This window comes from Dreissena polymorpha, chromosome 2 (genome assembly GCF_020536995.1).
Source record: "Dreissena polymorpha isolate Duluth1 chromosome 2, UMN_Dpol_1.0, whole genome shotgun sequence".
Lineage (NCBI taxonomy): Eukaryota > Metazoa > Mollusca > Bivalvia > Myida > Dreissenidae > Dreissena > Dreissena polymorpha.
In genome coordinates this window covers 38,410,480-38,554,658 of record NC_068356.1, presented here as the reverse complement: position 1 = coordinate 38,554,658, position 144,179 = coordinate 38,410,480, and the positions used below count along the sequence as shown (strand labels likewise).

Below are 144,179 nucleotides of genomic sequence, written 5' to 3'. Positions count from 1 at the left end.
TTTTTTGTATCATGGTCAACAGGAAGTTCTTATATCAGTCATGTGTGGATGATGGTCATATTACTCGGAATCAACTATAAAGTAATCATTTTTAGTAAAATCGAATCAGATTCAACAAAACAAACAATTTAATACCAATATGTAATATATTTTAAACACAAAATGCAACACAAACAGCAAAAACTATTTTTTTACAAATATTAAGCGCGCGTGCTCATGACGTCATTATTAACACGTCGAACGACAAAGGTCATATTCTTTCCCGCTAAAACTGCAGCTTTTTAGCGATGTTTTCATTATTTCTTTAAAATCGGGGACGTAGAGGTATGATAAACAATCCTCGCCGTTATATTATTCTAAGCCTTTCCTGATATACTACAAAAAGATCAGGCAGTAACCTGTTATTCTCTATTTATCTTCATGACAACGATTCATTCTGAATTTAGCGCCCTGGCGGTGACAGTTATGGCAGTTATTTGGTGATCTATTGTGATTGACTCATGTTCATCATGGCCCTTTCTTTATGTATGCATACCAATGAGGTTTAACTGCCGTGAAGATGTTAAGAGTATAGCATGAATCAAAAGCACACATCGCCTTACGGGGAATACAGAATGTTCAAATGAATGTTCAAACCAAACATTTCGTGAGTACCGTGTAGGGGAAACGTGTTCAAAATGAAATATTCCGCAGCAGTATAATTGAAAATACTGTTCAATTCCACAACAAATGTATCTTAATACTAAAATTTCGATGAACATTTTTCTAAGGATAATCGTTCATCAAATTTCTTGTTACAGAATTAATATGAGACATTGTCTTTCGTTCTAATCCTATTCAAACATGTTCATTTTATAAATGCTATGTAAAAACAAAGTGTATTGCTTGAAATAAATATGTTTAACTAATATAATTTTTCCGTAGTTTTGTTCCATAACATTATCTAGGTTACATCAAACTTTAATCCCCGATTAGCCTTTTCACATATACGTGTTAATCAATAACTTCAACGTGTATATAGATTTGATTATACTCATATTATACCAAACATGAAATAACACATCAAGGCAAACGCAAATATGATTATCATTCGTGTATGCTATATTAAAAATCGTCACATGAAAACAAATTAGAATCAATGGCCTTCGTTACACATATACAAGTATACAATGCCACTTTTCACGGACGTAAATCTATATGTGTCTACACTCCTGATACCCGAACTCCGCCAAATGAATTCCAGTATTTACCCTCGTCTTCAACCAAATGGGAACCGCCACTAGTAATTGTTGAATAAACACTGTCTCCACGTTTCAATGATATCATTGCTTGAACACTGTCGCAATCTGGATACTCTTTGTCGTAACACCTTGACTGTGCATACTTAGCACCGTTTTGCATAATCGTAAAGTCAGTATAATAAACCTCTTCCGAACAGATGTTCACCGTAAACATGTAAATTCCCTCCACGGGGGCAGTGACCTTGCCAGTGTTGTTGTTGTATGATCCTGTGTTGTCTGTCATAGTTTGTTGAAACACAGTGACCTCATCTGTGGTTGGACTGGTGTTCCTGACTTTCCGAGCGTAAAACACGACGTTATCTGTAACGCAATGCAACTTACAATACAATTTGTTTATATAAAACAGGTATCATTTTATATAAAATTCATGCGTATTTTAACAAAATACATTTTTTTTAGCATGATTATTTAATGAGTATACCAATATTGTAATTAAACACAGTTGAAAAGATGTTTGTGTTATATTAAAACATAATTTATTTTAACAATTTTAATCTTTGTGATGATACAGATATAGTATTAATGAGATTAATGTGATAGAATGTTAATATTCATTACCTAAATGCTCGACAATCATACAAACCTTTGCTTAAACTCTGTAAACTCTGCTGGAGTTCATTGTTCAAACGAGTTGAATTGTCCATGAAGTCAGAAAAGACTTGATCTGCTTTGTGCTGTAAAGTTTTCTTTTCCTCTGTCAAGTCGGACAGAGCGGCGTCCAGACGTCCAAGCAAACCTTGAATATCAGTTCTCTTGTCAATCAGACACTGTTCAAGCTCCTTGTTGCGCTGTTCCATCTGGAACTCCATTCGAACCATCTTCTCAAGAAGTTGTTCTTCATAATGGAACTTTGAACACTGTGGCTCTGCACGTACTCGTAGTACAAGACAGATCAGTATGACTTTAATCATATTTAAGTCCAATGAAGAAACCCGATGTTATACAATCGTCAAACGTATTTTCTGTCGGTTAGTGTGGAACTGATTGCAAACGCTGTTCGCATCTTTGAGTTTAGTTCCCATTCAAATAAAGGCCAAACAAATCCAAATGTTTCAATTAAACAAGTATTTGCGGAGTGAAAACAACGCTTTCTGTTAAATAAAATGTAAAACCGTTATTATAAACAATGCAGGTTAATGATTTTAATGTATTTTGTGGTATAACTACTAAGTATTATAAGTTTACTGTTATGGGTGAACTAAATAAGGAAATTAAAATTAAACATCCCAAAGCGGTTACGTACATTACAAGAGGATGGGTAGGTCACGTAAATTATGGAATCCTTTCGGTTTTCGGCCCGTACTAAGAATGCTTCTAGGACAATAGATTTGTCACAAACAAAATCATGTATGTTTTTCCTATTTTATTATTTTTCAAAACGGCTGTCCTTTTATAATTCACAGAAACAAACATGACAGATTCAACTTACCACGATACATGTTAAACGTTCATTTTCAATATTTTTTTTTTGTTTAATTAGCTTGTCAATGGTGCATGTCAATATTATTATATCTTATTTTGCGGATAATCCTGAATGCCTGGTTAATAACGCACACATTTTGTATTCCATGCGGCCTTAAATATTGTTTTCCTGTTACACGCATGTGAGAATATCGCATTCACTTGAGCACATGTTTCAATTTTCCCGTGAGAAAGCGGTCACCCGCCTGCTCTGACTAATACATTTGATTGCATATTCTCAGAATATCTTGTTTTACTAGTTTTATTATGTCGACATAAGTATGGGATCAGTCTTTTGCTGATGTTTAACTTATTTTTCAGGATAATTGCATCGAAAAAAAATTTAGAAGTTGGAATTACTTGTGCACTTTTGGGGAAATTATGCGTAAAGTGGATTCTAAAACACTTAGACATGAGAATTTTTAAGCCATTTAACGGGTTTTGAAATGAGACAAAATCTTATATTTGTAAACTGCAGATGCCTTAACTGTATACGTATGTGCCACGGGCAGTATAAATCAGAACTAATGAATACAAAAGCACGCACAACATTTTCAATTTTTATATTACAGACTCTCAAAATAAGTGTAAGATTCCATAAGGAATGTTCATACAGATAAATGTTCGAATAAATAGACGAGTTAATTGTTATTGTTTACATTCGGGATTTTCCGCGCCTGCGCACTGACTGGTTGGCAAACCACTGGTTACAGAAACGTAAAACATGTATAAAGGGCTTTTGTTTAGCCAATAAATTGATAATAAAACCGAAATAAACATTAAAACTCTTAAAAAATAGTGCAAATATATCATATTTACTACCAAATAAATGTATATTCACAAATAAATTTTCCTCTTCGTAAAAATACGAAGTAGTTATAAGCATATAGTAATCGTGATCGGAAGACTAAATACTGACAATTCCACAAAACAAATAAGCCGTATTCTTTCTAATAAGACTTGAATAAATTATATTTTAACACTATTAAAGCATATTGTAATGTTATTATAATAATAAGTGGTGTGGATAGTGTTTGAAAACCCGCCATGCACTCCAAACCTCGAGAATAGAACCTATTCCTGCAATAGCACCATCACGCAGAAGCTACTAGATCTACACCAGGAAAACCCGCAATGCACTCCGAACCTCGAGCATGGAACCTATTCCTGCCATTGCACCGTGACGCAGAAGCTACTAGATATACACAAGGAAAACCCGGGCACCGGTCTGCTAATGCTCCGTTCTTCTAACAGAGTTTAGTTATATGGAATGTTTTGGCTCGGTTCATCCCTAACATTGCTAGGAGACTACTAGTACAACTACTCATTGTTACTTTTTACTTGCAGAATTCGCGCTACACCGGCAATTTGTAGTCATTAGACAGAAACCTTGCGATATATCTTCATTTGCCTTCAAGAAAGTGCTGTCTTTTTTTACTCGCGGCATCCTTTCTATAACTCACTCATCTAGCTTCGGACATGATGCTGACTTTGCTTTTTAGTTGTTCTCTTGCAAACAACTAAGGCTAATGCCATGTTTTGCAAGCCAGATTTGCTAATGATCCAAAACCTGATAACTGCCGCATCCGCGCCGACAAAGAGTTCGCCATTTATGTCAGAGGTTTCATTTATTCCACTATATTCATTCACAAATTGACACATTAAGTGAATATCGTGTTAAATGGAATATTTGTAAACGGAGCGTATATAGAAAACACAATTAAACATTTAATATAAATTATACGTGTCGCAGAAGAGAATGTTTATTATGAATTATTAAAAAAAAGTCCACTATTTGTTGAGTCTTAATCACGTGGTATTTTGCGCAGAACAGGTCATTCGAAATCTGAGGCTATTACTAGATAAGGGAAATGAAAGAACTGATGATCAACAAGGGATTTGGAGAGTCCAATACACTGTCACGCGTTGGTTGCGCAACCTCCTTGATAGTGCCTGCTAGTACAGCGGGGTTAAATCTGATATGTCTGGGAAACGTCCCTTTATCTTCAACTGGTAGCAGCGATTTCTCATGTATTTTCAATTTGCACAATAGTATAAGGTAAAGTTTGTTTATATTAAGAGTTTTCAATTTATTAAACGTTGACCATGTGTTCACCAAAAACTACAGGTATACTATAGACAACGACAAAAATGCTTTATACTCTCTAAAACCGAATACCAAAAATACTGCTAAATATAACGTGAAATATCTTTTAAAAAGATATTCGGCGTAAATGCTGACTTTGAAATAAAGTTTGAAAATTTACGTTTGTAAATAATTAAATTGAAAACAAACGTTTAACTATTGTGTTTTTATTTCACAATTTGGCATATTCACCCGCATGAGTTTATTTCTTCACCATCGAACTATATCGTATGTTAATATTTGATTAACACGCAGTTTTCTTTCTTCACCATCGAAATATATCGTAAATTAATATTTGATTAACATGCAGTATTATTTCGACACATTCAAATCACACTTTCATAGCCACGTCATGCAAGCCCAGCCTGCGCACTTGAGCAGTCTGCTCAGAAGCGATGCTGTCCGCTATAAAATCACTCAAGGTTTTATGGTCTCATTATGTATCTCCTGACCAGACTGCAAGTTGCGCAGGCTGGGTGGGCTATAGCTATGATGGGCGCATATGACATAAGACCCGTTTTAGCTAACGCGGGTCTTTAAAATCTCTGTGCTTATTGTAAATGGCACATTTTAGCACAATACGTTTCGATATAAAATTGAATTCAAAATAGCAAATATAGCAAACTGGCAAATTATGGTAGCCTGTTCAGACGTTCAGAAACGATTTCCAGACTTGCTGATCGAGTACGGCAAGCACTTGTGGTTAGATAATGAAACGATTTCCCCCTTATCGTGACCCTATACTATTTCGGTAATGTTTGTTTTCTGATCTTGAAAGCGAAACTGTGTTTATCGACATCAATTATGTCTTCACCTAACGATTTAGTGACCGATTACAGACCCTGAACTTCTGCGAGATGGACTTTTACGCGTTATTGTAACTGGGCCACAATTTGTGTCTATGTGTCGTTTGAACATACTGACTGTAGTCCGGAATTCCTTACACTGAACATTGTTACATCCTTGACGCTGTGCACAGACACAGTGATGTAGCCAAAGTTCAGAGGATATTTCTCGAATCTCGATCTGTGCGCTAAGAAAAACTCTTTATAAATTTGAATGGGTTGTGTTTATATCAAACTTGAGATAAAAAATGCTATAACCTAATTTTGAAAAATGAGTTGTGTCTAAGATTATGCAATAGCGAACAACTTCCGTGTCTACATAGCTTTGGTTGCTAAGTGTTTGCGTCACTTTCCAGTTACTAAAAGGCTACTTAGAGACCGTACTGAGAGATCGTACTGGAGGTCCCATGCAGGCTATTCCAATGGGACGCGTCAAGCCCTAAAATTTTGTTTTCACAGCTGTAACACATGTGTTATATATGTATTTATGGGTAAAATATAGTATGTCTTTAAAACATGTTATGTCGATGTTTCTTGTGTAACTTATCACAACTTTAGTACACACTTAAGGTAAGTAAAATGATACAAAGGATATGACACTAACCGCCGTCAAAGATATCAAATACGCAAAATTAGTTTCTAATATAAGTGAACATTTCAAGTTATGTAAATATATATGTATCATGAATACAAGTGCGCAGTGAATTAATGGCTAAACTCACATGAAAGGCTACATTATCGTCCCATGAACAGGTACATTTGTTTATAACAAATAAAATGTGTATTCATTCACTTTTATTGATTACATTGGCAAACGCCTTAATGATATCCGAGGCACAAACAAATGTTCATTTATACAATACACTGCATACTTTCTCCCGTCATTATACTCACCGTAAATATGTGTGTACATGTGTATTGTGCGAGCAATCGTCGACAGAGCTCTCCAATCTTATGTCAAACTAGCCAGCCCTGACAGAGTCCAAATAACCTGAGTTGAGATACTGTGAACATTTAATATCTCAAAACAAACCAAAGAGCCGTTAGCTGTTGTATTTGATTGTACATTCATCTCATAACGTACAACCTTCATGTTGAAACGAAGAATAAGGCTATTGCACGTAAGCATTCTATATTCCCTAGGTAGACAAATATTATTTGTTGTTTTTTGTTATTCAAAACAATATTTTTAATGTAATTTTATCAACATGGGTCATATAAGAATTTTTCTTTAATGTATACTTTGAACATCGATGTAAACGATCATTCAAACTTATAAAATAAAAACCAATGTGGTGACGTGCGTCAACACGAAAAAACAGTTTTTGATTTTGCAATCAATTAATGTCAACATCAATTCCGATAAGCAATTACACATGTTAATGTTATAATTTCGTCGTTAACAATGTATCAACGGGATACATTCGCTAATGAACGAGCTAATATATATGAAGATGATTAGTCACATCAGTCAGAATAACAATCCAGTTGAAGTATATATATTCTACATTAAATTTTCGTTCATTCGTTAAAGATATGTTTCAGATATTTCATTTTCTGATACAATGAAAAAAAATATACTAATAAGTTATTTTTAATTTGTATACTTTTATTAAACACCAATTTATTAACAACTTGATACGTTTAAAACATTTTTACTTCTTAATTCACGATATTTGTATCCTAGAGATATTTAAAACACAATTCAATAAAAAAATCATGTTTATCTTGATGTGTTTGTTATATTTGTTCATGTTTTACGTCATACCAAGTCTTTAGTAACACAGAGACGATGTCAACTTTTGTCACGTAACACTGCCTTCAATATGATATTCTAGCGACCTGTCTAAGCGTAATCTAAGACCATCTTAGCCCGATTGCATTATATTAAAAATACAGAAGTATTATAAATAATAAACAATGCGTTGTCGCTCTTGTGAGTGTCTATTGAAAATAGAGAAACACAAGCGCCGTAGTCGTAGTTTAAAAGGACCCGAGCTCCAACCCATTTTTAAAATTGACTGAAAACCAACGAAAAATATATAATTTCCTAATATTGTACTGTAATAAAACAATCGGTTCTAATCTTAATTATTTATCGATTCTCCATTATTCGAAATAACGAAAGTATGTTGCGTTTAAGCCGCTCGGTTTTCAGCATATCATTAATAGACGATACTCAGTGATACATGTTTATCTTGTCCACATTATAGACAATCCAAGAAATCGATTACTCCCGGATTACCGCCCCTGGCGCCGCCATCTTGGTACTGAAGAACAATGCAGGGACCTATATGTTTAAATAGGTCCCTGAACAATAAAACGGAGTGACGCGATTTTATTAAATATGTTTAAAGATTTAGAAGGTTTCTGTTATCGATACAATAAACAGTTCGTATTTTTTATATAAAATATTTTATCAGGTCCATCTGAATTGTTTAAGAGTCATGAAACCTGAGACGAAGATCTACGACTCTGATAAAACTCAGCATGAATAGGCCTTTATTGTCATTTGACATGTTATTAGAAGGTGACGAATGGTATCTTATCTTAATAACAGCATCTACACACGTGGTGATATATGGTGTTACAGACATACCAATTAACACTTTTAATCCACCATTGGACATCGTCTCCCACTGAGGGAATGCTTTCGTTCCTCAATCGCAGATGGTGTTTCTTTTACCATTAATTAATTTAATTAAATTGACAATCCGTAATTACCGAAGAAAAACATCACTGCGTTCTTGTTTGAATAGTTTATTTTAAATCTTAACTGTATAGTGAACATTTAAGAAAGAAATTAATACTTTGACGGAATGTAGCGAACATTATTGAGACTATTTAAATTTACGTATGACTACATACGTGTCATGTTGAGCATTTAATGGTAAATTTAGATTGTATTAAGAAATTAAGTAAAGCAAGTAAACAAATAAGTAAATATTTAGAACAAGACGAACACAGTTTGTTCAGGCTACAGACTTTGAATCTAACATTAGAATGGTATTTAAATGATAACATAAAAATAAAGTTATAAGATAAAGCAGATATTCACTTTTCAATTAAAATACCTGCCATGTTCTCACATCTTACACATTTTCGCTAATGAATATCCCCTGGACTAGCACATTTAAAATCACAAAAATATTTCCCGGCTAAAGATTTTTGCTTGAAAGCGATTTTTAAATAAAACAAATAAAATAAATAAAAAACAACAAAGATTTAGACTAAACCATATACTTTTTAATAAGAAAAGTTTGCCACTACATGCAATCTTACAGCGTTTCGCTTATAAATATTTACGGACCAATTTTAGTTAAAATCACAAATTTTATTTCGGCTAGACCTTTTACATTACCTTAAAAATGATACTTAAATCAGAAGTATTATTAAATAATTAATAAATCTTTAGAAAAACAAAGATATGTACTATTCAATAAAAAAAGTCGGTGAAAGGTTTAGGTCATCTTTCAAGGGCAAAGGTCAAATATATGGGGGACATAGTGTTTCACAAACATATCTTGTTCTTTCTGGTGTTGTCGCCCTGCAAACGCGCAAACACACCAGAACGATATGGCAGGAATCAGCAACCATAAAATCCAAAGACGACTGTGTTATCACAAAGTCGGACGACACCGCTTCAAGGCCCGTAGGCAACTATGTTGACAGCAAGTCAGACGACAAATAGATTTAGGTGATTATGTGTTAAAGGGTCCTTTTCACGTTTTGGTAAATTGACAAAATTTAAAAAAAAGTTGTTTCAGACTCGCAAATTTTCGTTTTATTTATGATATTTGTGAGGAAATAGTAATACTTAACATTTACCATTCTCTAAAATATCCATTTTATGCATCTTTTGACGATTTGAAAACCTGAAAATTATAAAGCGTTGCAACGCAAAACGATTAAATAATTTGGAAAGTTCTGTTGGTGTCCTTATATTTTGTGAAACTACGAGGATTGCTTATATAAAGTAAAAATACATCTACTCATAGCATGAGCACAGATAGCCGAGTGGTTTAAGCGGTAGACTTTTAACTCCAGGACTGATTAACGATTGAATAATTTGGAAAGTTTTGTTGTTGTCGTTATATTTTGTGAAACTACGAGGATTGCTTATATAAGTTAAAAATACAATTTCACATAGCATGAGCACGGACGGTCGAGTGGTCTAGGCGGGAGACTTTTTACTCCGGGACTCCAGGGGTCAGTGGTTCGAGCCCAGTTGAGGTTTACTTTTTTTTCTTAATTGTATTGTTGTTTTTTCTGCAAGAGATGTTTTGGTCAAATGTTTAAATTTTTCAATATAAAGCATTTCGTGGCAAACTTTAATACATGCCATAATCTGTGAAAAGGCCCCTTTAAGATTTTGATTAGGAGTATGTTGTATGCCGTAATTTCAAGATGTGAGTCTTTTGTGGACCAATGTGCATATGTGTAACGTGAATATTATTGGTCCGTTGGATATGTACTAGGACAATTATGTAAACAATAAGGTTCACGTTTGCTTTTGATATGTAATCTTTTATGTATCAATGTATCAAAATATTCTAATATTCATACATACAAATCTCAGATCTCGAGACAAATGTTATGTCTATTAGTGTATTGATGTGAAAGACTCCTGGGATAAGAGTTAAGATGTTGATGTGGATTATGACAAACACGTTTTTCACGAGGTGTCAGATTTGTGTGAGTCAATGTTTGGATGCATAAGAAGAACCATTAGGTCAGTGTTGAGACGTTGATATGTGTTTTGAGACACAAGTTTCTGGGTGTGTTGCCATGAGTATGTGTCATTTTTTCGGTATCTATGTGAGTACTGTGGCTAATTAGACAATCACTGGAGCTCGATAACAGATTATAAGGGACGATATATGGTAAACGTTGAAGCGTTGTAGTTTCATTAACAGCAACATTATTTACATGACATCATGACCTATTTTCACAGAAGAAACCGGGCTTAGCCAGGGCAACAAAGAGCACAAGCGCAAAATACAATGCATATAATGTTAAATACATGTAAAATCATGGATTATACAGTGATTTGAATCTACTCTGAAATTAGACACAAGAGCAATTTGATCGCTCGCAGATATGTATCGACAGTGTACGTGAATAAACTTCTCACCAACACAAGTTGGAAGCATGATGTGTTTGTGTTTAGACTCGTTAACGAACTTATATTTACAAAATGAAAAATATGTATGAGGCCCGCCATAATTTGACAAGTTTTTGAAATTTGAAATTTTTAATAAGTTGTAAAGTGTCTTTGTGTTGTTGCATGTGTTCAATTCACATTGAGTCTTGATTTACTCTTAACATAATTATACATATATATGTCAAAAGGCTTTGTTTTGATGTCTAACATAGTAAGCTCTACCCGTGTCTCAGTGGGGTCTGACCGTAGTAAATATTGGAAGCATCTTTTCAAGGTTTTGATTTGAGTGTTGGTATTTGGGACATGCAACGAGGGGGCATTGTTAGGAGGTATACGCTCACTAAGTTAGTTTTGAAATGATTAGTATTTTGGGGTTTCAAATGCAATATCTTGTGAATTCATACATGATAACTTTTCTACAAAAATTATCTGTATATACAACATATGTCTGTCAGCAAGCTTTATAATGATATCATTTATCAAAATGTATACAGTTCAATAATTAAGTATTGGATAATTTTCACTCATTTTTGATCACATTTTACTTTTTTCTTTGTTCGAAAAAAGCGGACCACATTTGAAAGATTTATGTGTTGGCGTCTTTTATGATTGTTAAGGTGTTATCTTATTGGAAGTAAGGAAATAATTTATTTACTTTTGGAAAAACAAATTGTGGGAAAACAATAATTTATATTATTTTCGTCACGCTTCATAAGTGATTAAATAATTTTTTCACAAGATTTTGCTTCGATTAGGAGAGTCATTCGAGGTTCACACAGAAGTTAGCACAAGGCTCAAACATTTTTAATTGTGGCTTTAATAACAAAATTTAAAGCAAAACTGGGTATGAAGTACAAGTGTTTGCAAGTATATTGGTTGTTGCATTTGTTGTTTATGTTGTTCATATTATTGGTCAGGAGGGTGTTTTGTGCGTCGATTGTATGAATATTTGTGTATATTTTGGGAAATGTTTAATTCTGATAAATAATGTGTACAAATATGTTTGTAATCTTCAAATTTATTGTTTATTTAAATATTGCCATTTCAATTTATCAATAGAATAGGAAGGTTCGGCACTCAGCAATATTACGTTTGACAACCGGGCACAGGTTTCCATGGGTGATAAGTTGGTTCCTTTTTCCTAGTTCCTTATTCCTTATTCGAATTAGGAATAAGTAACTGTTCCTTGTTCATTATTCACGCGTGACATATTTGTTATAAGGTTTTAAAGAACAATAATGCAAACATTTCTGAAGTAAATCAAAACAAAATAACTCGAATACATTTACTTTATGTATTACGTTACATATTCGTGTTTCTTCTTCGCGCTTGCATAGGATTTCTTGTTTAAACCAAATCGATATTTTATAATTCGAATACTAACTTCACATTAACAAAACCTAAAGCAAATACTATTATTTTACATGTATGTAATTAAAAAAATAAAACGTGTAAATTTAAACATGTTTGTTTTTATTTATAATCCAGTTCCTTATTCGAGGCTGAATAAGGAAAAAGGAACCAGTTCCTTATTCCTTATTCAAGCCGAAAAAGGAACTGGAATTTTTTACTTAAGCATCGATGAAATTGATCCAAAATTAACCACATATAAATAAACATATTACCTATATATTTGTTGTATATGTAAAATTCTAATTGCAATACATTTCTACTAAGTTCTAAGTGATGATTATCCAACTCCTTATTCAGTGTGAATAAGGAATAAGGAACTGGATTTTTCTTTCTATAAATTATAAGTCAAAATAGTATTCAATAAAAGTAAATGCATCGACCTGGAGTCAAAACACGGATAGACGGCTTTGAATGCAATAATGCTACGATGTATTTACTTCGCCGACGCCCAGGTCTGCATCAAGCATTACTGCATTTATATCAACTGTCATTTATTATCTGTCACAACTATATACCAAGTTCTATAAAAAATCAGCAGCACATTGTCAGTTTTATTATCAAGTAATATCGTCGCAAAACCGTTTCTGTATTTCAAAAATAAGATCTGATTTGGTTGATGAACACACTTGTCTCGTTTCTGTAAAAGCTCGATAACTATGTATTTAATTATTTTAAATAAAATAATTGTCCGTGTACGCGGGAAAATATGTTGTAGTAGTCAATTTGTTATGTATACATGTATATGTATACACGGTAGTGTAGTAAAATCTCCATTAAAGGGGTGTTTTCACAGATTTTGGCATGAATTGAAGTTTGCCATTAAATGCTTTATATTGATAAATGTTAACATTGGGTCTAAAAAATCTCCAGTAAAAAAAAAAAAAGAATACAAGTAAAGAATTAAAAAAGTAATCCTCAACGGGGCTCGAACCACTGACCCCTGGAGCCAAGGAACAAAAGCCTCCTGCTCTATCCACTAGACCATCGGCTCTCATCCACCATGACCGATGTATTTTTTACTTAATGCGTGTGTGTATCAGAGTTTATTTACAGGTCCTACACGCCCCTTCACGGGGTCTTTATAGCCCGACCTGTTTACTTAATGCAATCCTCGTAGTATCAAAAATACAACGACAACAACAGAATTCTCCAAATTATTAAATCGTTTCGCGTTGCGACACTTTATAATTTTCAGGTTTTTAAATCGTCAAAAGATGCACATCATGGATATTTTAGAGCATGGTAAATGTTCAGTATTACTGTTTCCTCACAAATATCATAACTTCAAAGAAAATTTGCGAATCTGAAACTCTTTTTTTCAATTTTGTCAATTTACCAAAGCGTGAAAAGGCCCCTTTAAATTGTGCGATTTTTAGGCTTGAGCTCAAATCCCAATATATATGCGTTCCTTCTTTATTGAATAGTGAAACATATCGCAAAGTTGATAGCATATGCAATATAATTGGACTACTTTATTAAGAACCACATGGTTCCATATAACGTTTAAATAAATGTTCAGTTTATAAAATCGGTGCGTGTGGGCTGCTGAAAATTGATGCAATTAATTGAGAGAAAAAAAGTTTATTCAGCGTCTGTCAAAGATATTTCTATGTGTTATTATGTAGTGCTTTATTTTATCTTGGGGATAAAAACTGACAAACATGTCCGATGCATGTTAAGATAAAACGCTATGATGCTATCACACAGAAAATATATTTGCTATAAATACCGGTATTGGATGTTTTATGGCGAATTAGAATGTTGTAAAATTGAGAAAATGTCAACAAGATGAACAACTTGTATAGTCAATGGTGAATTGTATCGATTTCCGTAAATTGCCTAATCGTGTTGACATAATCAGAAATATGACTATTTCAAAATCCTATGAAAATGTATCCGTTCGAGATACCCAATATTTAACCAGTTTTAAACACATGGATCTAGAGATAAATACCTAACTTTCAATAGTATAGTCACAGAAGTGTTTGCACCTGCAGGGTTGTGCCTTGTTAATAACGAGAGCAAATTCAAGTACGACGCCACCTACAACAATCCAAATAACCGTTGGACCGACAACGGCATTTTTCAAATGAACAGCAGGTACCACTGAGACCGGCCCAGCGGTTACAGCGGCACGAAGTGCTGGAAACTGAATACGGACGGTTGCCAGGATACGTGCTCGTGTATGTACATTGTATATGGGACATGACATTAGACCATAGCTAAGTGCACACTAGCCCAATAGCAATAACAGGTATACCCCGGTAATGGTACACATATTAACGTAAAGGCATTATTTTGTCCTTATTTGACTCGCGCAATCGGACTACAAGCTGTAATTAAATAGATATACAAACATGTACACAACTAAAAGAAAACAACAGAAATTACTACGTGCATGTGTGCTGGACCGTAATGGAATTTTTTTACACGTAGATAACACGTCTTTGCAACTCCGTGTAAATGTGTTAGGCTACTACCCTTTAATCAATAAGTCTTGCTTCTTAATATTGGTAGATAAAAAGCACGGCACTGAAATAATTGACGATGCGTCATACACTAAACGGTTGCATTTTAATACACGAAATATACAAGACGACGTGTTGCGTATTGCAAAACACAATATTCAGCACACTGAACTGTCACTCTTTGAAAACTGTATTATGCATGATATTTAACCCAAAAAATTATTTCAAATATATTCGGCGTATATCCTGACTTTGAAATAAAGGTAGAAAATTAACGTGTTTTTAAGTTATTACATTAAACACAAAGGTTTAAGTAAAGTTGCGTTATTTTTTTCACTTAATAGCATACCTACCTTATGAAATGTTTGTAATGAAGTGCAGGTATATTAAACTTCATAATATTGTTCGTAGATACAAATTTTACTACGTAAGATCACATCATATGTGTCCTACTGTGACTTAGTATGAATGTATCTCTTCTTAATCGAAACATATGGTATTCTGATATTGATTTAGACGCAGTTTTTGTTTCACACATTCAAATTACACTGTTTCAACCGCGTAAGGGACACATTTTCTTATGGAATAAGCGGCTAGGGTACCTAAAGCCCAGCGTGTGTACATGCGTAGTCCGGTCATGGGATACGCTTTCCCGTATAATAAAAGCACGCATGATTCGTGCTATTTCTTGAGTATCGTCCTCATGCGTATCCTGACAAGACTGCGCTGATGCGCAGACTGGGTTGGAGCTAAGCTGGAAGCATATTTCATAAGATCCATTTTCGTATGACGCGGGCCTTTAAAAATCCCATTGCGTCGTGAAAATGGAACATCAAACCACGACACTTTCCGATTGAAAATTTAAGTCACATTGTGTTATTTATGGCAAACTGGCAAATGTCGGTAGCCTATTCTGGCACGCAGGAAAGATTTTCAGACAGACTGACCGTGTACGTCACGCATGTGTGGCTAGTTAATTAAACGATTTCCCTTCTATCACTATATATACTTTTTTCGGTGGTTTTGTGTCACAATTCAAGACACAAGACTAATGGCATTTACCGATAGGTTTTTATTTATTTATTTATTTCCCTAAAATACTTGTTATTTGATATCTTGAAATCAATACTGTGTTGTCAACATAATGCAATCCGCACCGGCTAATCAGGGACGGCACTTTCCGCTTTAATGGTATTTTTCATTTAAAGGAAGTCCCTTTTTACCGAAAATCTAGTTTAAGCGGAAAGTGTCGTCCCTGATTAGCCTGTGCGGACTGCACATGCTTATCTGGGACGACACTTTACGCACATGCATTATGCCCAGTTTTCTCAGAACAAGACACAATTGAAGTCAAACATTGCAGTTTAAAACACTAAGACTCATTAACACACGTTTCTTCAAAACGCACGTTCAAGATGTGATAAGGATATACACTTTATCATTTACGGCCATACTTAAAAAGTGGGGTGTTGTAATTTGCTTAAGATTTAACTATGGAAACTTTTTTTCTCTTAAAAATATTCGATTATTTTCTCCGTTTCTGCGACATTATATGATTATGTTTATTGGGTTAAATAATTAACGCTTTTGTGATAATAGGTACACGTGATAAGAGTAAATTGATAATCAAAACCATTGGCAGCTACTGTATAAGCATTTAAAAAGTTAAACAGTATTATCGATACCAGAAACTTGTTTAAATTTGTATCCTTTTATATGATTGATAATACCTATAAATATGAATAAAACTTGATATGTGTCCTCATTTTGTTGACAGTTGTCGACTAGTTTTATTTTATGTATGACAAGTCGATTAGTATTTGAGGGAGCATATTTACCTCAAAAGATCAAAGTTATTGGACAGTGGCGCGTCCATTCATTTTACTCACCTGCCTAACAATTGAATTCGGTCTACGAAGAAACATTGTAACAGAAAACAATCACTCCGTGAAATTAAATACAATGGGTTAGATATTCTGATATTGTAGTAATTGAAACCTAAAGCGGGGTTTGTCGAATTTTCAATGTAAACGACGTTTCGATTTGTATTTTTTAAAAGCGTTTGGAATAGAGAACTCTACATTACGCTACGTTATAAGCAGCGTTAACAACTGCGAGTGCTTTTTACTGTGAAACTTGCGTATCTTTGTTATTATTGATTTTCAATAAGCAAATCTGGGTTACCTTAGAAACTGTAAATGGATGGAGGCGGAATTTTACAAATATGACAAGAGCTAATAGCGTAGTCTGTGTCTTCAATGCTAGTGACTAGGAGTTGCAGATGGTCATGTAGTAAGGGTTAACTTAACTGTATGGATATGTGTCTTCATCAATTAAAGTTCTTGTGACACGTACATATCGGGAATGTATTTACAGCATCAGCCACCACAACAGCTGCAACCTCTGGAAGTGCCCGTGTGCAAACTTAAGTACTTTACCTCTGGGGACGGAAAAGGACCGCTCTTGCACAATGATGACAGCAACAGCGAAAGCTCGTCAACCCAGCTGCCTCGAGTGCAAAGACCAGAGGTTTCTAATAGGCGACTGAAGTCTACAAAATCATTTTTGGACAACGATGAACGCACGTTTGCAAATATAAGAAATCGCCTGAGCTCTCTCAGCCTCAGTACATCCTACAGGAAGCCTCACGAGTCTACATTCAGTGACAGGAGTATTCCTCCGCGCCGTATCACCTCCATCAGTTCGCGAGACTTAAACGAACGCAATTCGCAGCTGGGAAAGCCGCCGCGGCTGCATTCTCGAACCAGTTTCCTTAGCGATGACAAAGAGTTCCGAGAAGCCCGGCGCTCTACCAGTTCTACGCAGCGAACCAGGGCAAGCGAGACTGCGGCTCTCAACAAGCTGAATGAGAATTTGCTCACGCAGCGCCAGAATCCGGAGTTGTTTTCCAGGCAAATTAAAATAAAAGATTCCGGCGATAATGAAAGCCAAAGAAGCTCTTCTCCTAGGAGTGTAAAAAGTGTTGAATCATCCGGCAAAATACACTTCGGATTGATAGAAAGTCTAGATCTGAATGAAAAATTAAATGATGTCGAAAAAATAAAAGAACGTTATTCAAATGACGAATTTATGAATTCACTAACGCTGTACAAACTTCGCGGCCATGACAGATGCTGGCATCCGAGCGGGATGTCGGAGCATATACCACGTGGTACCCGCCTGGATGGACACGAGACTTTTGAGAGACCTATCAACAGGATGCCATATTCATGGGACAGTGGATACGCTATTAATAGCATTGAATCTCCAAGAGCATCGCTTCCGGTTTATGTACCAACCACCAAGTGGGAACCAGACAAAAGTCACGTGAACAATCAGATAGAAGCTAAACCCAAAACACCAGTACAGCGCAAGAAGAATGTAGCCTTCCACGCGAAACACCAGGAAATAACCGAGGATGAACTGATATCAAATCCACCGACATCGCCAACAAGAGATAACAGAGAACTGAAATCAATCTTGAAGCGCGTGAACAGTGAACACAACGCTCGGACAAACAAGGAACTCGAGAGCGACGAGTTTCTCGCCAATGAAACTTACCGCTGGAACCTCCAACTGCCGAAAATCCGCTCCCCTGTGACCACCCTCAGAAAACCACCGTTGCCATTTAAGCGGAAAATGTACCAGTATGGCAACGGAATAAGTCGGGAGTTTGAGCAAGTGATATCCCGGTATGGAAATTGTCGACAGAGCAGCATTATAAGGGATCTGTCGTTGACTAAGGATCACAGCCTTACTCGTGACACGGCTCAACACGTGTAGACTGCACTGACTCGTGACACGGCTCAACACGTGAAGACTGCACTAACTCGTGACACGGCGGCTCAACACGTGTAGAGTGCACTGACTCGTGACACGGCTCAACACGTGTAGAGTGCACTGACTCGTGACACGGCTCAACACTTGTAGGCTGCATTGGACATTGTGTATAAACAAGTCTCAAGAAATATCATTGTGTTGCATATTGCATTAAGCGTTTACAATTCATGTTTTCACTTATTGTATTAACATCCAATCAACCGTCCATATAGCAAGTGTATGTCTTTCAACTCAATCATATTGTTAACGTATGCTTAAAAACATGTTGCGTGTATCAAGCACTGTAATAAGTATTGATATATTTTTATTTTGAACTTCTCAATTCTTATTTACTAATTCTTGAATTTCTTTATATTCTGAACATAGGCAGGCGCGTGCGTTTGAGATACGACTTATATGTGCTCGCTTGGTTAGTGTACCTTTATGTTGTGATTGTTAACATTCTGTTAATAAACTCAATATACTTACCCAAAGACAAGCATTTATGTATTAGTACGCCAACCGTATATAATCAATTTAATATGATGTCTTAACAATACAGTATTTAAAAGCTTTTAAATATCTACACTTATTAAAGCCACACATCTTGCCTCTGACCTTGAAATGAAATACATGTTAATCAATACATATAGATGCAATTTGAAAGTGTGCAAACTTGTCATTAAATCTATAGCCTAATTAGCAAGTAATTTATTATTTTTCAAACGGTACCGCTTTTAAAACCGAAAGAAGGATTTCAAGACGTATACGTCCATTTCGACAAACGCGATTATTTTTAAGTTTTAAAGCGCAAAAAAGACGGATTTATACCTTGTAAACACCAGATATATTCTAATTGGCATAGATAAAATATGTTTCTTATTTATACTTAAATTAACTATGCCAAATAAGGTGTGTGGCTTTAATTTAGGTCAAGGCGAAGAAAATCAGAAGGCCAAACTAAGCGTCCAATAATTTCTCTTAGGGTAAGATGTTTGGTAATAATTTCTACATTCTACAAAGCATTATTGTTTTAATGCGTAGGCGATGACTCAAAAAGCAAGTTAATTAAGGTAACACCATAATGAAATCCATATAGGACGTTTACGCCCTTTAACGTCCTTCCGGTATAACAAAAGTATCTCTTAGACTTCAACACTCTGGTCATACGTCTTAAAATATAGTTTCGAAACACATTGATGGAAATATATGCGAGATTCGTGATTTTAATATGGCGATTTTATTTTATGTAACATTATCGTACGCTGAGAGGAACACGTGATCTACTACAGAGCTACATCTATTTTAAAACGTTACAGAGACCTTTTCAAAGATTTTAGCATGTATTGAAGTTTGTCATTAAATGCTTTAAATTGATAAATGTAAACATTGGAATCAAATAGCTCCAGTAAAAAACACACGAATACAAATAATTTAATAAAATAAGTAACCTCAACTGTGCTCGAACCACTGAACCACTAAAAGTCTCGCATTTTCACCACTCGACCATCCGTGCTCAAGCCTCAACCAGTGAGTGGTGTATTTTATATTTTATAATCTATAAGTAATCCTCTAAGTGTCACAAAATATAACGATAATAACAGAATTCTCTAAATTATTCAAACCTTTCGCGTTTGTAACGCTGTATAATTTTTACGTTGCATATGCATATGATGGGTATTTTAGAGCATGGTAAATACTAGTATTCAGTATTACTGCTACCTCGCGAATATCATAACTGCAACGAAAATTTGCGAATGTGGCACTTTTTTTCAATTTGTAATTTACCAATGCGTGAAAATGTCCCTTTAAAATATATGTGGTATTTTGTATTATTTGAAAAAAACAACATCCATGATACTATGTTCATGCATGTAGTTTAGCCGTGCATGCGCTTGCAATTAAGAGCGGTATTTTTTTCTTCAATAAATTTGACTGTACAAACTGTACACGATAATTTTCTTCACGGATGTTTGATCAGGGGTCGGGTAAAGATTTATTTATTTGATCATGTGTTGCTCTGTAATTGGCATTGAAAGTCATACACAAGAAAACTACATTTTGAGAAATAATCCTTCGCAATAAGGAAATACTTGGTCCCTTTATCCCTGAAAGCAAAATATATATGGGACCCATGTCAGTACCCATGAGTAACCTTTATGCGTTTTGCAACCGGTAACCATTATGGGTCCTATGAGGGGCTTGCATTTAGGTTCTACGTGGGTCGCATCTGGAATTGCAAAATCCTCTGTGGGTATGGTAGAGTTTTAAGAAAACGGTAAAAATAGTTCGCCAGTTTACACGAAGTCATCATTTCAGGCACCCATTCATGCCAGCGAATGATGCAGCCTCAATACAGACTTCATTGTGCGTTCTTTTTGTGTGTTGAGATTATGTGGACGTAGTACGGTTATTGCAAAGGTAAACCTGTCGTTCAACACCCTTATCCCACCCACGCGCTTATTTGGTCTTGTGCGTCGTCACAGACCAAGGTTCGGCATAGCAGCACCTCCGTGCAGAGTTATGAGTGGACCGAGAATGTACCAGGAGCCGAGGAAATAACATTCTATTGGAAAAATCACAAGTTTTAACTTTAATATCAGACATTTAATTTTCAAGCACATTTAAACAATGTAAAGCCTATGTTGACAACAAAATACAACAAAACAATGTTGACGGGAAACTTCGATCAGCAGTCATTAAATGCGTTTTAATAATCCGGTTCAGTTTTCTACATTTATATGTGTAGTGTAACCGTATACATGAGATTTAATCGATTAAACGTAATGTAACATTACAAGTGAGGAATTCGTTTCAGATTATTTTAAACAGTGGGTTGTGAAAATGAATGTTATTCTTTGATGGAAACGAAATTGATGCGTACATTTTGTGTTTCGGTTTACATAAAAGCATCTAAAAACAAATGTTGGTAATCAAACAGACCACAAACAATGGTGGACAAGTCGTAGTCGGCAGACGCATAAAATAGAAACTAAAAAGAAATGTCGAAAAGTAAAGAGATTGTAAGTAGGGTTTTGTATATTACTGATACTTTAATCAATTGGCTTTTTTATTGTATGTTTATGATTATGTAAGTCTACAATCGCAAACGATAAACCGACTATGTCCAAAGAATGACTTGTCAGAATTGAAGACTTGGTCGACAGTGACTTGTCAAAATTGAAATCATTTTAATGAGTCGTGGACATGTTTAAGAAGTAATCAAAATAAAAAATATGATAATGAGTGCTACCTAAGATACAGACAAAAGCTTATTTGATAACCATGAACTGTAATACATATATGGACATTATTTAGGTCCCAGTGGTGTAGTGGATGAGGTGTCCTCCTAGCGATCTCGAGTTCGTGGGTTCGCTCCCTACTCGGGAGCATTCAGATTATCTACTCCATAGACACCAAGTACTGGTTCTTCCCAGGAAACGCACTCGACAGTGTCCATATCTGCCTATAATAGGCGTTCCTGTAATACTATTATTACTACTACTAGTAGTTGCAATAATCCAACTCCCAGCTATTGACCATCCTGGTCGCTGGGAGTTACAATGGGTAACGATATGTTTCATGGAAAAATGCAGCCCAGTATCCAGGCGGCACTTTAATTGGTAATATTAGCAACATAAACTATTTTCAGGCATGAATAAACACATACAAATCATATGTACAGTACAGCCAAAGCGGCACAAACATAATCCGCGGCTACGCCACGGCCAGATTATTAGTCCGCGGCGGCCGAATCGTGTGTTCACGCGGCGTATCGCCGTGGCACTCGGCATCGATCCGCGCAACGACGCCGAGTCTGTATTAACCGCGCGTACTTTCGCGGAGTAAATCCGCCGCATACGTACGCGGCGGATCGAGTGAAAAGATATCCACCTACATGTACATACATGTATGTGTAGCGTAGAATTAATTACGCGCAACTGTTTATGTTTCGTTCGATTATCATTATTAAATTTGTAATCCGAAACACACTTCCGAATTTTAATGCTTACGCGTCCTTTGGCAAATTCTAGCGTCAAATAAACAGTGCTAAAATATCCTTTGTTTCATAAAAAGCGCGCGAAAATTATGCAGACATGTAGAACGTCGTTTGGAAAGTTTGGGTGTATTTTGTGTTGTATAAATACATGAACATCACGTCAGGCGTAAATCGTGTGTTCAGTGGAGAAAAAAAAACGCCCCGATTAGACGTTATTTCATCATCTCTATAAATAGTAACAAATGCCAAAATGTATTTGATACTCAAGGAAATATCGAGAATGTTTGTGTATCGTAAATATTTACCAGCATTTGCTTTAGACTGGAATATACGGGATTATCGGGTAATTAGTAGCGATATTAACTGTATAATATGAACAAAATAAAAAACGTGTTTATATACGCATATTCAAACAATAGTTATAATAAGCTGATAATTAACAAAACTACAAATACGTCGTCACCGTCTTGATTATTGATGTGGCTTCAAACTGCTAATTTTCTCAGCTAAAATATAATAGCGGAATCAACATGCAATTAATTTATAAATCCACCATATGCTGGAGCCTTGACCACTTGTATGTGTGAAAACATAATTACGTGACCTTGTTTATGTGTGAAATACATACGCTACGGGCGGGAAACAAACTTAATAATTGGCCAGACACATTAACTATGCTTACATGTATATGCTAATACAATCCGCGCACAATAAATGTATTACGATTTTAATTATTATTATAATTGTTCTTTCAAAATGTGTTAACTACATGCAACTAATAATTTAAAAAAAAAATTCATGATCGCATCGACTCGGAACCATGTCGCGGACCGCGGCATGCCTCGGCGGACAGATGCGAAGTTTCGCGGCGAAATGCGACTTGCCGCCGCATACTGACGCGGCTTCAACGACTGACGCGGCATCGACTCGTTTCGCCTTGCCGCCCCGGATCGCGAAATACGTTTGTTCCGCTTTGGCTGTACTGTATCACTCATGCTCAAGTTAAAACAACTTGCATGATATGGTTTTTATCTTGGAGAGCTTACTCCCGCTAATTTTCTGCAAATAAACTAATTGATAACCTTACCTTTAAGACCCAATCCTAATAAGCATTCAGGTTGGAATCAAACGGTATTATATAAAGTGCTTTAAGGCCTTATATTGACTTAGGGATGTGAATTAGCCTTGTGTAAATTTTGCATATATTAATGATAAAGGGAATGTTTCAAGCAGAAGAAGTGTACACAAGTTGAAAATAAGCTTAATTACTGAAAACTTAAAGCGGAATATCCTTAAATTTAGGGAATAAATGTGTTTCTGATGAATTACAACCGCACCTTGCCAGAATATTGCCCATGAAAAGTTATGGCAATTTGTAGTGAACTGTTCTATGGCGTATTCCCAGCGAAAAAGAAAACATGAAGCATAAATAATTGGAGGAAAAACTTGTATTTTTAGCAGAGAAAAACTTATAATTGAAGAGTACAGAACAGCCCATGGGGAACCAACATAATCCTCGGTCACGCCACGGCCAGAATCGTTAGTACTCTGCAGATGCGTCATGTGTTCGCGCGGCGTATCGCTGAGGCACTCTGCATCGATCCGGGCAACAACGCCGAGTCTGCATTAACCTCGCGTACTTTTGCGGAATAAATCCGCCGCATACACACGCGGCCGATCGAGTGAAAAGATATACACCTACATGTACAAATCAGCATTATTGTCCCCTACCGGTTTCACTGGAGGGGACTTAAGGTTTGCACTCTGTGTGTCTGTCTGTCTGTCAGTCCGTCACACTTTTCTGGATCCTGTGATAACTTTAAAAGTTCTTCATATTTTTTCATGAAACTTCAAACATGGATAGATGGCAATATGGACATTATGCACGTCATTTTATTTTCAGGCCTTTTCCGCCCTATGCCACGGGTCCGAATTTCGGCCCCATTCCCATTGCAAATCAGGTTGTTTTTTCCCAATTGAAAAAAAAATCCCAATTAGAAAATATTTTTTTTTTTAACTCTTTAAATATATAAGTTAACCTGATCCAGTGTAGAAAATTGAAAAATATTGCATAATTAAATTATCTGTTGCCTTGAATTGTTTTAAAAGCAGTAAAATATGTTAAATTGATTGTTTAAGACTTTCCTTATTTTCCCGAAAATCGGGTGTTTCGCGCTTTTTTTCCCCTCAAAAAAGGCCAGGCCCCAAAATCAGATAAAAAACCTGCACTTATCACACATTTTCATAATATTTTGTAAAATTTTAATAATATGTTATCAAAATAGTCGTTATTTACCAGTTAACGGCTTCTTTAAAATATAAGAAACACTATTTACATGCGAATATTTTTTCCAATTGAGCCAGTTTTGCGATGATTTTTTTTCCCAAAATGGGGTTTTTCACGACGCGAAATTCCCAAAATTCCAGTGTGGCGTTTTCCCAAAATGGAGCAGAAAAGGCCTGATTTTGTTCCTACCTCAAAAATTCTGGTTGCTATGGCAACAAATATATACAGCATCTTAGCCACGCTGAGGCATACCAAGGCAGTTGCCTCGGCTAAAATTTGCAGCGCAATGTTGAGATTACAAGGAAAAAAAGGAAAATTTATGTCAAAGAATAAAGTCTATATAAGGAATTGATGCAATTTAATGAATTTTAGGCACTAAGATATTCACAAACAAATATCATTGAGTACCATTGGTTCATGTTGAGATAATTATTTCAATTTAATAACTTCAATTGATGCCAAAATGGCTCAGCAAAATGATTTGGAAAATCCGTATATGAAACAAAGTGTCACACTGTAAACTTCCATGGTACAGTGGAAACCCTCTAAACCGGATCCTCTTTATACCGGAATCCTCTCTAAACCGGACAAATTGTCCGGTCCCATTTTTTTCCCTATAATACCATGCGTAAAATATCTCCTCGAGACCGGAATCCCCTCAATTCCGAATACCGGTCATTCTTTGGATCAAAATTGGGTCATTCCATACGTAATTGTACCCCTCTAAACCGCTCAGGGCCGGTTTATCGCACCTCATACCTAGTGTCGTAAAGTTGTGAATAGCGGATTAAGGACGCGTGAAATTAATAAAGGTGGTCGAAAATTTGTAAACTGTAAAAATCGCAAACCAATTTAAAGATACTTGCCCTGTGATGTATTAATCGATCAATAGAGGTGATAATACTGATTATAATTACTGATAACAAACATAGAGTTCTTTAGTGTGTTTTGTTGTTGATGTAGGAAGCCGTGTTAAATTTTAATAATCTTAATGCTATTATATTTTGTGTAGTTTATTACAAATTCTAATTTAGTGTCATATAAAATGGTGATTTGCAGAGTTCTTGAAGCAGTTGCATTTAGATATTCATTTAGATTTTCAAATTGGTAATAAAGATAACTAAGACTAAAAATGTCCGAACCTCCTTCTTAGCGAAGGCGCATGGAATTGTCTCTAGAAGACAAAATCAAATTGATAAAAGATTCAGAAATGTTCCCTAAACCAACAATCAAGATTCTGTCAGAGAAATATAGGGTAGGAAAGTCGACGATCGGGGATATCGTGCGAAAATAGTCTGCGTACATATCTCATTGGGAAAACTTTTCACCAAACAAAAGTCGGTTTAACAATGAAATGAAATTTAGAAACATCAACGAACTTGTATGGGACTGGTTCTGTATTGTAAGGGCTAAGTCATTGCCGATCTCTGGTCCGATCATACAGGAAAAGGCACGGAGCTTTGCTAAGGAACTAGGAATTAGTGACTTTAAAGAGTCTAATGGGTGGCTGTGTCGTTGGAAGATGTTTTTCAGTGTAAAAAGGAACTAAATTCACCTAAAAATGCATACATGTGTAAAATTGTTTGTTTTTCAGGTTGCACTGTTTGTTTTATGTTGTGAATGATATTGCTTTGGAATCAATAGATTAAGTGACTTGTGTTGTTCTTATGTGATGCAGTATCAATAAATGTTATATGTAAATAAACTATTAAATTTTGCTGAAAGTGTTTTTTCCATATCAGCTATGTAATTGAGCTTCTGAAAGTAAAATAGACAATGTCCCCTCTAAACCGGAATCCTCTCTAAACTGGAATTTCCTCTTGGTCCCGGGGATGTCCGGTTTTGAGGGGTTCCACTGTATAATCATGGTGGACATGTCAGAACGTACCGAGCTAGAACCGGGTGTTTTACAGGCAGGTCTGGGTCTATTTTGGACCTAGACACACTTTGGGTGGTTGGCGTTTTCGGCGTTATCAGTATTCTCCTCTTTATGGCCGGCCTCGAGTTAAATCCAAGACCGCTTCAGGTGGTAAGAATCATTGTTTTCATTAGAATTTTCAAATTATTATATCCCGCGTATTCAACTATTTGATATAAAGAAGTTCAAGTCTTTTCTTTTTAATAGTCATTGTAGTTGATGATAGACCTGACAGAAAATGATGAGGTAGTGCTAAAACAAAATTTTACTCAAGAAAATTGAAAAAAATGGCCAGAAACTTTACTGATTAAAGTTAAATATTTGTACTCCTAATGATAATCAATAAGTCCCTGTGACGCAATCGGAAACGCATCAGACTCTGGATCCATTGACCACTATTATATTGTCACTGCGTTGGTTAGAACCCCTGTAGGTCTGTTTTTTTTTCCAAATAACTTTTCCATTAATGATCCTTTTTATATGTGCTTATGATTGAATACGCTTTTGATTTAATGTATTTAATCATTTTTTTTAAAGAGCCTTATGGTGCTTTCAAGCTTTAAATGAAAAAAAATTGTCTATGAATTTTTTCACGGTGAACTTGTCTGAACTATAACAGCAAGTTTGCGGAAGCTGATTTGATGTAAACTCAAAAATCAAATTCATAAAAAGAACTCATAATGAATAACATCTAAAGTAAATATAATGTTATTATATAGAAGCATGTCAATGGTATCGCTTTAATGTTTTTGCATAAACACATTCCAGTTGATCGAAAACAAATTCTTCAAATGTGGGATTCAACTTGAGACAGGAGGGTTGAATAAGCGTTCAATAAGATTGATATTAAAAAGTTGAAGAATAATAAAACATATTAAGACAGTGAAAAAGTTTTTTTTATAATATATGAAACATTATTCGCTTAAATGTTTGATAGATCTGTTTTCGTTATATTATAAGGTAGATCTTTATTATTTTAGTATTTCAATAATAAATATATAAACAGGGATTTCAATAGATTTTAAAAACCAGGAGTCAATGACCCCTGGACTGAAATTTTAAGGAGTCAAATTAAAAAATGTTGGGGTCAATTTTGAAGCGCGTTAATTGTGTATTTGTCTGTAATATTCAATTTTTTAGATAAAAATATCATTTGGACTAGATAAAAATATGCTCTAAGAGTAACACAATATCTTAAAAAGTTATACTGCTTTATTAAATAACAATACCATGATACATAACACAACATATTTGAACGAATTGGTACATTAAAATCTACTTCCTTATAACACATTTAAGGTAGTGCACCTCTAATGGGCACATATCCAAATATAATCTAATTAATTATTTTCTTAATCAGCATCATTTCACTGAACTACATGCAAATTTGTAGGTAGGCTTTCCATGCTTTTTAAAAAAATATACCGATTTTTTCAAAACCACCCCCACGCTCGGCTTTTGTCCAGTTTATTTTCACCCCTGGGGTATATAAAAGTTCCATAATTCATTCAAATTTCCAAATATGGGCATGCAGTTGGTGTGTACAGATGCTGTAAAGGTGTTTAAAGTTTAAACAAGATGAAATAAGTATTCTTTTACAGACATTTATTTTTTACAAATTTTTATCTATGGAAGAGCACCATGAAATGTAAGTGATTTCAGCCAAGTAAAAATTGGGTCGGTTAAAAACAAAGTGTCATAAAATTCAAAATAGTATCATTTAAGTCATATTTTAAACTTATAGAAACACTATATACAGCAAAAATACCAAGAACTAGACAGATTTACCGTTTACTTTTTGAAATAAAAATAAAAATGCAACATGCATGGTTCGTATTTTCAACAGTAAATCACCCAATTTCGCCATAACGTTGTTTTAATTTTAATAATTGAAAAATGTGCATAAAAATTGCAACATATTTAACAATAAATATAGCTTATATGCCATATTAAATCAAATTACGTTAGAAAATAAATAAAACGCGTCGCAAAAAAGTATACGTCGTCGGCAGGATTCGAACCTGCGCGGGAATATCCCAAAAGATTTCTAGTCTATCGCCTTAACCACTAGGCTACAGCACCTAATAGTAGGCTCTTCAACCTTCGAAGAAATCGCGGAAAATCATTAGAGGTGCACTACCTTAAGTCTTTTCAGGGCTATAGATAACTTTGGGGTATATTGGGTAATTCACCCTCTGTTTTTGACAACAATAGGGTTTTTGTACATTCAATAGTTTTAGCAAAAATTTTCACCCCCTACTTTTGAGCGTAATTGGGTTTTTCACCCCCGGTTTTTGAACTCAATTGGGTAATTTAGGGAATGACATATATAACATAATAAAAATATATTATTTATACAAATGGAATTCAAAAAGGAACCTGTACATAACAACAAACAATTACTGAATATGTGATCAACGCTCATTCATTTTTGCGTTGAATAAGACAGAGTTCGTGAAAATCGCTGCACAATTGATGAAGTTATGGCTGTTCAAAGCGATGCACCCCGTTTTCCGGTCATTTTGAGTTGAGTACCTTGAAAATGAAAATAGAAATCGGGCGGGTCTAAGAATAATTACAATACTACCCCAAAGATTGATAACCGCTGGAAAGACTGCCTTATTTTCTTCATAGGACTGCATATAAACTGTGCGGTACATTTTTGAACGGAAAATAACCAGTTTAAAAAATACGCCCGGTGTTCGTAAGAATTGCATTTCGTGAGGCAATGTTTTTTATGGGAATTACATTATTAACCAGGTTTTCCGAAGGAAAAAACTGGTTATTAGATTGGCGAATGCGGGCGGGCTGGCTGGCTGGCTGGCTGGCGGGCTGGCGGAACAAGCTTGATGGCCATAACTTTGTCGTTCATTGTGAGATTTTAAAATCATTCGGCACATTGGTTAACCATCATTAGACGGTGTGTCGCGCAAAAAAATTACGTCAATATCTCCAAGGTCAAGGTCACACTTTGAGTTCAAAGGTAAAAAATAGCCATAAATGAGCTTGTCTGGGCTATAACTATGTCATTCATTATGAGATTTTAAAATCATTTGGCACATTTGTTCACCATCATGGGACGGTGTGTCGCACGAAAGAATCACGTCAATATCTCCAATGTCAAGGTCGCCACGACTAAAAATAGATTTATTTTAAAACAAACTTACAAAAGGGGTTAATTTTGTTTGTTCATTTCAAAAGTTCAGTTTGAGTTTTCTCCCTCTATCAGATTTTTTTTCACAATGAAAACCTGGTTTTGTGACAATTTTGTCCCTTGTTAAATTTGTATTTGCGTTTTTGTACGCTTTATTTTGAATTTAATTACGTTTTTGGCTATTTTAATTGTGTAATAACGCAAGTACGCTTGTTATCTATAGCCCTGTCTTTTAACACATTTAAGATATGTACCGGTAGCACCTTTTTATCACATATTTATCGTCATTATATTATCATCATCCCTATGATAGCTTTTTAACAAAACACAATCTAAATGCATGGAACATCTAGTATATCTATTACTGTTTATCCGAATACTATACATGTGTGTCCGAAATATGTACACTTAAGAATGCCTTACCGGTAGTAGTTTAACTTTAATAATCCAAATTTTTTCTTGTTGTTATCTGGTTTAACAAGCCTTATCAAATGTTTGTTAAATCCAGTTAATGCTTTCTCCATTATTGAATCACCATTACATGCAATTTTAATCACCAGCTTTGAATTGAACGCGGGTTGAATGTTAATTTACAATACGTCCGCCATTTACAATGTCGAAGGCTATGACGTAGCAATTTAATTCTAGAATACTCGGATAATTTATATCAATTTGAGGAAATGTGTTTTCTGAATGTTTATGTGAAGTATTATGACTTGTTAGTATAAAAAAACAAAGACCTATAATACACTATATATAGGTCTTAGAAAAAAATAAACTGCGATTCAAGTTTATATAAGGTGTACTCGTAATTATCGGTGGATTAACAAACTGACAAAACTTGCTGGACTAGTGGATCTACGTAATTAATAGACCTTTGATCAATTTTGCTTTTTCTTTAATTACTTTTGCCGACTTTCTTTAACCGTGCCGTCTGCAAAAATCCTGCAATTATTGGATGGTCAATCAATTGTCACGTAATCACTGCTGCTAATTACCCAGTTAGTGCGCAGGCACTATTTAGACGGTGACATGTGTATTGGTACAGATGAGATAAGATAAACAACGCCCGGGGTATTCCCTCGATTATAGACCGAGTTTCAAATACTGAAACATTAATTTCAATTAGGAGCACAGCGGGATTTATTACCATGGAACTCAAGATGTTAACTGTCTGATGCACGGGTCAAATTTTCGATGCGTCAAAATGACGCACGGCAGAAAAAAGGGTTGCGTCAAAAACCAGTCATTTTTAATTTGCTCGCGTCAAAATGCAGGATTCTGTGTCTATTGAAATCCCTGATATAAAGCAAATTCTATTAACCATATACATATTATGGCTTGTATGAGAGAGCTGCGTCTCATTTTTTTCTTTTTCTATCTTACTTCAAATGAATTATATGACTTTTTTTCTGTAGTAAAGGTTGTTACATCATTATCACTTCAAACACCGTTTATGGTAACAGATTATAAAATGACAATAAACTTGTAGCAGATTTTTTATTAACTTTATTGATACTAAACGGCAATATGTAGCGTCCACGATTCCGATAATTTAGGTATAAAATGTGGTTTAAATTGCCTTTAAAACGCACCAGAGACGTTCTAGGTATAAAAAAATTCAGGGGGGGGGGCATGCCCCCGGACCCCCCTAGACTGACCTAAGATACAATGTACTGCCTCGGCTAAAATTTGGGTATGGCTACGCCACTGATATAAACAAATATCTGACAATGGTGGAGCCGGTAGGGGACATATATTGCTTAGCAATAGTCTTGTTAAATTTGTAATCCGAAACACGCTTCAGAATTTTAATGCTTACGCGACATTAACAAATTCTAGCGTCTAATAGACAGTGCTTTATCCTTTGTCTCAATAAAAGGCACGGGAAAATTATGCAGAAATGTAGAACGTCCCATCGAAATTGTGGGTGTATTTTATGTTTTATAAAAACATGAACATTTCTTTTAATTTGCAATCTTTTAAAATAATAATTATTTCTATCAGGATTGCAGCAATTTCTTTAAAAATGGGAATGCAATCAATAAAAACAAAACAACAACATGCTTTTCTATTAACTATTTTGAATCCGCCCACATTAAATTAATTATGACTTGAAATATTATTATAATTGTTCTTTTAATTGTTCTTTTAAAATTTATTGACTAAATAATCATTTTTAAAAGATTTTTATTCTATAATGCGCAATCGACTCGGCGTCCTATTGCGGATTGCCTCAGCATGTCTCGGCGGACAGATGCGGCGGCGAAATGCGATATGCCGCATACTGACGCGGCTTCAACGGCCGACTCGGTATCGACTCGTTGTGCCTTTACTCTACGGATGGCGAAATATGTTTGTTCCGCATGGGCTGTACTGTATTAAGTAAAATTGCCACCACAATATTGATTTCATTTGTATAATTTTTCTTTAGGTATGTTTATACATGTGATATAGGCTATATATCATATATCACATGCCGTGGGAGGTGTTTTTGATGTTTTAAAGTTCATTGATAGCATCGCGAAAACATGACAATTTTTTTTAAGTTTCATCCATTTGTCTTTTTTTATGTCAAAATTCCGTATGTATGAAGCAGTCAACACACGCCGCTGCCCAGCGGGCTTTTACCAGTATAATTCGCATGAACCATAACATGCTAATTATTACATGTAATTATCTTATACATTGTTATATTTTTCTTGAAAATGACTATTGTTCATTTGTTTGTGGTTGTTCAGGATAAAATCAAGCTACAAAATATCTTAAAATAAAAATTTAGCAAAATGAATAATTGTCAGTGAAAATTGTTATTCAATCCTGAAAGTGTAGTCTTTTTTATAGATTGTATGGGATGTTTTATTTACAAAAGCAATTATCATGACCTCCCTTTCCTTCAAACAATGAAGCAGACATGTGCACTAATGTTCCATTTTAATGTACCAAACTGTTCTTAAACAAGTAATCTAAACAATGATTTTAATCAAAATGTTTACATTTTCCATTTAATAACTTAAACTAGCATTGAAAGAAGCAAGTCACCAGTTAGTTGTGGACTGGTTGATTCTTGAAATGTGTTGATGTTCCAAATGGTTTTTGAGCTGTTGAAGCATCTGATTGTGTGGTTCTTACAGGAAAGCAAACCAAGTAGCTAAAATTCTATTGTTCAGAACAATATGATACAGTTCAATTCTAATTTGTGATTTTTCAAAATATATTAATTATGTTATTGGATGAAGCACAGTAGATATTGGTGAAATATTTAGATTAATTAAATTTAGTGCAAGGTTCCAAACTTAGTTAGGTCTAAATAGTTTTAATTGCAACACTATTTTTAAAGGTATCATCCCTTTACTTTCATTGTAGAAATGTAATGTTATTTTGAGGGATGCAAGAGGTTACACAAAATTAAGCGTTTAACCTTTTGCCATAACAGGTTATTAACCGGTTAGCCAAATCATTTAGTAGTAAACATGTTTAAGTACATGTATACACGTGTGCATTAAACATGTGATATCGCTCATTCATCTTCTCAATAGACACAAAAGTAAATTGAGATCGCTTGCTTTGATAATATATTAGTTAATAAATAAAAATGTATTATAACATTTATTTTAATAATTTTGTAACTGAAAGCTTTATTTTGTATTAATTTGTTCCTTCATATAAGCATATAAGTTAAAAGTTATAAGAAATATACAATATTCATAATGACATTTTCACATGGCATTAAATTGATTAATATATATTTTGGCTGCTTGTATTACATTCTCTTCGAATTGCTGACAATAATGTTGTGTTTCTTTGTTGATTCTGTCTTATTTTTCGTTTTAACTATAATAAATTTAATATAAAAAAGGTGTTCAGAAAATAGTGCAACACTGTCGCACAGTTCAGACAAATCAGCGAACATACATGCAGAACATGTACACAAAAACAGTTTGTCCGTCCGAAAACTTTAACATTGGCCATAACTTTTGCAATATTGAAGATAGCAACTTGATATTTGGCATGCATGTGTATCTCATGGAGCTGCAGATTTTGAGTGGTGAAAGGTCAAGGTCAATGTCATCCTACAAGGTCAAAGGTCAAAAAAACAAATCCAAGGGAAGTAATAAGCTTTAAAGGGAGATAATTATCTGTACCTGCCAAATGATAAAAACAAATCAAAGAGGCGCAGTAGGAGCATTGTGTTTCTGAAGAACACATCTCTTGTTTTAGGTTAACCTTTTCCCGAAAAAGTAACCGGTCAAAAGTTACCAGTCAATTGGCCATTGCTAGGCATCCCTAGTTAATTTATTTCAAATATATTATCCTAGTGATTCTTACAGAAACACATCAAGTGCATATGCATGTATTATAAGATGCTGATACTAATGATACAAAGTCAAGCAATCCATTAAATTGAGAAATAATAATACTCAAGACCATCACTAAGAATGGCTCGTAATGGCCATGCTGTCAAGCATTATTATGCATAGAAATACAAGGAGTCAATGTTGGCTATGCTGCCACTGCCTGTTCACAATTAATTACATGCTGATGTTATTTAGCACATTCCAACATAATCTTGAACAGATTAATTTACGCTCTTCATGATATAGAACATATTGACTAAATGCCTTTAGATTAAAAGTAAGTGGAATGTACAATAATATTGTGATCTATGTTCTGCTATTATATTCATGTGTCATTTTTCAGAATCGGTTGAATATTTGTTATGGCGTAATTTAGTGTATAAAAGTAAAATTATGTTTTTTATGTGAATAATTGACTTTATAAAGTTCTGCTGTTACTGTGAGATTTTTGTAGCTTGACATTCTTAAATAACCAAAGATTAGAGGGTTCAGTCAATTTTACAGTGTTGTCTGATCAACAGATATGTTTGATATTTAATTAATTTAATTTATTTATGTGTGCACAATACGTCTGGTAGAATCATATTTGTGCTATTTAAATTCTTATAGGGATATAATAAGTAGTTAAAATAATGATGTTCAATTAATGTTTTACTTTTTATGTTTAATACACAGCTTAACAAATAGACTAGAATAAAATTAATGTTCATTATTGAGAAACTACATCAATAGTTTTCATATTATTTAATGATTTATTAATGTGTAAAAAGTCTTACATATGACTGTGTCATTACTAGATGCTGATGATAACAATTAATTTATTACTTTTTCTTACCCTGTAAATGAGATGGAACTGTTGTAAAAGGTTGTGTTACTTAAGCATGTAAACAAGTATATAATTGTCTCTTTTAATTGAGTAACAAAATTAATTTGCACATAGAATGAATTTATTTTCCTTTTGATTTAGAATTTGTCACTATTACAATACTGATATTTGTCACTATTACAATACTGATATTTGTCACTATAACAATACTGATATTTGTCACTATTACAATACTGATATTTGTCACTATTACAATACTGATATTTGTCACTATTACAATACTGATATTTGTCACTATTACAATACTGATGACAAGTAAGCGGCAGTATTTTGTATGTGAGCTTGAACAGCCCCAACAACAGAAGTGGATTTTTGTTTTCTTACTTTTTCTTTAAAAAACCCTGCATTATCCACAAGTCTATTTTACTGAATTACACTAGGTTATGCTGAAAATGCTGTAAATGATATGGGACTTTCATGTAAGGTTGTGTTACTACAGCATGTTAACAAGTATGTAAAGTTTAAACTTAAGAATTAGTTAATATAATATTTTTAAGAATATTAACCTATTGCAATAAATACAAAAAAGTAAAAAGCTAGAAACTGATCTGGGCTAGAACACCCTGAACAACTGAAATGTGTGTGTGTTTTTCTCACTATTCTCAAAATATCCAAATTACTCGCCATTCTATTTTAATGATTTATACTTTGTTACACTTTGCCTCTACATATTTTGTAAAGTGAGTTACCGGACCCAATATTCACATTAAATATTTACAATGTTGTTGATATTTCTTAAATAATATCTGCTATTCATCTAATTTTGATTTCAGCAATTTGTACAAACCAACAATAATATTTTCCAACTGTACACAATTTATTTGAATGTGACAGATTGTTATTCCTAAACTAATAAGAATAACTTTTATAAGACATTCAAATAATTGATAATTACTTTCAGATTCATTGGCAATGTTTGAAAAAATGGAGAAAATTGATAAATCTTGGCATGTTTCTACAGACCGTGTTTGCTTTCTAAAACATGCCTAAATTAAATTTCTGATAAGGCTTTCTGATGCATACTCCCTATTTTACAGATTGTGAGGGTACAGTGTCCTGATGCAGGCACCAAGAGGATTGAAACTAAAGGAAATGAAAGTATTGCAGAATTCTTAAACAAGGTACGAGGTATACATGGTTGGAACATACAATTTCAACCTCAGTTGTTCGCCCTTGTTTCTTCAGTATGAATTTTCTCAATCAATTGTCCCACCACAAATTTTGGGGCCACATGCTTAGGTCTCTTGCTAATTTTGGTCTCTGACTTACATCACATCAATTTAACTGTTAAGAGCTGGCTTGAGAACCATCCTTATAAATTAGATTTTAATAAAACTTAATTATTTTTTTGTTTATTCAGATTCAGAAGACTTTCGAGCTAGGGGATATAGGGTGGAATGTCTACAAAACTCGAGAGAAGAAAGAAGTTATAAAAACCTCACGCTCAAGAACCTTGGATGCTTATAAAATAAAGTAAGAGTTTTTGTCTCAAGATCCAGAATATAACAAGTCCTGTACATGATTGCACTGTACTGCTGACCCCGTGTTAAAAAGTGTTTCTTAATGTTTGCAGTTTCATCAACTTTGATAATATAAATGTATTTATTTGATGGTATTAAGTTTACTCTTACATGTATTGAAGTGCAAGATGCTGAAAATTACCAAGGGTATGACAACAAAGTTATCTCATTGAAACTAAATACATTATTTTTTCACTTAAAAAATGTCATAAATGCAAATAAGGAAAAAAAGAATCACAATCAATAGCATGGAAACATTATCATTTCTATTTGTAGACATGGGGACATGTTATTCTTGTTCTCTCAACCTACACACATCAGTGGCCAGGCCTCTATTGGCGTGGACATGGACACCCTGTCCAGCAGTCCATTCCCCTCTGGGACAGTGCAAGAGGATGAGGTGGATCTACTGCTGTATAAGGAGGATGGCAGGATACCCAGGCAGAAGGATGAACAGCTCTGTCACCACGGGCCCTCAGGCAAATGTCTGCATTGTGTTCCACTGGAGGTAGGTCCTACAGGCATATGTCTGCACTGTGTTCCACTGGACGAGCAAATATCTGCATTGTGTTCCACAGGAGGTAGGGTCCAGAGACAAATATCTGCTTTGTGTTTCACTGGAGGTAGGTTCCAGAGACAAATGTCTGCACTGTGTTCCACTGGAGGTAGGTTCCAGAGACAAATGTCTGCACTGTGTTCCACTGGAGTTAGGTTCCAGAGACAAATGTCTGCATTGTGTTCCACCGGAGGTAGGTCTTCCAGGCAAATGTCTGCACTGTCTTCCACTGGAGGGACAAATGTCTGCACTGTGTTCCACTGGAGGAAGGTCCTACAGGCAAATGTCTGCACTTTGTTCCACTGGAGTTAGGTCTTACAGACAAATGTCTGCATTGTGTTCCACTGGAGGTAGGTCTGACCGGCAAATTTCTACACTGTGTTCCACTGGAGGTAAGTTCAAGAGACAAATGTCTGCACTGTGTTCCACTGGAGGTAGGTTCCAGAGACAAATGCCTGCATTGTGTTCCACTGGAGGTAGGTTCCAGAGACAAATGTCTGCATTGTGTTCCACTGGAGGTAGGTCCCCCTGTCAAATGTCTGCACTGTGTTCCACTGGATGTAGGTCCTACAGGCAAATGTCTGCACTGTATTCCACTGGAGGTAGGTCTTACAGGCAAATGCCATAACTGTATTCCACTGGAGGTAGGTCTTACGGGCAAATGCCTTAACTGTATTCCACTGGAGGTAGGTCTTACAAGCAAATCCATTAACTGTTTTCCACTGGAGGTAGGTCTTACAAGCAAATACCTGCACTGTATTCCAATGGAGGTAGGCCTTACAGGCAAATGCCTTAACTGTATTCCACTGGAGGTAGGAATGCTTCAAAACAGCCCCATACATTTAAAATGAGAAATCCTCTGGGAATGCATTTGCGTAAAGTGTTGTCTTTGATAAGCCTCTGCAATTTGAACCGGCTTATTAGGGACAACACTTTTCAACTATACTGGATTTTTTATTAGCTCACCTTGGTGAGCTTTTCTGATCGCATTTTGTCCGTCGTGCGTCGTCAGTCGTCCATCGTCAACATTTTGCCTTGTGAACACTCCAGAAGCCACATTAATTGTCTGATCTTCATGAAACTTGGTTAGAACATTTGTCATATTGATACCTGGACTGAGTTCGAAACTGGGTCATGCTGGGTCAATAACTAGGTCACTAGGTAAAAAAAAAGAAAAACCTTGTAAACACTGTAGAAGTCACATTTGATGCCCAATCTTCATGTAACTTTGTCAAAATGTTTGTCTAAATGATTTATTGGTTGAGTTCAAAAATGGTTCCGGTCCGTTGAAAAACATGGCCGCCAGGGGGCGCGGCAGTATTCCTTATATGGCTATAGAGAAACCTTGTGAACACTCTAGAAGTCACAATTATTGCCCAATCATCATGAAACTTGGTCAAAACATTGGTTTCATTGATATCTCGGACGAGTTCGAAAATGGTCCAGATCGGTGAAAAAACATGGCCACCAGGGGCTGGGGCAGTTTTCCCTATATGTATATAGTGAAAACATGTGAACACTCTAGAAGTCACATTTTTTGTCCAATCTTCATGAAATTTGGTCAGAACATGTGTTTTCTGGATATGACGGTTAAGTTCGAAAATGGTTCGGATCGGTAAAATAACATGGCCTCCAGAGGGGGGGCATTTTCCTTATATTTATATAGTAAAAAAAGCTTGTGAACACTCTAGAAGTAACATTATTTGCCTAATCATTTTTTTTCTAAACATCAATTTTATAGATATCTTGGACGAGTTCGAAAATGGTCATGATGGGTGGAAAAATATGGCCACTAGGGGGCGGGGCAGTTTTCTCTATGTGTATATAGTGAAAACATGTGAACAGTCTATAAGACACATTTTTTGCCCAATCTTCATGAAATTTTGTGAGAACATTTGTTTCCTGTGTAGTAAAGTTTGGTTTTATTATGTCATTATTATGTAACATTAACTGTGTTATGTAATTTTTCATAACACAGAATTTTCATAATTAGCATAACTGTTTTAGTCATTAGCACTTATGATAAGCCTATCAACTAAGAGGTAGCTGAAAGAAAGACAACATGTACATAATTTTGCAGTATGTATCTCCCTTGTTTAACCTGGTTCAGTAATCTATTTTGATGCTCCCCCAAAATTTATTTATCTCTGTCCGTCCGTGCACAATTTTTGTCCGGGCTATTTCTCAGCAACTAATGGCTGGAATTCAATGAAAATTTATGGGAAGCTTCACTACCAAGAGGAGATGTGCATATTATCAGCGAGTTCTTGTCGGATGATTTTTCACAGAGTAATGGCCCTTTGAAATTTTCCATTAACTGTGCATATAGTGCAATTCTTGTCCGGACTATTTCTCAGCAACTAATGACCGGAATTCAATGAAACTTTATGGGAAGCTTCACTACCAAAAGAAGATGTGCATATCATCAGCGGGTTCTGGTCGGTAGATTTTTCACAGAATTATGGCCCTTTGAAATTTTCAATTAACTGTACATGTAGTGCAATTCTTGTCCGGGCTATTTCTCAGCAACTAATGACCGGAATTCAATGAAACTTTAAGGGAAGCTTCACTACCAAGAGGAGATGTGCATATTTTCAGCGGGTTCTGGTCGGATGATTTTTCACAGAGTTATGGCCCTTTGAATTTTTCCAATAACTGTACATGTAGTGCAATTCTTGTCCGGGCTATTTCTCAGCAACTAATGACCGGAATTCAATGAAACTTATGGGAAGCTTCACTACCAAGAGGAGATGTGCATATTATCAGCGGGTTCTGGTCGAATGATTTTTCACAGAGTTATGGCCTTTTGAAATTTTCTATAAAAAAAATTCTTGTCCCCCCCAACTACTGTGCCCTCAAGACGTTTCCTTTTATTAGCTCACCTGAACACAACGTGCTCATGGTGAGCTTTTGTAATCGCCTTTTGTCCGTCATGCGTCGTCAACATTTTGCCTTGTGAACACTCTAGAGGCCACATTTATTGTCTAATCTTCATAACATTTGGTCAGAACATTTGTCCCATTGTTACCACGACTGAGTTCGAAACTGGGTCATGCTGGGTCAAAAACTAGGTTACTAGGTCAAAAAACAAACAAACCTTGTGAACACTGTAGAAGTCAAATTTGATGCCCAATCTTCATGTAACTTTGTCAAAATGTTTGTCTAAATGATATGTTGGTTGAGTTCTAAAATGGTTCTGGTCCGTTGAAAAACATGGCCGCCAGGGGGCGGGGCAGTAATCCTTATATGGCTATAGAGAAACCTTGTGAACACTCTAGAAGTCACAATTTTTGCCAAATCATCATGAAACTTGGTCAAAACATTAGTTTTATTGATATCTCGAACGAGTTTGAAAATGGTCCAGATCGGTGAAAAAACATGGCCGCCAGGGGGCGGGGCAGTTTTCCTTATATGGCTATAGTAAAACCTAGTTAATTAACACTCTAGAGGCCACATTTATTGTCCAATCTTCATGAAATTTGGTCAGAAGATTGGTCTGTATGATATCTTAGATGAGTTCGAAAATGGTTACGTTTGCTTGCAAAAACATGGCTTCCAAGGGGCTGGGCATTTTTCTTAAATGGCTATATATGGCTATAGTAAAACCTTGTGAACACTCTAGAGGCCACATTTATTGTCCAATCTTCATGAAATTTGGTCAGGAGATTGGTCTCAATGATATCTTGGATGAGTTCGAAAATGGTTACATTTGCTTGAAAAACATGGCTGCCAAGGGGCGGGGCATTTTTCCTTATATGGCTATATAATATTATGGCTATAGTAAAATCTTGTTAACATTCTAGAGTCTTCATGAAACTTGGTCAGAAGATTTATCCCAATAATATCTTAGACAAGTTAAAAAATGATGCTGGATGGTTGAAAACATGGCTGCCAAGGAGCCGGGCATTTTTTCTTATATGGCTATAGTAAAACCTTGATAACATTTTAGAGGCCACATTTATTTCCCGATCTTCATGAAACTTGGTCAGAATATTTGTCCTAATGATATCTTGGATGAGTTCAAAAATGGTTTTGGTTGCTTAAAAAACATGGCCACCAGGGGGTGGGGCATTTTTCCTAATATGGCTATATATCATGCTTTTGTAAAACCTTGTTAACACTCTAGAGGCCACATTTATTGTCCGATCATCATGAAACTTGGTCAGATGATTTGTCCCAATGATATCTTGGATGAGTTCGAAAATGGTTCCGGTTGGTGGAAAAACATGGCCGCCAAGGGGGCGTAGCATTTTGTTTACACTCTAGAAGCCGTATTTATTGTACGATCATCATGAAACTTTGTCAGAAGATTTGTCCCAATGATATTTTGGACAAGTTCGAAAATGGTTCCAGTTGCTTGAAAAACATGGCCACCAGTGGGCGGGGCATTTTTCCTCATATGGACTTATGAATCTTCATGAAACTTTTTCAGTATATTTGTTTAAATGATATCTTGGATGTTTATGAAAATGGTTCTGGTCTGTTGAAAAACGTGGCTGCCAGGGTGTTCACTAGTCATGAAAGTTGGTAAGAACATTTTGTTCTTATGACATCTTGGGCTGCACAGAATAGGTCAGTTCCTTTGAATCTCAGGTGAGCGACTTTGGGCCTTTCAGGCCCTCTTGTCTGAATATATAGTGCAAAATTGTGACAAAAAAAACTTTGGGGAGCATCACCGACGGTTTCTTGTTAGTTCTGCTCTGGAATTTGGGAAGATATTGATCATTGATAAATGGACTGTTCTGAGGGAAAATAGACTCTTCTGCCAGTGCTCTCAGAACTGTATAAAATAAGCTGTTTTGGCTGATTTCATCACCTCTTGATGCTTTCTTGAAAAGGTAATAGCTCTTGAAAAAGGTTGGAATTTTGAAATAATTGAACTCTAAATTATTGTAACACCGACATCAAGACATTTTGGCATTATTTTCTAAATTATTCTTATTATTTAGATTATTTTAATGAGGTATTTTCAAAATTAGAAAGACTATTTTATTTCAATAACTTTAGTTAATTCTTCTTATTTTTACATTTGATTCACTGAAGTTTCCTAATCTCCATAAATTGTGTTCTTTAGATTAAGTAAGACCTATTTTCTTAACTAGATTTTTGAAGCAACTTCTAGACTTACAGTAACTAATATTTATATCAGTTGTTTTGACAGATTGTGAACTTCTTTTTACATTCATTAAGGTATTTGCTGTATTTTGTTAATTTTTGTAACAATACTTAGATTCTTTAGACTTGGTTTGAACCTGTTCTTAATTCTCTGTCATTGTTCTTCATTTTCCGAGTTCTTGGAATAAAACTTAGTCATTTTTATTTTAGCTGCTTTGGTTTTCACTTATAGATTAATTCTTTGAGTGTATTCAGGCGTATCTGACTGGACGCCTTTAGTTAATTGAATTACAACCAGTCAGTGGTGTCATCCTGACTGGAAATAAGCGGCAAATAAATATTTCTGCATTACAAAAGAGCTCACAAAGTTACATAACTCGTAACCGTCCCGTGACCGGTTCACTTGCATAAGCGAACGAGACCGCACTACCACATCTGGATACGGCAGTTGAGTTCGAAAATGGTTTGGATCGGTAAAAAAACATGGCCGCCAGGGGGGAGTCTTTTTCCTTATATTTATATAGTAAAAAAGCTTGTGAACACTCTAGAAGTCACAATTTTTTGCCTAATCATTATGAAATTTAGTCAAAACATTAGTTATGTGGATGTCTCGGACGAGTTTGAAAATGGTCGTGATCAGTAAAAAAATCATGGCCGCCAGGGGGTGGGGCAATTTTCTTTATATGTATATAGTCAAAACATGTGAACAGTCTAAAAGACACATTTTTTGCCCAATATTCGTGAAATTTGGACATATCTTGGAAGAGTTCAAAAATGGTTCAGGTCTGTTGAAAAAACATGGCCGCCAGGGGGCCATTTGTTGTTCATTCTTCATGAAACTTGGTTAGAACATTTGTTCCATTGATATCTTGGGCTGCAAAGAACAGGTAATTTCTTTTTATCTCAGGTGAGCGACTTTGGGCCTTTCAAGCCCTCTTGTTTAGAAGAGACCACCTTTAAATTCAAAATTCCATGAAATCAGAAATTTTAGTCCCTGAATAGCCTGTGTAGACTCTTGGAGGACCTTTTACACTCATGCATTAAGTCATGTGTTCCCAGAGCACAGCGAAAATGAAAAATAAAAATAAGCATCACCTGGAAGATGAGTACATGATGTATGATGATGTATGTAGTGATTATGGTTATTTGTGTTTTAAAATATCAATTATTGAAGGTTCATCTTGCACTGGCTTCTTCCATTTAAAAGGGATGCACACACAGTTTTCTGTGACATTAAGACAATCAGGGCACAAATTTGTTACAGTTTTTAAACTCATTCATTTCCATTTGTGCCTTAGCTTCGAGTTATATCATTATTCATTTGTTTGTGCTAAGCTGTCTGACATAGCTCACTTTACTTTGTCAATATGTTTGTTAGAAATTGATATGTGATCTTAATAGTCATTTCTAATGGATGATAAAACGGTCATTTTATTTCAGCCGTATGATGAAAAGTACTTGGCAACATGTGATCCACCCATCAAATATTTATCCTTCCATTCATATCTCCGTAAACTAACCAGTGGTGTAGACAAGTAAGCCTGTTTATAATGACATTCTTTTATTAAAGTTTATAGTAATTAACTAATAAATTTATTTATAATTACACAAAAGTGATCTTAAATTAACTGCTATTAACAGTGTTAAGATGGTTTTTCTGCAATGAATGTCTGTAAGCAATTAATTTGAAACTTTTTTAATAATAAAAACTGTAATAAAATAGTATTTGAAATAAAAATGTTAGGTCACTGGATAATAAATGGTTTTGAATATCATCACTTTAGTGCCTAGAGACTGCAGTTTGTTGTGGTCAGTCTCTTTCATGTATTTAAAAATAGCAATATGTCTGATTAAAAACTTGAATTGATATTTATGTTAGTCCAGTCACATATAATCCTATTTGGTCAATATAATTTGTATTACCTTCAGAGGAAAATTTGCAAATCTTGAGAACTTAACATGTAAGATAAAGGAAGGCTGCAAGGGTCACCTGCCCTGGCCTGCAGGGATCTGTACCAAGTGTCAGCCCAACGCTGTGACCTTGAACAGACAGGTGGGTGCATGCTATATAGTTACCATAATAAACAATTTTACTGAAAAAATTGTGCCTTAGTTGATATATGCTGTTTTGATTTTAATGAAACACATGTTTAAGTTACAGATTAAACAAAGGTTTTTTTCCAGGCAAAAATATTTTGGCTGATCAGAACTCAAGTCAATTGATGGGGTACCGTTCTATCTATGAAACTTTTCTTTTGCTCCAAACTAAAGAAATGGTTAAGTCTGAAACCATCAGAACCACCCAAGAATAAGCCTTTGGCATCAACAACAAAATAAGAATCATTGAAATAAGCAGTCAAATGTTAAAACATTCACAGTGTTACTTATTTAGTCCCTGATAAGAACTTAACAGGCTAATCTGAGATGACACTTTACACACATGCATTAAGCCCTGTTTTCTTAGAATAAGGCTCATATTATACAATTTTCTCAACAGCGCTACAGACACGTGGACTACATCATGTTTGAGAACCCCAGCATTTGTGATCAGTTCCTGAACTACTGGCGTAGTACAGGCAACCAGAGAATTGGCCTCATGTACGGGCGCTATGAACCTCACAAGGATATCCCATTGGGAATCAGGGCGGTTGTAACAGCCATATATGAACCACCTCAGGTATTGTGAACATTTGTTTTTAATGTTTTATGTATTTTAAGTCCCATAAAGGTGAAAATTGTAAAAATTAGAATAAACAATTAAACCAAACATTAAAATGGCTGGCACAATGGTATTTTTAGCGAGGCTGTTTCCGGAGAAAACCGGCGCTATGGCCAGCTTGTCGTGTCGTCCGCCGGCTTTTTGCTAAAACCTTAAACTTGGCTCTAAAATCAAAGTGCTTCCACCTACAACTTTCAAACTTCATATATAGATGCACCTTGATGAGTTCTACACATCACACCCATTTTTGGGTCACTAGGTCAAAGGTCAAGGTCACTGTGATCTCAAAAAAAAATAAATAATAATTTCAGACAAGCTTTCGCAGCCGAGCGTGGCACCCGTTATGAGGTGCTCTTGTTTAGGTTTAAGCTCAATTTGTCCACTGCGAGAAGAAAGTATTTGATTTTGTGGACAGCTTTTAAAATATTTACAGTAATACGGTCCTCCAAATTCAACTGTTTATGAATGTATAATAAATGCAGACTTGGTATATACTGTAAACGTATAGAAATTCATCGGTATGAAATTTCGTGGTTTAATAAAAAAACAATTAATTTGTTGACACGTAATTTCTTGGATTTAAAATAAAAAACAAATGATTCGTTGATACGTAATTCCGTGGATTTCAAATTTTCGGGAAAGACTGACCATCATAATAATTAAACTTTTATTGAAACAACCAGAGTAATGCTTATCTGTGTTGACAGCAAGACTTGAGGTTAATGTGCACTGAAGCATGACAGTTTTGCCGATTTTTATCAATAAGAGCGATAAAGCAGCGCACTTGTGGGTCCCCCTTGCTAATTGCCGTGAATGTTGTTTTGACAATATTTGCAATTCTCAGAGCAATCGGTCCCCTAGTAGTTACAATTGAGTAATAAGGTCCCCAAAATACACGTGTGAAAACCGTTGTCTCTTTAAATTTTAATTGGCACTATTTGACATTTGTGCTAAATCTGCAAACTGTTAATTTGTCGACGTCACGAAACATTGATATTCTATATAAACACACTGCTTGTTATTCATTCTAACTTTAAGTAATCATTTACATTGTAGTTCAAACGTAAATAATTAACGTCAAATGGGTGGAAAATAACAACAACATAATTTATTCGGAAAGGACCCATTTCGGATTAAAAATGTATAAATAATCGCTGGTACTTGAATTGGTGGTTCAGCGGACCAACGAAATCCACAAAAATTCGTACCACACGAAATTTACTGGTTTTTCAGTACTAGTTATGTGATTATTGCTAGTCCCATGCTTTTATTGAATTTATTATGCTCCCCATATAAATATATATATATATATATATATATATATATATATATATATATATATATATATATATATATATATATATATATATATATATATATGGGGAGCATATAGTTGCCAGTTTGTCCTTACTTCTGTTATCTTTTTATGCCCCCCTTCGAAGAAGAGGTGGTATATTCTTTTGCACATCCGTCCGTGTGTCCGTCCGTATGTCCGTCCGTCCACCAGATGGTTTCCGGATGATAACTCAAGAACGCTTAGGCCTAGGATCATGAAACTTCATAGGTACATTGATCATGACTGGCAGACGACCCCTATTGATTTTGAGGTCACTAGGTCAAAGGTCAATGTCACAGTGACTTGTTCTTGGATGCAGTTTAGGACCACATTTGCAGATTATATTATGTACTGGTGTCGTGGGGTCTATGTCCCCACCAGATGGTTTCCGGATGATAACTCAAGAAAGCTTACGCCTAGGTTCATGAAACTTCATAGGTAAATTGATCATGACTGGCAGATGACCCCTATTGATTTTAAGGTCACTAGGTCAAAGGTCAAGGTCACAGTGACTCGAAATAGTAAAATGGTTTCCGGATGATAACTCAACAATGCTTACGCCTAGGATCATGAAACTTCATAGGTACATTGATCTTGACTGGCAGATGACCCCTATTGATTTTCAGGTCACTAGGTCAAAGGTCAAGGTCACAGTGACTTGAAACAGTAAAATGGTTTCCGGATGATAACTCGAGAATGCTTACGCCTAGGATCATGAAACTTCATAGGGACATTGAACATGACTGGCAGATGACCCCTATTGATTTTCAGGTCACTAGGTCAAAGGTCAAGGTCACAGTGACTCGAAAGAGTAAAATGGTTTCCGGATGATAACTCAAGAATGCTTACGCCTTTGATCATGAAACTTCATAGGTACATTGATCATGACTGGCAGATGACCCCTATTGATTTTCAGGTCACTAGGTAAAAGGTCAAGGTCACAGTGACAAAAAATGTAATCACACAATGGCTGCCACTACAACTGACAGCGCATATGGGGGGGCGTGCATGTTTTACAAACAGCATTTGTTTTGTTACATTTTCTCATAGCGCCTTCAATATTTCACCGATTTCTTACATATTTGGCATGTAGGTACCTTGCATGGAACTCTACCTTTTGATGAAGTTTGAGATCACTGGGGTCAAGGTCACCGAGGCTAATAATAGATTTTTTCCTTCACACTTTTCTTACAGTTTCTCATACTTTTGTTACAGTTTCTCACAGCGCCTTCAATATTTTACCGATCTCTTACATACTTGGCATGTAGGTACCTTGCATGGATCTGTACCTTTTTATGCGGTTTGAGATCACTGCGGTCAAGTTCAAGGTCACCAAGAATAATATTGCATTTTTTTTGTCACACTCTTCTTACAGTTTCTCATAGCGCCTTCAATATTTGACCGATCTCTTACATATTTGGCATACCTTGCATGGACCTCTACCTTTTGATTAAATTTTATGTCAATGCGGTCAATGTCAAAGTCACTGAGGCTGATAATAGATTTTTTCCGTCACACTTTTCTTGCAGTTTCTCATAGCCCCTTCAATATTTCAACAATCTCTTACATATTTGGCATGGAGGTACCTTGCATGGACCTCAACCTTTTGATGAAATTTGAGGTAACTGCGGTCAATGTCAAGGTCACTGATGCTGATAATAGATTTTTTTCAATCACAATTTTCTTACAGTTTTTCACAGCGCCTTCAATATTTTACCGATTTATTATATGTTTAGCGTGTAGGTACCTTGCATGAAGATCTACCTTTTGATGAGGTTTTAGGTCACCTATTTTCAAGGTCACACTTTTTTCTACACAATTTATCCATTTATCGACAAAGCATGATTGGGGAGCATCCATCAGTTTTACTGATATCCTTGTTTTACATCAAATCAGGGGTTTTACCTGTTTTACTGAGGTCTTTAACACATTAATGGCATAAAAAAAGCCCAAATTATACACACACATAAATATTGCAACCAAATAATTTTTTCTAATTGCAGGTAGTTATTGTTTTTGAGATGATCATTAAGACCTACACTATGTTTTTGTTTCAGGTTAATCGTCCAAACAAGGTGGAGTTGTTAGATGACCCTCTAGAGGAGTCTGTGAACAGGTTTGCTGCTCGGCTGGGATTGGTACCCGTAGGCTGGATATTTACAGATCTTGTAGCTGACGATCTCACTAAGGGAACTGTGAAGAACTTCAGGGGCAATGTGGTACGTACTGAACCCTTACCGAACCCTTACCCACTCAGATCCGCATTTTGACCTGTTGGCATTCCCTTAGAAAATCACATTAAATTAAGGACATTTCTTGAAAGGTTAAAGCGTTACGGGCTTAATTATAAACTATTAGACTCTGATAAGCAGCAAACAGCATAAAACCTGGAAAGCCTGCGAGTTACTCGCAAGCTGTTATGGTTTTATGCTGATTGCATATAGCCAACTTCACTTTGTGCTTTTGTGTGGGAAAGGGTCAACTATGAGGATATTAAAAGGATTTGATGGTCTGTTTTCAGTTTTGCGTAGAAGCTTGGAAGTTTTGGCTGTTTTGAAATACTTTAAACATTAATTCTTTAAATTTAATTATACCCCCCTGATACAAAGTGAAGGGGGGGGGGGGGGGTATTCTGGAAATACCATGTGCATCTTTCTGTCCGTCTTTCCATGGACCAAAACATGTCCTAAGGTGTTCTTATACAATTTTAAACCACCATTATTTAAACTTGCAGTCACTGTTGCATGGTGATATGAGCATATCACAAAAACCATAAGATTTATCACCTTGAAACTTAATGTATGTATACTGTATATAATGTCAGTATGTATATCGCAGTGACGGAGTGTTAAGTTGACAGTAGCAATAAATCTCCCTTGCATATTCTTTAGAGTTATTAACCTTCATTAGCTTTGTTACTAATTTTTTGTTTTTAGCATATATTAAAAAAAATATAAGAAGAATCATAATTGAGCTTAATTTGTAAAGTGAGGGGAAATGCAGTGTATAAGAACTCCAGCTTTTATAATTTCCCAGTTATTGCCCTTGAATATTGATCCTGAAATTTTGTCCAGGGTATAACTTGACTATAATAAAAGGTATCAAGATGAAACTGAAAAGGTAGGGCTGGCATTGTAGTAGCATTATTGCTAAACGCTTAAAGTAATGCTTCCAATACCCTCTGACAAGGTATTTTTTGCACGACAATTAGACTGCTATCAGTCACAACAGTGATACAACTACCACATAAATATGAACCTCACTCTGAAAAATGTTGTTTTATGTCCCCCAGTATATATAGGAAATTTTGTTTTTGCCCTGTCTGTTTGTTGCTTTGTTTGTTTGCGTCAAACTTTAACATTAGCCATAACTTGTGCAATATTGAAAATAGCAACTTGATATTTGGCATGCATGTGTATCTCATGGAGCTGCACATTTTGAGCGGTGAAAGGTCAAGGTCATCCTTCAAGGTCAAATGTCAAGGTCAAAGATATGGGTGGGACATAGTGTTTCACAAACACATCTTGTTTATACATATGTGTGAAGTGTCGTCCCAGATAAGCCTGTGCGGACTGACACTTTCCTCTTTTATCGTAATTTTGATTTAAATGAAGTCTCTTCTTACCAAAATCCAGTGCAATTAGCCCCATTTTCTGAGAGCCAACCTCATATGGTTTTGAATGTTGAACTTGAACAATGGTGTTTTCAAACATTATGTGTTTGCGAATAAGCCAGAAAACTAACATGATTATGGTTTGGCCTCAAATACAAGGACAGACCAGTGTTATTATCCCCCGCCATAGGCGGAGGGATATTGTTTTGGCGTTGTCCGTCCGTCCTTCCGTCCGTCCTTCAGTCCGTCTTTCCGTCCGTCCGGAGCCATATCTTGGAAGTGCTTTGGCGGATTTCATTGAAACTTGGTATGAGTATATATATGGATTAGAGAATGATGCACGCCAAATGGCATTGTACACCATCTGTTAATAACGGAGTTAAGGCCCTTTGTATCTTGAAAAAATGCTTTTTTTGTGTGTCCGGAGCCATATCTTGGAAAAGCTTAGGCAGTTTTCATTGAAACTTGGTATGGGTATGTATATTAATAAGAGGATGATGCATGCCAAATGGCATTGTACACCATCTGCTAATAACGGAGTTATGGCCCTTTGTATCTTGAAAAAATGCTTTTTTGAGTGTCAAATATAACACTTTTTGGTCTAGAAGCATATTGGCGGGGGATATCAATTCAACGAATTTGCTTGTTTTCTTCTGTGTCATATGGTACTTTAGGATGCTCACATGGTGTCTGTGTCCCATTGTACTCTAGGACTCACATTTCCTGAGTGCAGAGGAGTGCATCATGGCTGCTCAGTTCCAGAACAAGCACCAAAACCCCTGCAAGTACTCCACAGAGGGATTCTTTGGATCCAAGTTTGTCACAGTCATTGTCACTGGTGAGTATCACCAACTTAATAAACATCTAACCCGTAATTTTAAACAAATTAGCTTTTGCCATTTAATGCACGCCTATTCATAATAAATTATGCATATGTGATAATTTTGTTTGTCTGTGTTTATTTTACAAAGATGTTGCTAATGTCTAATGTGTGTGCCCAACATATACTAAGGTCATTTTTACCAGTAATAATGACACCTTTATCTACTATTTTCAGAGACATACATAGTAAATGATTCCCATATTTTTTCATTTCATACTGCATCCAAAAAATGTATTAACATGAACCATGCTGTGAGAAAAGAGGGTTTAATGTGTGTGCGTTAATTGTCGTCAAGATCAGCCAGTTCAGTCCCCTCAGGCTAAGCAGAGTCAACACTTTCCGCTTTTATTGTATTTTTCGTTTTAAACATGCTTATCTGAGATGCAACTTTATGCACATGCGTAAGGCCCTGTTTTCCCAGAGCAAAACTCAAAACTTAATTTTGAATGTGCAATCTCTACTGTACAGGTGATCAGACCGGCCAGATTCATTTTGAGGGCTACCAGGTGTCCAATGTGTGCATGTCTCTGGTTAGGGACAACTGTCTCATCCCCACTAAGGATGCACCAGAACTCGGTTATATAAAGGAGTCCACAAACGAGCAATATGTACCAGATGTCTTCTATAAGGTTTGTTTGGGAATATACAGTATAGTCAATGTATTATATTCAAGTAAGCATTAGCATATATGGTGGTAAAGAATTGATTATAAATAGGGATGTCAACGAATATACGAATATTCTGTCTCGCACTGAATATTGGAATACTGTTTTCCGAATCGAATATTTGGAATATAAAAAAAATCGAGTAATTTCAAAGTACAAAAGTTGTGTTGTATAAGATACAATTTATAACTGTTAAAAAAATGTTCCAGAAATAAACTCAACAATTGAACAGGTTTATATATACAAACTAGCATGTATTTGCATGCAGGACAAAGATGAATACGGCAATGAGGTGACCCAGCTTGCCAGGCCCCTGCCGGTGGAGTACCTGCTGGTGGACATGGGAGCAGCCTTCCCCGTAGAGCCCCAGTTCACCTTCAAGGTCACTGACAAACCCTTCCCCAAGGAGAACAGAAGTGCCACTGGGGAAATGCAGGTGAGGTCTCTTTCTTAAATAGAAACTTCAGCTTGCTTGAATATCTTCTTAAAATCAGGTATTGTGAAATTGGTTGGTGCTTTGTTATGTCCATTTGTCAGTATTTGTGCTAAGAATGAAAAGTACATTGTATATTGTAAATGTTATTTGTACAAAGTGCGGATATCAACAGAGCCAGTGCTTGCGATATTTCATAGTATTTTTGTCATCAAAATATGCACATTTACATGGAGTTGAGATGTAGATGGTTATTGACATCATTGCATTTGCTGTTTGAGGTGTAGATGTAAATGATTTAAGCAGAATGGTATGTACATTTGTAGCTGTTGATGGCATGGACATGATCGTCGTCCCTGATTAGCCTGTGCAGTAAGCTTTCCACCTAAACTGGATATTCTTCAAGAAGAGACTTCCTTTGAATGAAAATACTATAAAAGCAGAAAATGTTGTCCCAGATAAGCCTGTGCAAGCTGCACTGTCTAATCTGGGACATTACTATGCAAATGCATTAAGCTCAATTTTCTCAGACTGATACTAATTTGACTGCAGGATTTCAATGCCCTGATCCACTACATGGAGCAGTTCCCACTGAGCAGGTTTTTTGAAGCGATGACAGAATTCCACCTACTGCTGTACCTCTCCACAACCGACATGCTGCCACTCAAGGTGGGTACTCAGAAAGCCAGCTCATTAGCTCTTTACAAACCGAAAGTTAGCCAACTTATAAGACATTGACCAAAAACCTGCTCATTAAAATGACACGAGTTTGTCTCATTTTGTTTTGAATTGGCAGTATTGCGTTACATGTATTGTTAATCACCAGCTCTGAGTCTCTGAATTTTACATTGAAATTACATGAGTATGAAAAAGATTGAAGGATTGCAAACAAATTTATAGTTGAGTCATGTAAAACATGTGTTATTATTTTAACTTAGTAGGCTGTCCAAAACTTGAAGATAACAATCAAACAAAGCAACATTGGTCTCTTGACAGTTATCAAGTGTATTAACAAGACATGTCTGTGAATTCATTTAAACTATATGTGTAAATTGGCTAGACAGGCTGTCACTTGAATCTATTGATAAAGCAAGATTGCAAGTCTGGCTAGCTTAATTGGTAGAGCTCTGGAGTATTAATCCATAGATTATAAGTTTCTGACGATGGCAGATTTGGTATTTGTAGGGCCACATTACTTGTTTGGGGAATGGTAATGAAATCCATTTACTTGGTACCTCTGATTTAAGAAGAACAGTTTTTGGTTACTGACATATATACATATGTGCACTTTGTAATGGTAAACCAGCTTATCCAGGAAAAGTCCAAGTAGGTAAACTGATCATTGTGGTACTTCAGAAATAATGATGAAAACTTAAAAAAAAAATCCAACTAAACAATACAGATCTTGATAAGGTTATATGAGCCTTGCCTGGGAAAACGTGGTTTAATGCATTTACGTAAAGTGTTGTACCCCGTAAGCCTGTGCAATCCACACAGGCTAATCAGGAACCACACTTTCAGCTTTTATGGAATTTTTTGTTTAAAGAAAGTACAAATGTATATTCCTAGCGAAAATCCAGTTTAGGCAGAAAGTGTCATCCCTGATTAGCACGTACAAACTGCACAGGCTAATATGGGACAACACTTTATGCTCAAGTATTTAACCACATTTTCCCAGAGCGAGGCTCATATATAGCAGCATTGTTTACTACTGTGGTTGTTCCCCAGGAGAGGATAGTGACCCTGCTGGAGGCAATCAAGACTGGAGATGAGAATCTGGCCCATGATTTCAAGAAGACTGAGGAGTGGGCCACAGTGGAGGAGATGATGGCAGCACATGGAGGTCAGTATACACATGGATGTGAGCCTAGCTCTCTGAAAAGGGGCCTTAATGCATGTGATTTAAATGTTGTTGCAGATTAGCCAGTGCAGTCTGCACAGGCTAATCTGGGATAAAACTTTCCGATTGTATTATATTTTTGTTCGAAGGAAGAATTATCTTTACAAAAATCCATTCTAGGCAGAAAGTTTTGTCTATGATTAGCTTGTGCGAACTGCACAGGTTAATCTGGGATGACACTATATGCACATGTATTAAACCCCCTTTTCTGTCCCCCACCACTATAGTGGGGGACATATTGTTTTTGCCCTGTCTGTTGGTTTGTTTGTTGGTTTGTTTGTTTGCCCCAACTTTAACATTTGCCATAACTTTTGCAATATTGAAGATAGCAACTTGATATTTGGTATGCATGTGTATCTCATGGAGCTGCACATTTTGAGTGGTGAAAGTTCAAGGTCATTCTTCAAGGTCAAAGGTCAAATATATGGGTCAAAATCGTTAATTTATGTACACTTTTGCAAAATTGAAGCTAGCAACTTGATATTTGGCATGCATGTGTATCTCATGGAATGCACATTTTGAGTGGTGAAAGGTCAAGGTAAAGGTCATCCTTCAAGGTCAAAGGTCATATATATGGGGACATAGTGTTTCACAAACACATCGCTTGTTCTTTGAACTCTTAAACATAAGAATTTGGTGATTGGCTGCATCCCATGGATTTTATGCAACAATATTTTAAGAAGTTATTGTCATGAAGTGAAGTGTTAGGAGTGAGGGGTTGTTCAAATTATTCTTACAGTACTTTATCTTGCCTCTGTTGCAAACATTGACCTAATAAAGCAGGGTCAAATAAAAAAACAAAACTTTTTCATAGGGTCAAATAAATTTTCCCATCTCCAGTCAACAGGAAGTAGTGTATTCCTACGCACGCTGTGACACATAGTTGAGTGTAACCTTTCCAAAACACTACAAAAGGGTGTAGTATTTTACCAATATCGGCTGCTATTGTTATTGTAGACCAAAAAAATATCTTATTCTCGATTCGTTTTTAGCTCCACTGGCCAGAGGCCAGCGGGGCTTATGTCATGGTCCTGTGTCTGTTGTGCGTCCGTGTGTGTGTTAACTTTTTCTTTAAACATCTTCTCCTAAACAACTGGTCCAATTCCGATGAAATTTCTCAGGAATGTTCCTGGGGTGAACCTCTTTCAAATTTGTTCAAATTATGCCCCTGGGGTCAAATTTGACCCTGCCCCAGGGGTCAAAAAATTGAAAATTTGCTTATATTAGGCCTATTTTGTGAAAACTTTAAAAATCTTTCGTCCATAACCATTGGGCCTAGGGCTACCAAATTTGGTATGTAGTGACATCTTATAGTCCTCTACCAAGTTTTTTCAAATTATGCCCCTGGGGTCAAATTTGACTCTGCCCTGGGGGTCACAAAATTGAACATAAATAAGGCCTATTTTGTGCAAACTTTAAAAATCTTCCTTTCCATATCTGTATGGCATAGGGTTACCAAATTTGGTATGTAGTGACATCTAAAAGTCCTCTACCAAGTTTGTTCAAATTAAGCCCCTGGGATCAAATTTGACCTTCCCCAGGGGTCACACAATTGAACATATGCTTATATTGGGCCTATTTTGTGCAAACTTAAAAAATCTTTTTGTCCATAACCATTGGGCCTATTTCAAATTCGGTATGTAGTGACATCTAATAGTTCTCTACTTAGTTTGTTCAAATTATGCCCCTGGGGACAAATTTGACCCTGCCCCGGGGGTCACAAAAATGAACATATGCTTAAATAAGGCCTATTTTGTGCAAACTTTAAAAATCTTCTTGTTCATAATTATAGAGCCTAGGGCTACTAAATTTGGTATGTAGTGACATCTAATAGTCCTCTACCAAATTTGTTCAAATTATTCCCCTGGGCTCAAATTTGACCCAGCCCCGGGGGTCACAAAACTGATTGATTTTTACCAGGGGAGATTACTGTGGCCGTGTGACTGTGACCAACAACAACAACATCTTGTAAACATGAGATAAAACCCTGTCATTTAGTGCCATTTATGATCAGATGGTGACTGCTTACAAAGGAATTAAATTAAGAACATGTGTTATGCATGTTTTTCTTATAAACTGAAAAAAGTCGGGTTTTATTTAAATATGTCGAAAGTGACCATATATCCGGATAAAAATATTTCGGATGACATGTTAATTTCATGTCTTTTTTGTAGTGTTTAAACCAGTTTAATAATATCTAATTGATTTTAAAAAACATAACTTCCATGAACATAATTATTTTAAGAAAGTCAATTATATGGTACTGCATGGTAAACTCAAACTTTGTATCTAAGTGAAGGTGTTGAAATTAATGAAGTGCAATGTTCTTTACAATCGTATAGGCTGCTTTATAATTATAAATGATTCATTGTTCCATTTGTGAATCGTGACTCATGAATTGTGAATATGATTGTCAATTGCTCAACGATCCATATATATTTCTGACCATTTTATAATTTTCTTAATATAAGTTATGAATTGATCTTAGAAGACAAATGTATTACTTAATTAAATACATTTATAAATATAAAGAAATAATCTTTAGTTATTTAACAGTTTCTATGTACATTCCAAGAAATTTTTCACATACCGTGACAGTTTCAATCCACCGTTGGTGAATCTTCATCAGACTTTGCGGGAAATGCACGTCACAGGGCGGGTTTACTGCCGGAATGGTTCCCAGCAGTAAACAAAGGCCTGTAGATGGGGCTCAGTTGGTAGCCCCCCTCGTCCCTGTTCATTACCCATCTCTCCTTAGCTATCGCAACCGATTCCCTAAGTTTTCTGAGTGTGGTGTTGTTTTCCCTATCAATCACTTTCACCCCCTCCCAGTCAATGACATGGTTGTGCCTAGCTATATGGTTTGTAACTGCACTAGTGTTCTGTTGCTTCTGATTCTCTCCTTCCTGACCGCGTGAAAACTTGTGGGCAGAAAACCCGCCCTGTGACGTGCATTTCCTGCAAAGTCACAGTCTGATGAAGATTCACCAATGGTGGATCGAAACTGTCACGGTATGTGAAAAATTTCTTGGAATGTACATAGAAACTGTTAAATAATTTCCAAAAACATTCCTGATGAATTTCTTTCGAGAATAATCTTTAGATTATCATAATATTCTCAGGCCTGTTGGTCTTAGGGATGTGTGGGTTGTTAATTATATGTTGAGATGATTCTATACAAAGAAAGATGCTACTATTGTATTTGTTATAAATGTGTGAAAGGCTCTAAGAAGGAACCAGAGATTATTAACCCTTTACCAAACACTAACGGGATTTTACGGATTTGTAGCTAAGCAATTTCTCCTTTTATCACAATTATTTCTACCCTACCTGATCATTTCCTTCATATTCCATTAAAATTTAATTGTCATCTGCAACCTCTTTCAAATTGGGACAGTCAAAAATGTGTCGTTTGGTAAAGGGTTAAGGCATTTTGATTCCTATGGGTCTTGTGAATCTGTTTAAAATCAAATGCGTAGATTTGATCTTCAGCATCTAAAAATATGTGAAATAGAAAGAACGACAATATCTTTTAGAGAGATAAATGTACCTATGTTTAAGCAAAGGACCTGTGCGACAATTCCCGGGCTTTTTAGTCTGTTTAGTTAACACCGTAGTTACGTTTTCCATATATAAAAATGCTCACCCTTCCAACTTTAAGCGCCCATTGGGACGAGGAATAGAAAGAGAAAGTCACATGCTTGAGTACAATTCAACCCATGTGTATTGCATGTTTTTTTCGCATAAAAAACAGTGGAGCGATACAGGGCCATCATGGCCCTCTTGTTTATTTCTTCTCATATTTTCAATAGGAAAGTATTAAAAGGAACAGTGTAAAGTGGAACTATTTTTTACGTGGCACAATAGGTAGTTATTCGGTCGTCATGAATGTTGTGTACATGTAGGAGGCTCGACAAGAATAAATATATTGTTATGTCAATTTATCATTTTTCTTTGATAAAATGTTTCAATGACATGAAGCAGGATAAATCAAATACATGGTTGGTGCCGAGATGGAGAAAGTTTATCAGGTTCAGCCCGAAAAAGAAAAATAGGGCTGGCTAAAGCTCGCCCTATTTTCTTTTTCTAGGCCTCACCGGATAAACTTTCTCCATTTCGGCACCAACCATGTTTTCTCTATTTTGTTCTTGAGTGCCAATTAAACATTATTATTTTCAACAAATGCATGGTCTTTGGTTAATTTGTTTTTACTGAATCTTTTCTTTCGATTCACTAGAATCAGGTCTTGATGTCCTTTTTATGGTTCAGAAATGGCCGTTCATTAAATCGTTTTGTTACTTTGAATATGCAAGTACCTTATCTGAAATTAATGAATTTATCATTAAAATAATATATGATGCTCTAAAACTACATCAGAAGCTAAATCAATCTTTATTTTAGAAACATAATTCTAATTTCAGTTCAAAGCCCGGGTCTGACTCGGCAGGGATCCTACGTGGGCCCTGGGGCCTCGCCCCTCCCTCCAATCGGCTCAGCCAGTGGGGCCATGTGGATATGTGCCCACTGTACCTTTCACAATAGACTGGAAAACCAGAGCTGTGAGATGTGCAACTTACCCAGACATTAAACCAAGTGTGAAGTTTACTTTTGTCTCTGTATTCATTTCAGATGACTTTAAGAGAAAATAGTGAAATAAAAGATTGATATAATTGCTTTTGGGTTTCAGATTCATTTCAATATGACTAACATATATTGATTTGTTACAAAATGAGTACAAGTTCCATGTTATATGCTTGGTAATATAATAGTTGTTATTTATTTACATTCTATATTGTACAATAATAAGTTTTTCATTGAAAGGAAAATGTGTTTGTATGAAAAGCCATAATGCTGGAAATATGTGTGATTTTGTCCCACAAAAATTTGACAGCTTGTCTTTTGGTAACATCAGAAAAGGATTTATTTGCAATATTTAAATCTTAATACATTGACAACAGTTCATTTGCTTACATATCAGATGTTAAGTTGAGGTTAAACATTAATTTGATACATTTCTCTGTATGATCAGACAGAGATAAATTAGTAATCAGATGATGGCTGACCTAATTAAAGTAGCATACGCACACAGAGACGTGAAAATAACCAGTGAATTTCCATTCTATATTTTTAGCCATAATCTATTCAAATATTCTTGACACATTATTAACTTTTAAGATTTTGGTGAAAAACATGGTAAGACTGTAAACAAAATCGATCTTCAAGCCAATAACTTGATTTTAATAATGATTCATGGTAGGGGATTACTCTTAAAATGTTTATTTACTGTTATTTATTCTATTTTAAGGTAAGCCAAATTTTGTTGGTTAAACTAAATGTCTCAAGGAGCAATATGGAACTTGATAATACAATTATTTGTGGCTAAATTTAGTTGATGTGTTCCAAGTGTTTTTTTCATTAGAGCAAAGACTTTGTACATGTGTGAACTGGTACATTATGGTTTGTGTATTTATACTGTCGTTATGGAAATAAATATGACTACCTGAACCAAATTGTTTATAAATTGTTTATAGCTTAGGATATAATGACATACTTTTTAAAATCATCTTCAAGTAGATGCCCGTAGGCAATATGTCAAGCCATTTATGTTGTAATTATTAAAAAAAATAAGTTTGACCTTAACCTTTGAGCTAGGGATACAAAGTTAGGCCCCGAACACTTTAGCCCATATATTAAGCTTCAAGTGTTAAGAATGATCTTTGAGCTTGAGACACAGGACTTGCATTTGTTGTTATCAAATTGAGAACAATTTAAAACGTTATATTACAAGCTGTTTGATGCGCGTTATTTTAGCAATGACCTTATGGCTAAGGATACTGGTCATGGGCATGACAGGCTGGTTACACATTGTAATTTTTTTTATGCCCCCCTTTGAAGAAAAGGGGGTATATTGTTTTGCACATGTCGGTCGGTCCGTCCACCAGATGGTTTCCGGATAATAACTCAAGAACGCTTAGGCCTAGGATCATGAAACTTCAATGGTACATTGGTCATGACTGGCAGATGACCCCTATTGATTTTCAGGTCACTAGGTCAAAGGTCAAGGTCACAGTGACTCAAAATAGTAAAATGGTTTCTGGATGATAACTCGAGAACGCTTAGGCCTAGGATCATGAAACTTCATAGGTACATTGATCATGACTGGCAGATGACCCCTATTGATTTTCATGTCACTAGGTCAAAGGTCAAGGTCACAGTGACTCGAAGTAGTAAAATGGTTTCCTAATGATAAGTCAAGAATGCTTACGCCTAGGATCATGAAACTTCATAGGTACATTGATCATGACTGGCAGATGACCCCTATTAATTTTCAGGTCATTAGGTCAAGGTCACAGTGACTCGAAACAGTAAAATGGTTTCCTAATGATAACTCAAGAATAATTAGGCCAACGATCATGAATTTTCATAGGTACATTGATCATAACTGGAAGATGAACCCTATTGATTTTCTGGTCACTTAGTCAAAGGTCAAGGTCACAGTGACAAAAAACGTATTCACACAATGGCTGCCACTACAACTGACACCCCATATGGGGGGAATGCATGTTTTACAAACAGCCCTTGTTTATAAGTTATTTTTTCTTGATGTATAGTAGGGAATGGAGCAAATACTGAAAATGATATTTGAATATTCGTTTGTGATTATTTGAATGTTCAATTTCTAAACCTTAGATTTTAATGTCTGAACTAACAACTGTCTGGAGCAACATACAGTTCCTTGTTGCCACAAATACCACTATAAATCATATCTTATGGAAGCTTTAAAAAGGGAGAGATTAATCATTTTTTAAAACATTGATTATATTCATTTTCACTTAATATATAAGATAAATAATAGCCGGTGAACATTTTACCCTTATTCGAATTTATTTTAATTCTCTACTTGATTATTTGGATTTCTTCCTCCAGATATTAGTGTTTTATGTTTTATTTTGTCCACACAGACACTACGACGTCAAAACTTGGATAGAACTTTGATTTAAACAAGATATGTGTTTGTCAGAAACACTATGTCCCATTTTGCGCTGCTTTGAAGCCATATATTTGACCTTGAAGGATGACCTTGACCTTTCACCACTCAAAATGTGCAGCTCTATGAGATACACATGCATGCCAAATATCAAGTTGCTATCTTTAATATTGCACAAGTTATTGCAAATGTTAAAGTTGGGGCAAACAAACAAACACACAATCAAACCAACAGACAGGGCAAAAACATTATGTCCCCCACTATAGTGGTGGGGGACATAAAAATAATTACTTCTTTGCACTCTTAAGTTAACTCAAACAAAAAAACATTACGCACAAGTTGTTTTCATTTTCAAGAAGAAAATATAGCAAAAACCTACTGATAATTCAGACAAACATGCATATAAATTATAATGTAGTAATTATTATTGGAAATAACTTCAAACACAAAAGGGTGGCATGTAACGAATAGCGGCTTTGAATTAAATGCTCTAAAGCCCAAATAAAGTAATTAACACATTTAATTGATGAATATTTGAGTAACAAAATTCTGGTAAGATAATCATGGATTTAATATATGGATATAGCAATTAAAATGATTGGCCATTTGAAAGTAACATAGATTTGGATGCATATTGTCTTAATTGGGAGAATAACATATCAAGAATCTTGGACAATAAATTAAACATGGTTTATTTACACCCTGAAAACTCCCAAAATAACCAATAGACACAACATCCCTCCTGATACTTTCCCAAATGCCAATGACTGCTACACCAAAGACATCAGCACTGAACCAAAAATGTGAGTTTGCACTACATTATTAACAAGCGATGTGTTTGTGAAACACTATGTCCCCATATCTTTGACCTTGAAGGATGACCTTGACCTTTCAACACTCATAATGTGCAGCTCCATGAGATACACATGCATGCTAAATATCAAGTTGCCATCTTCAATATTGCAAGTGTACATTAAATGAGCAATTTTGACCCATATATTTGACCTTGAAGGATGACCTTGACTTTTCACCACTCAAAATGTGTCATAAGATACACATGCATGCCAAATATGAAGTTGCTATCTTCGATATTGCAAAAGTTCTGGCAAATGTTAAAGTTGAGGCAAACAAACACACCAACAGACAGGGCAAAAACAATATGTCCCCCACTATAGTGGGTGGGGGACAAAAAGTTTCTTTGCATAAAAGTATAATATTTGATTTTGAATATGAACTTCAGATTTGAATAATCGACCAATTCAAATATCCGTTCCAGTCCCTAATTTATAGACTAAGTGATATTATACCTGATTTTCACCTCAAATCCTAGTGTGAACTTAAATCAGGCAAAACATGGTGAACCTTTATCGCCTTGATAAATCACATTCAACTGGACAAGCAGCATTTTGCGCATATTTGACCCTTAAGTGTGACCTTCACCCTTAAGCTATAAAATATGGTTCATTTTGACATATTTCTTTGCATGGTGTTATTCTCAAATTCCATGATGAGTGTTATAGTTACAGTCCGTACCAGCTATACTCTGCCACAATTGTACATTTGACCTCCATTTTTTTTAACAGGCTGTGAAACAGCCTCTGCAGCATGTGCTGTCCATTACCTTTCACCTTGAATTGTGACCTTGAAATTCACCTAGAGGAATTTGGTTATACAAGATATATTGTCTGGTCATGGGAAATAATAATAGTTGAGTGTAGTATTTTAAGTCGTTAAATAGAAGTCAAGAGAATCCATGACCGTGAATTCCGACCAGACCCTTATATGGAGGTCAATGGGTGATATACCAGACATAAAGTCTGGTCATGGTGAATAATTACCCAGATTAATTTATGATTAAAATCTTAACAGGCATACAAAGAACCAAAAATAAGATAAGTGTACCACCATTTACTTTATTCAATATAAATCTCTTTCATTGTCATGCTCAATACATTAATATTTCTAAACATCGCATAACATCCTTTAAAACACAGTCATTGATAATTGAACCTGTTAAAACATGCAACAGTGAAAAAGTTAGCATCTGTGTCAAAATCCTAAAGAGCCTTAAAGGGAATGTTTAGTGAGGAAAGAATTCCTCAGGTGTGTAACATGTTTGGCATCTGACCAGTTAAAAATGCTTTAGTCAACACATGTATCTATGCAGCATTTGATTCTAAGCTGGAGGAAATGTTAAGGGTGTTCAGAGGATCACTGATATTTTGTTGTTGCATTGAATGAATTATAGAGCTGAGTGAAGAAAACTACATGTTTGTTAATGCTAACTGCGTAATAACACAAATACTGTGCATACTTTGTTAGTTCAATTGTATACATGTCAATAATATTAACTTTAATTTACTGTCTCATTCATTTTCTGTACGAACATTGTCCGATTCATGATCAGATTCGTTATGAGATTCATTTTCTTTATCTATACTAGTCACTATGTACTGCACACCGTTTTCCTGAATGACAACTCCAGACAAACTGGTGGCATTCTCCAGATTGTCCATACTGTTCTCATACATATCACTTGCATCTCCATTCCCTTGAACAATATTAGCATTCCCTTGAACAATATTAGCAATGTTTATCAGCTGACCTTCACTCATAACTTGACCTTGACTCAAATTTCCGTCATCACTTGACAACAATGTAACTAGGGATACCCCATCTTGGGACATGGTTATTGACTGAATATGGCTATCAGAGCTTTCACTGGCTAGAGGTACTTCTGCCACCATTTTACCAGTCTTCTTATCAAGCACACGCACTGTTCCTGTTCCTTCATCCGTGACCACAATGTAGTCATCATTCACCTGCAGACCACTGTTGTCCAGGCCCTGCTCATCACTGGCTATGATCTGAACATTAGACAGCTCTGCATTCTCAATGATCTGTCCATCCTCATTTGTGTAAGTAAATAAAAATTCCCGAGTCTGAAAAAAGATATTGTATTCATGAAATAATTTCAATAAAAAATTTAATCATGAGGTTTTTGCTTCCTTGGAATCAAAGTATTTTAATTGCACACAGAAGACTTCATGGTACAACAAGAGCACCGCCTTGCGGGTGCAGACCGCTCATCTATTTTCTTTTTAAAGGTGAAGGGACTCTCATTTTCAATCACAAAGGAGGGAGGGGTGGAGTGAACAGGGGTGTATAGTGTGGGGTTGTGGACATTTATTACATTATCTTCCAAAAAAGCGAAAAAAATAAAATAAAATAAATAAATCGGGGGCGGGGGGGGGGGAAGGGGGTGGGGGGGGGTGGGGGGAAGGGCGATGGGGGGGGGGGGGATTTTTTTGGGTGCGATGGTTGGAATGTATTTCAAACATAACCGTTTAAAAAAAAAAAATTGGGGGGGGGGGTAGGGGTAGTGTGAGGGTGTGGTGGTAATTTGTGAGATGATCTTAAAAAAAAAAAAAAAAAAAAAAAAAAATTGGGGGGAGGGGGTGGGGTGGGGGGGGGTGGGGGGGGTGGGGGTATAGTGTGAGGGTGTGGTGGTCATTTGTGAGATGATCTTAAAAAAAAAAAAAAAAAAAATAGGGGGGGGGGGAGGGGGGAGGTGGGGGGGAGGGCACGGGGGACGGTTTGGGTGGAGTCTATTTTGGTATGTCAGGTAAGAGTAGTTTCGTCAAAGTATCAATCAAATCTAATCATAAATAAAGAAGTTATGGCAATTTTAGCAAAATTTAATAATTTGACCTTGAGAGTCAAGGTCATTCAAAGGTCAAGGTAAAATTCAACTTGCCAGGTACAGTAACCTCATGATAGCATGAAAGTATTTGAAGTTTGAAAGCAATAGCCTTGATACTTAAGAAGTAAAGTGGATCGAAACACAAAATTTAACCATATATTAAAAGTTACTAAGTCAAAAAAGGGCCATAATTCCGTAACAATGACAACCAGAGTTATGCAACTTGTCCTTTTACTGTACCCTTATGATAGTTTTTGAGTGTTCCAAGTATGAAAGCAATATCTATGATACTTTAGGGGTAAAGTGGACCAAAACATAAATCTTAACCAAATTTTCAATTTTCTAAGTATAAAGGGCCCATAATTCCGTCCAAATGCCAGTCAGAGTTACATAACTTTGCCTGCACGGTCCCCTTATGATAGTTAATAAGTGTTGCAAGTATGAAAGCAATAGCTTTGATACTGTAGGAATAAAGTGGACCTAAACACAAAACTTAATCAAATTTTCAATTTTCTAAGTATAAAAAGGGCACATAATTCTGTCAAAATGCCAGTCAGAGTTACATTACTTTGCCTGCACAGTCCCCTTATGAAAGTTAGTAAGTGTTGCAAGTATGAAAGCAATAGCTTTGATGCTTAAGGAATAAAATGGACCTAAACACAAAACTTAACCAAAATTTTCAATTTTCTAAGTATAAAAAGGGCACATAATTCTGTCAAAATGCATGCCAGAGTTATCTAACTTTGCCTGCCCAGTCCCCTCATGATAGTAAGTAAGTGTACCAAGTTTGAATGCAATAGCATTGATACTTTCTGAGAAAAGTGGACCTAAACGCAAAACTTAACCGGACGCCAACGCCAACGCCGACGCCGACGCCAAGGTGATGACAATAGCTCATAATTTTTTTTTCAAAAAATAGATGAGCTAAAAAGGGAAATCAAAGACTAAAGAACACTTGGTAATCATTTGAATTGATAGTGTTTACGCAAAGCATTTCCAGGGAGCCCTTAAGTACAATGTACCCAAATAAAAGATTATCTAATTTTCTTACAACTCTTCCATGTTCAAATATAAATTTTGTTTTTAAGAAAAGCCAATCTTTGCAAACGCCACATCTCGCACGTACACAGCCATTCACACGACTTTTCTTTTCAAAGCATTGTTAACACAATCCTACCCAAACCCAAACACACTCAGTACAACACGTACATGATCAGCTGCCTCGTGTTCAGTGATCTCTGCCTCATGTTCGGACGTCTCCCCCTCCTCACCAGCCACGATATACTGCTGGGTGTTGGCCACCACTGATGAGAACTCTGTCAGCATTGTGTAGTCTGTCTCCACAGCCTCCTGCCCTCTACCTGCGGCTTCAGCCTGTCGTTTGCAGGCCACTGGAATGTGAGCATTAAATTATAATAAAACTCTATAGCATATGTGCCGGGCTCTTGGAAAACGGAGTTCCATGCATGTGCATAAAATGTCGTCCAAGATTATCCTGTGCAGTCCACACATGCTAATAAGTGACAACAGTTCAGCTTTTTGTATTTTGTATAAAGGAAGTCTCTTCTTAGCAAACATCCATTAGGCGGAAAGTGTCGTTCCAGTGCAGACTGGAACTGTCTGCATATGACCAGTTTTCCCAGAGCGAGGCTCATTTATAATTCCAACATGTTTATTCCATCATTTCCATCATTTATGCCTAACTAGAAGTGCACAAAACACGGATACAAACCAGTGCCTCATGTGCCATAAATTTTCAGACCAATTTCAGGACATTCAGCTAAATTTTCCGGGACTTTTGCCGATTTTCCGGGACATGTATACATATAGCGATATATATAGACATTTATGCATTTTTGATTACTAAGTTCGAAAGACTATCCGAAATACACAAGATCTATTAACGTTAAATTAAACATTACTAGTTCCGTTTCTAAATACAAGCCACGTGTTTTTCGTGTTTAAAAAGAGCACCGAATTGCTTTTGTGTACATGTCACAGATCTGCAGGAAACGCGTGGGCGTATCCAAGGCCACATAAAAAATTTGTAGCGCATTTGTTGCTATTTAAAGATGTGATGTCCAATCGGGGCGTTTTTTTTCACAACTTAACACGCGTAAATCGCCTGACGTAATGTTCATGATTTTATACTACACAAAATACACCACACTTTCCATAAGACGTTCTACATGTCTGCATAATTTCTGCTCGCTTTTTCTTGAGACAAAGGATAAAGCACTATTTAGTTGACGCTAGAATTTGTTAATGTAGCATAAGCATTAAAATTCGGAAGCGTGTTTCGGATTACAAATTGAATAATGCTCATTTAAACGAAACATTTACAGTTGTGCGTAGTTAATTCAACAAACTGCCATAAAATCACACGCTTATGAAAATTACGTCACTCTTCGTCTGCATGATGCTTACTGCAGGTACACTGCTTATGAGTGTTGTCGCTCATTCAAAGCGTGCGACAGCAAACTGCCATAAAATCAGTATATTAAAGCCAATTAACAACCACATTAAACAATGCCGCCTTTTCGGTTTGACTGCGAATGTGAAACAATCAATATGATAAAAGGACCCCTGTTAATTGATCGATTTTGACATGTAGCATAGTCACCTATTCGGGTAAGCATCGCCATGGTGACTCTGCGGATTAGAGGGAACACAATGATTCCAGGTGCAGTTAAGCTGAAGATAAGGTACATGTATATATGGATTTTGTAAAATCTGGGACATTTGACAGATTTCAGGGACTGCGGGACACGTTCTTCTTTTCCAGGACAATCCCGGACAATCCGGGACGTATGGCAGGTATGTCTTTAAGTGTATACAGATTGTCAATATGAGAACAATACTGGTAAATTTCAGTACAAAAGTCATGGGAAGTTCATCTTGTGAACAAGATAAAAGACCATATGATCCTCAAATCTCTCATGGCTACTTTCATTCACAAAACAGAACAGGTCAGAATATTTACTTGCAACGCCGCAGCAGTGTGTTTACCTTTTGCTCTCAGGTGCCTGTTGAGAGTTCCATGTTCAGCGAACCGCTTGCCACAGTACTGACAACTGAATGGCCGTTCTCCGGTGTGCATGCGTGTGTGTCTAATCACAGAGCCTTTCTCCCTGAACCGACGATGGCAGAAGTTGCATTCATACGGCATGATATCTGAATGGGTGCGCAGGTGTACCTTCATGGCATTCTGATGAATAGCAAAATACCAACATCATACATCAAGGCACTTGCTAACATTGTAGAGTAACATCTAGAAATCTTGCATAAAGCACACTTTAGACAAAAATTTGCAAAAAAAATACACAAATATTTTAAAGCCTTGCATGGGTATATAAGATATGAAGGGGACATGAAAATGAAGGCTTAAAGCCTTAACCTTGAAGTAAAACCTTCGCCTTCAGCATCCTTTACTGACTTATGCCTTTTATTAATATTTTAAAGCTCTTTACACATGAAAATCTCTCAAAGGAGATATGGAACGAACACAAACATGTTACAGACTGACTGACTGACTGACTGACTGACTGACTGACTGACAAAAGAAAGGCATTCATATAACCACTCTCTTGCTTTGCAACAGGGGACAAAAAAAGGCAAATTGAAAGAATAATGGAAGGTAAACCTACACTGGTCTTGAAGCTCTTTTCACAGATTGTGCAAGGGAAGGGCCTGGAGCCCGCATGTATCTTGATGTGCTCACGGACGTGTGAGAGGCGCTTGAAGAGTTTGCCGCACTTGCCACACTTGAAGTTGCGCTCCTCTAGGTGGGCAGACATGTGTTTGGACAACGTGTCCTTGTTGATGAAGGACTTGTCACACTCCGTACATTTGTAATGCTTCACTCCTACAATGGTTAGAGATTAATTGAGCTAAAAGCTTCTGCGTAAAGTGTCAACCCATCTATGCAATCTCCAAAGGCTAATCTGAGATGACACTTTCCGCTTTTATGTAATTTTTCATTTGAAGTAAATTTCTTTAATGAAAATCTAGTTTAGGCGGAAAGTGTTGTCCATGATTAGACTCTGGAACAAGACTTTTCGCACATGCATGTAACCAAGTTTTCTCAAAATGAGGCTCAATTAATGACATAATCAATGTCACAAGGAATTTTTTTGTTACAAAATTACACTTTGCTAGACAACACAGATTAAGAGACTGATGTGACAGAGTCTTTAAACCTGAGAGGTTAAATATATTATGAATATTAGAAATTGTTATTAAGAAGATGACAAACCATGGATATGGACAATTATTTTCCCTCTATCTTCACAAGTCAACATATTCTACAATCCAATAAAAACTAATATTTTTTAGTATCAGAACATTTTTATGGATTGTTTATCGATGTTCATGAGTTTTTAAACACAAAATAATGCTTGTTTACAGAAAATTCTCATGTGTCAAAGAAAATTGTAATTTATCCTTTACAAGTATATTTTGACAATACTATGCTTATCACACTGCACACAGTATGTAAATAGGTAACTGAATAAAACCTGAAATGGCATATGAAACCTTGAAAAAGAGAGAAGAAAAACACTGGGAAATTACGCTTGAGACCCCAATGTAAGGCTTACTTTTAATGCTCAACAGTCAGCCTGTTCACTGCCAGGGCATTTTTCTTGATTTGGGGAATAAAAAACACACACATACACACAAACTTAGAAAGGGAAATACACATTCCATTGTAAATTTGAAATTGTAGGATAATTATAGGCCTATAGACACCTGCTAATGAAGTTTTAAAAAAGCCACTGATTGCTCACCTGTATGATTTCTGATGTGCATTTTGAGATAGCTGGTGTTGGAGAAGTTTTTCTGACAGACGGGGCACGAGACCCTGGTGTCAGCCTCTCCACCGTCATTACCATGCATCAGCTCCATTAATTGCTTAACGGCCGTCTGGGCATCCCTGAAAACATGAGTGGGTGTACGCACTGCAACAGCATCCATAAAAACTGCTAAATTATATTTAAAAGAAATTGTTATGTGAAAATTTCAGATAAGCTTAACAATTTAAACCTGCAAATAATTTACATTTCTATTTCAATGTTATAAAAAACAAGAAACCATCGGAGACGGGTGATGCTCCCCAAAGGATTTTTGTCACAATATTGCACTATATATTCAGATAAAAGGAAACGTCTTGAGGGCACAGTAGTTGGGGGGGACAAGAATATTTTTATATAAAATTTCAAAGGGCCATAACTCTGTGAAAAATCATCCGACTAGAACCTGCTGATAATATGCACATCTCCTCTTGGTAGTGAAGCCTCCCATAAAGTTTCATTGAATTCCGGTCATTAGTTGCTGAGAAATAGCCTGGACAAGAATTGCACTATATGTACAGTTAATGGAAAATTTCAAAGGGCCATAACTCTGTGAAAAATCATCCAACCAGAACCCGCTGATAATATGCACATCTCCTCTTGGTAGTGAAGCTTCCCATAAAGTTTCATTGAATCCCGGTCATTAGTTGCTGAGAAATAGCCCGGACAAGAATTGCACTATATGTACAGTTAATGGAAAATTCAAAGGGCCATAACTCTGTAAAAAATCATCCGACCAGAACCCGCTGATAATAGCCGGACGGGAGAGTCCACTAGGAATAAATGGTGTAAAGTTTTAGGCAAGAAAAATACAATGATATTTGACCTTTTACCTTTAAGGATTACCCTGACTTTGACTTTTCAACACTCAAAATGTGCAGCTCAGTGAGATACACATGAATGCCAAATATGAAGTTGCTATCTTCAATATTGCAAAAGTTATCAAACTTTAACCAAGGTTAAAGTTTTTGGACACACACATACAATGAATGAAATATGAAATATTCTTGAGTAATCATCTGGAAACCATTTTACTATTTAAAGTCACTGTGACCTTGACCTTTGACCTAGTGACCTGAAAATCAATAGGGGTCATCTGCTAGTCATGATCAATGTACCAATGAAGTTTCATGATCCTCGGCGTAAGCATTCTTGAGTAATCATCCGGAAACCATTTTACTATTTCGAGTCACTGTGACCTTGACCTTTGACCTAGTGACCTGAAAATCAATAGGGGTCATCTGCAAGTCATTATCAATGTTCCTATGAAGTTTCATGATCCTAGGCGTAAGCATTCTTGAGTTATCATCCGGAAACCATTTTACTGTTTCGAGTCACTGTGACCTTGACCTTTGACTTAGTGACCTGAAAATCAATAGGGGTAATCTGGCAGTCATGATCAATGTTCATATATATATATATATATGAAGTTTCATGATCCTCGGCGTAAGCATACTTGAGTTATCATCTGAAAACCATTTTACTGTTTCGAGTAACTGTGACCTTGACCATTGACCTAGTGACCTGAAAATCAATAGGGGTCATCTGCCAGTCATGATCAATGTACCTATGAGGTTTCATGATCCTAGGCGTAAGCATTCTTGAGTTATCATCCGGAAACTGTTTTACTGTTTCAAGTCACTGTGACCTTGACCTTTGACCTAGTGACCTGAAAATCAATAGGGGTCATCTGCTAGTCATGATCAATCTACTTATGAAGTTTCATGATCCTAGGCCTAAGCGTTCTTGAGTTATCATCCGGAAACCATCTGGTGGACGGACCAACCGACGGACCGACATATGCAAAACAATATACCTCCTCTTCTTTGAAGGGGAGCATAAAAATTAGCAAAAAAGTTATGTTCATAGATTGCTGTCAATAAACATGTATGGGAATAATGAATTTCCAGAAATATTATCAGAAATCCATGTTACTGTATCAACATATTTTAAATATCAAACAACCATGCATACATAATGACACTAAATACACAAATTACAAAACACAGAATATGACAAAACAAACTTCATTAACAATAATAATTAAATTCCCCTATTTTCTTAAACTGACTAGATATATCATTAACAATTTAAAGTACAAAACATCAAGATACTAAGGTAAGCAATATTACATACATCTGAGATGGGGGTCCGTGTTCATTCTTTGAAAGGGATACATCTTCTGCTGGATCAACATCCAAAGGCTGAAAGCAACAGTTTCACAAGAATAGGAAATTACCCTCCATCTGGGAAAACAAGGCCTAATTATTATGTGTGAAGTGTCATCCCAAATGAGCAGTCCACACTGGCTAATCTGAGAAGACACTTTCCACCTACATTTAAGTTTTGTTACCCCCCGTTCACACATAGCTGCGACTTTACGATGATTATCCCGATCAAGCCATGATTTGAAAAAAGGATTGAGGCCGATCGGAGTCTATATCGAGCAATTTGGCAAATTATGGTCTTCATTTCGACCGTTCTACGATGCCCCTACGTCAAACGCTTACTGCATTTACTGCCGCGACATTCAAGATCATACTATGACGCTACGCAGAGCTTTTACTACGATCATGAAGATCTCTCTACGATGCTGCCTGTATGATTACCACGCTTCTAATACGCTCTTTTTACAACTTTACAATGATTCTTGTTGGCCACGATCCCGCTACGCTTGTTTTGAGCATGTTCAAAATAAGCGTGGCGAGAGCGTAGAGCTATCCGATCATGAAGACTCTACCGCGATCATACTGCACTTATGAAGACTCCACTACATTTCTCCTGCGATTTGTCACAATTGGCCATGTTTTCGGCCATACTTTGAGCGTAGTAGAAGCTGCCTCTATGTGTGAACGGGGGGTTAAGGAGAGACTTCCTTTAAACAAAAACTTCAATAAAAGGGGCAAGTGTACATTATCTTCCAGGACTTGATGAACCTATTTATGTTGAGGAAGTTAACTATGCGATAAAACATTTAAATCAAAATAAATAATCGAGTAGTGATTGTATTTTGAATAAATATTTTCTTGAATGCAGTGATATTTAATCTGCTCATTTGTGCGATGTGTTTAACTGTATCAGGGCTATCGCTGGGTTAAAATTTTCTTTTGCCACCCATTTTTGACATTTTAATTTTTGTTTCGCCGCTTATTTTTTTTTATAGACATTTTGTAAAAATTCTTAAATGATAGTGTTCAATGCATAGTATTATTTGTTTCATTATAAAACAAGAGCTGTCTCAATAGGATGACATATGCCCCCAATAAACGCTTTGATATAAGTTATGAGCATTTTTCGAAACCTAAACGCATTTTTCGAAACCTAATCGCGGACCCTAAGTTCAAGGTCAAAGGGGTCAAAATTTGTGTGCGTATGGAAACGCCTTGTCCATATACACATGCATACCAAATATGAAAGTTACATCTGAAGCGACATAAAAGTTATGAGCATTTTTCGAAACCTAAACGCAAAGTGTGACGGAAAGACGGACAGTGGGATCACTATATGCCCTCCTTCGGGGGCATAAAAATAATATTACACTAGTCCTTACTTGAATGTCTAGTTTTAATATGTGGTCACGATACTATAAACACAGTAGCTCCAATATGGGCCACAAAACTGTGTTATAATATGTTCATAGTTCATTATATATTGCAATGTTGTGTAATAATTGCGTCATTTGCAAAACATGCATATTAACTCTTCCGTATCAAAAGCAGAATGAAAACATATATATTTTTGATAATCCCATATAACCACAAATTCTATTAAAGAAGTAACTTAAAGGAGATGTGGTTTCTGTTCAGCATTTGATCAACTTTTCACTTGTTGAATACATCTCAATACATCTTGCTCATTATCTTTAATGAGAAACACCTCACATTTGGCAGTTTGAAGGTATCATAAACAACAAGGGCTGTTTGTAAAACATGCATGCCCCCCCCCCCCATATGGGCTGTCAGTTGTAGTGGAAGCCATTGTGTGAATACGTTTATTGTCACTGTGACCTTGACCTTTGACCTAGTGATCTGAAAATCAATAGGGGTCATCTGCCAGTCATGATAAATTGATCCAATTTAGCTGGATGGGAGAGTCCACTAGGCATAAATGGGTTAAAGTTTTAGGAAAGAAAAATACAATGATATTTGACCTTTGACCTTGAAGGATGACCTTGACTTTTCACCACTCAAAATGTGCAGCTCAGTGAGAAACACATGCATGCCAAATATGAAGTTGCTATCTTCAATATTGCAAAAGTTATCCCACTTTTACCAAGGTAAAAGTTTTTGGACACACACAATGAATGAAATATCAGCTGTCAGTTGTAGTGGCAGCCATTGTGTGAATACGTTTTTTGTCACTGTGACCTTGACCTTTGACCTAGCGACCTGAAAATAAATAGGGGTCATCTGCCAGTCATGATCAATTTACCTATGAAGTTTCATAATCCTAGGCCTTATTATTCTTGAGTTATCATCAGGAAACCATTTTACTGTTTTGAGTCACTGTGACCTTGACCTTTGACCTAGTGACCTGAAAATCAATAGGGGTCATCTGCCAGTCATGATCAATGTTCCTATGAAGTTTCATTATCCTCGGCGTAAGCATTCATGAGCTAGTTATCATCTGGAAACCATTTAACCGTTTCGAGTCACTGTGACCTTGACCTTTGACCTAGTGACCTGAAAATCAATTGGGGTCATCTGCCAGTCATGATCAATGTACCTATGAAGTTTCATGATCCTAGGCTTAAGGTAGCGCACCTCTAATGGGCACATATCCAAATATAATCTAAGTAATTATTTTCTTAATCAGCATCATTTCACTGAACTACATGCAAATTTGTAGGTAGGCTTTCCATGCTTTTTAAAAAAATATACCGATTTTTTCAAAACCACCCCCACGCTCGGCTTTTGTCCAGTTTATTTTCACCCCTAGGGTATATAAAAGTTCCATAATTCATTCAAATTTCCAAATATGGGCATGCAGTTGGTGTGTACAGATGCTGTAAAGGTGTATAAAGTTTAAACAAGATGAAATAAGTATTCTTTTTACAGACATTTATTTTTTTTAAAATTTTATCTATGGAAGAGCGCCATGAAATGTAAGTGATTTCAGCCAAGTAAAAATTGGGTCGGTTAAAAACAAAGTGTCATAAAATTCAAAATAGTATCATTTAAGTCATATTTTAAACTTAGTTTTTATAGAAACACTATATACAGCAAAAATACCAAGAAATAGACAGATTTACCGTTTACTTTTTGAAATAAAAATAAAAATGCAACATGCATGGTTCGTATTTTCAACAGTAAATCACCCAATTTCGCCATAACGTTGTTTTAATTTTAATAATTGAAGAATGTGCATAAAAATTGCAACATATTTAACAATAAATATAGCTTATATGCCATATTAAATCAAATTACGTTAGAAAATAAATAAAACGCGTCGCAAAAAAGTATACGTCGTCGGAAGGATTCGAACCTGCGTGGGAATATCCCAAAAGATTTCTAGTCTATCGCCTTAACCACTAGGCTACGGCACCTAATAGTAGGCTCTTCAACCTTCAAAGAAATCGCGGGAAATCGAGGTGCGCTACCTTAAGCATTCTTGAGTTATCATCCGGAAACCATTTTACTGTTTCGAGTCACTGTGACCTCGACCTTTGACCTAGTGACCTGAAAATCAATAGGGGTAATCTGGCAGTCATGATCAATGTACCTATGAAGTTTCATGATCCTAGGCTTAAGCATTCTTGAGTTATCATCCGGAAACCGTTTTACTGTTTCGAGTCACTGTGACCTTGACCTTTGACCTAGTGACCTGAACATCAATAGGGGTCATCTGGCAGTCATGATCAATGTACCTATGAAGTTTCATGATCCTAGGCCTAAGCGTTCTTGAGTTATCATCCAGAAACCATCTGGTGAACGGATTGACCAACAGACATTCTTCAAAGGGGGGCATAAATATAAACTAGAGCTTTGTCACAGAGGTGACGAATAACAACACATGCCGCATTGACACAGAATATTTTGCATGTTGCCTTCACATAAAACAGCGAACACCATGCTCAATGTTTAAAACGCACTAAGTGACCTGTGACCTAGTTTTTTACCCAGCATGGCCCATGTTCAAACTTTATGTACACATCATCAAGATACAACGTCTGACCAAGTGTGGTGAAGCTCAGAGGAAAACTACTTGAATTAGAGAGTGGACACCATGCTGAATGTTTAAAACGCACTAAGTGACCCCTAGTTTTTGACTTTGCATGACCCATATACAAACTTGACCTAGACATCATCTAGATACAACATCTAACCAAGTTTGGTGAAGATCGGATGAAAACAACTTGAATTAGAGAGCGGACACTTAATACAGACTGACAGACAGACCGACCAACCAACAGACAAGCTCACTCCAGTCCTATATACCCCCCTAAACTTTGTTTGTGGAGGTATAACAAACACACTTAAGTGTTAATTTTGTGTTACTGATGTATTAAACTGAGTTTCATTAATATATTTAACACTTGACCTGCTATGTACCAGTATGTAATAAATGATAAGCCTCATTACTGCTGATTTAATTACCCCATACTATATAATAGAGGCTAAAATGGGTGGTCAATGCCAAGGCTTCATATCAATTCTTATACGACATTAGTAAATAAAATCTTTATTTTTTCTTATTTGTCTTTGATTGTAGATTATAATGGTACTTTTAACCTTTTTTTTTTACATGTACTTTTTATGTTTACTTATAAAAAGTGTGATTTAACCAGTCATTTTCAGTATCTTTTTACCTTCTTGTAAATTTTAAACAATTAAATATTTAATCAAATATATATTTTGTTACAATTATTCATTTTTTTAAAAAACAACAACAAAACATTTAACATCTCATTTAACAGCAGAGATTCCAAATCTGACAAGTTAGCAAGCCCAATTTTTGTTGCCAGTGCTCGGAAAATCTTAGAGGTTACTTCCCCTTTTCTCATTATTATTAAGTGTTGTTTAAATGGGCCATTTAACTGAAGAAGCATAGTAAAATGGCACAAGGCATTTAATCAAGGAATCATCTATGAACAATTTCAACACCCCCTGTATTTCGATAATCAAAACTGAGTTGGATAATTCAAAATGAAGAAAAATTGTCGGCCGAAACTGAAAGCTAGGTGATTATTTTATCATTTCTGCTAATTTAGTAACTATAAGGACGTAAATTTTCTTCACATGTGATAATGAATGTCTGAAACACACATGCGTTTTAAGTTTTAAGATTCAATAGTTTTCTAGTAAAAAACAAAAATTTGTGTTCGGAAAATGCTTATTTTCATGAAATGCGACCTATGTGTTGAATTATTTAAATGTTAATTGACAAAAGAGCGAATGAAACTGTAACAGAGATATGCCAAATTATATAAGGTATGTCCTTTAAAATTTAACTTTTAACATCTAGTATGTTTCTGTGTTAAAATCATATGTTTGCAGGACAGGTATAAAATGTTATGGATAATTCCAAACTGATATGAAAATTTCTGTGGATAACAACCAAACTCAAAATGGATAATGCACAAACTGCGATGTATTGAACATGTTTTCCAAAGGCAGGTTGGATATTATTCTTTGAAAACAACTATTTATAACCCAAAACTCATACGATGTGTATAATGGAATATAAAAAAATACTTTCAACGAACATCAAAATTCATTTATTTGTTATTAGTGAAATCAATTTCAATGGAACTTCATGTATTTGTCACCATATTAGAGGTTTCGAATATTATTGAGGCATTACAGATCTGATTCATTATACATTATATCAGAAAGATTGCATCGAATCGTTCACAAATATTTAAGGGGCATATTGACGGCTAGTATAGCATTTTACTTTCCGAAATATATTTACACATTGAAAATAATATATTAAATAATTTCTAAATACACAGACATAGATATTAAAAAACTTCTGTAAATTATGTAATTTAATAATACTAAAAAAATTTCCCCGTGACCCTTTTCGCCGGCGCGGGAAAATTGAAGAAGTAGTAAAATATTTACGAGTCGATTGTACAGTACCCCGCTATGCGCATGCTTACTGACGATAAACGACTTTAAACGGTATTTTAGCATAGAAAGCTTGCAAGTTCTATATGGAATGACTTTGAACCCTACTGAAACCTTGGTGCGAATACTATTTGTGGACTATTTTTCTTTCCGATTTCATCAATTACGTATTATTTCTTTATGTTAATACAATTTTGACTTTTTGTAATTATGAATATCTGATATTTCATTATATAGGGAAATACCGTTGATTCGCTCCATTAAACTGTTGCCAGTGGTGGCAAATAGTTTAAGAGCCGGGGCTTGGGCACATTGTATTGGCTTTATTTCACTACGTGGTAGAATCAGACTGATAGAGGCATTCGTATGAAAATGCTTATTTATTTTCAACATTTGAATACAGTTTTATGAAATATACATTTTTTTAGTAAACTCCTTTGGTGGAAATGGAGAAAGATCGGCATGACGAAGAATTTGAGTTGTCATTTCAAGACGAAGAAGAAGAAAAAAACAACAGTTTTACATGAAAAGAAAACAAAAACGCAATAAAAAAGCAAACTATGAATTCTTTGTTTGTTCATTTCCGATAGCTGTTGTCTAACACCTTCCATTGTTGGTAAAACTTGCAATAGGGTGCATCACACTTTGAAGCGTTTTGTATTTGTCAGTGATTTTACTGAGAAGGGGCAGTACAATTGCGGTAGATAATTGAACTATAAATTGGCACTACCGCTGGTATTGTCATAACGCTTATGCTATCGGACGAAACCATTGTTTAATACCGGTTTACAAGGTTATTTACCCAATAACGCAAATGTAATGGTCCATTGCCCTCAGGCATGCACCTTCCATGTTTTATGATGTTAATCTGGTTGTAAAACCCCATGATCGAAGTGACATTAGATATTGAAAACAAGACCGAAATTTGGGAAAATAGCGCTGTAAAATATACTGTCCGAAAACTTAGAGACATTAAATATGGACAAAAACTCGTCACGAAAAATAATTATTTTTTCTAAAAAAAGGAGTGTCCGAAAACTTAAGTGTCCAAAAACATAGAGTAATTACGGTATTCAAAGAATTTTCTATATTTTTGTATTATTAGAATATATAATTATATACGGTCACATTTTTGCATAATATAAATACATTTTAATTGATGATATTTTTGTAAATTGTTAAATTAGAATGTACATTGAAATAAGAAAATTCAAAATAGTTTTGTGTATTATTTTAATAAAGAAAATTTGGCGATGGTTTTGTTTATTAATATAATAGAAAAACTCGGAGAAGATACAAATATTCAAAGAATTTACCTAGAATTTTACATTTGCAGAATTAAGAAATTAGGAATATAAATTATTAAAGACAGTTTTGTTTATTATTTTAATAAAGAAAATAAGGCGGGTTTGTTTATTAGAATGATAAAGAAAATGAAAGAGGACGAATAAATAAAATTATTGGCAAATTTATAAATAGTTTTCCGAATTGTAAAAGAAAGAAAATAGGAAATAAGAACAGTAATGTTAGTTGAGAATACTAATAGGGCAGACGCTAAAAAAACAAGAGCACCGCCTTGCGGGTGCAGACCGCTCATCTATTTTTCTTTTTAAAGGTGTAGGGACCTATCTCAATTTCAATCACAAAGGATGGATGGGTGGAGTGGAGAGGGGTGTATAGTGTGGGGGTGTGGTCATTTATTACATGATCTTCCAAAAATGCAAAAAAAGCAAAAAAAATTTGTGTTTTTTTTTTTGGGGGGGGGGGGGATTCTTGGGTTGGATGGTTGGACGGTATTTCAAAAATAAAATAACTTGAAATGGCGCGGCAGAGGCCGACGCGTATCCCCACGCCGCATGTTTGACCCAGGGGCGCCCCATGGTTGGTAATGAGTCCATGCATGGTTGAGATTGACCGTATTATCATATGAGAAGTTCAGTATCAATTAGAAGTGAATCAGTGTAGAAATGAAGAAATTATAGTAAAAGACAATTTTGGGTGGGTGTGGCCTATTATGGGCGGGGCGCCCCAGGGTTGGTAAAGGGGCCGTACATAGTTGAGATTGACCGTATTGTGATAAGAGATGTTCAGTATCAATTTGAAGTAAATCGGTGTAGAAATGAAGAAATTATAGTAAAAGGCAATTTTGGGTGGGCGCGCCTATGTGGGCGGGGCGCCCCGGGGTCGGTAATGGCGCCATGCATAGTTGAGATTGACTGTATTGTGATAAAAGAGGTTCAGTATCAATTTGAAGTGAATCAGTGTAGAAATGAAGATATTATAGTAAAAGGCAATTTTGGGTGGGCGTGGCCTATGTGGGCCGCCAGGGTTGGTAATGGGGCCATGCATAGTTGAGATTAACTGTATTGTCATAAGAGAGGTTCAGTATCAATTTGAAGTGAATCGGTGTAGAAATGAAGAAATTATAGTAAAAGGCAATTTTGGGTGGGCGTGGCCTATGTGGGTGTGGCCTATTATGGGCGGGGCGCCCCAGGGTTGGTAATGGGGCCATACATAGTTGAGCTTGACCGTATTGTCATAAGAGAAGTTCAGTATTAATTAGAAGTGAATCGGTGTAGAAATAAAGAAATTATAGTAAAAGACAATTTTGGTTGGGTGTGGCCTATTATGGGCGGGGCGCCCCAGTGTTGGTAATGGGGCCTTACATAGTTGAGATTGACCGTATTGTCATAATTAAGAGATGTTCAGTATCAATTTGAAGTAAATCGGTGTAGAAATGAAATTTTTGGAAAAGGCAATTTTGGGTGGGCGTGGCCTATGTGGGCAGGGCGCCCTAGGGTTGGTAATGGCGCCATGCAAAGTTGAGATTGACCGTATTGTCATAAAAGAGGTTCAGTATCAATTTGAAGTAAATCGGTGTAGAAATGAAGAAATTAGAGTAAAAGGCAATTTTGGGTGGGCGTGGCCTATGTGGGCGGGGCTGCCCAGGGTTGGTAATGGGGCCATGCATAGTTGAGATTAACTGTATTGTCATAAGAGAGGTTCAATATCAATTTGAGTGAATCGGTGTAGAAATGAAGAAATTATAGTAAAAGGCAATTTTGGGTGGGCGTGGCCTATGTGGGCTTGGCCTATGTGGGCGGGGCGCCCCAGGGTTGGTAATGCGGCCATGCATAGCTGAGATTGACCGTATTGTCATAAGAGAGTTTCAGTATCCATTTGAAGTGAATCTTGTAGAAATGAAGAAATTATAGTAAAAGGCAATTTTGGGGGGGCGTGGCCTATGTGGGCAGGGTGCCCTAGGGTTGGTAATGTGGCCATGCATAGCTGAGATTGACCGTATTGTCATAAGAGAGGTTCAGTGTCAATTTGAAGTGAATCGGTGTAGAAATGAAGAAATTATAGTAAAAGGCAATTTTGGGTGGGTGTGGCCTATGTGGCCAGGGCGCCCCAGGGTTGGTAATGGGGCCATGCATAGTTGAGAATGACCTTATTGTCATAAGAGAGGCTCAGTATCAATTTGAAGTAAATCGGTGCAGAAATAAAGAAGTTAATGTAAAAAAGTACTCATAAAATGAGCGATTTTGGCCAAATATATTTGACATCTGACCTTGAAGGTTGACCTTGACCTTTCACCACTCAAAATGTGCAGCTCCATGAGATACACATGCATGCCAAATATCAAGTTGCTATCTTGAATATTGAAATACTGCAAAAGTGTACATTAAATGAGCGATTTTGACCCATATATTTGACCTTTGACCTTGAAGGTTGACCTTGAAGGATGACCTTGACCTTTCACCACTCAAAATGTGCAGCTCTATGAGATACATATGCATGCCAAATATCAAGTCGCTATCTTCAATATTGCAAAAGTTATTGCAAATGTTAAAGTTGGCGCAAACCAACCAACCAATCAACAGACCAACCAACCAACAGACCAACCAACAGACAGGGCAAAAACAGTATTCTATAGTGGGGGACATAAAAAGTGAAAAAGTTATGGCCAATGTTAAAGTTTTTTTCGGACTGACAGACAGACTGACTGACATACTGATGGACAGTTCAACTGCTATATGCCACCCTACTGGGGGCATATAAATTATTTTTTTTGGGGTGGGTGGGGGGTATAGTGTGAGAGTGTGGTGGTCATTTATTAGATGATCTTTAATATAAAAAAAAATGGGGGGGGGGGAATTGAGGGGGTATTCGGGAGGGGGGGGATGGCTTGGACGGAGTCAATTTTGGTATGTCAGGAAAGAGTTGTTTTGTCAAAGTATCAATCAAATCTAATCATAAATAAAGAAGTTGTGGCAATTTTAGCAACATTTAATAATTTGACCTTGAGAGTCAAGGTCATTCAAAGGTCAAGGTAAAATTCAACTTGCCAGGTACAGTACCCTCATGATAGCATGAAAGTATTTAAAGTTTAAAAGCAATAGCCTTGATACTTTAGAAGTAAAGTGAATCTAAACACAAAATGTAACCATATATTCAAAGTTACGAAGTCAAAGAAAGGCAATAATTCGGTAAAAATAACAACCAGAGTTATGCAACTTGTCCTTTACTGTCCCCTTATGATAATTTGCGAGTGTTCCAAGCATGAAAGCAATATCTATGATACTTTAGGGGTAAAGTGTAGGGGTAAAGTGGACCAAAACACAAAACTTAACCAAATTTTTAAGTATAAAGGGCCCATAATTCCGTCAAAATGCGGTCAGAGTTACATAACTTTGCCTGCATAGTCCCCTTACGATAGTTAGTAAGTGTTGCAAGTATGAAGGCAATGGCTTTGATACTTAAGGAAAAAAGTGGACCTAAACACAAAACCTAACCAAATTTTCAATTTTCTAAGTATAAAAGGGCACATTATTCCGTCAAAATGCCAGTCAAAGTTACATAACAGTCCCCTTACAATAGTTACAATAGTTAGTAAGTGTTGCAAGTATGAAAGCGATGGCTTTGATACTTTAGGAAAAAAGTGGACCTAAACACAAAACTTAACCAAAATTTTCAATTTTCTAAGTATAAAAAGGGCACATAATTCTGTCAAAATGCAAGCCAGAATTATCTAACTTTGCCTGCCCAGTCCCCTCATGGCCCCTCATTGGCCGCCGCGCTGTAAAATTGTATTTCATGAACATTAGCAAGCGTTGTGTTAGAAAATATTCAACAGAAATAAATCTCGATGAAAACAGAAATGAACTTTGGTTGTTACTGTGTGTTCACAATGTGTTATTACATGACATTAATACATAAGTCCAAGCATTAAAACATTAAAAACATTCGATTCAAATTGTATTTGGCCTAAAAGTTTCAACAATTACATTTACTTTTTCCAGATTTTCAAACATATTCATTTTATTTCGACGTAATTATTTTAAATTGCTTTGGGTCTATTGGCGCATTGTATCCGGCAAATAACATTTTAACAATAAAAAACGTTTATAATGTCAACTCTAAACTTAAATAAACGTGTTCTTAGAAATAAATGGCTGGAGTCTTTTTTTTGACTGCTGTATTTTTTGTATCAAGCTTCTTCCACGATAATTGGACAGAAGGGCTTATTATCCCTTTGCATAAAACAGGTGTTGTTAATCATGTAAACAACTATAGAGGTATAACCCTAGTAAGTTGCTTTTCAAAATTATTTACAAAACCATTAAAAAACAAGGGACAAAATTGTCACAAAACCAGGTTTTCATTGTGAAAAAAAAATCTGATAAAGGGAGAAAACTCAAACTGAACTTTTGAAATGACCAAAAAAAATTAACCCCCTTTGTAATTTTTTTTTTTTTTTTTAATCTATTTTTAGTCGTGGCGACCTTGACATTGGAGATATTGACGTGATTCTTTCGTGGGACACACCGTCCCATGATGGTGAACAAATGTGCCAAATGATTTTAAAATCTCACAATGAATGACATAGTTATGGCCAGGACAAGCTCATTTATGGCCATTTTTGACCTTTGAACTCAAAGTGTGACCTTGACCTTGGAGATATCGACGTAATTATTTCGCGCGACACACGGTCCAATGATGGTGAACAAATGTGCCAAATGATTTTAAAATCTGACGATGAACGACATAGTTATGGCTCGGACAAGCTCATTTATGGCCATTTTTGACCTTTGAACTCAAAGTGTGACCTTGACCTTGGAGATATTGACGTAATTATTTCGCGCGACACACCGTCCAATGATGGTGAACAAATGTGCCAAATGATTTTAAAATCTGACAATGAACGACATAGTTATGGCCCGGACAAGCTTATTCCGCCAGCCCGCCAGCCAGCCAGCCAGCCCGCAAGCCAGCCAGCCAGCCAGCCCGCCCGCATTCGCCAATCTAATAACCAGTTTTTTCCTTCGGAAAACCTGGTTAAAAATAAGCGTTTGTATGTTATATACGTTGATATGTTAAAACAAATTTTCTTAAAATAAAATTCATTTTAATTATTAAATATTTACCTCTTATCTCTAGCTTACCCCTTTTCAAGGGATTTTTCAGCCGGAAAATATTCAAGCGCTGGGAATCGTCCACCTTTATAAAGAATCCAAATCAGGTCAAACATAGTACAATGTAATCTTACCGAAAATCAAGAACCACAACTCATCTTTCCTTTACAAAAACATAAAAAGGCGATTAGCAGGGTGGGAGGTGGGACTTACCGATAACAGGTAAGTATTTAATAATTAAAATGAATTTTATTTTAAGAAAATTTGTTTTAATGTCATAAAAACATTACCTGTTATCTCTAGCTGATTTTGCAGCTGCGGCGGGAAGGTTCGCATATTTTTTCCCATCACAGCAGAACCCATAACCAGGGTTTTCAGCCAGAGATTGTAGAATCACGTCCTCTTATAATCTTCGTTAATACAGTATTGTACTTAATTCTCGGATGGCTTCAGAGTACTTACGCCATAGAAGGAACTACAGTTTGAGCCACTACAAGAGGACCCAACCTATACAAATTGTCTTGTTGGCACTCAAGAGAATGAAGATAAAAAGAGGAGAAGGTGGTCGGATTCCTCCAGAAAGCAGCTTGAAGCCCTTCAGATAGTGGGGTCTGATTAATTTAAGCTCACGAAGCCAAAAGAGTTCTTAATTCATGCGATCTTATCTTAAACAGGGATAAATCCCTCCATGAAAGAGAAGAATAAGCTTCCTTATAGTCGAGGCTACCCAACGAGAAATAGAAGCCGCAGACACATCCCCCCCCTTTTAACGGAATGAAAAGTCTCTTGCAAGAACCTCAAATAGACTTTACCCTATTAAGGTAGAACTTCAAAGCCCTGACCCGGCAAAGGAATCTATCATCATCTTCATGTCCAGAAGTTCTAGACAGACCTTGAACTTTGAAGGGTTTAGAAGCCAAAGAGGGGAGTTGATTTTAAGCAAGGAAACCTGACTGAAATAACAACGTAACAGATCCATCAGAAGAGTCAAAACAAAGATGATTATCCTCGATACAAAGAGCATGAATTTCATTTCTCTGTTTCGCTGAAGCCATAGTAAGAAGGAAAACGGTCTTCCATGTAAGGAATTGTAATGAAGCCTGATCAAGAGGTTCATAGGGAGCCTTAGTAAGCGAACCTAGCACACAAGCTAAATCCCATTTAGGAGCAAGTGTACGAGATACAGGACGACTAAGTTCCATAGCTCGAACAAGTTCCGAAATAGCTGGATCAGCACAGACTTGTGATGACTTAGTAAAAGCCAATGTATGCGATATCATAGATCTGTATCCTTTGATGGAACTAAGAGAACGTTTCTAATCATCAAAAAGATAGATGAGAAAATCCGCTATTCGTCTAGCAGAGGGATTGAGGGGATCAATATTCCCTCGAACATACCAATTAGAGAAGAGTTTCCAGCGAGCATCATAGACTGCTCTGGTGGATTTTCTCCTTGCCAAAGCAACGAGGGTTGAAGCTCTAACAGAAAAACATTTCTTCTGCAAAGACGTGCAAGTGGAACATTTTTGTGTCCGCATGTAGTCTGCCTATTTGAGACAGAAGATATAACCTGTGAGGAAGATTCTTGGGATAATTCTGGGCCACCAAGGGGCAATCAGGAGTATCCTGCACGAGCTCACCCTGATTTTCGCCAATATTTGGGGAAATAGAATGGGAGGGGGATAGGCGTAAGCATCCAGTTGGTTGCACGCAAACAAAAGCGCGTCTATTGCCCACGCTGCTGGATCGTAAACTGGACTCACATACAGAGGAAGTCTGTGATTGTGTCTGGTCGCAAATAGATCGACCAGGGGATAACCGAACTTGAAAAAGATCTGGTTGGTCACTTCCTGATGAAGAGTCCACTCCGATGGAAGTAACTGGTGTTTGCGAGACAAACCATCCGCCAGGGCGTTGAGGCGACCTGGTTTATTTTTGGCCAGAAGATAAATGTTGAGTGTTTTGCAAAGAACAAGTCATTTCCTGGTTTCCAGATACAGGGATTGAGAATGTGTTCCCCCCTGTGCCTGGATGTAAGTCACCACAGATGTGTTGTCTGTTGACACCATCACACAGGAGTCTCGAAGATGTGATTGGAAATGAGATACAGCTAGAAATACTGCTCGCATTTTTAGATTGTTGATATGTAGTTGAGATTCCTGATGAGACCACAACCCTGAAATTATCAGACTGAGAGGTTCCAGGTGAGCACCCCACCCTTCCTTGCTCGCATCCGTTATTAGATATAATGACGGTTGTGGAGGAAGAAGGGGTACTCCTGCCAAAAGAGTCTCCTCGTCTAGCCACCACTGAAGATGAAACACTAAGAAGGGAAGGATTGGAATCTGTGCCCAGAGACCATTTCCAACAAGCTGAGAGATAGTGCTGAAGAGGACGTAGGAAAAGACGTCCCAACTGCGCAAAGTCTGCTATTGAGCTCAGGATACCATTGAGAGAGGAATTCTTGAGCTGTTATAGGAGATAGGGACAAAACACAGTTGACCTTCATTAATCGTGACACTCTGACCCGATTGATGTGGGTCAAGAAATTCATTCCCACGAAAGTAAAGTCCTGTGAAGGAATGAGGTCTGATTTGTCTGCATTGAGAAGAAGCCCTAAGGAGAGGAGTTCCTTCCAAGAGAATTCTAGGTTGCACAGAAGCAATTGACGATCGAGCTGGTGTAAGAGCCAGTCGTAAAAATACTGAAGAAGAAGAATCCCGTGAACTCGGAGGTGTGCACAGACTGCCGCCATTAGCTTGGTAAAAACTCGTGGGGCTGTCGCCAACACGAAAGGCATAGCCCGGAACTGGTAGACTTGGCCTTGATAGGCAAATTGCAGGTTCTTCCGGTAGTTGGGATGTATCAGAACATTGTAGTACGCATCTTCCAGATCCAAAGATACCCCCCAGTGCAGGGGTTTGATGGAGTCCCGTATGAAGGAAGGAGTCTCCATTTTGAAAGTTGGTTTGAGAAGATACATGTTGAACACTTTTAAATATTTTACTGGTCTCCAGGAACCATTTTTCTTTTGAACAAGAAAAAGACGACTGTAAAATCCTGGAGAATAAGGATCTTGAACCCTTTCTACCGCCTGTTTTCCAAGAGCCCGAGAATGGACTCTGGAATATGTGGACGCTGAGATACCAACTCTATAGTGGCGCGAGAAAGTGGAGGCCTTTTTTTGAATTGAAAAGTCAGGCCTTTTGTAACAAGAGAATGAACCCATGCATCGGAAAAGTCTGGCCCCGACTGGTATTTCCGGCATCGGAGGTTGTAGCGGTAGAAAGGGTAATGCCCTAGGGCTGATAAGGAGGGGGTGCATCCCTGCCGGTAGAAGGTTTAAAATTCCTCTGTCCTGGCTTGGGTTCGCCCTTTTTTCCAGAATCTTTATTAGAAGACTTGTGAGAAAAAGGAGGTCTGTTATAGGAAGACTGCCTATTAGGACCCGACCGTGGATTAAAAGAAGACCTTTAAGAGAAAAGGTTGTTTCTCTTAGTCTTCTAAGGTGCTGGAACTGCTGGTGGCCTAGAATCAGGATGCTTAAAGACCCCTTGGCGTTGTCCAGAGTTGTTTCTAGCTAAAGAAGCATGAAGTTGGTCATCCTTGTCAGCTGTGATTGCTTCTTGTATCCTTCCACCAAAAAGGAACACTGATGTGAGAGGAGCCGTTCTGAGCGAGTTTATACCAGGTTCCAACAGAAAATCTTTAGGTAAAGAAGCAAGGATAAGATCTCTACGATCCTTAGCATCTCGGACATTGAAGAAGCAGAAGTATGTGATAAGGCCAATGTGGTCCTTAAGAGATGAATTAACAAATTACGGAGTCCGACCAATCACACACCATTTGTAAAATTGTCGCTTACATAAAGTCAATTTGGTTAGTCAAACATAATGATTTACGTTCTCTCATTTCCCAAGTTTCAAACATGGAAAATGGAACAGAAACTAAATTGGAACCACTTGGCATTACAAGGGATAGCTTGCTAATGTCCGGATCTGGAACTGGAAGTTTTAAAAAATCCAACCCGGACACTTATCTGGTAAAGGAGGCTTGTAACTTTTACTACCTTCCTGTTGTTTTGGATCAGCTAGTTCCTTTGGAATTTTCCATGTTTCTCCTCGTTTTGGAATAGTCTTATTAGCCGATTCCAATGATTGAAGAACAGATAGAACAGTAGAACCAATGGGAAGTCGCGGGTCATGACGAGCCTTCAACTTACAAACCCTGTTGGGATTAAATGTACGAAAAAGTTGTTCTGTCACAGATATCGTCGCATTTGAAGACAGTTCAGCAGGTCTTGGACAGTAATCTTCACCAAGAATGTGAAACATGAGTTCATTTATCTCATTAATCGGAGCTAAATATTGATCCGTCTCAACGTTAGATTCTGCATCTGAATCAGCCTTACTCTCTACAACATCAGCGGTGTGTACAGAATCAGCAGGAACAGAAGTGAGAATATCTTGTACCAGATTGTGATTGTCTGGTAAAGACGAATGACCATCCACAACATAAGTAAACTGATAATGTAAACCGGAAGTTGACAGAAAATTATCAGTATTGACCAGTACAAATTGTCCAAATGAATTCGAAATCCATAATGTATCAGAATTCGACAGGGTAGCTGTAGGGGGTACACGACTAGATACGGTAGAAGATACCCGTGGTGCTGACAATGTAGCCGTAGTGGTGAGATGAGCTCCTGAAGATGCAATATGTGTGGAAGTCAACCTGGCAACCGACACATTTGGCATGGAAACATGTGATTCCGTAACGGAATAAGATGGTGAACGACTATACGAATGGTAGGTCCGATGATGTCTACGTGAAGGTTGACAACGTCCTCGTTTCCTGTGATGTCTAGATCTGGATCGGCTGCGCTGTCAAGATGTAGATCGGCTGCGATGAGACTGAGATCTTCTATAATACCGTCTCCATAAGTGATGACGTGATCGCTTACGAGCACCGCGACGATAAGAACTGCTCGACAAAGAAAAGCTTGTCTGATGTCTACTCCTTGATGAAGACGATGTATTCGTCGACGAATAGGATGAATGTTGACCGGTGACCGGACCGGTGTACTGACCCGACCGGACCGGTCATCAATTACCGCACAGGACCAGTGACCAGACTGGTGACCGGACAGGTGACCGGACCGGTGTCATGACCGGACCATTGACATGACCCGTTAGGTCAACGGACAAAGACCGTAGAATGGCAGCTGCCAAATGGTCTGACATTGATCCAGTCGTTCCATGATCAATGTCGCCAGTATGTATGGTGCGAGTCATAAGGTCTGATGACGACCGACTGACAACAACACCATCTTGCCCGGTACCCAGTGACTGACAATTCAGCTGGTCATCCGTGACCAGTGAAGTCACCGGGTAATCAACGTCGGCTGGAGATTCCTTGCGTTTGCGGCTGATTGACGTCCTCCGGCGACCTGCTTTCATCCATGTGTCGTAAGCCCAAAAATCACAAACCACACATTTGTTATTTAATGTGCAACCAGTGCATGCAAGGCAAGTGTCATGGGAATCCCACCTTGCCTTGATATGACCACAAGAACCTCTATCCTGTAAGTTCATTCTGAGACAAAAGAAACAGAAAGAACCTTCAAAAGACAAATTAATGATTATAAAATCAAATAAAAAGTTAAACCACAAATGTAAACAAAAGAACGCTGTACAAATGCCCTCAATTACTCATTGAGGAAAAAGGCACGAATTCCTCGTGGTTCACAATGAAAAGAACGAAAAGGTCCTGAGCCTAAAATAGGCGTGCACTCGTGGTTGTCTGGAAAGGAAAGATGAGTTGCGGTTCTTGATTTCCGGTTAGGTTACATTGTACTATGTTTAACCTGATTTGGATTCTTTATAGAGGTGGATGATTCCCAGCGCTTGAATATTTTCCAGATGAATAAACTCCCTTGGAAAGGGGTAAGCTTGAGATAACAGGTAATGTATTTATGATATTAAAATGTTTTGATAATATAAACCACAACGCATTATAGTTGAACATGCTGAAAAAAGAGTATACAAGGCAATTTACTTAAAATAGTAAAGGGTACCTATGCAAATGTTAAGCAGCGCTTTTTTCCCCAATTGGGAAAGTACCTGTACCTCTACAATTGGGAATTTTTGGCGTCATGAAATCTTCAAACTGGGTAAAAATGAGTTGCAAAATCAATGAATTGGTAAAAATTTGAGTTGCAAAATTTTTGAGTTGGGAATTTTTTTAATGCATCTAACATTAGGGGCTATATTCTGCATCCCAAAGCATTTTAAGCTCTAGGTTTTAACAGAAAAACTACTTGTGATGATATTTTGACAATCATATCATGTCATGTGAAAATTGTGTTATTGCAACTTCAGTAGGAATGTGCCTGTCAATGGAAAAATATAATCTTTTTGTGATAGGCATAATCACTGAGGTTGCATAAAAAATAATATTAATAATTTTGTTTAAGCCCTTAAAGGTCTCACAAGCCCTGGACAGTCTTTGTGTGTGAACATTTTCAGTAATATCAATTAAGGATTCAAAATAATAATAACGCATTTTCAAATAATATGTTTAATTCCAAACAGGTGATAATCAGATCAAAGTCAAACATATCTCTCCTCACAGTGACACAGGCACAAAGTTACATTTAACTCAAAGCAAACTCTCAAACTCTATTAATTGTTTACTTTTGCAGACAATGCACACGACAGCCAAACCAAACTTCAACTATTACAACTTCCACACGATTATCACACATTTCATATAAAAGCCTGATTATCCCAGATAATTACTTAATCCAGCACTCTAATATTTAAACACAAATTCAGAGCGAGAATTACCAAAAATTTTGTTTAAGAATTAAATAAACACAACCGGTCGCCATTTGTAGGAACTGCCAGGTGCGCATTAATAGCATGTTAGAGTTGCGCCCCTTTGAAAAGTTTTGTTTACTTTCTACGCTGACGTAAATAAAGGAACCAAAATAAAAGGCTCGACGATTTCAAAAGATATTTCCAGCGAAAATAAAAGGCACTGGTGGTTGGAAACAGCACTGAGAAACGTTGGGAATGGTAGATATGGAGATTGGGAAAGGTCCGGTGCTATAATTGGGAAGCCTCCGGTAGGCTTTGGGAAAGGTACCGTTGCCCGGTACTAGTTAAAGAAGGAAAAAAAACGCTGTTTAGCCACGAGTTAAATCATGTTAATCTTATTCAGAATACTTGAAGTTATGCGGTAAGACTAAGGCAAGGGGAGGTAATGTTGCCAATTTTGTTTTCCTTATTTGTTGAAGATCTTTACCAACATGAAAACATTAACTCTGGTTTGACTTTTAATGGCCAAGGACCTGGCTATTTTAGACAAGTCACCGGCTGAAGTCCAATCACATTTAGACAACTTATTAATATATTGCAATTCTTTGGGGTTTAATGTTAACACTGCTAAAACGAAAATTATGGTATTTTGGAAGAGGAGTGGACTAAAAAAAAAAGGGCATACATCAGGAATTCTACTAAATTTGTTGATGGCTTTAATAGCTTTGATAGCTTTTAAACTTAAACCTATTAAGAAAAGCCTTTTATTTAATATGCTTTTCTAATGGACTACAAACAGGTAAAAATGCGTATCTAAGCAGTAAAGGATTAACAAAATCATGTGAAAAGTCCTGGAAAAGATCTGCTCCAGTACCTTGAGCTGCACGTCATGCTGCATGAACATGTGGGACTCAAAGTCTTCCTTGTTGTCACAGTTGAAGTGGCACAGCAGGCACTTGAGTGTGTTGTCCGCAAGGTGGGTCCGCAGGTGAACCTTCAGTGCCTCCACCGATAGCTGGTCCTCAAAGCACACCTGTGGCAAGAGAACATGAACATGTGCATGACAGATGGTCCTCAAAGCAAACATGTGGCAATAGAACATGAACTGTATAACATGAACTATGCCTGACAGCTGGTCCTCAAAGCAAACCTGTGGAAATAGAACATGAACTGCAGAACATAAACATGCATGACAGATGGTCCTCAAAGCAAACATGTGGCAATAGAACATGAAATGTATAACATGAACTATGCATGACAGCTGGTCCTCAAAGCAAACATGTGGCAATAGAACAAGAACTGTTGAACATGAACTTTGCAAGACATATGGTCCTCAAAGCAAACATATGGCAATAGAACATGAACTGTTGAACATGAACTATGCAAGACAGATGGTCCTCAAAGCAAACATGTGGCAATAGAACATGAACTGTTGAACATGAACTATGCAAGACAGATGGTCCTCAAAGCAAACATGTGGCAATAGAACATGAACTGTATAACATGAACTATGCATGACAGCTGGTCCTCAAAGCAAACATGTGGCAATAGAACATGAATTGTTGAACATGAACTATGCATGACAGCTGGTCCTCAAAGCAAACATGTGGCAATAGAACATGAACTGTATAACATGAACTATGCAAGACAGATGGTCCTCAAAGCAAACATGTGGCAATAGAACATGAACTGTTGAACATGAACTATGCAAGACAGCTGGTCCTCAAAGCAAACATGTGGCAATAGAACATGAGCTGTTGAACATGAACTATGCAAGACAGATGGTCCTCAAAGCAAACATGTGGCAATAGAACATGAAAATCTATAGCACATGAACAATCGAACAAAAACCACAGATCATGGGGAAAAAATGGTGTACATGTGAATGAAGTGACAATACAATATGCACTATGCCCCCAGTTTCTTCAAGAACAACTGTCACCATAGAACAGGAACTGTCAATGCTGTACTTGTAAGCATAGTTGTTTTATAACTAACAGAGCATTGCCAATTTTTGACTTACTCGCTATGTATTTATAAAACATCAAATGTTTCAATTTTAATATGTAAAACATTAAAAAAAAACAAAAAAACAAGGGACAAAATTGTCACAAAACCAGGTTTTTAATTTGAAAAAAAAGTCTGAAAAAGGGAGACAACTCAAACTGAATTGATTGTTAAAAGTAACCCCATTTGTTTCAAAATAAATCTATTTTTAGTCGTGACGACCTTGACCTTGAAGATATTGACGTAATTCTTTCATGCGACACACCATCCAATGATGGTGAACAAATGTGCCAAATGATTTTAAAATCTCACAATGAATGACATAGTTATGGCCCGGACAAGCTCATTTATGGCCATTTTTGACCTTTGAACTTGAAGTGTGACCTTGGAGATAACTACGTAATTCTTTCCCGCGACACACCGTATAATGATGGTGAACAAATGTGCCAAATGATTTTAAAATCACACAATAAACGACACAGTTATGGCCTGGACAAGCTTGTTCCGCCAGCCCGCCCGCCGACATTTGCCATTCTTAAAACCAATTTTATTCTTCGGAAAACCTGGTTAACAATAAAAAAAAGAGTATACAAGAGCATCGCATAACGGGTGCCACAATCGGCTGCAAAAGCTTGTCAGATTTTTTTTTTTTTTTTAGAGGTCACAGTGACCTTGACCTTTGACATTGAGACCAAAAATAGGTGTGGCGTGTAGAACTCATCAAGGTGCAGCTACATGTGAAGTTTCACAGTTGTAGGTAGAAGAACTTTGATTTTAGAGCCAATGTTAAAAACCTTAACAAAATGTTATGGTTTTATCACGATGCGCGCGACACGATGACGGACACGACGAGCTGGCTATGACAATACATGGGGTTTTCTCCGAAAACAGCCGAGCTAAAAATGATCTCTCATGTATAAGAAATTAAGTCAAACACAACTGCTCTGAATAAAACAAATCTGTGAATACTTTTACAATCATGCTCTATTAGAAATAATGCAAACAAAATGTCCATGATTTGATAATCCTGATCAGAGTGTGTACCTTACAAACTGTGCTGCCACTGCTCTCCTGTACCACTGTTTCTGAGTGTGCAAACTGCTGTATGCTGTCATCCTCGTCTTCCACCATGTCTGTGTCTTCAGAGATCACAACTTCTACATTGGTACTGCCCTGTATATCCAGCTGACAATCAGAACAAAGGTTGATAGAAAACCCTCAACACAAGAATGTCACAGTATCCAAATAGCTCAGGTAAACTTCAAATAGCTCAGTGCCAGTATTAAAATATTGAACTACACAATCTTACTAATATATAATAAAAATGTATTTAATTATTGTTTCTTTGAATATATTTAATGTTAGACAAAAATAGACACAGTTAATATCTTTTTATAATAAAGTACACAAGTCGCACAGAATTTAAATTGTGTGTCTACTTCTGATATATGCTTGAGCAGTTTTGAAACAGGAGGCCAAGGTGAGTCTTCACCCTCTCCCGCTCGGAAGAAAAGTTAAAATGGCTACATAAAAAAACAACATAAAACAAGAACAGCCTGCGAGTAACATATAAGTACCTTAAGAATGGAAATGAAGCCTTTAAAACTTCAATTTATAAAGAAAGGCCTTAAATTTAATTTGATTTTCTCAAAAATGTGTCCGAAGAGCACTTATAAGTGGTAAAGAGTAAAGCCTCTTTGCTGGTACCCACCATGTCCTTGACACTTGAGTCTACCAGGATATGCTCGGCAGACTGAAGGCTCCTTAGAGTGGCCTCCCCTTCCTCGGTCCCGCCAACCTCCGTCACTATGTGAACCACATGCTGCTGCTCCTCCTATCACATTAAATGAGCCACATTCTGGGAATTTGGACTAATGCATGTGGATTAAGTGGATTTTCGTTTTGATGAGACTTCATTCAAACAAGAGGGCCAAGATGGCTCTAGTTCACTCACCTGAGAGGAGTCAGTTCATTCAATCTTTACCAAACATCAAACTTGACCTAGATATTGTCCAGACAAACATTCTGGTCAAGTTTCATCATTATTGAACCAAAACTCAGGCATATGGAGTGATTTTGTTTTTGTAAGATTTGACCTGGTGGCCTATATTTTGAGTTGACCCCCCCTTTACCAAACATCAAACTTTGCTTACAAAAATAAATATTATGACAAAGATTCATAAAATCTGAAACAAAATTGTGACCTCTAGAGTGTTTACGAGGATTTTGTATAATATAATGAAAATTTGGACAATCTAAGGGCAAGAATTATGGCATTAATTATGTGATACATATAAAACCAATCTTTTCACCAAGTTTCATGATGATTGGACAAAAAATGTGACTTCTAGAGTGTTCACAAGCTTTTATATAAATATAAGAAAACTGCCCCCCCCCCCCCACCGGCCATGTTGTTCAACTGACCGGAACCATTTTCAAACTCAACTCTCATATCATATAGAGAAAAATGCCCTGCCCACTGGCAGCTATGTTTTTTCATCGATCTGGACCATTTTCGAACTCGTCCGAGATATCGATAAAACCAATGTTTTGACCAACTTTCATGATGATTGGGCAAAAATTGTGACTTCTAGAGTGTTTACAAGGTTTCTCTATAGCCAAATAAGGAAAACTGCCCCCCCCCCCCCCCCAGCAGCCATGTTATTGAACTGACCAGAACCATTTGCGAACTCTACTCTCATATCAAGAAAACAAATGTTCTGACCAAATTTCATGAAAATTGGGCCAAAAATGTGACTTCTAGAGCGTTCACATGTTTTCACTATATACATATAGAGAAAAATGCCCCGCCCACTGGCAGCCATGTTTTTTCACCGATCTGGACCATTTTCGAACTCGTCCGAGATATCAATTAAATCCATGTTTTGACCACCTTTCATGATGATTGGGCAAAAATTGTGACTTCTACAGTGTTAACAAGGTTTCTCTATAGCAAAATAAGGAAAACTGCCCCGCCCACTGGCGGCCATGTTTTTCAACAGACCGGAACCACTTTTGAACTCAATCAAGATATCATTAAAACAAACATTTTGACAATGTTACATGAAGATTGAACATAAAATGTGATTTCTACAGTGTTAACAAGGTTTTTCTTTTTTTGACCCAGTGACCTAGTTTTTGACCTGGCACAACCCAGTTTCGATCTAAGCCGAGATTTTATTGGGGCAAAGCTTCTGACCAAGTTTCATGAAGATGGGAAAACAAATGTGGCCTCTAGAGTGTTTACGAACAAATGTTAACGGACGGACGACGGACAAAGACCGGTCAGAAAAGCTCACCTGAGCAATCAGGTGAGCTAACAAAAAATTCCATAACAGTGGAAAGTGACGTCCCTGATATAAGCCTTTGAGGACTGGTTAGCATAATCTGGGATGATTCTTAACACTCATGCATAAAGAAATGTTTCCCAGAACGCAGTTTATAGATTGCAGAGGCACTCAGGGACTTCACAAAGAATCTCAATACATTTTTCATGTTGATTTTTACAAATGATACTGTTTCTAATAACGTTTACAAGGTTAAAGCTGGTTATTTGTGTTGATGATTATCTTTGTTTGGTAGTTTCCTTTAGATATATAAATATAACATTTTTTTGATTCTATCATAAAGGATAAATCATACTTTGACTGAACATGCTTTAAGCAATTAAGCAGACCTAAATTCATAGTGTGATGACTATCATCAGCAATTGTTTCTAAGTCTTGCTAAAAAATCTAACAGCATTATATGATCAAAAATCACCAAAACAACTGTGAAACCTCTATTATTTTTTGGACACTATTTTTTGGATTTTCATGAGTCAGCTCAGCAATAAAAGCAATGCCTTTCACAAGAAAATTCAAGGAATTAAATAAGATCCAATATATATGGTTGGTTTTACATATCCACAAAATATCACCTCAACAAAATAAACTGAATTTACAGTTTCATCATCACCATCAACACCATCATCAGGGATATAAATGGCCCTTGACATGTATGTAGGGCCTCTTGATTTTCTGATTAATTCCCATGTTTTCTATACAGCAGTATACAGTGAGTACTGAAAACACTCTTACACATACGGGCAAATATGATCACAATGTTTATCTATTTCGCTGATCAATCTTACCTGGTTGTGAGCCACATCACTCGCAGGGTCCTCCTGGGTTTGATCCCCAGTCCCTTCCCCTGTGTGCCCCTCCAGACCGGCCTGTGCGGCTGGGATGTTGGGCGTGTAGGTCCACTTCTTGCCATACCTAGGCAGGTCACTGTCAGCTTTTCTTGTACACGGGGTCCTATATGTCAACAGCCAGTAAACAGCTAGTACCATCAAAAGCCAGGTGTGTTCTTCAATTGTTTTTTAAATTGCAAATGTGTGTTTTTTCTTAAAACTGTTTAAAGTTTTTTAATTAACAGATAAATAAGTTTCTTCATAAATAAACATATGCTTGTGTGTTTTTATGCTTCTGAGTTCAAATTTGTTTAAACAGACAGTGCATGGGTGCGTCTGTGTCAATAGTGTACATTTAGAAATTGTGATCTACTTCCAAAAAAAGAGCTGTGTTTGTGAAACACTATGCCCCTTACTACACATTGAAGCCGCACAGAAGCTATATCCCAATTGAAAACATCCTCAAAATCGTAAGAAAAAAGTCTGGGAAACTGTTATTTTATAGAAAATTCCACGGCTCATAACTTCATCAAATATCAATTGACCAGAACAAAACTCAGCCCTCTATCTGAAAGACATGCAGAAAGACTCACACACCAAAATACAGGTAAGTATCTGAAAGTGTGCTTGAAAAAAATCCAGAAAAGTATTATTTTAAAGCATTATCCTAGGCCAGTAACTTCGTAAAAAATCAATGGACCAGAACAAAGATCGAACTTAATCTGTAAGTGTAGGTAGACTCACATACCCAAAAAATTCAGTATCTGAAAGCATTTCAGAAACAAATCCAGAAAAGTGTTATTTTAGGGACGTATGCGGCAGTTTTAATGCAAATTTTGCTCCACTTAGAATTTGCTAATTTTTGGTATTTAGGTAGAACCATCTGTTGTGGATAGAAAAATAAAACAAGAGGGCCAAGATGGCCCTAGTTTGCTCACCTGAGAGGAGTCGGTTCGTTCAATCTTTACCAAACGTCAAACTTGACCTAGATATTGTCCAGACAAACATCCTGGTCAAGTTTCATCATTATTGAACCAAAACTCTGGCATATGGATTGTTTTTGTTTTTGCAAGATTTGACCTGGTGACCTATATTTTGAGTTGACCCCTCCTTACCAAACATCAAACTTTGCTTACAAAAATAAATATTATGACCAAGATTCATAAAATCTGAAACAAAATTGTGACCTCTAGAGTGTTTACAAGGATTTTGTATAATGAAATTTGGACAATCTAAGGGCAATAATTATGGCATTAATTATGTGATATATATAAAAACAATCTTTGTACCAAGTTTCATGATGATTGGGCAAAAATTATGACTTCTAGAGTGTTCACAAGCTTTTTTTACTATATAAATATAAGAAAACTGCCCCCCCCCCCCACCGGCTGCCATGTCATTCAACTGACCGGAACCATTTTCAAACTCAACTCTAATATCAAGGAAACAAATGTTCTGACCAAATTTCATGAAAATTGGGCCAAAAATGTTACTTCTAAAATGTTTACATGTTTTCACTATATACATATAGAGAAAAATGCCCCGCCCACTGGGGGCCAGGTTTTTTCACCGATCTTGACCATTTTGGAACTCGTCCAAGATATCAATAAAACCAATGTTTTGACCAATTTTCATGATGATTGGGCAAAAATTGTGACTTCTAGAGTGTTTACAAGGTTTCTCTATAGCCAAATAAGGAAAACTGCCCCACCCCCCGGCAGCCATGTTTTTCAACTGACCGGAACCATTTTCGAACTCAACTCTAATATCAAAGAAACAAATGTTCTGACCAAATTTCATGAAAATTGGGCCAAAAATGTGACTTCTAGAGTATTCACATGTTTTCACTATATACATATAGAGAAAAATGCCCAGCCCACTGGTGGCCATGTTTTTCACCAATCTGGACCGGCTGCCATGTTATTCAACTGACCGGAACCATTTCGAACTCAACTCTAATATCAAAGAAACAAATGTTCTGACCAAATTTCATGAAAATTGGGCCAAAAATGTGACTTCTAGAGTGTTCACATGTTTTCACTATATACATAAAGAGAAAAATGCCCCGCCCACTGGCGGCCATGTTTTTCAACGGACCAGAACCACATTTGAACTCGACCAACATATCATTAAGGCAAACATTTTGACAAAGTTACATGAAGATTGGGCATGAAATGTGACTTCTACAGTGTTTACAAGGTTTTTATTTTTTTTTGACCTAGTGACCTAGTTTTTGACCCAGTATGACCCAGTTCCCAACTTGATCGAGATATCATTGGGACAAATCTTCTAAGTTTCATGAAGATCGGACATGAAATGTGGCCTCTAGAGTGTTTACAAACATAATGTGGACGACGGACGGACGGACGGAAGACGGACAAAGACCGGTCACAAAAGCTCACCTCATCAGGTGAGCTAATAAAAATCATGGGTCACCAGTGTTGTTCATTTTTTATTCGCACATGAACAACAAGCATATTTCAGCACAATAACAATTAATAATACCACTAAGGTAATAACATAAAAACTAGAGTAAATTAATGAGAAAAGTGTTGAAAACAACCTCTATTTCTAACAAAATATGTAATACTGATTTAATTTGACTGCAAATTTTTTTTTTTTAACATGAATCCATTGATTCATGTTTTTAACCAATGTTTAAACATAAACAAAAACAACAGAATTTCACATTTGAAAATAAGTAAAATGCATCAAAGTCATTTTGATTTTAACATCACTTTCTCCACCTAGATTTTTTCCAAATTTACCTAAATGTTTAATGAGTTTTGACTTAATACAAATATAAAAAGAAAACAATAGGTCACCAGGGTCGTTTGTTCACAAATACAGTTTAACTGCGTGTATTAAAATACAATTTAAAAACACAGTGCAAACCATTTACATGGTGCAGGTCAAAACACATACTAGTACATGTATTGCTGTATGCCAATGAAAAAGTAGATTTAAATGTAAATGAAAACACAAATTATGTGTAGCAATATGAGTAAAAGAATAATAATACAGTAAATAACTGAAAACAAGATGTATACAATATCTTAAAGAGGCCGTCCAACAGATTTAGGCATGTAGTGAAGCTTGTCATTAAATAGTTAAAATGCTTTATATTGGTAAATTTAAACATTTGAACTAAAAATCTCCGGTTAAAAAACAAGAATACAATTTTAAAAAAAAGGAAAAAAAGTTACCCTCAACAGGGCTCAAACCACTGACCCCTGGATTCCTGGAGTAAAAAGCCTCCCGCCTAGACCACTCGACCATCCACGCTCATGTTTACATCGAATGTATTTTTTAGCTATATAAGCAATCCTCGAAGTTTCCCAAAATATCGTTTCGTGTCGATACAACGCTTTATCTGTTGGACGGCCGCATATCAAAGGCATTTAATTTTCATGGACAAAAACTGTCCATTTGTTTACCTTGTGCTCATTTTAAGCATGTTTTGTTGTTCTTTCGTTCTAATAGTGTTTACTTTCTTTTTTATCCGATTATCCGAAATATATTTCGCAACCGGTGTTTCAGTAAAAAAAAAAAATTTGCTTGAAACTAAACTGGCGCGTACGTCCTTAAAGAAAATTGCTAAGTCTAAGACCCTTAACTACGTCAAAATCAATGGACCACAGTGAAACTCAAACTTGCTCTGTAAGTCAAGCAGGTAGACTCACATGGTGATGGAGGATTTGTGCCACTACAGTTCCGTGCTACTGATATTTCAGTAGGGATGTAGTGGAGATTTCATCCCAATGATATACAGTTCAGTACCTTACATGATATGAACCTTGAATATCATCTTTTGAATTATGATATTATGGATGGTATGTTAGTGTCGAACAAATATATTCAAATATCTTAAAGTGATTTCTAACAATTTGTGATTCTATGTTCAATATAATTGGAATAAAGTTATTGTGACTTGTAATAAAGGGCGTCATTTTAACCCTTTTCTTACCCTTTTTTAAAGAAATAAAGTATATTTATGTAGTTTATTGCAACAGAGTTAAAATACAATAAGTATAATCATTTCCAATAAAAAAATGTTGTTATAATAATATGCGTGCATTATGTTTAATAATATTACAAATAAAGTGCTGCTATTTTTATATTATTCATCATGTATAAATTCAATTACATGCATTTTGCCTTAAAATGTTCAGTTTCAGTGCTCATTTTATTTGTTGACTTGCAGATAATGCACTGTTGGAGGAACAAAATTGCAGAAATTCTCCTTCCTTTTGGGATTTTTTCAGATAGCGATGGAGAATTTTAAATATGCATTTTTTCCTCAATAGGGAAATTACCTTTTACAGGTTCTTTAGAAAGAAGGAATAAATCGCTGTAGCTATAGAAACATTTTTTATTAACCACTGCAAAAATGATGCCGCAAAAAGTAAAGCATGCACTTTACATGATTATTTGGTATGTACTACAGACCTGAGGGTTATCTACTGCACTGGGAGAAGTCATCGCAATCTTTTCATAGTCACACGGACTAGAAACCATCATGGAAGTTGGAACTTTAATTTAAACCTATTTATTTTAGCTCCATTTTAACAAAAGCCTTGTTGAAATACTCTCTCAAGTACTTTCCTGGGTAGAACCAGAAGTTGGTGTCTTTGAGGGAGATCTAAAGACATTCCCAAAGTGGGGATCAAACCCGTGACTCCCAGTCAATAGGCAGACATATATCCACTACGCCATGGCGACCTGTAATTGATTTTGACTGCAGGTGAACATTTACTGCATTTGCACACTGGACTTAAAATCCTTCTGCAGTTACAACTATGATGACCTGCAATATGCAAATACACCAACAAGAAGCAGGAAAACTAAAACATAACAATGACACATTTTGAACGTTGACTACCACAAGTTTACCTTTAAGGTAATACTTGGATTACTTCATAACCTAAAATCGGTAATAAATGAGGCCTCTAGAGGGTTCTTAAGGTAAATATTGATGACCAATGACACATTGCAAAAATTGATCACAAAACACACCATGAGTATGCTGTGCTCAGGTAAGAGCAAACGGGCGCTGCTCAGGTAAGAGCAAACGGGCGCAATTCTGTTAAATTGCAGGTCAGAGTTATGGAGATTGGTCTATGATCTCATGAAAAGATCCCTTAAATGTATGTTCAGTTTCAAATTCAATCGAATACCAGTAGAAAAAACATTGATACAGGGTTGTTAAAAAAAAAAAAACTTAAAATATTACAATATTACACTGATGCTGAGATATAGATAATCAGTATAACTCAAGCTATTCAATTATAATTCAATCTAATAATAGCCACTGAAGAGACTTCCACTTATTAAGACTTTAGTGAGAAATGAAGTAACATTAACACTTGATATATGCCTTAAACACTAATGAAAAAAGAAGTAGCGACATCACAATGGCAGAAGCCAAATCATGCAAATGCTATCACAATATAAAATAACACAGATAAAATCAAGTACTATTTCCTAAAACTAAAAGGAAAATTATTTCAAATACTTGAGTCCCCACAATGAAACAATAGGCTGGCTGAATGCTGACTACTTGATATTGTACACTTTTTGAGGGTTGGTTAAAATATTCTGCTTTTTTTAAAGGAATCTTCATAACAAGATGTTTGGATTGTGTGCATCTCCTTAGTAACTGTCAATTTGTTGTCTCAATACCATGTTATTTTGAAGTCGCCCAAACAGAGAATAATACTTCAAAATAATGATTATTCAAATTACACAGTTCAAGGTTATCTTAATAAGACCAGGGGTCATAACAGGACCAGATTGCCAATCCTGAAAACAAGCCGGGGTTCTGGGGGCCACAGGCCACCAGCGGGGTAAAGGGGCAGCGCCCTTTAAGGGGGAACAGGCCCCCTGGACGAAAATTGATTTTAATAATTTTCATACCCTTTTAGATTGCCTTTCCAAGCAGTTATAAATGCATTTTATTTTAGCAAAAGAAAGATTTTTTTCCAAGAATTTACTTCTATTTTTCAACATATATTACATTAACCAAATGTTTTGAAAAAAATTCAATGCTGTTACAAGAAAACGTAATCATAAATTATTCGTAGAGTGCATACATGCCATAATTTTTTAGGTCCAAAGCGGGACATTCCATAAAAAATTGTCGGGACATTTGACCAAAAAGCAGGACACCTAAAACGATCTATCATTCCACCTTTACTATAGTCAGTATAGTACTAACAAAAACTCTTGATACTTTTATGCAAGACATAAAACATCTGATATGAAGCATGAAATCTAAAACATAACAATAACAGTTTTATTAAATAAGACAATAGCAAACAACGAAGATAATATTCATCTGTTTAAGAGTACAAAATCTAGAACATTACGACAACAATACATTAATTTCAATGGCAAACATTAACGCAGGGGAGGCTATCCAGTTGACTGAAAGTACGGGTTACAGTACACTATCTACCGAACAGTTACATCAGTTACACACGGAATGCGCGGCCGTACACATTTCCGTATTTTGTTTTCTTCCTATATACACAGATTAAACTGAATTGTGAATTGTCAGGCGCTGTATTGGGGTAGTGTCAAACTGTCATGAATAACAACACGTTGTTTTAATTACAATAACACAAGACAAGATGGGTAACTCTTTTACTGTTTGTTGCGATGTTTTTTTAAGCATGTGTCCATGCGCAGTTTGTTACTTGTCAATTGTCGCGGCTTAATTGGAGTAGGGTCAAACTGTCATGCATAGCACCTCGTTGTTTTAAGCTTAATTGGAGTAGGGTCAAACTGTCATGCATAGCACCTCGTTGTTTTTATTACAATTACACTAGACAAGATGGGTATCACTAATTGGACTGTTTGTTGCAATTTTGGTATATTGCACATTCGGAATATCCCGCTATATTGGAACTAAACATTGAATGTAAAAGACTCATTTATGACGTAGCGTTAATTTTACAAAACAATTGTTTTGTAAACCGTTTCAAACTAATACAAAATAAACACATTTTCAACATTTATTTCATTATAATAAAACTATCGATAGCAATAAGCGACCACTATCTTGAAGACCACCATGGTGTGAATGCCTGATGAAATCAATAATTAGCCAATAAATCGCTGATAAGGTGTCATAAACAACACTGGTACACACGATAAGTAGAATCGGATTGTTAATTGGGGGCAATAAAGGGATTATCGGTGTTAAGTGTTAGCGAAACAGTGCTTGAATAGCGAATTTTATTGGGAACCTATACACCTTACATCGTGCTTTACGAATGTCGGGACAAATCGTCTCATGGCGGGACGGCGGGACAAAGGGCCCAAAAGCGGGACTGTCCCGCCGAGATCGGGACGTATGGCATGTATGGTAGAGTGGCTAAATTTACCACCCCCTACCCAACCGTTTACGCAAAGTAAGATTCATTGTCGTCTTTCTTTGTGCTAATGTCACAGTTAATCAAATTAATCATTTATGTAAAGAAACAATAAAAATATAAAAAATAATTACATTTATAAGCTTCTAAACATTGGTTACGTGGTCAAAATTTACCTTAATTTTTTTTTTTGGTGTTACTCCATGTTGATAAATGCTTTGTTGATACTTGGCGCGCTCGATTGGAATTCAAAATTGGTCAAAATTTACCTTAATTTTTTTTTTCGTAATTACTCCATAAACGCTTTGTTGATACTTGGCACGCTCGATTGGAATTCACAGGAAAATGTTACCAATCCCACAAAAAATGCACCATGTGGCACGGTACCGAAATAATCTGCGAGGGTCAAATAAACAACAGACACCTTTATTATATCAATGCAGGAGTTGCCTTCTGTATAACCGAAATTGTGTTGTGTTCTGAGAAAACTGGGCTTCATGCTTGTGTGTAACGACACTTTCCCCATTTATGGTATTTTTAGTTTGAAGGAAGTCCCTTCTTATACCGAAAATCAAGTTTAAGCAGAAAGTGTTGTCCCTGATTAGCCTGTGCGCACTGCACAGGCTAATCTGGGATGACACTTTACGCACATGAATTAAGCCCCGTTTTGTCAGAACAAGACACAATTAACCTAGATTTGCTCCTCACTTCCCCCCCCCAACAAAACTCTTCTAATTTTTATTGATCTTAAAAGTTACCCTGGTGCCCTGAAATACGGATTTCCGGATTAATGCGGAATATTACGACCCTTGTAAGAATGAGTTTAAAGATCAAAATCTCATAAACAATGCGATTGGACGTAATTTGTTTAATAAATAAGTGTTTACTTTGCTCCATAACATAAATCCACTTGCCATTTTTATTCATTAACATTTGGACAATATTTCATAGTCAGAGGCACTGGCCAAGGAGGTGAATAATTCTGTAAAAATATTTGTAGCAGACTAATACAGAACAACTAACAGAAAACTGACATTTTTTTTAAGATAGCTTTTTGATCAACCCTCTCATTTGCAAAAAAGCTAACTCAGAAATTAAATAGCATTTACAGACCATAACTGTCTTAAATTACTCCATAACAACTGCAACACACAACATTTGGGGGTTTCAAAGCAAGAATTGAAATATTGTCTCCAAAACTTCCAGGACAATAAGAGTTGAATTTTAACAGGTAAGATCTATAATTTTATGTTTATGTCGCTTGAAAATAAAGTCAATAATAAGTATGACATGCCATATAGATAAACTAATACAACTTTGAGACTTGAAATGTTAAAATCCAAGTCTACAAAGCTTAATAAACAAAATGGCAGAAACTGGTTCTTATTAATATCATTCTGCCACAAAAAACACACATGGATATAGGTAAAATAATATGAGGTATGGAATATGACCTTAAATTATAATGTAAGCATACTTTAAAAAGCACATTTCAATAAATTATTTAATCAGGAAAATAAGACCTGAATGTTTAATAATAAATTTTGTTTGTTGAATTTAATTAAAAAAATCATACAATTTAAAAACTGTGGGATGTGACACTGCTGATGATGTTCTTGAAATGTAATTGCAGCACTTTAAATGGAAAAACAAGGGCTGTTTGTAAAACATGCGTTCCCCCCATATGGACTGTCAGTTGTAGTGGCAGCCATTGTGTGAATACGTTTTTTGTCACTGTGACCTTGACCTTTGACCTAGTGACCTGAAAATCAATAGGGGTCATCTGCGAGTCATGACCAATGTACCTATGAAGTTTCATGATCCTAGGCATAAGCTTTCTTGAGTTATCATCCGGAAACCATTTTACTGTGTCAAGTCACTGTGACCTTGACCTTTGACCTAGTGACCTGAAAGTCAATAGGGGTCATCTTCGAGTCATGATCAATGTACCTATGAAGTTTCATGATCCGAGGCGTAAGCATTCTTGAGTTATCATCCGGAAACCATTTTTCAAAGTTGAGTCACCGTTACCTTTACCTTTGACCTAGTGACCTGAAAATCAATAGGGGTCATCTGCGAGTCATGATCAATGTACCTATGAAGTTTCATGATCCTAGGCATAAGCGTTCTTGAGTTATCATCCAGAAACCATTTTACTATTTTGGGTCACCTTGACCTTTGACCTAGTGACCTGAAAATCAATATGGGTCATCTGCCAGTAAAGATCAATGTACCTATGAAGTTTCATGATCCTAGGCATAAGCGTTCTTGAGTTATCATCTGGAAACCATTTTACTATTTCAGGTCACCGTGACCTTGACCTTTGACCTAGTGACCCGAAAATCAATAGGTGTCATCTGCGAGTCATGATCAATGTACCTATGAAGTTTCATGATCCTAGGCATAAAAGTTCTTAAGTTATCATCCGGAAACCATTTTACTATTTTTGGGTCACCGTGACCTTGACCTTTGACCTAGTGACCTCAAAATCAATAGGGGTATTCTGCGAGTCATGACCAATGTACTTATGAAGTTTCATGATCCAAGGCCTAAGCGCTCTTGAGTTATCATCCGGAAACCATCTGGTGGACGGACAGACGGACATACGGACAGACCGACATGTGCAAAACAATATACCCCCTCTTCTTCGAAGGGGGGCATAAAAAGAAGATGAACAAAATGTTAAAACAATGAAATAATTTCATTTCAGATCTTCTGTTTGAGTAATCCACAATACATATCACAAGATGATCAAGAAATGGCTGAAGAGGACATTCCTTGTGTTTTTGCTTTTTGTTCACATTATCAACATAGGCTGTGTGTGGTGGTTGTTTAGCAATGTGAAAGTAGCCAGAGAAGGTTTGGTATTTGGCCCACCAAAAGATTCTGTCATAAAAGCCCTGCTTGCGTTTTCAATTATAGGAGCATTATTTTCACTTTTGGAAATAATCTCAGATCGGTTTTTAGTCTTTAGTAAAAATCAATATGCTGAACCGCTTTCTGCAATCACCATGTGGTTTGCTGAAATTCCACAACTGGCACTAAACATAGTAATCGTTGCATGCAGGGAAGAGGCAATCAGCTATTTACAGCTTGCAAAGGTCTCTGTTATGTTTGTAATTGTAGTGATTCGGTTTATTTGGACTGTATATGGACTTTATATGGACTGGAAACACGGCAGATGGTCAAGTGAAGGTTTAGATTATGATGACGTTGATTGCAAAATGCGTCTTTTTGACTTTGTTGTTGGCATGAAAATCACAGGACTGGTTGTGGTTTTAATTTGTGCTATTGTAATCTTCATTTTAACACAAACTGAGCGAAACCCAGACGGAAGTCTGGCACTCAAAGTTCCACACAGTATACTAGAGGGTGATTATGACGAGGAGAAGTATTTTGCAAATGTCAGCATTTACTTCAGCCACAGCCTACTTGATTATGAAACAAACCCTTCTTTTGACAGTAAAAATTTGTTAAGACTGATGACAATTTATGAAATAAAAAACACAACCACTGACAGGACTGTAAACATAAAATACGATTCGACACTGACACATTTTCTTGTTCAAGTGGATGGTGAAAATAGAGAATGTTTCACAGTAAATAACATTACAAACACCGTTACTATAAAAACATCATGCGCCAGTCATGTTCCAATGCCAGCTGGTCAATTTGCCTTTAAGTTCCACTTCATTGAGCCGTCGTTTCCCACATTGCTTTTTGGCGATATCACTTACAACATAAAACTTGGCAGAAACTGTGAAGCAGAAGAGATCAGCGTAGTAAACAACTTAACTGCCCATGTTGCTGACCCAGCAACAGTATTTCTGCGTTACTATCGAACTAAGCTGAACGTTATGGAAGACAATCACATCCTAAAGAAGTCGCCCACCTCTCACAAGTTTTATCGGCACAGTGATTTGATCAACATTGAAGATATTTGGAGACTACACTGCGAGAGCACTGGCAGTCAGGCACCACACAGGGATGAGAGCCTTGATGTTTGTGATCCAAAATAAAATATTTTTTACAAAAACAATAATTTGGGTGTGCAATATAGAATGGAATATTATAGTTTAATTTAATTTACTAACCAGGGTTATTTTTTGGAAAAAAAAATGTTTTGAAAGTTGTTAAGATTGTGCTTATGGTTGAATTTGGTTTTTGATTTTCTATAACTAGATATACCCTTTAGTGTTTGTTTTGTTATTATTTTTTTGCACAATTAAAAGTCCACAAATTTCAGGCCCTTAGCCAGGGTTTTGAAAAGGGGGGTGCGAATTTTCCCATCAACGAATGTTATTGAGCAACAAAGTGGTGTTCCCCTCCTGCAATCGGGGGTTTGAAGGGCCTCCCCCTAGAATTATTTTGAAAATAAAACGTAAAACACTGCATTCTGGCAGTGCTCATGCTGCTGCCAGACATTATCGCCAATGGCGATTAATTTTATCCAACTGGCTATTATTTCTTAAAATTGTCTAGAAAAAATGGCGATTATTTTATCCACCATTATCAAAAAACAAATTGCCTCTAAATGTTGTCCGGCGAATGCAAAACGCCTGCAAATCGGGCCATCAAGCAGGAAAAATCGCTAACGAGATTACCTGTGTACACACTCGACCTTGTGTATTGTCATACACGCGTCAATAACTTTTGAGACATTGTGGCCTAGAGCGTTTTTCTCAATCAGTGTCCGACAGCAGTGATATATTTCGGAAAAAACATTTTTAATCTCCCCGTGCTTTACCAATTATCGTTAACTGTTAGATATTTGTTAATTTTTCGCCAATTATTATTTAATCGTCATGAAATCGCTGCTTATATTGTCGGCTGGTTTTATTTTTCACTCCGTTTTTTCTGTAATTAGATTACATTGAATATTGCTTGATGAAATAATTATTTAATCGCCATCAACTAATTATCCCCGTAATTACCGCTGTTTGTCGTCTGCTTTAACATAATGATTTTAATTTTTAACCAGGTAACCTGGTTTTCCCAATTTAAAGGGACCCGGCATATGCCACGGCCAGCTAATTTTAACAAAAAACATGTTTGGAATTACACTGAGGTGTTGTATTTTAACTCACGCGCTGTGACAGTAATTGATGTAAACATGATCGGCATTGCAAAAGTGTTATTTTTGGAATCAATCATTTACAATTGATATTGGCCTCTGCCTACAATATTGCTGCCAATGGCAAACGTCGTATTAAAAGAGTAAGTAGTCGAACGATATGCAAATTTTAGATTATGCATATTAATATTTTATATTATGCATATTTCATGTGCAAAATGCGTACAATTTTTCGGATTACTGTTTTCGGATTCTGTATTTTTTTTTGTCGATTATGATTTATTTTCGAAGTTCATACTAGCAAAAATAGAATGACGAATACACATGCGGTGATACGGAAGGTGTGGTTTATAATATTTCGAGTTGTATTCACCAAAAATTGCAATTGGAAAAACTATAAAAAATAGTATATTTAGTAAGGGCTCTGGGTGGGTTGGGGCCTCTGCTCTTAATGCTTATGTGTATGTAACTGTAGCTGAGATATGGTTTGATAAGTCACACCCACAACATTGATTGTATTCTTTATTGCAAAGCCATGATAATATTTTATAAGAAAATGACACACTGATATTATGCTTGTTTTTAAGTATATATATATATATATATATATATATATATATATATATATATATATATATATATATATTATAACTTAAATCAAATAGATATACATTTAATAAAACATAGATAAAATGAGATTCATTGTTTTTTCTTTCTTTTTTCCTTCAGTACCGTTTTTTGCGGAAAAGTCTGCATATGTTTTGGCTATTATTTTTTTAAGGGAAAAAAATTGGCTATTATTTTCTGAAGGCCAGAGTGAGCACTTATTCTGGTGACTTTTTATCTGTATTTAGAGACTGAAGTTATAGAGCATTTTCATATAAAATTTCCTTTCATTGACCATACTCAGTGACTGATCAACATGTATATGATATAGAATACATGTATTTCCCATTACAGTTTTTCATTTACCCCTTTTATCGACCAGTCACGGAAATACATTATATTATATGGTGTTTAACCCAACACTAGTATGCACACACAAACTGTGTTTACATATGCAACAACACATTTAAAGAAAGTAAAATCAACAATAAATACAGGGTTTTTTTCTGATTTTGGGGAAAGGGCCTGGCCTTTTGTTGAAGGGTATAAAATAGCGCGAAACGCCGGATTTTTGGGGAAAAATCGCGCAAAACGTTGATTTTTGGGGAAAATAAGGAAAGTCTTAAATAATCAATTTAACATATTTTACTGTTTTTAAAACAAATTCAAGGCAACAGATAATTTAATTATGCACTATTTTTCTATTTTACTATTTTCTACACTGGATCAGGTTAACTTATATATTTAAAGGTTAAAACATAAACTTTTTTTGGGAGGGGGGGGGGGGAGGTAAAGAAATCTAGGGGAAAATTAACCAGCTTAGGGGAAAAAAATTAGTGTATTTTACCATTCAACAATTTTACCATTTATAAGCAGTCTCAGCCGGACATGTCTTGTAAAATTTTTAATTGTCTGTCGGTTAAATTGACAGGACCGATTGTCCAGTAAAAAAAGAGAACGAATTGTTGGTTTGAATAGGTTTGTTTACAGCTCTGAAAGTTTTCTGAGGTGCAAAAATAGCAATAGCATCTTTATACACGTGCTTTTCCATACCAACACTCTTTCTGCTGACGGAATTTTTCGAGGGCACCTGATTGGTCCATTTTTGTGCATCTTACAAATGCGGGTCAGGACGGTCCAAATCCATGACATCCTTGTCACTTAATAATCATAAATCTGATCATTTAAATTTAAATGATACAGATATCAATTTGTGTGGTTCTTATAGCAATAGTAATGTATAATAATGATCATTGTCATTTGAACCATTATTATCATGGCTGTCAATGTTCATGCGTGAAAAAGGGTGGTCGTCATTTATCAAGGCCGTCGTCGGTTTAGGCCGTATGGACCAGACTCATATCTGACATGGGCACTAAGCATAGCTTAGGAAAACAAGTATCAGCTTCTTTCGTTTTGGAAAATGTTCTTAAGATATTACGAAGGAGCGATTCCCGTTAACTTACTGTTAACATGCGTTCAACATTTTTTTCATATGTTTTAACAAAACAAGACTAGTACCATGTATGGCGTGTATTATTATTTAACGTCAGATACAAATGTGTGACCTTGAAATTAATAGCTTTTATTTAAAATTTCATTTTATATCATAAACACCTTGATCCCAGCAATGAAACCAAGTTATTTTACTATTATATTCTGTAGCCAGTAGGTCCTATAAAACAAGAGGGCCATGGTGGCCCTGGGTCGCTCACCTGAGTAGAAGTCATGTAAAGCAAGGGTTGTTAACTTTGTTTTGTGAAGAAAAAGGGTTTGTTGTTTTGGCCGATATATAAATATATGCTTTATAAGGAGTTGTTTGTGTTTGTTTATGCTTTTTACAATAGACATTTGCTTCCCATTGCAACAAATGTTTATTTTGGATAAAAATGATTTGAGGACAGTAATTAAATAATGTGCACAATCAGCAAAAGAAAATGGAACTTCATTTTTTTCACAATTTGAAGTGAAGCTTTGAGATAATTATATAAGCATCTCAGCATCTAAGGGTGTTATACGGGATGACTTTTTTGCAAGAACAGCTTTAGATACAGAAAACAACTGTAATTTTTCAATAAATTTAGTGTTCATATAATTTGTTTTTTCATAATTCAATACAATATGTTGTTATCATATATCAAAGTATATTATGAGGAAGTAAATGAGTATAAGCATACAGGCCTCTTTCTATTTTGGGAAAAAGTACCTAGCAAAAATGGGATTTTTAAAGTCGCGAAATCTTTCAAATTGGGAAAAATTTTCATCAGCAAAAGCATTATTTGGGAAATTATTTTTCTTATTTTATCTTATTAAATCTTATGTTTTCATACATAGGTATTGCTCTAAAATGCTAAGACAAGTCAGTGTTTTTTTTCACCTAAAGGGGAATGGTGGCGGGGCCCGTCCAAAGGGGAAAAACGCGTCGTTTTTTAGGAAAAGGGGAAAATTACAAATTCACTCTTTTATATGTAATGATATTTATTATATGAATACACATGTATGTATGAATGCAATATTCATAGCAACCCCAATATCAGCCAGATGATTATCAGTTATCAGGGTGAAAATCAATCAGTTCTGACACCAATGTTACTAGAATATTAATTAAATAAACACCTCTCAACCAATCTGAATGGAATAAAAACTGTTTGAAAAAGCAAAAAATTGTCTACAAAATGTTGTTAAATTCGTTAGTTTTAAGTTATAATATCATGACCACATAGTAAGATTAATCTCAAACTCTTATCAATATTGACCCATGTGCGTGAATTGCTATTTCCTGCGTACTCGCTGTGAGCCCTATGTGTATATTTACAAAATGCGCGCTTGCTAATGCTCATAAATATTAATGAGACAGGTGAAATCTAATTCTCCAATGAATTACAAATTCATTGATGCATTCAAAACTTGCATATGTTGACCCTACACTGAGAAAATAGTCCGTAAAGTCTATGCATTTTATTTGTATTTCCGCATTTGATATTACTATTTTGAACACACTATGGGAAAGAGGAAAGATTGATCTTTCTTTTGATACCAAAATTATTGTTCGCAACGGAAAAATTAGGTGTTCGCATTTTAAATTGAAGTAGCACTATTTGCCAGCTTAACCACAAAGTTGACACGAACGCTGAGCCGCATTAACGTTCCGCCATTTTGTATGGAAACTGAAAAGCAGCGTATCGGAAAAAACCAATAGCGAGGCAAAAATATAATTATATCGAATTAAACCCTACTGATTTCAAAAGGTAAATACATTCAGTGCCCCAGATGAGCTGCGTATTTGCGTCTTTCACCCTATTAAAATGTTTAACAAGAGCACCGCCTTGCAGGTGCAGACCTCTCATCTATTTTCTTTTTAAAGGTGAAGGGACTCTCATTTTCAATCACAAAGGAGGGAGGGGTGGAGTGAAGAGGGGTGTATAGTGTGGGGGCATGGACATTTATTACATTATCTTCCAAAAATGCGAAAAAAAATGAAAAAAAACAAAAAACGGGAGGGTGGGGGTGGGGGTGGGGGATTCTTGGATGCGATAGTTGGACGGTATTTCAAACATAAAATAATAAAAATAAATATTTGTGTTTTTTAACCGTTTCAAAAAAAAAAATTGGGGGTGGGGTGGGGGATTTAAAGTTTTAGGGTGTGGTGGTCATTTGTGAGATGATCTTAAAAAAAAAAAAAAAAAAAAAAAAACAAGGGCTGTTTGTAAAACATGCATGCCCCCCTATATGGGCTATAAGTTGTAGTAGCAGCCATTGTGTGAATACCTTTTTTGTCACTGAATACGTTTTTTGTCACTGTGAATGGTGGTGGTGGTGGTGGTGGTGGTAGAAGAAATAGTAGTAGTAGTAGTAGTAGTAGTAGTAGTAGTAGTAGTAGTAGTAGTAGTAGTAGTAGTAGTAGTAGTAGAAGTAGTAGTAGAAGTAGTAGTAGTAGTAGTAGTAGTAGTAGTAGTAGTAGTAGGTGGTGGTGGTGGTGGTGGTGGTGGTGGTGGTGGTGGTGGTGGTGGTGGTGGTGGTGGTGGTGGTGGTGGTGGTGGTGGTAGAAGAAATAGTAGTAGTAGTAGTAGTAGTAGTAGTAGTAGTAGTAGTAGTAGTAGTAGTAGTAGTAGAAGTAGTAGTAGTAGTAGAAGTAGTAGTAGTAGTAGTAGTAGTAGTAGTAGTAGTAGTAGTAGTAGTAGTAGTAGTAGTAGTAGTAGTAGTAGTAGTAGAGTAGTAGTAGAAGTAGTAGTAGTTGTAGTAGTAGTAGTAGAAGTAGTAGTAGTAGTAGTAGTAGTAGTAGTAGTAGTAGTAGTAGTAGTAGTAGTAGTAGTAGTAGTAGTAGTAGTAGTATTAGTAGTAGTAGTAATAGAGTAGTAGTAGTAGTAGGTGGTGGTGTGGTGGTAGCAAAAGAAATAGTAGTAGTAGTAGTAGTAGTAGTAGTAGTCGTAGTAGTAGTAGTAGTAGTAGTAGTAGTAGTAGTAGTAGTAGTAGTAGTAGTAGTAGTAGTAGTAGTAGTAGTAGTAGTAGTAGTAGTAGTAGTAGAGCAGTAGTAGTAGTAGTAGTAGTAGTAGTAGTAGTAGTAGTAGTAGTAGTAGTAGTAGTAGTAGTAGTAGTAGTAGAGTAGTAGTAGTAGTAGTAGTAGTAGTAGTAGTAGAAGTAGTAGTAGAAGTAAGAGTAGTAGTAGCAGTAGAAGTAGCAGTAGTAGTAGAAGTAGTAGTAGTAGTAGTAGTAGTAGTAGTAGTAGTAGTAGTAGAAGTAGTAGTAGTAGTAGTAGCAGCAGCAGCAGCAAGCAGCAGCAGCAGCAGCAGCAGCAGCAGCAGTAGTAGTAGTAGTAGTAGTAGTAGTAGTAGTAGTAGTAGTATGCATTACAAAAATGCAGTTAGCCTTACATTTGGTAAAATTTAAATATATTACAAGGGAGGCAAATCTGTAACAATAAATTTAAACTTTTTGCATTTGTTTCCCCTGTAGTGTATCACCTCCCCTGTCCTGCTTATATTTATATTAATCAACAAAATTAAACATTAACACAATATTTAATATACAAAATATACAAAAAATCTCATATTTTGATAATATTTTTACTGATCCACTGTATTTTACTAAAAGGATGATGTTTCATTGGACTGATAATTATAGATTTAGGATTACAGACCAGTTGCTTCAGTAATATTGTTCAGAGTGTGCCCTGTTGGCCACGTATGCATTCTAAAATTATCATTCAAAAAATAGGCAAAAACGAATAAACATTCAAAGTTCAACGAGCTCCTGCGGCCATGTTTTTTGACGAATCAAATTTCTTTGAACAACTTTTTCAGGGGAGCCTTCAAAGGTCATTCCTGTGAAATTTTTTGAAAATCTGATGAGCGGTTTCTGACAAGAAGATTTTTTAAGGTTTTTACCATATATGGTCATGGCGGCCATCTTGGTTATGTGATCAAATTTTGTTTAATTCTTTTGTCCCATGACCTAGGGATGCTCCACATGAAATTTAGTTGAAATTGGCTCAATGGTTTAGTAGAAGAAGATGTTTACAAATTGTTTACAGACAGACAGACGGACGGACGGACGGATGGACGCCTGACGGTGAGTGATCACAATAGCTCACCCCGAGCTATCGCTCAGGTGAGCTAAAAAGAGGAGATCCTGTATTTTTTCTAAATTTACAGGACCTACTGTCCTGTAAAAATTTGCCTAGTTTGGATTTGACTGCATACGTCAAGCAAATTAAAAGGAAATATTTGACTTTTTTCAAAACAATTGTGTGTCTGCTGCTATGGATAGTACCAGAGGTCTAGCATAGCTCTAAACGTGCTAATAGTGTATTGGTACAACAAACACTGTTTAACAAAACCGGGTCATCTCTAATTTACATCAATACCAGGGTGCAGGATCACGTGACTTTGTTAATGAAGTCAACACACCGATAAGTGCTGCTTTTTTCCAAATAACTTTGAAAAACAATTTTTCAACTAGTGCATAAAAGATAGATTTTTAAGCTGCGTATGTCAATGTGAAAAACATCAGAATAACTTTATATAATAAGCATGTGTTCTTTTTTTTCAAAAAATGTATTTATACTGCACAAATATCCTTCACGCAAATTGAATTTTTGTCACCGATTTCAGATGTATTCTCAAGAATTGGCACAAACTGCAAGAAAAACATTTATGCACTAAAGATTTTTGCAAATGTATTTCAATAACGTGACATATTTGTAAAAATAAAGTTCTGAACGGTGTGTTTACATTCTGTCCAGCCCGTGTGTAAATACCTGAAAACCAGGCTGATTCTGCACCCTGAATACTAAACAGAAACAAAATGGCATAACTGGTTACTTTTACCTTTGTCAACTCTTTTTAACAAATTAGTTATCTGTTTTCTAAATGAATTTCAGAAACATATAAAACTTAAGTCTTCATAAAGACCCTATAACCACAATCTACTGGCCCTTTGGTCTCAAATCCTTAACAGTGTATACCAGGACATTGAAAAACAAGATAACCGCCTTGCGGGTGCAGACCGCTCATCTATTTTCTTTTTAAAGGTGAAGGTACTCTCAATTTCAATCACAAAGGAGGGAGGGGTGGAGTGAAGAGGGGTGTATAGTGTGGGGGTGTGGACATTTGTTACATTATCTTCCAAAAATGCGAAAAGTAAGGGTAAGAGTAGTTTTGTCATAGTATCAATCAAATCTAATCATAAATAAACAGGTTATGGTGGCAATTTTAGCAAAATTTAATAATTTGACCTTGAGAGTCAAGGTCATTCAGAGGTCAAGGTAAAATTCAACTTGCCAGGTACAGTAACCTCATGATAGCATGAAAGTATTTGAAGTTTGAAAGTATTAGCCTTGATACTTTAGAAGTAAAGTGGATCAAAACACAAAATTTAACCATATATTCAAAGTTACTAAGTCAAAAAAGGGCCATTATTCCGTAAAAATGACAACCAGAGTTATGCAACTTGTCCTTTTACTGTACCCTTATGATAGTTTGCGAGTGTTCCAAGTATGAAAGCAATATCTATGATACTTTAGGGGTAGGTGGACCAAAACACAAAACTTTACCAAATTTTCAAGTATAAAGGGCCCATAATTCCGTCAAAATGCCAGTCAGAGTTACATAACTTTGCCTGCACAGTCCCCTTACGATAGTTAGTAAGTGTTGCAAGTATGAAAGCAATGGCTTTGATACTTTCGGAAAAAAAAGGACCTAAACACAAAACTTAACCAAATTTTCAATTTTCTAAGTATAAAAAGGGAACATAATTCTGTCAAAATGCCAGTCAGAGTTACATAACTTTGCCTGCACAGTCACCTAACGATAGTTAGTAAGTGTGGCAAGTATGAAAGCAATGGCTTTGATTCTTTAGGAAAAAAGTGAACCTAAACACAAAACTTAACCTAATTTTCAATTTTATAAGTATAAAAAGGGCACATAATTCCGTCAAAATGCCAGTCAGAGTTACATAACTTTGCCTGCACAGTCCCCTTACAATAGTTAGTAAGTGTTGCAAGTATGTAAGCAATGGCTTTGATACTTTAGGCAAAAAATGGACCTAAACACAAAACTTAACCAAATGTTCAATTTTCGAAGTATAAAAAGGGCACATAATTCTGTCAAAATGCAAGCCAGAGTTACATAACTTTGCCTGCACAGTCACCTAACAATAGTTAGTAAGTGTGGCAAGTATGAAAGCAATGGCTTTGATACTTTAGGAAAAAAGTGAACCTAAACACAAAACTTAACCTAATTTTCAATTTTATAAGTATAAAAAGGGCACATAATTCTGTCAAAATGCCAGTAAGAGTTACATAACTTTGCCTGCACAGTCCCCTTATGATAGTTAGTAAGTGTTGCAAGTATGAGAGCAATAGCTTGGATACTTAAGGAATAAAATGGACCTAAACACAAAACTTAACCAACATTTTAAATTTTCTAAGTATAAAAAGGGCACATAATTCTGTCAAAATGCAAGCCAGAATTATCTAACTTTAACTGCCCAGTCCCCTCATGATAGTTAGTAAGTGTACCAAGTTTGAATGCAATAGCATTGATACTTTATTAGAAAAGTGTACCTAAACGCAAAACTTAACCGGACGCTGAGGTGATGACAATAGCTCATAATTTTTTTTCAAAAAAAAGATGAGCTAATAAAATAAGGATTAATTTAAACCTGTCCTATGAAAACATATGGTGAAAGGTTCAGTTAAAAGTGAAGAAAGCTTTGTGATTGTTTATACATACCACGTAATATTAAACAGTAAAAATAAAACACTAGTGCTCTCAGAGCGGGTTATCACGCGGTGATTAAGATGGCGATGTCGTTTTATACCCTGTCTTACTTTTGATAATTTTTAAATGCCACTCATTTTCCAACCATATCAGGAAAAAAGTGATGAGCATTTATTTCGTATTAATATTCCCTGTATATCTCGAATTTCCTCACAGCACATTTTCTTATTCAATTTTAGATAAAGTGCAAAATCTAAAAATCCAATAACATCAAAATCAAGATATGTTACCAGAAACGGAATGCCAGACGGACAGACCGATGGACAGAGCTATTTGCCACTTTACCAGGAGCATAAATAATGCAATCACAGGCTCTGGTATTATGTAATTTTAAACAGAGGATTACTCCCTAAAATTCATGCAATCAACAAACATTGACAAACTTGCAGATAATTACTTGCTAAGTTTGGTGAAAATTGCCAAAAAATTCTTGGGGGAGATGCGCACAGAAGTTTCTATATTAAATTTTAAACAAAGAGCTAAAACTCTTAAAAAATTGCACTTGCTTAACCTTGAAAATATGCACTGTAGCAGTGACAGATAAATTTTGTAGTTGTAAAGGTTTGATCTCACAAAAAATGTTGCACACAGCTTTTATTTGTAATTTTAAACAAAGGACATTAACTCCTTAAAAAAAATTATATCGCAAAACCTTGAAAATATTCACTGCAGGAATGAAACATAAATCATTCTGTAAGACTTTGTGAAAACATTATGCCAAATGAAGGAGGAGTTGCTTACAGAAGCTTTTATATTTAATTTTAAACAAAGGGCAATAATGAATCAATTTCAAAGCATTGGCAATATGAGCTGTAGAACTTGGACAGACTAATTCTGTAAAAGTTTGAAAAAATGGAAGGCAAAATGTTGTAGTTGCCCACAGAGGCTTTAATATGTTATTAAAAAAACCTTCTCAAACAAGACCCGTCTTTTTGAAAAACAATGTCTCCTACTGCGCTTTGAAGCCATACAGCAGCTATTTTAAAACAAGAGGGCCATGATGGCCCTGTATCGCTCCACTGTTTTTTATGCGAAAAAAGCGTGCAATGTGCATGGGTTGAAATGTACTCAAGCATGTGACTTTCTCTTTCTATCCCTCATCCCACTTGGCGCTTAAAGTTGGAATGGTGAGTATTTTTATATATAAATTTGGCCCCAGGGGCATAATTTGAACAAACTTGGTAGAGAACTATAAGATGTCACTACATACCAAATTTGGTAGCCCTAGGCCCATTGGTTATGGACAGGAAGATTTTTAAAGTTTGCACACAAGAGGCTTTATATAAGCATATGTTCAGTTTTGTGACCCCTGAGGCAGAGTCAAATTTGAGCCCAGGGGAATAATTTGAACAAATTTGGTAGAGGACTATTAGATGTCACTACATACCAAATTTAGTAGCCCTAGGCTCTATAATTATGAACAAGAGGATTTTTAAAGTTTGCACAAAATAGGCCTTATTTAAGCATATGTTCATCTTTGTGACCCCCAGGACAGGGTCAAATTTGATCCCAGGGGCTTAATTTGAACAAACTTGGTAGAGGACTATTAAATGTCACTACATACCAAATTTGGTAGCCCTATGCCATACGGTTATGGACAAGTAGATTTTTAAAGTTTGCACAAAATAGGCCTTATTTAAACGTATGTTAATTTTTGTGACCCCCAGGGCAGGGCCAAATTTGACCACAGGGGCATAGTTTGAACGAACTAAGTACAGAACTATTAGATGTCACTACATACCAAATTTGGTAGCCCTAGGCCCTACAGTTATGGACAAGAAGCTTTTTAAAGTTTGCACAAAATAGGCTTTATATAAGCATAAATAAAAATTATGTTAATTTTTGTGACCCCCGGGGCAGAGTCAAATTTGACCCCAGGGGCATAATTTGAACAAATTGGGTAGAGGACTATTAGATGTCACAACATGCCAAAATTGGTAGGCCTATGCCATAAAGTTATGGACAAGTAGATTTTTAAAGTTTGCACAAAATAGGCCTTATATAAGCATATGTTCATTTTTGTGACCCCCGGGGCAGGGTCAAATTTGACCCCTGGGGCATAATTTGAACAAACTAAGTAGAGAACTATTAGATGTCACTACATACCGAATTTGGTAGCCCTAAGCCCTAGGGTTATTGACAAAAAGATATTCAAAGTTTGCACAAAATAGGCTTTATATAAGCATATGTTCATTTTTGTGACCCCGGGGCAGGGTCAAATTTGACCCCAGGGGCTTACTTTGAACAAATTGTTAGAGAACTATTAGATGTCTCTACATACCAAATTTGGAAGCCCTTTGCCATACGGTTATGGACAAGTAGATTTTTAAAGTTTGCGCAAAATAGGCCTTATTTAAAGTATGTTCATTTTTGTGACCCCCGGGGCAGTTTCAAATTTGACCCCAGGGGCATTATTTGAACAAACTAAGAAGAGAACTATTACATGTCACTACATAACAAATTTGCTAGCCCAATGCCATACAGTTATGGACAGATTTTTTTTTTAAGTTTTCACAAAATAGGCCTTATGTAAGCATATGTTCAATTTTGCCCTAGGCCCAATGGTTATGGACGAAAGATTTTGAAAGTTTTCACACAATAGGCCTTATATAAGCATAATTTTTATGTTCAATATTGTGACCTCTGGGGCAGGGTCAAATTTGACCCCAGGGGCATAATTTGAAAAAATTTGGTAGAGGACTATTAGATGTCTCTACATACCAAATTTGATAGCCCTAGGCCCAATGGTTATGGATGAGAAGATTTTGAAAGTTTTCACAAAATAGGCCTTATATAAGCAAATTTTCATTTTTTGTGACCCCCGGGGCAGGGTCAAATTTGACCCCAGGGGCATAATTTGAACAAATTTGAAAGAGGTTCACCCCAGGAACATTCCTGAGAAATTTCATCAGAATTGGACCAGTAGTTAGGGAGAAGAAGATGTTTTAAGGAAAAGTTAACGCACGCACGACGGACACAGGACCATGACATAAGCACCGCTGGCCTTTGACCAGTGGAGCTTAAAACTGTTAAATCCAAGGCCCATAACTACGCCAAAAATCAATGAACCACATTGAAACTTACACTTCATCTGTAAGTCATGTAGGTTGACTCAAATACCAAAACTCAGCTGACAATCTGAAAGCTTTTTGTATAAAATCTCCTGAAAACGCTAATTATAGAGAAGTTTTTTAAGTACAAGGCCCACAACTTTGCCAAAAATCAATGGACCAGAACGAAATTCACACTTCATCTGTAAGTCATCTAGGTAGACTCACATACCAAAAATCAGCTCAATATCTGAAAGGGTTGCGTAACAAACCTCCGGAAAACAGAATGCGGGACGGACTGCTATACGCCACACTACTGGGGGCATAAAAATTAACTTACCGATAAGCAATAAATCTTGACAATATGCCCTGTAGAACTTAAAACAAGAGGGCCATGATGGCCCTGAATCGCTCACCTGACTCATTAAGATCAGATGAAAACTATGACCTCTATTGTCTACATAATGTTTTTCTATGATTTGACCTAGTGACCTAGTTCCTGACTCTAGATGACCCAAATACAATCCCAATCCAGATTTCATCAAGATAAACATTCTGACCACAGTTCATAAATATTGGATGAAAACTGTGACCTCTATTGTCAACACAAGGTTTTTCTATTTATTTGACCTAGATTTTTACCCCAGATGACCCAAATACAATCCCACTCAGATTTCATCAAGAATTCTGACCAAATTTCATAAAGGTTGGATGAAAACTGTGATCTCTAATGTCTACACAAGGTTTTTCTATTATTTGACCTAGTTTTTGACCCCAGATGACCCAAATAAAATCCCAACCCAGATTTCATCAAGATAAACATTCTGACCAAATTTCATAAAGATTGGATGAAAACTGTGACCTCTATTGTCTACAGAAGGTTGTTCTATTATTTGGCCTAGTGACCTTGTTTTTGACCCCAGATGACCCAAATACAATCCCAAACCGGATTTCATCAAGTTAACATTTTGACCAAATTTCATCAAGATTGGATGCAAACTGTGACCTCTACTGTCTACACAAACAAATTGTTGACGGACGGACGCACGGACACACGCAGGCACGCACAAGGGACGCCGGACATCACACGATCACATAAGCTCACCGTGTCACTTCATGACAGGTGACCTAAAAATATGTGTCGGAGATAAACATGAACAGTTGTGGTTAAAATCCCATAGAAACAAGGGCTGTTTGTAAAACATGCATGCCCCCCTATATGGGCTATAAGTTGAAGTAGCAGCCATTGTGTGAATACGTTTTTTGTCACTGTGAATGGTGGTGGTGGTGGTGGTGGTGGTGTAGTAGTAGTAGTAGTAGTAGTAGTGGTAGTAGTAGTAGTAGTAGTAGTAGTAGTAGTAGTAGTAGTAGTAGTAGTAGTAGTAGTAGTAGTAGTAGTAGTAGTAGTAGTAGTAGTAGTAGAAGTAGTAGTAGTAGTAGTAGTAGTAGTAGTAGTAGTAGTAGTAGTAGTAGTAGTAGTAGTAGTAGTAGTAGTAGTAGTAGTAGTAGTAGTAGTAGTAGTAGTAGTAGTAGTAGTAGTAGTGGTAAAAGTAGTAGTAGTAGTAGTAGTAGTAGTAGTAGTAGTAGTAGTAGTAGTAGTAGTAGTAGTAGTAGTAGTAGTAGTAGTAGTAGTAGTAGTAGTAGTAGCAGTAGCAGTAGCAGAAGCAGTAGCAGCATTACATGACCAGTACTTAAGAATGATCAAATGGGAAAAGGTAACCTAGCACTGGCAGTAAATATGGGGCTCATTTACAGGTCAGATTTGGAATCTCTGCTGTAAAATGAGATTTTGAATGAATTAAATGGAGGCAAATCTGTAATAAAAAGAACATGCATAAACCGTAGTTGTTTCCCTTGTTTGAACCATGCTAAATCCTTACAAGTTTGGAAAGAATTGGATGAAAAATTTGGACTTTATTGCATAAACACCATTTTCTCAATTCAAGGGGAGGTAATTCTGTACTTCATGGACCAATAATGCTCATTTTTTGTAGGGTTCGTGTCCTCATTGATATAAAGACACTGTGCAAATTTGGAAAGGATCGGACAAAAAATGTGGAAGATTTTTGAAAGTTTTCACAAAATAGGCAAAAACGAATAAACATGCAAAGTTCAAAGAGCTCCTGCGGCCATGTTTTTTGACGAATCAAATTTCTTTGAACAACTTTATCAGGGGAGCCTTCAAAGGTCATCCCTGTGAAATTTTTTGAAAATCTGATGAGCGGTTTCTGACAAGAAGATTTTTTAAGGTTTTTACCATATATGGTCATGGCGGCCATCTTGGTTATGTGATCAAATTTTTTTTAACAATTCTTTTGTCCCATGACCTAGGGATGCTCCACATGAAATTTAGTTGAAATTGGCTCAATGGTTTAGTAGAAGAAGATGTTTACAAATTGTTTACAGACACAGACGAACGGACGGACGGACGCCGGACGCTGAGTGATCACAATAGCTCACCCCGAGCTATCGCTCAGGTGAGCTAAAAATCATTCTGTTAAAAGTTTGATGAAAATAAAATGCAACATGTAGGAGTTTAGTGCTTAAGGGAGTGACGGACAGAAGCACACAAATATAAAATGACGCCTTGCATTTCCATATCCCTTCATCATTTGGCCAGAAATAATTTGTAAATAAAACCTTGAAGAAATAAATGAACATTTTACATTTTTTCTTTGATCAATCCATGTTTATCTTTGGATTTATTTTTTAAAAGCTTTAAAGGGACCGTCAACCACGAATGACGAAAAAAGAAAAGTTCTAAAAAACCATCAACTTGCGCTATTTATAGTGTGTATATCGTTATTTATATCACCTATTTTCGCCATGTACTTTCGATTTCACATCGCAAAATTTTATTACCAAATAACCTGAAAATATGAACTTTTTTCAAGGAATGTAATATACCAGTCATGATATTTTAATCAATATAAACATATAATTGTAAAAAAATACGGTATATTAGAACTTTTTTTTTCATCATTTGTGGTTGACGGTCCAAAAATTTGATTTTTTTTTAAATGTACAAATGATTTTGCAACTAATAAATTAGACATGAAAGTCCCCCCCGACACACACACACACACACACACTTGCAATAGAATGGTCATTAAAAATCACTCAAGTTTTCAAAGTGAAGTGTACCTTTGTTTTGTATTTCTTAGGGAAAAATCTATACCCTGTTCCATCACATACAAACCTTGATTTCAGATGTCTTGTCAGAGCCCCAGACTCTGCAAAGGTCCGTCCACACAGTTCACAGGGATAGGGTCGCTCACCGGTATGTCGGCGCATGTGCCTCTTCAGACAGCCCTTCGTCTTAAAGGCGTATGTGCAGTCAGCAACGGGACAGAAGAATTGGCGCCGGTTGGAGTGAGTCAACATGTGAGCCTTGAGAACCGTCAGCTGCAGGGGAATATAGAGGGGTGGTAAACATGGCATTATTTCAGCATTATTAACTGTTACTAAACTAGAGATTTGTCGCTCACAAATGAGACTGATATTCACACACAGATTTGTATGATATGCTGAACATAATTCAGGCAAGTTTGCAAGTAAAAAATCTTTTTCAAATCTACGTTTCATAGTGAGGAGACGTTTGAAATCGAAACTTTATTGCTTGAGAATGCAAGAGTAGTTTTAACCACATTTTTTAACAGACTTAATGACTAGTAAATCCAATTTATCCACGTTGTGGGCTATACAAATATATGTAATTCAAACAACAAGCTTAAATATTTTCAATATTTCTCCTGAAGCAAAATAAAACAAATCATTGTTTTATTATTATTTAAAGATATTGCCGAAAATCCCCTGTTACACTTCAAAATCATGTCTTTTTCTATACAAGTACAGAAATGTAGTACCTCTTTAAATTTACTATCACAGACTTTACAGGCGTATTTCCTCAAGGCTTTATCTTCCTCAGAAGCCTTCCCTTTCTTAGAACTGGCAGCCACTGTGGGCCGTAATGATTTGACAGGACTGCCACTTGCTATAGGCAACGTTATATCTTTCTTCTCACCAGATGATGTTATTACGAACACTTTTTGTATTTTGGTCTGGTCTTGTACCTTGCTGCCCTCCGATGACTCGGTCTGAAATATTGTAATCTCAATTTTTTTTAAACCATTCCCACAATTAATATCATTTTTGCACATAATATACTTATCAAATCCTAAACAATATTCCTAATGCACATAATAGAAATACAAAAATATTTATGTATAACACTAAACCTAAAAATGTGTCAAAATGGCCCCAGCTAACCTTCTGATTTAAAGATGTTATAAATTGCAAAACGGCAACAATTTGTCTATTGTGAATCGTTTTGAGGTTTCTCGAAAATGCTTTTCAACAAAAAAGGAATTGTAATAAAAATCAAACATATTTCCATTTCTAAGACTTAAGGTGGGTTTTCAGAGCTCAATGGTGTATACCGCTGGGTTCTGATCCTGCGCCTCCAATATGGCTGCAGCCATGATGACCTTGTCGAGATTCTCACGCTGTTCTTCACTCCCATCATGAATCCCTTCTTCCTCCATCTCCTCTTCAGCTTTCTCATCATCAGCAAAGGCCTCCTGACCAACATGGATTCAGCACTTGTTGGGATTTTATTTATTAAAGACATGACAAAACTATTACTGTATTTTATTAAACAATTCAGTCATGATCAGTAAACCTTATGTTGTTGACTGGATTGTTTAATAATAATTTTATTAAATTAAAATATAATTTTACAATATTCATTCAAGATTATGTTGTCTTCATAATCATTAAAAAATAAAAACCAAAGTAAAGATAAAATCAAATTTGCAATAGAAATGACACACTGAAGAATGCTGCTTTTTAAGAAAAATATTTTATATACAGCCAATCTTGTGGATGCGACCACTTGAATTAAGCGACCTTTGTCTTATCACTTTGAATTCCCCCCAAGCTTTTTCACTTTATTTTAACATAGTATTAAGCGACTTTTGTCTTACGCGATCAAGCGACCACTGATTTTCGAGTATTTTGATGTCCAAATATTCGATTTAGTGACCATGTGGTGATAAAATTTGAAAATCTTTTGATCATTAAGGGACAAACTTGATCACCGATTTATCGTCAGTTTGACATAATCAAAGGAAAGCCGCTTCCTGTCGAGAAGCCATAAAACAACACTTTATCATCGATAAAATTGGCTTCCTTTGTCTTACTCAACATGCTAAACCAACCCTGTAATAGCATGTGCATAGCTCCGCCTTTTGAATCTTTTACTTAGAACAAAGGTGGAGTAAACGGTTAAGAGCTATAACCGATGTGTCGATATTGGACATATAATTCACGCATGTTCAGTCCCAATTATTTGCAATCGTAATTATTTGGCATAAGCTTTGAAACAATGAATACATTTGTCTTGGCTTTCCGCGAAAGGCCAAGTAGTTTGGATATACAGGGGTGTCAATTGGCCAAAATCTAAAATCCTGAAAATAGGCCTATCCTTTTGGGGCCTGAGCAAAAAAGGGTTAATAAATCATGTGACTTTGTTTACTATTGTATATAACTTTGTAAACAATATGTCAAAGTAAAATAATTTGTGTTTAAGATGACATTTTGTGAAAATATTCTTAAAATTCCAGAAAAAAACCCTCTGATTTATATCAAAATCAAAATTGGTCCTTAAGGGCCAAAATCCTGATTTCAGGAATAATCCTGAACTTTGACGCCTCTGATATACAAACTTCCTGTCAATTAAAAAAAAAAAGGCGAACTTTTGTGTTTTCAACATTTTTAAAACACATTTATCGTCAAAAACGGAAACAGTGTTTTGTTGGATTATTAATAGTTATAAAAGTGCAAGGTAATGTTTAAATACACTAATATATGGATTATTTCATATAATTTAACAGAATCTATGAAATTGATACTGAGGATAATTTTACTTTTTTTCCAGAATGGTCTTTTTTTATTTAAAGATCATTTTATTAAGAGACCACTTTTGATTACTCCCTTTTCTGATCTCTAAAAACAAGATTGACTGTAAATTAATGCTTAAAAGCATTATACTTAACCTTTAAGGCCTCGATTTGAAAATCTTTAGTACCCAAACTTCCTGAATGTCTTTACCAGTAATTACGTTATTTAAATAGCAATGAATTGCCAGTATGTGTGCATGTCAAAAGTCAAAGCCAAGACACACAAAAATACCCATTGAGACTCAACAACATCAGGAAACTAAAGACCCCCGGATCCATTTGTTATGGCCTCACCCGTGCTTCATGCGCGTCCGGTTTGAATTCTTCATCATTATCATCCATCATCGCCTCTTCATCCTTCTCCACATCGCTGTCATCTAAGTCGCTGTCACGGTGATCGTAGTCCAGGTGACGCTTCAGTGACGCCTCTCTGAATGAATATGATAAGCGTTCTGAGAAAACTGGGTTTAATTCATGTGCATAAAGTGTCGTCCCAGATTAGCCTGTGCAGTCCACACAGGCTAATCAGGGACGACACTTTCCGCTTTTATGGTATTTTTCGTTTAAAGGAAGTCCCTTCTTACCGAAAAGTTTGTTTAGGCGAAAAGTGTCGTCACTGATTAGCCTGTGCGGACTGCACAGGCTGATCTGGGATGACACTTTACGCATAGGCATTATGACCAGTTTTCTCAGAACGTGACACATATGATGTATAAACATTAAAAGTGGCATACATTTTTTATTTTATTTATTTAAGGTATTGGCAGTAAAAATTAGATATGTTACATATGTTACGTAAATGATGATTATAACAGAATGTGTTGAATTATCTTTGATATAGTTTCGTTTCCAAATGAGAATATTCAACGAGTCAGCTAATTAGTTTAAAAATGAATCAGCGACAATCAATTTGAAAAAACAACACATATACTCGTTTGACAGAAATAAAATGGCACTTCAAAAACAGAATGAACATGAGAAATAAACAGAAAGGTAAGAGATTAATACTTTTCATTACCACATCATTAAACATGGAAGAGCATTATTTAGAACACACCTGTTGAACTTGCGGCCACATTTCTGGCAGCTGTACCCAGCCCGCTCTGCACACGTGCCATCACTTTTAGGTTCAACATTTTCCTGCTTCTTTTTACGACCAACTTCTGAAAATAACAAATGCAGCACAAAATACTCGTCCATTATAATCACAATGATAACACTTAAAAAATGTTATTGGATTGAAAGATTTGTTCCATTTAAATTTTGGCACTTGTAATCCAAAACATTGATTATGTTGAAAATATCAAGCTTATTACAGATTGAATACTAACAAACACTAACTGTTAAAGAAAAACTGAGAGTGACAATGAGTAACATACATTTTAAACTCAACTAGTAACAAGAGCTGCCACCATAGGATGACTTATGCCCCCTATAAACGCTTGATAGAAGTTATGAGCCTTTTTCGTAACCTTAACGCAGATTTCAAAACCTAAACGCGGACCCTAAGTTCAAGGTCAAGGTCACAGGGGTCAAAATTTGTGTGCGTATGGAAAGGCCTTTTCCATATACACATGCATGCCAAATATGAAATTGCTATCTGAAGCGACATAGAATTTATGAGCATTTTTCGAAACCTCAACGCAAAGTGTGACGGACAGACGGACGGACAGTCCGATCACTATATGCCCTCCTTCGGGGGCATAAAAAACAAAACAACTTGACTAAAATGTGAAGTTTCATAGCTTATGTCAATCATTGTGAATGTATAAATACAACCAAGTTTTGATAGTCTATGAGAAAGGCATGCTTTTACTCTTCTTTGGTTCTTCATTTGTGGTGTCACTTGGTTGTTTCTTGGCAGCTTTCTGAATGAGCTTAGGTAACACCATTCGTTTGTCAATGTTGGATCTTCCATATTGAATCTGAAAATTCACCATGACAATAACTATGCGAAATGTCATTTTCAATACAGAACAAGTCAAAGTGTGCAGCAGTCACATATTTATTGCAGTGCTACTGCATGATAATAAAATCAGTGATGGGGTTTATGCTAGACATTGTAAAGAACATTATTTCAAACAAAATGGTTTAAGAGAGACATGAAAAACAGGTGAAAACAAGGCTATTGTCAAGCAATATGGTCCCCTTCCAGCTCCACCATTGTCAGAAATTCCACCATTTTTTTTTGGTTGCCACAATTTTTGACGTAGGAACAAAATGAAATGACGTGCATAATGTCCATATTGCCATCTATCCATGTTGCAAGTTTCATGAAAAAATATTAAGAACTTTTAAAGTTAACGCAGGATCCAGAAAAGTGTGACAGACAGACAGACTCACAAAGCCCAAACCACAAGTCCCCTCCGGTGAAACCGGTAGGGGACAATAAGCCATAACATACAGTCCAACCTGACAGGGAAATAGCCCAAATAACCATTGTAGACAAGTGACCCCTGCTATCAGGTAACCAGATTTTATATGATTGGTGAGTGTTATATAAACAAAGGCTCATTTCCAAAAAAATAATAATACCATAAATTCTTTCTATTGAATAATACAAAATAGCATCTTTTACATTTATCTAAAGTTAACTCATGTATATTAATAAACTTATGAATTGGTCAATCATAATATTGTTGTTTACTGCTGCATCTTGTTCATTCAGTCAATCTGCCAGTTCGTATTACGTTAATTGTTAGATATGTTTTAATAACAGTTGTAATATTTCATAGACATCACATACAAAAAAGTATAAATAGCGGATTCACTGTTATAAACAGGGTAAAGAGTCAGAAGTGACATGAAACAAGATGTGTTTGTGAAACACAATGTCCCCCTATATGACGTTTGACCTTGAAGGATGACCTTGACCTTGTGAAGGATGACCTTGACCTTTCACCACTGAAAATGTGCAGCTCCATGAGATACACATGCATGCCAAATATCAAGTTGCTATCTTCAATATTGCAAAAGTATTCATAAAATAAGTGATTTGGGCCACATATACTTGACCTCTGACCTTGAAGGATGACCTTGACCTTTCACCTCTCAAAATGTGCAGCTCAATGAGATGCACATGCATGCCAAATATCAAGTTGCTATCTTCAATTTGCAAAAGTATTTATAAAATAAGCTATTTGGGCCACATATATTTGACCTCTGACCTTGAAGGATGACCTTGACCTTTCGCCACTCAAAATGTGCAGCTCCATGACATACACATGCATGTCAAATATCAAGTTGCTATCTTCAATATTGCAAAAGTATTCATAAAATGAGCGATTTTGGCCACATATATTTGACCTCTGACCTTGAAGGATGACCTTGACCTTGAACTTTCACCACTCAAAATGTGCAGCTTCATGAGATACACATGCATGCCAAATATGAAGTTGCTATCTTCAATATAGCAAAAGTTATTGCAAAATGTTAAAGTTGGCGCAAACAGACCAACAGACCAACAGACGGACCAACAGACCAACAGACAGACAGACAGGGCAAAAACAATATGTCCCCACTACTATAGTGGGGGACATAAAAATCCACTTTGTTAAAATGTTATAAAATTTGCAATGCAATGTCTGTGTTGCCAAAATAGACAATCACTTATCTTTTTATGCCTGCTTAACAACTTATCAGCGCTTAAGATTGATTTATTTTGTAAATAGCTCATTCTATGGCCTTATGACTGATTTCTCACATAATTATCCCACAGCTACAAACCTTCCCAAAATCGCATTTTTTTGTTTTCACACAGTGGGCCTCATTTATCATATAGAAGGAAGTAACTGCAATCAGATTCTTTAGCTGCAAACTAAACTACTAAAAGATGCTATGATGTCAAAGTTAAGAGACAACAAGAACAACACTGATTGATTTAAGTGTTTACTTTTCAACTTAAAAATGCCTGCAACGTGAAAGCTGTACACAGCTGAAAAATGGCTTTTGGAGGGGAATACAATGGCTGTTGATGGCTATAGCCATGTTTTAGCCACTATGTAATGTTGGACTGTATATGTACAAAACCTGACAATGTGTGCGTATAAAGAAAACACAAATTACCTTAAAGTTGTCATGTTTAACTTTGTGTTCCAAGTACTCCTCAACATTGTAGAAAATAAAATTACACTTCCTGCACACATGTACATCATCGTCATCATTTTCAACAATTAGGTGTACCTCTCCTGAAATGCAAAGCAAAATAAACTTTTATAATCTGCAATCTGTTTCATATGACAATTGGTCTGGTGCCACATGCGGCCAACATAGCTTCAGTCTGAATGAGTTAAAAAAACTTTACTTAGATTTCACAAAGACTCTCTGCTTAACTCATTTCAACCCATAATTTTAATTCAATTTGTGCACAAAAGCTCTATGACCTTTTGAGTGACAATTGTGTCAACACTGTTATTAAACAGTTCTGTTTATTAGTGATTTAATTTAATGAATTCGATAATTGCCATTTCTGTCACTCTTTCAATAGCTTCTGTTCCTGTATACTAGTGTATATTTGGCCACTTCAGAGTTAAATTAAGTTTTACACTAAATGGATTTTTTTTTAAACTCAAGTGAGACATTTGATTAAAAAGTGTATGTCTTTAACACAAAATAAGGCCACTCCATATTGATTTGTTGGTCGTTGGATTTGCCGCACCTATTTTTTCAAAATGGAAAAAAATATATATATAAATTACCGCTCGCACTCATTTTTGTGTCCTTCTTTAACCATAGCGCATGTGGTTTTTTTAATTTTTGAAAAAAGAAAAAAAGCACCCTCACAGAAACGATTTTGACGCTGAATATGAATGCCAAATATAGTGTTTCGTTACCTTTGTAATCGATAACTGTAGTCGCTCGAAAATTCGATCGAGACGACCAGAAAAAAGGCTTCCTGCGTGACCGTTTTAACAAATCGCGGTGAAAAGTTGCTGCAGCGAACCCTTATAAATATAAACATATCTGCTTCGTTCTGTGACTTATTTGAATGTGTCTGTTCACGTTCGAACATGCAACTATCAGCAGATACCGTTGAAGCATGTTCATTTTGAAACAACATCGGGAAACATGACATAAGTTTTTTATGCATTTTCTTTATTAAATGGGCATATGAACGGTTTTTCCCTATACGTAGGCAAATGTTTCCTATAACACGATTTTAAGTGAACAAAAAATAAAAAATAAAATCATTAAAGACTAGCTTTAGACATGTGTTCTACATTTTAAAGTTCAAGTTCTGAAACTTAATTTTAGTGCATTTTTATTTGAAAAGTATGCAACTCATAGATATACTATTGCTTGTTTGCACATAGATTCTTTTCTTTGTGTAAGAATTGATTTGAATGTAAACTATAGCTGTTTAAACCTTTATCTCTTGTTAATGCAATATTTTTCTATTGAAATGTGATTTTTCTTTATTCTTCGCTCTTTGCTCGCTCAAAAATTACCTGTTTTCAAAAAAAACAAAAATATTTTTCGCTCGCCTCTTTAACTTTTTTAAAAAAAAATTGTAGACCAACAAATCAATTTGAAGTGGCCTTAAGGCAATATAATTTACATATCTGATATTTTCTTTAAAACAGGCAAATTCTATAAAGGCACTCTAGCAAAATTGCTTTGCTCTTGTCTTACCTATTAATCTGTTCAGTCATCATAATGAAAGGAAAACACATAAGCTTTTGAAATAAATTGTATTTTAATCATAAAATAAAACTTATTATAAACAAATAAAAATCAATGTACTGTTAATAAGTAAAATCAATTTTCAAACTTATTGGCATTTACACAACATGTGTATCAAATTTTACTTAATTTTTACCAAAAAATTTTTTTTTTCAATACAAAATCCGGCATGACCCATATTCAAACTTGACCTAGACATCATCTTGATACAACTTCTGACCAAGTTTGGTGAAGATTGGATGAAAACTACTTGAATTAGAGAGCCAGGGGTTTTTATCTGATTTAGGGGAAAGGGCCTGGCCTTTTTTGAGGGGAAAAAAATCGCGCAAAATGCCAGATTTTGGAAGAAAAAATCACGCGAAACGCAAATTTTGGGGAAAATAAGGAAAGTCTTAAATAATCAATTCATTATATTTTGCTGTTTTTAAAACAAAATCAAGGCAACAGATAATTTAATTATGCAATATGTTATATTTTCTACACTGGATCAGGTAAACTTATGTATTTAAAGTAAAAAAAAATTTTTTTTTTTTTTTTTTTTTTTTTTTTAAGGGAAAAAAATGAAGTCTGGGGGAAAATTTACCTGCTGAGGGGAAAAAAATCTGAGGGGAAAGGGCCGATTTTCGGCGGGTCCCAAAGAAGGAAAAAAAGCCCTGAGAGCGGACAACATTGTGATGTTTAAAACGCCCTAAGTGACCCCGTGACCTTGTTTTTGACCCGGCATGACCCATATTCAAACTTGCCCTAGACATTATCAAGATACAACTTCTCACCAATTTTGGTGAAGATTGGAAAAAAACTACTTGAATTAGAGAGCGGACAACATGGTGAGGTTTAAAACACACTTAGTGACCCAGTGACCTAGTTTTTGACCCAGCATGGCCCATGTTTGAACTTGACCTACACATCATCTAGTAACAACTTCTGACCAAGTGTGGTGAAGATCAGATTTAAACTACTTGAAATAGAGAGCAGACACCATGCTCAATGTGTAAAACGTACTCAGTGACCCTGTGACCTAGTTTTTGACCCGGCAAGGCCCATGTTCGAACTTGGCCTTAAGATCATCTAGATACAACTTCTGACCAAGTTTGGTGAAGATCGGATGTAAACTACTTGAATTAGAGAGCGGACACCATGCTGAATGTTAAAAAATGCACTAAGTGACCCCGTGACCTAGTTTTAGGCCCGGAATGGTTTATGTTCAAACTTGTCCTAGAGATCATGTAGATACAACTTCTGACCAAGTTTGGTGACGATTGGATGAAAACTACTTGAATTAGAGAGCGGACAACATGGTGAGGTTTAAAATGCACTAAGATACCCCTTGACCTAGTTTTTGATCCGGCATGACCCATATTCAAACTTGACCTAGACATCATCTTGATACAACTTCTGACCAAGTTTGGTGAAGATTGGATGAAAACTACTTGAATTAGAGAGCGGACAACATTGTGATGTTTAAAACGCCCTAAGTGACCCCGTGCCCTTGTTTTTGACCCGGCATGACCCATATTCAAACTTGCCCTAGACATTATCAAGATACAACTTCTCACCAATTTGGGTGAAGATTGGATAAAAACTACTTGAATTAGAGAGCGGAAAACATGGTGAGGTTTAAAACACACTAAGTGACCCCGTGACCTAGTTTTTGACCCGGCAAGGCCCATGTTCAAACTTGGCCTTAAGATCATCAAGATGCAACTTCTGACCAAGTTTGGTGAAGATCGGATGACAACTACTTGAATAAGAGAGCGGACAACATGCTGAATGTTTAAAACGCACTAAGTGACCCCGTGACCTAGTTTTTTACCCGACAAGGCCCATGTTCGAACTCTGCCTAGACATCATGTAGATACAACTTCTGAACAAGTTTGGTGAAGATCGGATGAAAACTATTTGAACTGAGGAGCTGCGCCATGAGCGCATGATACGCCCGTCGTTCGCCAATGAAGTAGTAAGGTAATAAATAACCCTTTGAATCATTTTTTTACTTCAGTTTATTTGTATTTGAATACATGGTTTATTTTATAAGTACATGAGCATGGAGCGCCGTCTCCTTGACATTCATACCATATCTTTTTTTGAGTATATGTATGCATTTATTTGAGCTACGGTAGGACATTCAATGAAATCACGAAATTTTGACGAACAAAGTCCCATAACTCTGGAACGACAATTCAGAATTCCGTCAAAAACGAAAGGGGATCAGGGTTTATCAATATTAAGATTGTGTTGAAATTTGAAAAAAATCCATCGAAGGATATTTGAGCTACAGTAGGACATTCAATGAAATCACGAAATTTTGACGAACAAAGTCCCATAACTCTGGAACGACAATTCAGAATTCCGTCAAAAACGAAAGGGGATCAGGGTTTATCAATATTAAGATTGTGTTAAAATTTGAAGAAAATCTGTCAAAGGATATTTGACGTAGCGTACGACATTAACAGACGGACGGACGGACGGACAGACGCGGGGTATACCATAATACGTCCCGTCATAGACGGGCGAATAAAAAGAGAGCGGACACTTAATAAGGACCGAACGACAGACCGACAAGCTCACTCCTATACACCCTCCTAAACTTCGTTTGTGGGGGTATAACTAAATTATTACTCGTTCATATGAAAACCTAGTCATTACAATACTTATTGACAATAAAACATACAATTTCACAACTTCTTGTTCTTCATTTTTATTTGTTAATACATTAATATATTATCTTATTATCACTCATTACCTTCATTAAAATACATGGTCACTTCATTTCATGTCCTTTCACTGCTCGCAAACATTACAACATCAATGCCGTATATCTTTTAAAAGATATTTCTTGTTTCATTTTTTTTTTATTTAATTTTTCTTTATATAGTAATTACGGTAGCTGCTATTGATGGAGCAGTGAGCTTCAGAAATGGGCTGGTAGGCCAAGATCAGCATTTCAAGAGTTTTAAGTCAAATACCTTGTTGCCGTATCCTTGATTACTGTAAATTCACAACCTTAAGATTTCATTTCAATATTTTGATCATAACAAACAGGACTTTTGCCAAGCAATATATGTCCACCATTGTCAGATTTTTTATATATATTTGTTGCCATAGCAACCAGAATTTTTAACGGAGGAAAAAATCAATTAAATGAAATGACGTGCATAATGTCCTTATTGCCATCTATCCATGCTTCAAGTTTCTTGAAAAGATATGAAGAACTTTAAAAATTATTGCAGGGTCCAGAAAAGTGTGACATACAGACAGACGCACAGAGCGCAAACCATAAGTCCCCTCCAGTGAAACCGTTAGGGCACAATAATTTACAGCACTAACAAAAAACAATTTTTTTAATTAAATACATCCCCCGATGATTGTTTCCAATGTGTAATCAAAACAATGTTTGTAAATGAGTTAAAGGTTAATTTTGATTGCATAAGTGTCAAGCTTCGGCCATTTAGTTTTGCTACACTTGATTAGCGGGGTATGACGTCATACAACAATTCCTGCTAAGGCAGAGCAATAAGGCAAAATTAACTTTAAGGTTTAATTAAATTCAAGTGCTTATATGAAATAAAAAAGCCACACACTACCATAACAAATTAGTGCCACAGTTCAGCCTTTACCCAGGTCACTGCAGGTGGACAATGGTCAGCTCTGTTAATAATACTGCGTGACTTGTGTTCACAAATTATACCAATCTTAATCCACATTAAAGACTACATTTTGTGCTTCTTAAGACATGACTCAATGTTATCAACACAGTGCATAACCACAGAATGTTTTGTCATTTTAGCTTTTAACCAACTCTACCCAGGCCCGAGACTCCTGATTGAATAGGAGGTTTTGGTGTGACGTCACAAGAGGGGTTTTCCATTACTAAAAATAGATTGGCCGCCACACCTCTCGATCTCGGCCATTTACATAGTATCAGAGTAAAGGTCGTCGGAAGACTAAATACTACACAAATACACAAAACAAAACTATAAATACCTGTATTCTTGCTTAAAGTAAGACTTTAATAAATGATATTTCAAAAATAATAAAACTTTGATAATTTTATTATAATTATAAGTGGTGCGGATGTGAGTTTTTTTTATCAGCGATCGAAAATTAGTGTAAGAGGTGCATTGAATCAGTTATAAAACAAAGCCCTAAAAAAGCGCAATACACTACAATCAACAAATGTAGTTTTAATTTTCTTTTACATTGAATGAATTTTTGTTTCGTTTACATTGAATGAATTTTTTTTTTATATTAATAAATTTGAACATTCAAATGAAAAAAAACACCTGCACATTTTGCAAATTGAACTGTCTTTGCATGTACATGTATATTGAAAACTCTTTACTAGTGTAGTGATAATGAGCGAGACAAATTTAGCATTTTATGATACCATAAATCTATACATTTAATTTATTTTACGCAAGTATGTTACATCCCTAGTATGATCAAACGTGATTGCTTGTTTTCATGATGATGTTTCGAACACTGCAGTAACGCACGATCTTCACACCTTATAGCGGAGTTTACATTTGCATGTACCCGTTAAATACATTAATTGTGTAGCGGTAAATGTGTACAAGATTTAAAATTTATAAATATTACACACTTTATTGTTATGTTTAAACTGGCTAATATATATACACTATAGTTCCTGTTAATCCATTTCGGACAAATTTCTATTGTTTAAATACGTTCAAATATTTTATTAAAGCAACTGTTAAGTATCAGGCTTAAATGATTTCTAAATATGCCAAGAATTGACATGGAGGTATCATAAATTTTGTTTAATGACCAGACACATGTGGTTTATGCAGAGACCCCATACAAGTATAGGTCCCTGTGTTTATGACACCCTGTTTTCTAAGTAATTGTCTGGACAGTATTCGATCATATCGAGATAATCTGTTTGTGATGAACAAATTAAACACTTGGTTAAAAAAGCTGAAACAAAGGGTGTCAAAATCGGTGTGAACAATTAAATAAAAACAATTACAGTTATCAAGGGGATTTACTTAATCAGGGATGGAAATTAGTGGTTGCCCGTGAGCCCGGGGCAAGTAGATTTTAGCCTGGGCAACTTAAATTCAAAAGTTGGTAGTCCAGCCGGGCAACTAGATTTTTTAAGCTTGAAACATTCAAGTACAATTAGATTCTAAACATTTAATAAAATTGGCGACTGTTGATTAATAATTTTAATAATATTTATTCATAAAGACCAAGGAAATTATTCAAATGACTATTAAGACATTATACACAGAAAGTGTGTAATGTAAGCAATTTTGTTCAGTTATCTTTAATTTAAAGAAAGAATTAGATATACGTGACACTACATGTACATTGTACTGGGCTCGTTAGTTTTTAGCTGGGCAACCAAAATAGTAAAGATAGTTGCCCACACAGGCAACCAATTGTAAAACGTTAGTTTCCATCCCTGTTAATCTGTAACAAGGTAAGTTTGTACAGACATTTAGGTTCAAATCAGTTTCTATATATTAATTACATAAAATCAATCTATTTGTTGTTTGTTTTCGTCCTTATTTGTGTTTGTTTATTGAATTCAATTTATTCTGAAAGAATTTTGATTTCTGAGTATTTTTTTGTTCTTAAAATGGGTCACGAATATGTGTCAAGTAGAGATTGTTATGGTGAACTTATCAGGATGCGGTACATCAAATGCAAACAAAAGCATATTGGCCGCAGTTTTTACGGCCAAAATTTGAGCATGAGCAAACGTGACGTCATTATCGGAATCCCTAAAACCTCCTCTAGTCAAATTGCGTCGATGCTCCAGAGGAGCCCTGCAATTAATGGGAAGAAGAAGCAGTATATGGAACTATCGGCTTTGCTTGTTTAAACACGCTGTAAATAAGATATTTTGACATGGATTCAATGGAAATTAAATAAGCTTTGAAGGTAAATCGCTAATTGCTGTATTGTTTTCATTAATTCGGATTATAATTTGTATTGTTTCCAGAAGCGCTCGATACACGGTAATCGGAGGATATGACCTTGAAGTTGTGTATAACAAACGGACAATTTTAAGGGTTAGTGTCAGGGAGTAGCAGCTAGGGTGGGGGCAGAAGCTTATGCCGATAGACAGTGATATAAACAAGCACTTCGAACTTCATCAGAGTTTGAACGCAGCAGATCCACCCGTAATTTCGTCAAAATGGCGACGTATCATCCCTCTGCCATTATCTGCCTCTCTTAATTGACTCGAATTCAGCTTTCGGGAACAGTTACGTGAAATTTGACCTTAATAAAAACAAGATGAAATAAAATACATTTAAAGTTCCCACCTCTGTCTCCATTTAGTAAACCTTCGTCGGTTTCTGGTCTAATGTCGTCTTCCTCCGCCATGATTTTTGCGACAACAAAGCTCGGCAATTTCCGGAATCGTACGGAAACAAGCTTTGTAAAAAGCTAAGCTCTCAATTTCTTGGACTTGTTTGCAATTATTAAGTTTCTGCTTAAGTTTCCTCATGCTGAGGAATGAAACTTCAATATCGTAAATGTATTTATTTATGGGGCTTTAAAGATATAAATGATTAAATTAATCTACAAAAGATATTACATTTATATTAGAAATGTGTTTTACAAGTTCATAAGGCCATACAATGAAGCCAACAGTACTGATATATTATAAACAGTTAGCTAGATGCTTGAATAAAAAAATCAAATTGGTCGACACATTTAAAACCCCAAGAAAGATTCAAGCTGTTATAATGCGACCTGGGGTCATAAAGCAAAATAAAGAAGACAGCGTTTAGCTTACTGCATTATTGTGCTTGGTTGGAAGCAGCGCGAGTGTTCCAATTGATTATATAAACTTTTCCCAACAAGTTATTGACATGTTAACACGATGAAAAGGGCCAACACAGTTTTAACAGTAGAAAATTATATGTAACATATATAAGAATGCTTGTACTATCCCTCAGTATAATATACCCAGTTTTAACTACCGTATAATTTATAACAAAGTTATATCAATTAACAAAGAGTTCCTGTAGATTCTCGTGGACCCCAATATTTCAGACACGATGAACCACTTGTCCACTACCCCATTTGTTTTATATTGACCTTGGATACTTTTAAATATATTACAATGTACTCTGGGTAGGGAAAATGCTCTTAAAGGCACTGGCCATTCTCCTTGGTACGTTTTAGTATAGTTTCTGTACCCAGGGTACATTTAAAGGGGCCTTTTCACAGATTTTGGCATTTTTTAACTTATTCATTAAATGCTTTATATTGATAAATGTAAACATTGGATCGTAAAAGCTTCAGTAAAAAATCAAGAATAAAATTAAAAAAAGGAAAAGAACATTGCTCGGAGCAGGTTTCGAACCAGTGACCCCTGGAGTCCTGCCAGAGTCCTGAAGTAAAAACGCTTTAGCCTACTGAGCTATTCCGCCGAGTACACATATTTAACGTATTTTATACCTTATATAAGCAATCTTCGTAGTTTCACAAAATTTAACGACAAAAACAGAACTCTCCAAATTATTCAATCGTTTCGCGTTGCAACGCTTTATAATTTTTAGGTTTTAAAATCGTCAAAAGATGCATATAATGGCAGGGTCTTCCCCAGGCCATTTAAGCGCCCCTTGCCGGGGCGCTTGAATTTCGAAATCAGAGTCCCCGGGGCGCTTGAAATTTTCCGATCAGTGTATTCTTCAGTAAAAGAAAGTGGAGATTGTCCAAAAAAATCAAGATTTCCCTATCAGTGTATCAATATTCCCTGTTTTAAAAGAGTACTCGGTACCTACTTTCACGAGTAATCGCCATAAACACCACATGGGGTAATGGATAATCCACTGATAAGAGAATAGCATGACGCGCGTATCGATTATTCTAGCCACATTACACGGTCATTTAAATGCTGACAAGGATATATCTGGTAACTTTCCAGTCGTCAAACTGTGAAGTTCATCGTCCAATCGGTTACGCGAATGCTTATGAGGGCGGGGTTAACTATCGACCTTTATTTTTGATTGACGTCGGGCATGAAGTAAGAGTTTATCGCAGCTTGATTAGCAAGAAGTTGTACCATTTGAGTAATATAAAACCGGTAATTAGTACAGTACAGAACATTAAAGACGGTTTCGGGCATCATCATCACACCTTTTTACTGTAAACAAGTGTTACCTATGACTCATAATTAATACGAGAAATTAATTGCAAGTGGTAAACAATTAATTATTATAGCGAGTAAGTTATGCAAATTACTCCCGGTTACAATTATGTGATAACAATTTATTTAATTCCAGTACATGTATATTTCAACATGTCCATTTATAGAACTGATTCACCTCGTTTTTCTGACATTTATTCGACACGTAATGCGCTTTAACAAATTTTCGTTGAATTAATTACGCACACTTGTAAATGTTTCGTCCGATAATCGATAGTTAGAAGACTGATGATGGCAACCGGCCGTGATCCTCGTGGACAACGTGCATTTCATGCATAATTCCGTCAAAACATTTATTCGACTCGTAAAGCGTGTAAACAAATTATCGTTGAATTTATAACGCAACGGTTAATATTTGTTGAAATCTCAAATGGTAATAATTAAATTTGTAATCCGAAACCCATTACCGTAAGTCGATGTTAACGCGTTTTTAATCCGAAACACACTTCCGAATGTAAATGTTACCGCAACGTTAAATATTTTTGCTTCAAATTAGCAGTGCAAATTTATTTTGTGTCGAATCTTTTTCTCAATTAAAAAGAGCGCGAAAATTATGCAGCATGTACAACGTCGCGTCTATTGCATACAAATGGCGTGTATTGAGCGTTTTAACAAGCACACAACAGGTCAGGGGATTGACGCATATTCAGAGGCAATATTTCATCAAATCTATAAATAGTCACCTAAAAAGATGGCAAGGTTTGTGTAAAAGAAATAACCGAAAGCTTTTTTTTAATATTTACCAGAAAGAGATTGATAAAAACGGAATAAACGGGATTATCGGGTAATGAATAGAAACTTGAAAAATAGTAAGTATACAGTAATAGTCGGGTTGAAACGTATGTATTGGGGAATCGTTCGAGTCGGGATTTTACTATCTGTGCGGAAAAGTTTTAAAACAATTAAACAATATAAAAAAATATATCTTTAAATGACTGGGGGATTTTTTTGAAGAGTCATAGCGCACCAAATGACGTCTTTTGACGCTGTTTTTCTTTGAGTTATAACGCACCACAGAACGTGAATTGACACGTTAAATTAAAAAAAAATCAACGTCGGTAGGGGTCACCCCTCCCGAACCCACCCCCGGTCGGCCCCGGGGCGCCTGAACAAATTCCTGGGGAAGGCACTGAATGGCTATATTAGACCATGGTAAATGTTCAGTATTACTGTTTCCTCACAAATATCATAACTAAAACGAAAATTTGCGAATCTGAAACAACTTTTTTCAATTTTGTCAATTTACCAAAGCGTGAAAAGATCCCTTTAAGTATACCAATCATGGTTGTCTCAGTTGGTTGTTGTCAGCTCAGGAACTACTTTAAAGTTCCCTGGGTACTTTTAGCTATACTTTAATGTACCCCTGGTATTGAAAATACAATTTAAAGTCACCTAGCAATACTCAGGGGTACTTTTTAATTAATTGTCCGTACCATGGATACTTTGCAAAAATAAGAGTACACAGCCGGTACTTTTCAGTAGTATCTGAGCGGGCAATGATCAATTGATGGTCAAAATGGGCATTTTTATTCCGAGCAGTTGTTTATTGATAAGTTAAATACATTAAATTGATTAAAAAAATTATGCAATACACTTTATATTACCATATAACAGTGTGTTTTGTGTGTGTGTGTTTTCTTGTTTTTCTTTTTAAATAAAATAGTTATTTGGTTTATGGATAAAAACAAGTTCTATCTGCAGCGTTTTAAGAGTTATAAAACTCAGAATGAATAAAGTCTTGGTTTTAATTGTACATGTAATGAGAAGGTGATGCAGGATCATTTTTATCTACACAAATGGACATGTGGTGTCACAGGTTTACCAGTTAACATGTTAATCTATTTCAGTTAAAACCACGTAGCTCTTTTCAGGCTATAGATATTTATTGTACCTCTTCACTGGTTTGTAATTAAGGAATATTATTTATCTTATAATAATGTTTATGGCAAAAAAACAGATATGTACTTTAAAAGTCTGCCTCAGGCTAAAAAGTTATAGAGTTTTACCAATGATTATCTCTGCACCATATCAGTTAAAATCACAAAGTTTATTTCTTACTATGGATTTTTATATTACATTTAAAATGATACTTTAATCTGAAGTATTAATAAAAAACATAATACAGTTCCTGGCAAAGAATGGTTTGGACTTTTCAAAAAAATTAAATCTCTGCTTAGATCTTTCAAAGTTTTGCAAATTACTGTCTTAGTAACTATTGAGGTTAAACTTACAAAGTTAAGTTCAGACTATAAAGTTTGACATCACTTTTATACTAATACTTTGTTCATAAAACTCCATAAAGAAATTTTCAAAAGAGCTAACTCGACCTCAATTATTACTTAATGTAGCTTCATAATGCTTTAAAGATGCATATTTTATATATCTACTATTTTTACATCAGTTTTACAAGCAGTAATAAAGATGAATGTTTAACATGTTTTCAAATCGACTGTGCAAACTCATAAAACCATTTTTATTGGATTGAAGCGAGTGTACACGCTTAAGTCATTCGTGACAATGCCAGATATCAGAATGCCGCAAGATAAAACGATAACTCCAGCAGTCTTGAATTGATGTTTGCAATCTTTGTTTTATGGTAGGTCTTGGATAATAATCTCACTTGTAATATCCTATTTTCAGATTTTTACAGACATAGCCACCCCTTTCCTTTTTCTTAAAAAAACAACAACAAAAAATTAATTTTGAAGATTGAATGAATCACACATCTGCTTCGTTACTTTCCAGAGCATACAGGTCGCAAGCTAGTAACACACAGAAGGTGGTAGAGAAAAATGTTTACAGCAATACCATGTTAGTGCTCCTTAGGCTTATGTGATTTGCACCTGCAGGTCTGATGATTCCAGTCTCAGATTGTTTATTATAATGGTCATTGTTAATGCAGAACTTGATGCAGTTTTTTTTTTGTTTTAAGGCGAATCTGTGTAATACCATGAAATTTTGTCGTACCTT

The 144,179-nt window shown here is 36.0% G+C and overlaps 4 protein-coding genes across 4 annotated transcripts; 2 read left to right on the top strand and 2 right to left on the bottom strand.

Annotated features, from left to right (window-relative positions):
- Nucleotides 1-570: 570 nt before the first annotated feature.
- LOC127869668 (EMILIN-2-like) lies at nt 571-2,305 on the bottom strand. Its single transcript, XM_052412325.1, has 2 exons — nt 1,885-2,305; nt 571-1,601 (listed from the first exon to the last, which is right to left on the bottom strand). Exons 1-2 carry the CDS (start codon nt 2,210-2,212, stop codon nt 1,204-1,206), a joined length of 726 nt encoding a protein of 241 aa, XP_052268285.1. The 5' UTR covers nt 2,213-2,305; the 3' UTR covers nt 571-1,203.
- A 19,096-nt stretch (nt 2,306-21,401) lies between these two features.
- LOC127866675 (nuclear protein localization protein 4 homolog) lies at nt 21,402-58,632 on the top strand. The gene is made up of 14 exons (XM_052407414.1): nt 21,402-21,640; nt 36,258-36,341; nt 36,581-36,693; nt 37,017-37,248; nt 43,852-43,946; nt 44,341-44,464; nt 44,909-45,088; nt 48,524-48,685; nt 50,791-50,917; nt 51,431-51,591; nt 51,896-52,063; nt 52,613-52,729; nt 53,789-53,903; nt 58,382-58,632. The coding sequence occupies exons 1-14, from the start codon at nt 21,620-21,622 to the stop codon at nt 58,546-58,548; spliced, it is 1,866 nt and encodes a 621-aa protein (XP_052263374.1). The 5' UTR covers nt 21,402-21,619; the 3' UTR covers nt 58,549-58,632.
- A 4,620-nt stretch (nt 58,633-63,252) lies between these two features.
- On the bottom strand, nt 63,253-139,395 carry LOC127866663 (transcription factor E4F1-like). Its single transcript, XM_052407387.1, has 18 exons — nt 139,315-139,395; nt 131,402-131,523; nt 129,153-129,261; nt 128,394-128,499; nt 127,631-127,766; nt 125,816-125,956; nt 125,243-125,473; nt 124,576-124,781; nt 96,950-97,115; nt 94,529-94,651; nt 93,862-94,002; nt 91,685-91,843; nt 71,638-71,705; nt 69,439-69,584; nt 68,299-68,516; nt 67,661-67,859; nt 65,861-66,042; nt 63,253-63,890 (listed from the first exon to the last, which is right to left on the bottom strand). Exons 1-18 carry the CDS (start codon nt 139,373-139,375, stop codon nt 63,315-63,317), a joined length of 3,090 nt encoding a protein of 1,029 aa, XP_052263347.1. The 5' UTR covers nt 139,376-139,395; the 3' UTR covers nt 63,253-63,314.
- Nucleotides 105,450-109,994, top strand: LOC127866681 (uncharacterized). The gene is made up of 2 exons (XM_052407421.1): nt 105,450-105,598; nt 107,078-109,994. Exon 2 carries the CDS (start codon nt 107,115-107,117, stop codon nt 108,384-108,386), a length of 1,272 nt encoding a protein of 423 aa, XP_052263381.1. The 5' UTR covers nt 105,450-105,598; nt 107,078-107,114; the 3' UTR covers nt 108,387-109,994.
- Nucleotides 139,396-144,179: the final 4,784 nt, after the last annotated feature.

Excerpts from the sequence above, each read along its gene's own strand:
- LOC127869668 (XM_052412325.1), bottom strand. The coding sequence starts at position 2,212 with ATGATTAAAGTCATACTGATCTGTCTTGTACTACGAGTACGTGCAGAG. Across the intron at positions 1,602-1,884 it reads TTTACAGAGTTTAAGCAAAG|ATAACGTCGTGTTTTACGCT; the intron begins GTTTGTATGATT and ends ATTGCGTTACAG.
- LOC127866675 (XM_052407414.1), top strand. The coding sequence starts at position 21,620 with ATGTCGAAAAGTAAAGAGATT. Across the intron at positions 44,465-44,908 it reads CTGTGACCTTGAACAGACAG|CGCTACAGACACGTGGACTA; the intron begins GTGGGTGCATGC and ends TTTTCTCAACAG. Across the intron at positions 52,064-52,612 it reads GTGCCACTGGGGAAATGCAG|GATTTCAATGCCCTGATCCA; the intron begins GTGAGGTCTCTT and ends ATTTGACTGCAG.
- LOC127866681 (XM_052407421.1), top strand. The coding sequence starts at position 107,115 with ATGATCAAGAAATGGCTGAAGAGGACATTCCTTGTGTTTTTGCTTTTT.
- LOC127866663 (XM_052407387.1), bottom strand. The coding sequence starts at position 139,375 with ATGGCGGAGGAAGACGACATTAGACCAGAAACCGACGAAGGTTTACTA. Across the intron at positions 128,500-129,152 it reads AAATGAAGAACCAAAGAAGA|AAGTTGGTCGTAAAAAGAAG; the intron begins GTAAAAGCATGC and ends TGTTATTTTCAG. Across the intron at positions 125,957-127,630 it reads CGGACGCGCATGAAGCACGG|GAGGCCTTTGCTGATGATGA; the intron begins GTGAGGCCATAA and ends CATGTTGGTCAG.